The sequence below is a fragment of the Heteronotia binoei genome, chromosome 1 (genome assembly GCF_032191835.1).
Source record: "Heteronotia binoei isolate CCM8104 ecotype False Entrance Well chromosome 1, APGP_CSIRO_Hbin_v1, whole genome shotgun sequence".
Taxonomy (NCBI): domain Eukaryota; kingdom Metazoa; phylum Chordata; class Lepidosauria; order Squamata; family Gekkonidae; genus Heteronotia; species Heteronotia binoei.
In genome coordinates this window covers 88,937,336-89,059,231 of record NC_083223.1, presented here as the reverse complement: position 1 = coordinate 89,059,231, position 121,896 = coordinate 88,937,336, and the positions used below count along the sequence as shown (strand labels likewise).

The 121,896-nt window shown below is 42.6% G+C and overlaps 1 protein-coding gene across 4 annotated transcripts; it reads right to left on the bottom strand.

Moving 5' to 3' along the window:
* Positions 1–623: 623 nt before the first annotated feature.
* KLHL32 (kelch like family member 32) lies at positions 624–117,681 on the bottom strand. Of its 4 annotated transcripts, XM_060237385.1 has the most exons (11): positions 117,494–117,681; positions 104,884–104,974; positions 98,309–98,489; positions 92,940–93,047; positions 73,602–73,700; positions 53,169–53,384; positions 27,621–28,347; positions 21,526–21,584; positions 17,066–17,258; positions 16,773–16,867; positions 624–1,973 (listed from the first exon to the last, which is right to left on the bottom strand). In XM_060237385.1, exons 2-11 carry the CDS (start codon positions 104,904–104,906, stop codon positions 1,812–1,814), a joined length of 1,863 nt encoding a protein of 620 aa, XP_060093368.1. In that variant the 5' UTR covers positions 104,907–104,974; positions 117,494–117,681; the 3' UTR covers positions 624–1,811. The 4 variants fall into 4 exon arrangements, with proteins under 4 accessions (XP_060093368.1, XP_060093379.1, XP_060093398.1 ...); XM_060237396.1 differs by lacking the exon at positions 117,494–117,681 and having other exon boundaries at positions 104,895–104,970; XM_060237406.1 differs by lacking the exons at positions 624–1,973; positions 16,773–16,867; positions 17,066–17,258; positions 27,621–28,347 and having other exon boundaries at positions 117,494–117,650.
* Positions 117,682–121,896: the final 4,215 nt, after the last annotated feature.

Genomic DNA, 121,896 nt, shown 5'->3' with positions numbered 1-121,896 from the left:
CTATCAATGGCTAAAGGGACACACACACACTAAGTTCAGAGGCATTATGCCACTGAATATTTTTTGTTGGGCATTATTTTCTTTTTGGTGCATGTGGGCATCTATGATATCGCCAACCACTGTAGGAAATATGATGCTGGACAAAGGCCTTGTCATAAGTGATTCAAAATATCATGGAATGCAAACTCTTGGACCCTTGTGGCATATTAAATTAGTCCTGATGGATTCTTCTCCTTTTAATAAACCTGGCAGGCAGGGCAGTTGCCCCTGCCAAAATGGTCCAGTCCTCATTACATTTGGGAAGCATTTCTTGTTAAGTATGCTTGCTTTAGTTTGAACAAATCCTTGTTAGTTGCTCCCTTAGTAGTTCTGCTTATACAGCTTATTCCTGCTCACCGGATTGTACTGGATACCAAATTTCTCTGTAAGACTAACTTCCAGCAACAGAAATCTAAAATCATTTGGATGGATGGATTAAAATATTGCCCTCTAATTTCTTTCACCAAGTGAAGATTCAGGAGTATTTCATAAATTTCTAGGGGCAAGTGCAAATGGGTATACAGATCTAGTAAAAACTCGACAGATACTCAACGTGTTACTTGAACGACACTTCAGGAGAATGATCAAATTTAGCATTTTATCACAGATCTTTTTTAAAAAGTAAACTGCAAATGTCAGAACCACTTCTACATTATTCCCCATCAGTTATCATTTTAAGCAACAAATCCCATTGCTTGAAGTGGTGAACTGTTCATATGCCATTCTTTGCCGCTTTTGCCAAATGAACATTCTGGAGTTAAACAAAAGTTGCACTTTGGATTAGTGGTTCAGTGGAAAGCCCTATGCACGCTGCCCTGGGGCTGCCAACAAGCTTTGTTACGAATAAACAAATTGTGTTCTAATTCCATCACTTTGCAACATGTAGGCATTAATCTTGACCACTTTAAAGTTAGATTTTACAAAGACTTCACAAAGATTTGCTTTGCTTACTCCCACCACCTGTGTCCTCAAGTCCATGAGTGAACAGCTGCACATAGTTGCCTCTTCTAGGTCTAGCAGCAATGTGAAGTCTGACTCCAGCCCACCTTGTCTTCCCCATGAGGCAAAAGTGAGGAACACCCAGTTGTTCAGAAGCTAGAAAACACCTTATTTCACAGCTGCAGATCAGATATGCTCAAAATAGACAGATCACATTTCCAGGATTTTTGATCCACCAAAGGCTAGTCAACAAACATGAAATGCCAGTTATTTCCATGCCTTTTAGGGAATCCCGTCTCCCTTCATGTCCCCCAGTTTGAAAAGCCTTATCCTAGAAAGGCAGACAGCCTGTTTGTGGGGTTTTTTTAAAAAAAATACATCTTCAATTAAAAGCTTGTTAGTTTTTGTTTTAGGTTCCCTTCACAGTTTATAATTAAAGCATTAGTAGCAACAAATTGTGAAATTTAATCTGAATTTAGCATCCCTTTTTCCAAAGATGTTAAATTGCATATGTAGCATTGGCTTGTTCTTACTAATTTACATCATCTTGTATTTTTGCAAAGCACTTTGGAAATGGAGAGATGTCCTGGTCAGATAAGCCATGGAAATGTTCCTAGAATGCTTAGATATTAGTCTCCCTTGGAAGTATCAGCTGAGGTGGAGGGTCAGCCTTCACTGTTACAGTTCAGTCCTTTATGTTTAATGTTTTTATCTTCCTCCTCTTCCTCAATGTAATTCAAGGAAGAATTCTGTGTTATTCCTTCCTTTAGTTGGTTTGAAGGTGAAATTCAGGCCCAAATGGAGGGTGCTCTCTTGTCAGATGTGTTCCTTTCTCACACAGTGCCAATCTTGTGATGAGGCACTTGCAGAGGCTGCAGGTTTGGGCACGTGGAGTAGGGAGCCGGAAGGAAGCAGGCTGCTATTCCATTCGAAGCAAAAGGCAAAGTGGGCCCATAGAAAACTTCTTCTTTTCCTTCCCTGCTAACATCCAGCACCTAGAAGGGCAAAAAAAAAAAAAAAGGGTGAGAACCACAACACTGTCAAGTGCAAGCTGGAATAGCACTTAATAACACCAATGGAGAAGTGAAACAGTTTTCCACATTGGGGATTAGCTGATTTATCAGTTCCATACAATGAATATTACATGTTGTTAAACAGAAATGAAACACTGGTAGCATTCAGAACCTTACAAGGTGCAGCTGTGCAAGAATCGATGGCTGCACTACTGCCCCACTCTTTCAGGCCTGGTAGAACAAACTACCTGACTTCAGCCTGCAAGTGGGGGCTGGATGTGTCACACTTCTTAGTGCTTCATCTAGTTAAAAAACACTTGTAATTGCAAAAGGCAAATCAATCTTCTCTCTTCAGAGCAAATTACACAGCAAGGACTCTACTTAAAGTATGGAGAGTCTCCCCCCATCCCAGATATACCTAGGGTTGCCAACCTCCAAACAGGACCTGGAGAGCTCCCACTGTTACAGTAATCTCCAGGCAACTGAAATCAGTTCCTTTGGAGAAAACACCTGCTTTGGAAGGTGGACTCTATGGAATTGTACCCTGTCCAAGTCCCTCCCTTCCTCAAACCCCACAAGTAGGCGGTGACTATCCTTCAGTCATTGCCATCTAAAGCTACTGTGATACCACTGAGGAGAAAATTAAGCATCACTGCAGCCTCCAACTCAGTAAAGAAATGCTTGGTTTGCATAACAGCTGCATTCTCATTACAAGATTTCTATGCCATTGATGAAATAATAAACTAGAATTTATCATTCAAAATAATTAGCCTCATATCTGTCCTTGTTTAAAATGGTTTTTAGAAACCTACTTAAAGGGGGAAGGGCATGTTTACCAATTATAAAAGTGTTTTGTAGTGACTAAGGATTTTGTCCTTTTGTTTCACTATCTGAAATGGCTTATGTGAGCCAACTGGTGAAAGGCTCAGAAGACAAGCAAATTTTAAAAACCCTGCTGAGAAAACTTAAAGTGGAAAAAAATGCACTCCTGAAGAAGGCTGGGCTGCTGAGGAGCCTGATTCTGCCGGCAGCACAAAAACTCATCTTTTGCCTACAGAGGCAGGGCAAGTGATACTGTCTAATGTTTATAGAATGCCTTGGGGAGGGCAGAGAATGTGTGCACTTCCTGAATTTAATTTGGAGGGGAGAGTATAAGCAGTGAAAGGGCTGGAGCCAAAGGCTGTGATCCAGCTGTGAAGTGCCAGCCTTCGTGAAATCAACTATATTTGCACATATTGATCAGTGCAAAAGTGTAGCAAACCCCCCCCAAACTTGATAGAAATATTGGTCTCCACAGTCTTCCCCAACTTGCACCTATGCAAACAGTAATTTGCATACATGCAAATCTTTGCAAACTGCCCTCCTTCCTGGTTTTTTTGTCATTTTCATGACAGACTTTTGTCAAGTTTTTTTTAAGTACATTCTTGCTCTCAAAACCACTCAGAAAGACAAAAAGAAAGTTGTGTAGTTTGTGTTAGAACTCCAACTCTGACAATTCCATATAGAAACTATTGAATACAGTCTGAAGACCTGACATGGAGCCTACAGAAAGTAATCACTGTAACCACCCAAGTAAGCATTGCAGTTATGTGAAATGAGTCCTAAATGCATTCCCTGCCCAAAATTTTCATGTACATTAACAGCAGTGGCCAGTTACTACTAGCCTGCTGTGCTCTCTGTGCTTTTTTGCATCAACTGTGTGTTGAATGCTTACATGCCAATGTAGAATACCACAGAACAGACAAGTTAATGCAGGATTTTTAAAATCAATAGTTTCAAACTAGCTATGTTAGTTGCAAGAGGGTTTCCCCCACTTTGTGGAGTTCCTTGGTGTTCACTTCCCATTTCTTGCACAGAGCTTGCAAAACCCCATCCCCATTGCTTGGATTCTTGTGACTCTGTGCTTTGAGATCAGTCCTTGGTTCTGTACATTATAACTGCTTGTGTTTGGTTTGCAAAATCCCTCCTTTGTTTGAATTTTTTTTGTGTTTGTGTGAGGAAAAAACCCCTTACAGAACATCATAGTCACCAGCCTGGTTGCCAGAACACCTGGAGAAGTAACTTACACACGTCTGGCCAGAGAGTGTGGCTTTGCCTAATCAGGCATGGAAAGGACTTGTACAGTACTAGTAGCCACAATGCTACTATAGCACTCGAAACCAGTGAAAGAGTGCTAACCAGGAGAACAGATGGTTTCCCTTCGCTTCATGTGACGTCCATCTTGGCCGTGAAGTGGGAGAAGTTGTGCTGCCAGGAGCTATCCAGGCAAGCGGTTTTCAGCACTGACCACGGAATCCACTGTGGGAGGCTAACACCACACGCAGCTATCTTCCTAACATGCCAGACTCCATTCCAGCGAAGCAAATGGCTCATGTACTCACCAGATGTCACCTTCACATACAGCAATCAAGCTTATCCCAGGCATGGACAACTGCCCAACTGCCACAGTCTTTGTCCAAAAACAAAGACTGATGCCAGTGGAAGACTGAGAAGAAGAAAGACCATCTCCACCCTGAGCCAAGTGTCTTTGTGTAGACTGGGTGTTACCTTAGACAGCAATTTGGCCATCTATTGTCACCATTGCATCTAAGTTCAACCACTCCCATGTACCTCCACCCCAGTAGTTTCGCCCTTTCTTTCCCTTGACAGCTACCCTGAAGCGTCCCACCTTGGCCCATTGTTACCTGCAGGTCCAATCAGGTAACTAGTGCCAAGACCTCATTGGCCAGGAGCAGGCAGCCAATTAGGTGGCTCCTCCAAGCCAGCCATTGGCTACTGCAAAAGTTCAGCCCTTATGGTCACTGCAGAGCCTCCCCTTTTTCTGAGGTCATGCACCAGCTGACCACTTTCCTCCTCCCTCGTACCACCCATCCCCTGAGGGCTCAAGGTAGTCCTTATAACCTGTGGTCTAGCTACCCACAGGTGCGCTTCTAGCAGTATCCCAATTCCGCTGTCTAGATCCATCCCCGATTCTGAGGCCTAGTTTTGGGTCCCCTCTCCCTCGTCCTCGCTCGTCGCCATTGGAGCCTTACTTGAAGACTACGATCGGTAATTATCACCCTGTTCATTTACCCATGTGTTTCTCTATCTCTCTCTCTGATTTCCTTAGGACTGTATGTGTGATTTTATGAGTATTTTATCTTTATATTTTCTACAATGAATTTTAATTGCTTTTACTTAATTAGTGTCCCTGGCATATTTGAGCAATAGTTTCTGGACGTGAAGCCTGTCTACATAGGTTCTGATCCTTATTAAAGTGCCCACCTGTCAATTCAGCAACATCGGTTTTGAGGGCATTTCGGCTTACATTTGGCTTGCAAAATCCCTCCTTTGTTTGAATTTTTTGGGACTGCTTTGCGATCATCCCTTTTAAGTGTGCAATGCTAGTGGCACTGGGTTCTGCACATTGTAACTGGTTGTGCTGGGCTTGCAAAAAATCCCCCTTGCTTGGATTTCTTGTGACTTGTTTTGAGATCAGACCTTTTAAGCTTGCAATGCTAGTGGCACTGGGTTTTGCTAGGCATTCTGCACATTGTAACTGGTTGTGCTGGGCTTGCAAAAATGCCTCCCCCTCCTTTCAGTTTGCACTGCAGGGATTCTCTGGTTTGACATGATACCCCTTTTACTTGCATTGTTATAGTGACAGTGGGTTCTGCTGGGCATTCTGTACACTGAACTGGTTGTGTTGAGCTTGCAACCCCCCCCCCCCCCCCTTGCTTGGAGTGTTATTCTGTGCTAGACATCAGTCTTGTTGAGCTGGCATTGCCACCATGGCACGGGATTCTGCTAGACACTCTTTTATTGTACTGGTACTGCTGGGCATTCTGTAAATTGCACTAGTTCTACTGCAATTGCAAAAAATGCCCACCAACAACTTCAGTTTCTATGGCAGAGATTCTCTGGCTTAACTTTAGTCCTGTTGGGTTTGCAGTGTCACTGGTTCTGCTGGGTTTGCAAAAAAAAATACCTCCCCCCCCCTTCAGTTTCTACTGCAGAGATTCTCTGGAACTTTGATTCTGTTCTGCTGGGCTTCTATTGCCTTTGCTTTTTTATTGCTTTTTTCTCCATTGGATACAATGGAGGATGGGGCACCTTTTTTGGGGGGGGCTGTAACATGGACCCTGTACATTCAATCCTCTACAAATTTGGAGGGCAGGTAGAGGAACACCAGCCGGAGATCCCCTATGAATTTGGTGTCTCTAGTGTGCCAGGAAGCCATTCTACTGTGTCATGAACCAAATGTGTTCGTTTAGCCCCTAAACATTCATGAGAATTTGTGCTTCATGAACTGGGCATGCCATGAACCATTATGAACCACATGTTTCTGATTTGTGTCCATTCCTAGGTACAACTACTACCTACTCAAAACCAAGACGAATGTGGCTCTGACAGCTCACATGAGAGGGGCCCAGATGAAATGGTCCAACCATGGAAGCTAATTCTACTGAATTTCAGATTGCTCTGGAAGATTTTAGGATTCCAAACATGCATTATGTTGAGGTTGCAGCAGAATCATGGGATGTGAAGTTCCTCTAAGCTATCAACAAACTTGCCCTTCATCAACCTCTCCCACCCTTGGGATGAAACCCAGCCCCCTGGTTTAGCACAGAGCTGAGTGATCTGAAATGGGTTGGCAGACATCTAGAATGGTATTGGTGGAGAAATCATACTGAATCTGGCCTATGAAGCAGTGCTGACATATGAACATATAAAGTTGCCTTGTACTGAATCAGACCCTTGGTCCATCAAAGTCAGTATTGTCTACTACTCAGACTGGCAGTGGCTCTCCAGGGTCTCAAGCTGAGGTTTTTCATGACTATTTGCCTGGACCCTTTTTAGTTGGAGATGCCAAGGATTGAACCTGGGACCTTCTGCTTACTAAGCAGATGCTCTACCACTGAGCCACTGTCCCTCCAGTGGCAAAGAAAACTTTCTATTATATTATCAACTAGTTCACATCCATTCCAATTATTCAAGATAGCTCAGCATTTGCTGGTGCCTAAATCTGACCCTATTATTATTATCATCATCATTATCATTATTAGTTTATTTATATTCCACCCATTCCTCCATGGGAGCTCAGGGAGCAGTACATCAATATAGATAATAAAAACACAATAAAATCAACTACAATAGCTAGTTAGTAGTACAGGATGGTATTTATTTATTTATTACTTTTCATTTATATCCCACCCTCTCCGCAAGCGGACTCAGGGCGGCTTACAACATTATAAAACAATTAATCCAATAAAACATATAAAACCATAATTTACATATCAACTTTAAAACCATTCTATAGCACTATTTCAATCCAGTATAGGCGGTATTGACTTCTTAACTATGATCAGACCCACTGGTGTCCGGTGGCAGCCCTTTTTCAGTTAGACCACAAAAGCCTGTTTAAACAGTTTGGTCTTACAGGCCCTGCGGAACGCAGATAAATCCCGCAGGGCCCTTATAGCTTCTGGGAGGGTGTTCCAAAGTTCTGGCGCTGCCACCGAAAAAGCCCTGGATCTCGTTACACATAGCCTGGCTTCTCTTGGGCCAGGGGCGGACAACAGATTTTTTGTCCCTGATCGCAGTGCTCTCTGGGGGATATATGGGGAAAGGCGGTCCCGTAGATAGGCAGGTCCCTGACCATAGAGGGCTTTAAAGGTTAATACCAACACCTTGAAGCGAACTCGGAATACAACAGGCAACCAGTGCAGCTCTCTCAGCATTGGCTGAATGTGCTCCCGTCGCGGCAGCCCCATTAGCAGCCGTGCCGCAGCGTTCTGCACTAGCTGTAGTCTCCGGGTTAGTGTCAAAAGTAGCCTCATGTAGAGAGCATTACAGTGATCTATTCTTGAGGTGACCGTAGCATGGATTACCGTCGCTAAGTCGTTGCGCTCCAGGTAAGGGGCCAGCTGCCGTGCTTGCCGAAGATGAAAAAAGGCAGATCTAACAGTGGCTGCCACCTGAGCCTCCATTGTAAGGGAGGACTCAAGGAGCATGCCTAAGCTCTTGACCTTAGGGACCGGTATCAATGGTACCCCGTCAAGGGCCGGCAGCTGGATCTCTCTCCCCGGACCGCCCCGACCCAGGTAGAGAATCTCCGTCTTCGTCAGATTCAATTTCAGCCGACTCAGTCTGAGCCAAGAGGCCACGGCTTGTAACGCCAGGTCTAGATTTTCCAGGGTACAGTCAGACTGGCCACCCATCAATAGATAGAGCTGGGTGTCATCCGCATATTGATGGCAACCCAGTCCGTACCTCCTGACAATCTGGGCAAGGGGGCGCATATAGATATTAATTAGCATCGGGGATAGGACCGCTCCCTGCGGCACCCCACAGCTAAGAGAGTGCCTCTGGGATGCTTCCTCCCCTATCACCACCCTTTGTCCCCGATCTTGGAGAAAGGAGGTCAGCCACTGTAAGGCCAATCCCTGAATCCCCACATCGGCAAGGCGGCTAGTCAGTAGCTGATGGTCAACCGTGTCAAAAGCGGCTGACAGATCTAATAACAACAGCACTGCGGAACCGCCATGGTCCAGATGTCGCATAAGGTCATCTATGAGGGCGACCAGAACTGTCTCCGTCCCGTGACCTGGCTGGAAGCCGGAATGGAATGGATCCAGTGCGGAAGTGTCCTCCAGGAATCCCTGCAGCTGAATCGCTACCGCCCGCTCTATGACCTTGCCCAGAAAGGGAAGGTTTGACACCGGCCGATAGTTCGCCAATATGGCCGGGTCTGCTGATGGTTTTTTTAAGAGGGGACGGACCACTGCCTCTTTAAGAGGTGTGGGAAAGATCCCTTCAATCAGGGACCTGTTGATAATGTCCTGTAGTGGTTCACGCAGCCACGTTTGGCTAGCCTTTATAAGCCAAGACGGGCACGGATCTAACCTACAGGTCGTAGGGCGCACAGCTGCAAGGATCCTGTCGACTTCCTCCAGACTGAGTGGGCCGAAGGAGTCCAAAATTGGACCAGAAGACGTGCTCGGTGCCCCAGGTTCATCTACTGTATTAATTATAGCGGGTAGGTCGTGTCGGAGCGACGAGACCTTATCTGCGAAAAAACTCTCAAAAGCCTCACAGCCTATTTCCAATTCTCTATTATTTTGTTTGCCCTGCGGCAATTCTGTTAATGACCGAATTATACTAAACAATTGTGCTGGGCGCGAGATCGCAGATGCGATTCTGGATGCAAAGTAATCCTTCTTTGCAATCCGAATAGCCATCTCATAGGTCCTCATAAATGACCTATATGATGTTCTCGTAGCTTCGTCAGGAGCGTAGCGACATTGTCTCTCTAGTCGTCTTAATCGTCGCTTCATTGATCGCAGCTCCAGGGTATACCACGGAGCGGATCGTGATCGAGGATGAAGAGGACGTCGGGGAGCGATTTCGTCGATGGCCTCGGAGAGCCGGTTATTCCAGGTCTCCACTAGCTCATCCAACGAGTCGCCAGTGGGCCAAGGATCCCGTATAGCTGTTTGAAGCCGCAACGGGTCCATCTGACTACGCGGGCGAGCCCAAATCTGCTCACCGCCTAAACGGGACAGGGGTGGCATGTCCACACGAGCCTTCAGGCCTTCAGGGCCTGGTGGTCAGACCATGGCACTGCCTCGGCAGATATCTGATCCACTACTACTCCCGCCGCAAAGATCAGGTCTAGTGTGTGTCCAGCCTGATGCGTGGGCGCTGTTACATATTGGGAAAGTCCTAGTGCTGCCATGGAAAGCACCAGGTCCGTCGCACGAGTGGACATTGAAGTCACCCAGGACTATAAGTCGAGGGTGCTCCAATGCCCAGCCTGCTACAGCCTCCATCAGGGACGGCAGGGTCCTGGCCAGTGCGTTAGGCGGACGGTACACCAGGCAGATTGCCAAACTCTCCCCAACGTCCCACACCAGGCCCACACACTCCACGCCCTTGATCTCTGGCGGCGGAAGTATCCTGAAGGAGCAATCCTCCCGTATGAAAAAAGCCACCCCTCCCCCCCGCCTGCTGGTCCGGGCCTGGTGAAGGACGGAGAAACCAGGCGGGGCCACTTGGGAGAGAGCAACTGTCTCCCCCTCCTGCACCCAGGTCTCCGTCACACAAGCCAGGTCCATGTCCTGCCTGATGAAAAATTCTTGCAGGACTGAGGTTTTATTATTTATGGACCTGGCATTGCACATCACCAGGGACGGAGGCGAGTGTTGCCACTTGGTACAGTAGTGTGGAACCGCAGTGTGGTACTGCAGGGCGGTACCACAGGGAGGCCGACCGATTTAACAAGCTAAATGTTCCAATTAGCAGTGATACTTTAGCCAGGTTTTTTGCTAAAAAAATGTCAAGAATACATTCTGATCTGGATGCTAGTTGTAACATAGGCACATAAGAAGAAAGGCTTACTACACCGCCTGGTCTGTTTATGGATTACTTTCACCTAGTTTCTGTGATGGATATAAGATCTTAGGGTCTGTGAAGACTACAATTTGTACTCTGGATCTGTGCCCGCCCTGGCTGCTAAAATCATGTGAGAACCACATCAATAAGCCCTCGGCATCTGTTGTAAATCAGTCACTAACTAAGATCACCTTCCCTCAGTCACTTGAAGAAATGGTTATCTGTCCACTACTCAAAAAGCCATCCCTACAGGGGAAAAATGGTGTGGCAAATTATCACCTGGTCTCTAATCTACCCTTTCTAGGCAAAGTGATTGAGAGAGCAATAGTGGACCAAGTCTATCTTCTTGAATAATTCATCTGCTCTAGATGCTTTCCAGTCTGGCTTCAGGCCAGGCTATGGGACAGAGACGGCTCTTTTAGCTTTAGTCGATTACCTCCATCTAAGTATAAATAAAGGCCAAACCTCTCTGTTCCTCTTATTAGATTTATCTGCAGCCTTTGACACAGTAGATCATGATATCCTGTGGAGGTGCCTGGAGACACAATTAGGTATTAGAGTTCCACAGTGCACAATTCTATCCCCTATATTTTCAATCTCTGTAAAAAGCCCTTAAGACAAATCATTCCTATTTGGAGGGTTAATTGTCATCAGTACTCTGATGATACTCAACTCTATGTATCCTTATCCAGATATCTCAGTGATATGGTAGAGGTCCTAAGTCACTCCTGGCCAGAGTGGTTAACTGGCTAAAAGTGAACAAATTAAAGCTAAACCCTGAGAAAACAGATGAAATGATGGTTGAGAAGGTGGAAGTCTTGAAGGATGCTGCTCTTCCAGGTTTTGATGGAGTTCAACTGATTCTTGCTGACAGTTCAAATCCTTTGTGTTTTACTGGATCTAGCTTTATTACTAGAGAGCAGCTGCAAAAAATGTGTTCTACAAACTCAGCCTAGCCCATAAGATGGCCCCTTATCTTGATATGGCTAATCTGGCCACCTGGATCCACACCACACTAGACTACTATAATGTCAAATACGTTGGGCTCCCCTCTAAATCATTCAACCAGAATGCTATGGTTTGGCTATTATCATAAGAACATAAGAGAAGCCATGTTGGATCAAGCCAATGGCCCATCCAGTCCAACACTCTGTGTCACACAGTGGCCAAAAAATTTATATATATATATATATATATATATATATATATATATATATATATATATATATATATATATATATATATATATATATATATATACACATACACACACACACACACACAATGGCTAATAGCCACTGATGGACCTCTGCTCCATATTTTTATCTAAACCCCTCTTGAAGGTGGCCATGCTTGTGGCTGCCACCACCTCCTGTGGCAGTGAATTCCACATGTTAATCACCGTTTGGGTGAAGAAGTACTTCCTTTTATCCCGTTTTAACCTGTCTGCTCAGCAATTTCATCGAATGCCCACGAGTTCTTGTATTGTGAGAAAGGGAGAAAAGTACTTCTTTCTCTACTTTCTCCATCCCATGCATTATCTTGTAAACATCTATCATGTCACCCCGCAGTCGACGTTTCTCCAAGCTAAAGAGTCCCAAGCGTTTCAACTTTTCTTCACAGGGAAAGTGTTCCAGCCCTTTAATCATTTTAGTTGCCCTTTTCTGGACTTTCTCCAATGCTATAATATCCTTTTTGAGGTGCGGCGACCAGAACTGCACACAGTACTCCAAATGAGACAGCACCATCGATTTATACAGGGGCATTATGATACTGGCTGATTTGTTTTCAATTCCCTTCCTAATAATTCCCAGCATGGCGTTGGCCTTTTTTATTGCAAACGCACACTGTCTTGACATTTTCAGTGAGTTATTTACCATGACCCCAAGATCTTTCTCTTGGTCAGTCTCTGCCAGTTCACACCCCATCAACTTGTATTTGTAGCTGGGATTCTTGGCCCCAATGTGCATTACTTTGCACTTGGCCACACTGAACTGCATCTGCCACATTGACGCCCACTCACCCAGCCTCAACAGGTCCCTTTGGAGTTCCTCACAATCCTCTCTGGTTCTCACCACCCTGAACAATTTAGTGTCATCCACAAACTTGGCCACTTCACTGCTCACTCCCAACTCTAAATCATTTATGAACAAGTTAAAGAGCATGGGACCCAGAAGCTAGACAGAGCATGCATATTTATTCTCATTCTGCAGACTACTCTATTGGCTGCCCATTTGTTACCGAGCCCAATTTATGGTATTGGCTAAGACATACAAAGCGTTTCATGGTCCCTTTTCTGTAGAACCACCTCTTCCCCCTATACTCTGCCACCAGACGCGTAGGGAGGGGGGGGCGGCAAGGGCGGTCCGCCCCAGGTCTGGGGGTCCACGCGTTGGCAAGGGGGGCCCCCCAAACAATGGCCGTGACGACGTGACGTTGCTGCGCTGAAAGGGGGGGGAGAAAAAGAATGGAGGCGCCCGCGGCGCCCGACAGCGAGGGGGAGCGCGCGCACATGGCAAAAAAAGGGGGGTGGGGAGGGGCGCGTGCACGCACGTCGGGGCTCCTCGTTCCCTTCCCTTCCCCCCCTTTTTTTCCCCTCACTCTCTCACACAATCGACGAGCTGAATGAAAGCAAAGCGCGGGAAAGGCTTGTCGCTTCTCCTCTCTTTCGCTCCCTCGCCTCAGAAGGCGCGCGTGCGCACCAGCCTCCTTCTCGGGCTTCTCCCGCGGTTGGCGGTTGCCGTCCACTCCCCTCCCCCCGCGCGGGAGAAGGAGGCTGGTGCGCACATGGAGGAGGGGAGAACAATGTATGGAACTGTGTGTTTAAAGGAAACGGTTGTCTCCGGCCCACTCCTCCTTCTCGAAGTCTGGAGGGGGGGGGGAACGAGCTGAACTGAAGCGAGGTTTACACAGCTTTATGAAAAACCGATGTGTCAACTTGCAGTCTTGTGAGCAAAAATTCTACTTCGCAAGCTACTGGCATTGAAGTTGTGAGCCATTGCATAAATTAGTGTGCTCTGGGGTCATTCTTCCTGAGCTAAGAGAAAAATGTGGGAGCTGAAGGCTAAAAATCTGTGAGCTAGCTGGCACTAAGCTGAGTTAGTTAGTTCACTCTAAGTTGAGGGAACACTGCTCAGCAGTAGTTTTTTAAAAAATGCTGATGTGCCATTATGTTGATCTGCTGTGGCAATGACTAACTTCTTTTTGAGTAAGTCTCTGATAGTTTTCATTGCAGACATATAACGGAAGCTGTATTGGCTGCACATTGTTCATAACTGGGGGGGGGGGGGAAGGACTAAAGTTTTTTTTAATGAATTCTGGATATTAATATATTGCAGCTATAGATAGCAGTGATATTTTAATACATAAAACTATTTTGATCTAGCTGTTAGCAATTTTTTTTTAAACTCCTCCAGTAGTGGGGTGGGGGGCGTGGCACAGAGTGGTAAGCTGCAGTCCTGCAGTTCAAGCTCTCTGCTCAGGACCTGAGTTCAATCCCAGCGAAAGCTGGTTCAGGTAGCCAGCTCGAGGTTGACTCAGCCTTCCATCCTTCCGAGGTCGGCAAAATGAGTACTCAGCTTGCTGGGGAGAAGTGTAGATGATTGGGGAAGGCAATGGCAAGCATTGTGAAAAGTACAATGTAAAAAGTCTGCCAAGAAAATGTTGTGAAAGCGGCATCACCCCAGAGTCAGCGACTACTGGTGCTTGCTTGCACAGGGGACTACCTTTGCTTTTTTTAGTGGGGGGAGGGCCATGACCTGGACAGCCCAGGCTATCTCCCTCTCATCATATCTCAGAAGCTACACCATCTGGCTCTTAGATGGGAGACCACCAAGGAAGTCCAGTGTTGCTACAGAGAGGCAGGCAATGGCAAGCCACCTCTGTACATCCCTTGCCTGACAACTCTGTGCGGTTGCCATCAGCGATGACTTGAAAACAAAAAAAGAAAGAAGTGTGGGATGGAACAGCCTCCTTGGAGCATCAAGGCAAGCACGGCTTCTTTTGTAGCAGGAGCTCCTTTGCACATTAGGCCAAACTCCCCTGATGTAGCCAAAACTTCAAGAGCTTACAGTAGGCCCTATAAGCTCTTGGAGGACTGGATACATCATGGAGGTGTGGCCTAATATGCAAAGGAGCTCCTGCTACAAAAGAAGCCCTGAAGGCAAAGAATTTGCTCATGTGCAGAAATTCAATTAATAATAAATGAGGCCAGCACACAGGCCTCGTTTCCTCCTCCCTTCGTTCCCTGACATCACCCACAATGATCTGTGTAGAATGAGCATGAGGCCTTGGCTTCATCTTTGCCTCTTTTTTCTCCTTTGCTTTCCATCTTCAGGCTCTTGCCAAATCATGAGGTTTCTTCCTTGACAGGACCCAAGCACTGATTCAGTGTAAGGGAGCTTTGTGTTTGTGACTGGATTAGACAATACTGACTTTGGTGGACCCAAGCACTGATTCAGTGTAAGGGAGCTTTGTGTTTGTGACTGGATTAGACAATACTGACTTTGGTGGACCCAAGCACTGATTCAGTGTAAGGGAGCTTTGTGTTTGTGTCTTCTGGTGCAATTTTGTTCTCAGATCCTGTATTTACTTCATCAGTATATGGGATAAGGCACTTTCTCAACTGTGCTGCATAATGCAGCCTATTTATTTTGTCCTGTTGGCTCTATCTGCGCCACCTTCATCACTTTCGGGGTGTGGATCCCCCAGTGGGGTGGTCTCACGACTCCCTCCGCCGGCTGTTTCTGATAGCCCTGCCCCCCTCTTTCATTTGATATGTGTCCCGTGCGGGTGCCACCCTCCCGCCGGGAGATGCCGCAAAATGAAGCCCCTTGAGGCTTATGGCTGCAGGGCTCGGGGGAAGCGAGCTAGACTGCTGTTCTTTTGAGGGGTTATAGAGTGTTTCGAGCCCGTCCCTGTGGCATCGGTCCCATCGTTGTGGGGCCCAGGGGGCCGGCGCAGCGGCACGCTGAAGCAGCCTGTCGGTCACTTCCGGGTTCCTGTCCTGCATCTCGACCTGTGTTATTAGTGACAGGCTGCTTCGGTGGGCCGCTGCGCCGCCCCCCTGGGTCCCACAACGATGGGACCGATGCCACAGGGACGGGCTCGAAACACTCTATAACCCCTCAAAAGAACAGCAGTCTAGCTCGCTTCCCCCGAGCCCTGCCGCCATAAGCCTCAAGGGGGCTCATTTTGCGGCATCTCCCGGCGGGAGGGTGGCACCCGCACGGGACACATATCAAATGAAAGAGGGGGCGCAGGGCTATCAGAAACAGCCGGCGGAGGGAGTCGGGAGCCCACCCTACTGGGGGATCCACACCCCGAAAGTGATGAGGGTGGCGCAGATAGAGCCAACAGAGCAAACAGGACAAAATAAATAGGCTGCATTATGCAGCACAGTTGAGAAAGTGCCTTACCCCATATACTGATGAAGTATATACAGGAATTGAGAACAAAATTGTTTCCGGCGGTGATATTTGGGGGATTTTGGGGGACGTCACAGGAAGTGCTGTGAAGTCACTTCCTGTTTCCGGCAGTGGCATTTGGGGGAAATGATGTCATTTGGGGGAAGTGATGCCACAGGAAGTGATGTCACTTCCTGCTTCTGGCAGGTGGCGCGGGGGGAATGATGTCACAGGAAGTGATGTCACTTCCTGTTTCCGGCGGTGGCATGATGTCGCCGGAAGTGACGTCGCCGGAAGTGACGTCACTTCCTGTTTCCGGTGGTGTGCACACACGTAGGGGGGCCCACATAAATCTTGGGCCCCGGGCCCCCAAAGCCGTAGCTACGCCCCTGTCTGCCACAACACCTTTGCTCACATCAACAGGGGCTTCTATGGTTGCCAACCTGCAAATGGGAAAAATTAACAATTACTTATACACATGCTTTCTCTGTTTGGGCTCCTGCCTTATGGAATGGCCTGACAGAGGAGGCCAGGAATGCTCTCACTCTCCTGACTTTCCACAAACTATACAAAACTGAATTCTTTGAGAGAGCTTTCTACACAGGTAATAGGATTGCACTGTACAAAACTCCTTATGAACTTACTTGGATAAATTAGGGACTGTGACTGCTGTATATAGCTTAAGGTAAGTAGGATCCTATTATGTATTCTATTCTGTAATTATTGTACTACCTGATATGCCATGTTAATACCTATGCTGTGGTTCAGTTTTTTCTTGTAGTTTCTAGATTTCTACAATCCCAATGTATTGTCCCTTTTTTAAAAAATGTACTGAATCACTCTGTGTAATCCACCCTGAGTTCCTGTGAGAAAGGCGGACTATAGATAAAAGAATCTCTCTTCCCCATCTAAAACCCTTATCTCAGTTTGAACAGCTGCCCTGTAAAAAGGTAACCTTGTAAATCATTCAGAGAGATTTCAGAAAGTAGCTTAAATCACTCACCTGGATACATGCCAGAGGTTCATTTGTCCAAATGGAGTAGCCACCAACTAAATATATCCTGCCATTGTGGACAGCAACTCCAGATTCATTTTGGCCTAAGAGAGAAAAAGGAGCCAAGTCTGTGTTTAGATTAACATTTCTTACACTGGAATTTGTTTATTGGAAGACGTTGCACATAGAATTGGTTGTAATTGGTTTCAGTGTTGCTGCTTGTTAGAAGGGGAATGTTGTGCTCTATAATCCCTCCTTCAAGCGAACAAACTGAATTGATAGCTAAGATTATCATTACTTGCCTGTTAACATACTGAAGCTGCAGCGAGTCCACTGGTCACTATCTATATTGTAGGAGTCTATGTGCCGAACAAGAATGCGATCATTGTTATAGTCCAGGTCATTGCCACCTAAAACATACAGCTTCCTTTGAACAGCAGCCATGGAATGGTACACTCTCCTCTGCAACATGGGGCTGCGGCTTAGCCATTTATTCTGCATGCACAGAAGGGAAAAAGAGAATTTATCTCACATTTATTTTTTGTATATGCCAAGATGGGACTGGAATTTGAGGGAATTTTTGCAAATCACCCCCAATGGCAAACCTGACTCCTCCTTCATGCTGCTTCTCCAGGATCAGCATTCTCCAGGATCAGCATTGAACTGCAGCATTAGAGGGGGAGGGGAGGAAGTCCCATTCCTGTTTGAAAATATTTACTGATCTGGGGTGGGATCCAATCCACACTTCCCCTTCAACTGAAGCTCAAAGTGGCTTACAAGAAACATTACCCATAACAATAAAGCATAAAAAAAATAAACAGTAATTGTTGCTGCCTATATAAGAGTCAGACTCGACTGTGCGACTGAACAACAGCAAATATAATTTCATAGCTAAAATTGCATTGAAATGTAATCTTTGTTCTATCTAGAATTTTTATTTCCCCACAAAAGCAAATGGTATTGTGCAGAAGGTTAAAGCAGAGGAAGATACTTCTGGTGTGCTATTTAAGGAATGGAGAGTGGTAAGCATGAAACGGTGGAAGTAAAAAAAGCGTTGCTCCATGCAGCCCCCATAATGTATAGCTATCTATTATACTGTGTAGTATTTGACTAGAAGGAATTAATATTTGCATTAGCAGTCCAGTCCCTTGACACAGAACTATAGACACCATCTGCTTTGCAAAGCCTGCCTGCTTCCCCTGATTATATCTTAGCTTCCTCCACAGCAGTGACTGCCAGGTAAACCGCCAAGCACTGCAAAGGCAAAGAAACAGAGGGGCCTGGTGGGGTCATTCCTAATAAGCCAGTGTGTGAATACTAATCAGCAGTGGAGAAGCAGAGGTCACCCCAGCCTGCCTGTTGGCAGGTAGCTGTGTGCTCTGTGGCAGATGGTAGGCATTATCAGCACTCCACAAAGGCCTAGCATAGAAACAGGCACTAGCACCAAATGATAGAGTTATTGAGATTCTGTGCAAGACGCAAGCAGATGTGAGGTTCTTCCAGTGCCCACCGTATACAATGCCAGCAGAATTTTTAAAAAGCATGTGTGGACAAACACGAAACAGACCTCATTCAAAGAATGTTAACGCATATACACAAACACTACTTTTAACCATTTGTGAATTGGGCTTTGGCCTAATACTGGTTACAAAAGACAGAAGTAATCTGAATTTGAAGGATACAGCTGCTGAACCTCAAATAAGAGAGCAAAGAATTTAACTAGGGGTGTCAGTTCAGCTCAATCCAAGCCAAAAAAAAAGCCTAAAAATACCTTATCAGTATTTATCAGCTCTTCTTTCAGCCAGATAATGGAGTGGGGCTGGGAGTGCGGGGATAGCCACAGTTAAATGGAATTTAGAGAGTGCACTCCCTTTAATTACCATTCTGGGTGAAGTTGCAGCTTCACAAATGCATTTAAAGGGATTGCAACATCTTTAAATGTCTTTGGCTCCATTACAGCCTATGGGGCCATTATAGCCAATCTATGCAGGGGTCTGTGAGGGTTGTTTTTGAGGCAGAGACACCAAATTTTCAGCATAGCTTCTGGCCTCTACTCAAAAGACACCCCTCCCCACCCCAGGTTTCAAAAAGATTAGACAGGGGGTCCAGCCCCATTGAAGAGAGGTAGAATCAGCAAAAAAGCAGGAACTGGTATCAAACCAGAGAGTCTCTGCAGTAGAAAGTGAAAGGGGGCATTTTTACAGAACAGGTGCCACTGTGGCAACACCAGATCAATAAATCCAAGCAAGGGAGGGGAGGGGTTGCAAGCCTTGCACAACCAGTGAACATACAGAGTGCCCAGCAGAACTAATGCCACTGTGGCCATGCCTACTCAACAAATCCCAACAAAGGGGGGTTCCAAGCCTAATATGCAGAGGAGCTCCTGCTAGAAAAAGAGCCTTGCTCATTACAGATGCTAAACCCACTCTCACTGAGTATAGTTATACATCCACAGTATTCCAATGTGTTTCTCTTTTAGAATAGTGTATCAGAATAATTTTTTGTATTGACATACTCAAAATAGGGATATTGGCTGTTTATCTCATTACACATACTTTACCCATTTTCACTATATTTTATTGTATTCTTTTTTTCTATGGCAAACTAAAATGATGTTTACGTGTTAAAAAGTAAATTAGGTGGACAAGAACATCACTATCCAATGTATTTCTCTTTTAGCTGTATTGACACACTCAAACAGGGATATTGGTTGTTTGTTTATCCCATTACATACATTGAACCCATCTCCCACTATATCTTAATTTATTTTTCTCCTAATGACAAACTATATGTATGTTGCATGTTAAAAGGTAAATTAGTTGGATGGGAAAACTTCTGAGATAGAAATCCCTTCCTTTTGGCTGAGGTTTATAACAATAGAGTCATTAACAGACACTCACATTTTGACATAGCACTGTTTTGTTGCTTTCGAATGCTCATGCTACTCAGATCAAAGGTTTGCTCAATTTGTTAATTTTACTGTTCTGTCATTGGATTTGTACCATTTTACATTCTAAATCCCTGCCTACCAGATAATTTTACTATTCTGTCACTGGATCTTAAATCTGTACCATTTCTCATTCTGAGCCACTGCCTACCAGCTATGTGTGGCTCTGCTCACTGTGCCGGATTCCTTGTCTGATGAACTGTGCTCAGAGCACACGAAAGTTTACATTCTGAATAAAACTAAGTTGGTCTTAAAGGTGCAATTGACTCCTATAATATTCCCTCTAAGCTGTGGAGCCTTATGAGCAAAAATTCCACTTTGTGAGCTACTGGCATTAAAGTTGTGACCAAGCAATTTGGCTTCTGCATAAATTAGTGTGCTCTGGAGCCATCCTTCCAGAGCCAGAGGCTAAAAAACTGGGAACTAGCTCACAGCTTAGAGGGAATACTGGTTCCAAGCCCAGCATAGCCAGTGTATGTACAGAGTGCTAAGCAGTACCAGTGCAATGTACTGGTGCCAGCAAAACCCAGCGCCTTCCTTTCAATGCTTTCCTTTTTCCTTCCGTGAAAACACGGAAGATAGAGACACCTTCTTTGGGTGCTCTGTGCATACACTGGTTCTGTTAGGCTTGGAAAAATCCCCACCACCTTCTCTTTCTACTGCAGGGACTCTGCTTTGACATCAGTCCTTCTTTGTTTGTTTGGGGTTTTCTTTTTTGGGGGGGGGGCTTCCCCCCCCCTGGAAACAATGGAGGACGGGGGCACATTCTTTGGGGGCTCATAGAATTGGACCTCCTAGTCCAATCTTTTTGAAATTTAGGGGGTCTTTTGAGGAGATGCACAAAAAGCCACACTGAAATTCTGGTGCTTCTATCTCATGTAATAGCCCCCCACGGGCCCTGGATACCCTTAGAAAGATTACCCATTGATAATAATGGTTCTATGTGGTATAATGGAGCCAAAAAAAAGTCAGGATTTCTGAAAAAAACTTAATCTGAACACAATACTTTTATTGGAATTCAAGTTTTTTAGGAATCCTGAATCTGGGAGGGGTGGGATCCAAATATATCTGAATCTTACAAAACCCAATTTTTTTGTGCACGCCCCTATATTTAACTCCTACAAAAATTTAGGAAAACAACATTTTGATCACTCTGCACCAAACCATTTGTCATGTTATAGGCACTATTTGAATATGCTGTCTTTTCGGTTGACTTCCAACTGATATGTTGGGATTACTGAAGCAGGGTAATCATGAATCACTTACCAATCCACATGGAGAAAAAGAAATGCTGTGGTTTTTGTGGGAGACCAGGTTTTTTAGGGAAGTATAGGTTCCATTCTTATTCAATTGCTCATAACCAGTCTTTACATGTGCAGGTAGTACAGCCAGTCTGTGCTAATCCTCTATACAAATTACTGGACAAGGATATGGGAGGCTTGGTTCTGAATCCCCACTTTGCCCTGAATGGCCAGACACTCTCTCTCAGTCTAAGCTACTTCACAGGGTTGCTCTCGTGGAAGAAGGGGAGAATGATGCAAGTTCTCCACTGGTGGAGAAAAGTGGGGTGTGAATACTTCTCTATACCATGTAAGTTACTTGAGATCCAGAACTTCCTTAGTCTGCCCAGTAAGTTGTGCAGAAATGAAGGAGGGGGGAAACCTTACATGCATACTGCTGCACCCTTGCGTTAAAAACAATTGCACACTAATTCAGTAACATGTGCTTAAACTGACATGATAAGGTTTAACAGAAGAATAATTTAATACCGCCTTTCTATTAAAAAATACAAATACCTGCAGGATGAAAACTTACTTGTGTGGGATCATACACCATTAGCCTGTTCTGATACTGTGCTGTATTTGTTACTCCTCCTATAACAAATATTTACAAGGTTATATAAATACAAAACACACTTAAGAATACATTAAAGCAAATTATCTGCCACTCAGGAAACATTTGTACATTCTGCTGTGCTTTATAAACCATACAGTTATCTCACTATTCAAGTTCTACTTCATAGCTTTCTTATTCACCTAGTGAAAAATTAGCAATATAGTCAAGTGGTTTGCAGCCACTACTAGGCAAAATAAGCCATATTCTTTTCAGATTGAAGGTATGTGAAAGCCAGAGTTCAAACTCCTCTGCTGATGCAGGATTCTCTGAACCCAAACACTCAAAGCAAATTATGCAAGCTATAGTTCAGCAGAAGCAAGCAGTAGTAGTAATCAAAGCTGCCCTGAGCCTGCTCCGGCGGGGAGGGCGGGATATAAATACGAAAAATAAATAAATAAATAAATACTTTATTATGTCACACATGTTTGTGGGCCAACTGTCTTCAAGAATAAAGCCTTACCCTAAACTGTGATTAAACAACAACAAAAAATTAAGCACCATTAAAAAGTAATAGATAACTTTCCTTTTTGAGATTCATTCTCTTAAAATGTCTTTTAATTGTGCTTTTCCCTTCATATCAATCACATACATGTATCAGGTCCAATTCTATCCTGCCATCCAGTATATATCACTGCTTGGGAGACTACAACAGCATTCCAAACAGCAAAAAAGAGGGAAAGGAATGACCACCCTGCTGGGCAAAGGAGGGACAGAGTCATGACAGACTCCAAGGAGGAGGAGCAGCAGCTTTGTGCTTTTATCAGAAATTGTTAGTATGCAAGGGGAAAGACATGAAGGAGCAAAAGAGAGGAGTCTCTAAAAAGAGAAAGATCTCTTGATCTATTATTAAGCAAGGACCAAGATACAGGGAGGAGGGAATGATTGTGAAAGGGAGGGAGTGCATGGCTATTCAAAGGTTGTTTCAAAGCAGGTGCAAAAGTCGTATGTGCATACAAGCTTTCACTGCTTTCTTGACCCTCACAGTCAGCACTCTCAGGATGCAAACTCTGCTTACAAAATAATGATCATTACAGTATTTAGCAACGATGGGCTTTGTGGTGGTTGTATCAAAGGAAGACAAAAGGATTTTTATAAGTCTAGGTTTGGGGGAGATGAAGGCGGTTCTTGCATAGGGCCAATTTCAGTTCAAGGTTGGAAGAGGAAAGGTGTAAAGGCTTGCTTGAGACTTTGCTTCTGGATTTTTTTTTGAAGTTCTCTTTGATCTTGACAAACTTCTTGAAAGAAGAAAGGGTATGGCGGGGGGGGGGGGAGCATTATGATGAGGAATCAGTGAAAGGAGGATCCAGAAGACGGAGAAACCAGTCCAGGAGACAATACTGGTGGCAAAGGGATTATACACTGCTTATACTGGGCAAAATTATATCCCTTTGCTCTATCAGACAAAGATAGCCTCTATCAAATGCCCTTCTACACCACCCACAAATGAGAAAAGAACTGTGCAATACATGCCTCGTGCAAACCTCAACAATGCTTTTGCAAGGGACTTTTCTGGTAGATTTGATGGAAATCTATAACATTTGTGGAGGGGGTGGAGGTAACAGAGCTACTTTTCCTCTGTGGGTCTCATTTTCCATCCATGCACACACACCCCTAAAATAATTAGGTTCCTTTGCATCCTGTGCCTCGTTTTAAAAGATTCATCTGCCAAAATGAGATCCTTTGGATTTGCATAAAGATTTGACTACACAAAAATAGATGTGAAATTAATAACAGTGTCTATATGTTTTAATTTCCCCCCCTCCCTAGATCAGATACCCTTGCCTCCAGCAGTTTTCTTGGCTTTGGAAGTCATCAAGCTGATTTGTCTGCTCTTAGGTTTAGGCTGCCACATGCTGCTACACTGCCCCCTGCAATCATGGCATTTTGTGTAGAGAGATTCCATGCCTCCCCTGCCAACAAGTATATTTTATGGTTTGGCAGTTCTGATCTCTCTTCCTCTCTCCCCCTGCACCCTCCACCTTCTCCCCAGGGGAATAATCTGCATCTTAACAGCCTTTTATAGATTCATCTGCCATTAAATATACCATTTCATATTGGCATCAATTTTCAAAATCAAGTTTATTGTAACTTTGAAGTGGTCCAAGTTTCAGTTTAAAAAAAAAATCCCACCAAAATTCAAATCCAACAAGCCCATAATGCCCCCATAAACTACTTTTAAGAATATTTCAGACAAAGAATGAAAGTAAATAAAACGTCTCCATGAAAAAAAAGAAAAGTTTAAAGTGATGTTTTCCATCATAAAATGGGACAATCGAAAGGCAATAGATTTATCTGTGCTGCTTTCCCTAACGATACCAGGAGGAAGAGTATCATAATATCACTCGAGATACATTTCAGAATGCATTTGAGAATAAAGTCTGTAATACAGTCTTTTAGAAGCCAAGCAACCTGTAAATACAGAATAGACTAAAATACAGCAGTACAGAAATGTGTCAGCAAATTATTCTAAAATGTTCAGTTTCTTGATTGCTGCCTAAATTATCTGGCATAAATAATGGAGCATTCTATGTTAAAGCATTCCACAGTGTCAGAGGCAGGATACTGGACTGAATGGATCATTCATTCAACAAAGGGCTGCTGTTCTTATGTAGTACATTAACCTGGTATTCATTCCTAGTCTATGGAAATAATATTTTACAACAGTTCTACTGAAAGCATCCTCTCCTGTAGTTGTTGCCATTTCTTTCTGAACTCTGATAGTAAAGCCTTATCCATCCCTACTCTGGGTCACATGACACTTCCTCACATCAATCCTGTACTCTGTTCAAAAAATAAATAGGTAATATTTAAACCCACTTTGCTCTGACTTCATTAGGCATCCTCTAATTCATACTTTCTGAAGATCTTTATTATAGGGACAACCTGATGATGATGATGCTTTAGTCCCATTATTTAATTTTTTTCACAGCACACTGATCTGAAAGGCTTGTTCTGGGGGTGGAGTGGGTCCAACAAGGAATCCTCCCCTCACTGCACATAGCCTCAGTCTGTCTTTCCTGGCAGTTGCAACTGGTGTGAAATTCTAGCGGGAAGATTACATTACTTGAGATACAGAATAGAGGCCAAGACTGATTCAATCCCTTAGAATGATAAACAGGGACCTGCAGAGTACATATAATGTGTATGTATGATCCCAGGAATGGAATGATAAAGGAATCTTGTAGGAACTAGTTCTTCCCGCATTAGAACAAGAGTCCATCTAATCCTGCCTCCAACAGAATTTGGTTTTATGCCATGGGAAGCTCAAAGGAAAACATGAAAATAATTGTCCTTTGTTTGCATCCAGCAATCAGAGCTACACTGTCTCCTCTGGATCATGCATAATCCGTTTCCAAAACACATTTTAAAGACACTTGCCTAAATGTCTTATCCTCCGTTTAGAGTTTTACAAGACAATTCATGGAATGGAGGGCCTGTGAGAAGGTGAACCGGGGAAGAAATGTGTTGGTCATCATCCATGATGGCGTGGGGAGAATCCTGTTCTATACTCTCACAGCACATTTCACAATCAGATACAAAAACTGGATACAAGAATCACATTTTCCTGAATTCTGGGGAAACTATGATATGTTGGGGGCATGTTTTCTGGAGGGAAGATCTCTGGAGCCATTTCAACAAGCAAGCAACAACTGCAGATTTAAGTATTAAATGACCAGAAATTTGTCCATAATACCATCTTGTGATCAGACCAAACACAGTATTTGAGCAATGGAAAATTTTAACAAGTGCATTCAGCAAATTTAAACAAAAAAGGTTATTTAGGAATTGAAATCTTAAATTACCAGTTTCTAAAATTAGTAATATTATTAATACATCAGGAGGAATTGAATGAGCATCTCTGTGCTACTCAGTTGTGGGCTTGTGGCAGAGAGAAAGCCCTGGTATCTCCAGATAAAAAGATCAGGTGTTATAAAAGACTTCTTTCTGAGATTTTGGAGAATCACTATGGTCAAACTAGACAATACTAACTTTGATAGGCCAATGGTCTAACTAAATATAAGACAGGGAAAAAACATACAGGCAAATAAATAAAGCATTTTAATGCACAGATCTCAAAGGCCTGGGCATCAAAATCTGACTAGATGTTTGAGCAGACATAGCAAGATCTTAGACTACAAGACATTTACTGCCTTCTAGCCAAATGACTTTACACCAAGAATAAATGCCACTGAAAATATACATTAAATTTATCCCACATTGCTCAGTCCTGACTTGGGCTGTTTAGCTGCCAATGTGGTATAGTGATTATGTACTAAGGGCACCTGGGCTCAAATCCTTGTTCAGCCATAAAGCTCAGTGGGTGATCTTCTGGTGATTCTCATAGCCGGACCTACCCAACAGAGTTATTATGAGGATAAAATGGAGGGGAAAACTTCTGCATCATAAACCTACATATGTATAAAGTTAGTATAAAGTTTAGCAAACGAGAGTCTTGCAGGCTTACACCATTTGGTTCAGGGCATGGTCCAGCTCAAGAACATATTTTCAAACTTTGCTGCACAGAATAACTGGGAAAACATGATTAAAAATGGAGAAGTGTTTGGTGGGATGGGTGTGTGTACATAGGGGCTCTGATATGTACATGCACACACTTTTGGTCTAGTTCATGACTTCTCTCCCCCCACCCCCACGCTTTCACATTTTAAGCATGAATCATTTATGGCTCTTTGTGAACAACCTGTATCAAATACTTATCAGAACTTGTGAAATTTAGCATTTTACAAAGTCTCAAGTGGTGCAAGTCAAAAATGGCCATATAGGGGGAGAAAAAGGGACAACCCAGATGCATAATATAGCAACAGTCTATATTTCTGGCATATTCCTGTTACTTTTCCCCAGTATACAAAATTAGGGAAGATCAAGCATAGCAAGACTAAACTGCAATTCCATCAAGCAGCTTGTGTTTGATACCAACAACTAAAAACATTTATGCCAATTTAATTCAAATTAACCAAGTTTCTATGTAGGGCACAGCATTGTCAAGGCCACCCTCTTACAGATCTATCCAAGTTTCCCTCCATTTTTGTCTCCTAAAAATCTTGTTGGCTCACAAGTTTTGCATAATAATTCCCTAGTATTCCCAGTCTGATGAGTACATTAGAGATGGGTAAATTGTGCTGGTTCTACTATGTATTTAAAGTCTGTCTTCCTGGATTAAGATTTCACTTCCAAAGTAACCTTTTATACTACTTATCTTTCATTCCTCTGCCCTTCAATTATTTCTTACTCTTCACAACTACCATAAGTTTCTTCAAATCCATAAAACAAATATATGAAGAGAAAAAACACACACAAAATAAATAAATGCCCTGGCAACAGAGCATAGCCTGCAAGAATTGTAATTCAACCATAGACAGAACTAGAAAGCAATTTGTCAATAATTCAGATATCACTTTGAATCAAAATTAATTTCAAATGAGCGCTGGAATCTCAAGGATATTTTGGATAAGAAAATCAGTTCCTGGTATGCCCAGGATATCATGGCGCAAAGACACTCAGCTTCTGTAGCAATAAAGTGGACGTTCATCCTGAACTGGCACATACTATTGCACATGTCTACATGTTGCAGATCTCTGAACCCATGAAGCCAGCACATCAGGATGAGTTCCTACTTCTTCTCCATCCTCTTCTCAGAAAATCTTGCACTGATCAGTCTGTAAGATTATTAAACGTATCAACTATATGAGTTGTACACTAAATGTAATACCTTTGCATCGTGGATGCCTATAGAAATCCAAATATGCCATTGCAAACAACCATATGTACAGGCCACACCTTGGCTACACCTTTATGTATCCTCTACTGACACTGTTGAATGCTTATGGTTTTTAAGCACTATCCCACTACGCTACCCTGACAATCTCAGAAATATAAACCATCTACTAATTAAACTTAGGCCAAACCTTTCCCAGGTACATTACCCAAAGTTGACTCAGCTGACAATATTTTGACATTCTATTAGTACCTTGATTTATGTGTGAAATATTTTCTACCTGATATCCATAGAAGACCATCCACAACAGATCCCGCATGACAGGAAAGGGATCGGTCAAAGGACTGAACAAAAGTCCACTTGTTCTTCTTGGGACAATAGCGCTCGACTGTAGGCAAAACTTGTCGGAGTTCATTTCTGCCACCTACTGCATAGAGATACTCATCCACAGCTCCCAACACAAAATGTTCCCGGCAATTCTTCATTGGAGCTATTTCAGCCCAGGAATTATTGCGCGGATCATATCTGCAGGCAGTCCGTACTGCACAAGTGCGGCCAGTAGCATGCTCAACTTCGCCTCCTGCTACAAAGAGAAAGTCTCCCATTACAGCTACACAGTGGTGGCTTCTTCCTACTGGCATTGGAGCCAGTTCACTCCAGTTTGCAATTCCTGCTATGTGAACATTCTCTTGGTCCACAGGATTGAAGTATCTGAGTTCTTTAACTTTACAAATCTCCCGTTTTTTACCACCAATGATGTAGAGTGTGTCTGACTGGAAGCGAGGCTTGGTCCTTTTGGTCTGCCAAATTGGTTGTGCGTAGATGCTCTGATGGTATGCCAAGGCCTCGTTGATAAGTCCTGTTGCCGTTTCACTAGCTTGGATAAGAGGGTGAGAAAGGGCTACAGTATGCAAAGTATCTACGTCCATAAGCCCAAACCGAACATATTGAAGAAGTTCATCCATGTATTGATAGCGGCAGTTGTGTTCCAACCACCTTACTGCTAGCTAGAAAAAAGAGAAAACAAATCAAATGTGAAATTATCAACAGTTTCCACAATACAATGCTAGATTGCTTGCATTCTTAAAACTGCATATTTGCAATGCTCAGCATAAAAACTATACTCCCAGATTTTGATATCTGTACATATAAAAGGATTACTTCAAATATTATGTCAACCAGACAGCTTATATATGATAACAGGGCAGTGTTAACATTGAGATCATTGCTGCATTTTGTGAACATGCCAAAAGATGGCTACACAGACAGCTGGTAAAAAGAAGAGAATTAAATACCTGTAGTCAAATGTCTGCATGCAACACTACAGTTGTTTTTGCACTAACATATTACATGGCCATGATACAAGCTCTATGGCCAACCAGCAGCTGCAAGAGGAATATCATGAGGACTGCAATTGCAAAAGCAACATGCCTGGCAGTCATAAAACTGGAGAACTTTGGGGAGAAATTTTTAAGTCGTATCTCCTATTCTTCAAAGAAGGGTGTAACCGCCAACACACTAGCACTCATAACATTTACTATATTGCGGGACAAGGAATACTTATAAATATGCTCAGACCTCACTCAGTTATATCAAGGTGTTTAACCACAAAGGTGTATAACCACAAACGTGTTTAACCACAAATTTGATATATACATAGTCCAATATCATGGAAGACAGACAAACAGATAAAACTCAGCTTGTGATCCTTGACTCAAAGCAGCAGACAGCAAGACAAAGCACAGAAGTGATCACATTTTTCTGGGTTTTTCTGGAGGACTAGGGAAAGAATTTACAGTAGCAGCAAAGACTTAAAATGGGACAGGCCACATGAGTGAAAAACTTCCCCCATCATGCTGTCTTCAAAATGGGGTAGTCATTTGATGAACTATGAATAGAAGTTCACAGACCAGCTGTCCTTGCATACTCTCTTTCCCCAACAGTCCCATTTGTCCTTCCCAAAGCTGTTTCTAAGGGATGAAGGGTATTTGGGAAATGAATGTTATCAATGTGCTGATGACGCCCAGCTGATTCAAATCCCCTGGTGATGCAGAAGAGATCTTGAGCCAATGCCGGATGGCTGGGGTTAAACAGCTGAAAGTGAACAAACTCAAATGGAACCCAGACAAGATGGAAATAATGCTGGTTGAGAAATCTGAAATTTTAAACAACATCATGCATCCCACTTTTGTTGGAGTTCAGCTGCCCCTTGCTGACTCAGTTAAAAGCCTCAGGATTATATTGGCTATAGCACTGCTGTTGAAGAAACAAGTTAATGCAGCTGTCAGGTTAAGTTCAAGATAGTGTCTCTCAAATACAGAAAGGACTTCAGCCCTTCATACCTGCCCTTTCTCTCCCCCTATGCTCTGCCACAACAGCTTTGCTCACCTGAGCAAGGCCTCCTGTAAGTGCCACCCTGGAAATGGAAAAAAGCAACAACTTTCTGTACATTCTCTGTTACAGCTCCTACCTTATGGATTGGCCTGCCTGATAAGACCAGGAAGGCTCCCACCCATCTGGCTTTCTGCAGACAATGCAAAACTGAATTATTCAGGAGGGTTTCCACCGCCCCCCCCCCCACAGGTAATTAGGGCTGTAGTTGCATCCCTGACCTGGAAAGCCCAGAAGCTATGCAGGGTCAGCCCTGGCTAGTATTCTGATGGGAGACCTTCAAGGAATACCTGGGCAGTGATGCAGAGTAAGGCAATGGCAAACCACCTCTGAACATCACTTGCCTTAAAAACCTGATGGGGTTACTGTAAGTCATTTGTTGGCACTTTCCACCACCACTGTACCAAAATATTTCAGAAAGATGCTTTGGTAAAGCTGTAAGGACTTTGGACTATACTACTATATGCAGTGCTATCCATTGCTGTAAATAGAACCCTAATGTGTTATTTCTGCATCATTTAGTGTGTCATACTGACACTTAAGTTATATACTGAGTCTTCTTTGAGCAAGTCTTCAAGTTTGTAAGCATTTCCAATGCTGCTAACTAGTTGTATACTTACTGGCATTAGTAATGGGTTCTTGTTGCATGTGGAATTTTCTAGCTTTCTTTTTCCTTTAACTTTCTAGCTATTTGCTATTTCTTTGGAACGTGTTGTAGCCTTTGCGTTTTCTAATGTAGAATCATTTTGTAATAGCGTACCATTTATATTTTCAAATTTATTCTAACCCACCCTGGGAATCTGGATTAGGATGGAGGACCAGGATAGAAATGTGTTTAAATAAATGAGCAGAGTAGTCTGCTAGATTTACAACTATGAAGCAAAAATAATCTTGGAAGTGTCCTAAATGCTGAGTGTGTAAAATATCTATATCTATAGATATATATGCTAGGATTTTTACAGTTGCCTTTGTCTCTTTTACAAATATACAAGTCTCTATCTACCTATAGGAAGACACATGCACAATACTCACACTCATGATGTGTGACACAGATTGGTATTTAAAGCAAACAAGCTGCATAACAACTTTCTATATTTTTATTCTGCAACTTTTAAAAAATTACTATGTTAAGATACAGGTGATAAACAAGTATGCTAAGGTAAAGAGAAAATTAAAGTGGGGAAGTGTTCTCCTAGATCTGTTGTGCCTTTGAGCACAATCTGAAGGGAAGCAGGGGGAAAAAAGGCAGAGAGCGCTACAGTGAAGGTCACCGAGTGAAAGAACTTCCTCAGGGCACAGAATAAATTAAATCCCAAGGAAAAAAAATAAAATGCGATTTCCAGAGTGCAAGGCACAAACTCAAAATGACAATGATTGACAGCCAAACTATATCCGTGCAATATCGAAGGCTGCACGTTCTCATTTACCTCAGTGTAGCCAGCAAGCGCCCATTAAACATCCGTCTGATGCCCAAATTAACCTTCTTGGCAAACTGAAAGAGGCACAAACTATCATAATCAACCTTTCATTATCACAGCAGCCTCTAGTTAAAGGGTCAGAATAATTGTGCCATCAGAGCCCTGATTGTTTTCAATCAACAGACGGCTGGAGTGACAGCTCAGTGATGGAGTAGTTTGATGAAACCGCACCAGGCCTAATCAGAGCAGATGAAAGGAAGGCATGATTGGTGCAAATGAACAGTCGTGCCTCTCTTTTTCATTTACAATCTGAAATTACTCTTAAATTTACAGGTTTCCCCCCCCCCTCCCTTATGAGTATCTCAGAAAGAATATTTGACTTATTATGAGTTCTGACAGTGCAGAGTTATAAAACACAGGTAGGATTTTTCCCCTTCCTCTCAGTGGAAGCTTTAAGTGTATATTCAGCATAAATTTAACAACATTCACTCTTGAAAACCTTCCTATGACCTCACCTTTCAGAGGAGTTTGATTAGCAGGACAGTTTATTGCAGCTAACATACTTCACAGTGAGGGGGGAGGTGATGACAGCAATAATTAATGGGCAAAGATCTCTTCTAAATATTTTTTACATTGCCATATCTAGCTTCCAAAAATGCCATATTTATAAAATTGTCTTTCTTTGGAAGAAAGAAGCAATTGACAATTTTTTTCCAAATAAAAATCCATTATTGGACTTTATTTATCTGGACTCCAACTTTTGATAGGGCTGCTACAGTTCAAGATTTTTGTATATACTATATATGTGTGTGGGCACAAACAAAACATGAGCACATAAGTGCAGTTTACATGGCTTAACAGCTTCAAGCAAGTCAAACTGGAACTTATTTTGATTAAGAGAGACAAAAGTGCTGAAGCTGGGTCTTAACCAAATAAAACCAAAAAATATCCCTAAACCAAAAGCTCTTTTTTTGTACAGCTGAACAGAGTAGGTATTTCAAGTGCAGAGCAGTAAGACCTTTTTACTTTGTCTTCTTGAGCTGCATCAGATATTGTCTGGCCAATTGTACACCTCTACAGCATATCAGTATTCAGGTCACTGCAGCAAAACAAAAGGAGGCTTAGCAGCAGAGATTAATTTGTAGCTGAAGGAGGGGAAGCATTTGGAGAAGGAAGATGCTAATGCAAAATATCTTGGCATTCCATTATTTCATAATACTTCTCATCCATTTTGGACATAACCAGTGAACACAGCCCTCTTTCTTTGGCCTTTATTCACAGTTTTGACAAGAGACACACCAGACTTGGAGTACCTCCAGCCTTAATAACTTCTAGAGGAAGCATTGGCACATTGAAATGGGCATGGCCCTTTTTAAAAGGGGACGTATGTTAGAATGTTGTTTGCAGATTTTAGTTCTGCTTTTAATACAATATCACCCCATAGATTGTTGTCTAAGCTTAAAGATTTGAAGCTGTCGGACTCTATATGTGAGTGGATTTTGAATTTTTTGTCAGGTCGTTCACAAAGGGTTAAAATGGATGGATATATTTCCTCCGTGAAGATCTTAAATACTGGCACCCCTCAGGGATGTGTCCTGAGTCCACTTCTTTTCACTATTTACACGTCTGATTGTGTTTCCAGCAGTCTGAGTAACAAAATCATTAAGTATGCAGATGATACAACGTTGGTAGGGCTCATCTCTGAGGATGATGAGTCTGCGTACAGGAGGGAAGTTCAACAGCTGTCCCTTTGGTGTAAAGTAAATAATCTTATTTTAAATATAAATAAGACGAAGGAAATTATAGTGGATTACAGGAAGAGTAGTTTGGACACCCAGCCGTTGTTTATTGATGGTGTTATGGTAGAACAGGTGACAGAATGGAAGTTTCTGGGAATTACCATGAAACAGGATCTAACATGGGGGGCAAATACTTTAGCTCTAGAGAAAAAGGCCCAGCAACGACTATACTACTTAAGACTCTTAAGATCACTACAACTGTCAGGGAGTCTGCTGGTTGCCTTTTATCGTAGTTCCATTGAGAGCATTTTATCTTATTGCCTCTGCGCATGGTTTGGGAGCTGCACGGAAGCAGAGAGAAGGGTGCTCCAAAGAGTGACGAGAAGAGCACAAAAGATTTGTGGATGTTCTCTCCCCTCATTGGTGGATCTGTATAATATGGCATGTAAAAGGAAGATACAAATGATCCTAAGGGACCATACATATCTGGGCCATTTGCTTTTTGAGATCTTACCGTCAGGTAGACGATATAGAGTGTTGAAGGCTAGGACAAACAGATTTAAGGACAGTTTCTATCCAAGTGCTGTGGTTAGGTTAAATGCAGGGTTATGAAGGATTATCTGTTTTAGATGTATTTAATGGTTTAAATGGTTTAAATGGTTTTATGAATGTTTAATGGTTTTATGAATGTTTATTTAATGGTTTAAATGGTTTTAATGGTTTTATGAATGTTTATCCGTTTTAGATGTATTTAAATGGTTTTAATGGTTTAAATGGTTTAATGGTTTCAGATGTATTTAAATGGTTTATGAATATGTGTGTTTGATGTGTTGGTATGTTTGTGGAAGAGCACCTCATTTCGTTGCTCTCTTTTTGTTGAGAACAATGACAATAAATTCATCTATCTATCTATCTATCTAAGGTACACACCTTTTCATTCCCACTGATAGATGACTGGGTATGTGTCCACTCCACTTTCCCCCTCTGAAATCAATGGAAATGAAAGAAGTTTAACTTTGGCTTGGATTACTCAGTGGCAATTATGAAAGAGAATTTCCATGAGCAAAATGTGAATGTGTGTCAAATATAACCAATGGAATAGGCAGAATACAAGTAACAGAGAAAACTAAAGGAAAAGAGGGGAGGGTAACCTACAGCAGGATCACAGGTTATTTCATACATGACACATGAAGTTGCCTTCAGGGCCATCAGTCCACACCACTCAGTACTGTTCAACTTTGAGAGATAACTGGGGAGATTTAACCTCTAACTGGAGATGACCAAGACTGAACTTGGGACATATGCAAAGCATGAGTACTGCTCTAGAACATAAGCCCTTTCTCTCCTAAGCCTTTTCCTATATGGAAGAAATCTGGGAAAGTATGGATGCAACTGCAGATAAAGGACAGTGAGACATCAGGTTGCCATGAGCAGGTCTCATTTTGGGCAGGAGCTCACAGGAGCAGACCTCCAGAACCTCTAAATTTTATTGTGCTTTTTCTTATCACTCCCTTAACACTTATTTCTGGGCTCCATTGTTCAGACCCCAGTAAGAATTTTGCTGAACTCTAACTTTGACAAACTTTCTAATATTTGTCCCCACAAAAAAGGGGGAAATAACCAAAACATATAAAGCAGACTTATGGAAATCTTCATTATGCCACTGTGGCCACATAAGAGAAAGTAATTTAAAAAGTATTATGGGAGTAAGGTTTTATTATGACAATTATAATTCAATAAGCATTTTAAGGCTGAGCTGATATAATTTAGTACACCTTCCGGTGATGTCAGGGGTGTGTGGCATATGCAAACAAATTGTGCTAATGAACTCCAGCACCTCTTTTTCTACAAAATGACTCCTGGCCATGAGAAATGTGCTGAAAAGCTGATAAGCTTAGCCAGGTAAAGGCACATATTCTGTACTTCACACATAACAGCATTCTTTTTCCTTCAAGAAAATTATTTGTAAAAGGGGGGGGGGGACTGTGTGTTTTCTCATGCCCATGTAATAATCATTTGCTGTACTGCTGAAAGGATTGCTGGGTAAGAAAAGCTCTAGGAGGAGCTCTGCAGAGTATATTAATATTCTGATGGTCTTTTTAAAGTTATATCTCTCTGTATCAATCATTTTGGATGTGGCACCAGAATTTTTATAACTATAAAATCTCACATCTCTGAGTCTTTCCACCTGATTCATTTCATTGGTACAGTGAGAGAGGTAAAGGTAGTGGGCAGGAAAACATCAGAATCTGAAATGTTTTACCTAGGATAGAGTTTCCCCATCAACAAAAACAGGAAACAATGTTTTCCCTATTAAATGCCACAGCAGAGACTGTTAAACCATTCCTCAAGTTTATCCAGGGCCGACTTGCCCACTAGGCAAACTAGGTGGTTGACTAGGGCACCAGGAAGGAGGGGGTGCCAAATTGGGCTCCCCCCCTCCCGGTGCCCAAGACAACCGCCTTGTTTACCTCCCCCCCCACCATTAGCTCCCTCCCACCTGCCGTGCTCCCGTCCACCCCCTGAAGCTCACCCTGCCGCCACCACAGCCAGCTCTCGCCAGCCCTCAAAGCTCGCCCTGCCACCGGCAGCTCCCGTCCACTCACAAAGTTCGCCCAGCTGCAGCCAGCTCCCGCCCACCCACGATGCTCACCCAGCTGCCACTGCAGCCAGCTCCCGCCCACCCACAAAGCTTGCCCAGCCGCCACTGCAGCCAGCTCCCACCTGCCCCCCCCCGAAGCTCGCTGCGAGGACCCCAACCCATACCAGCTTCAAGGTCTGCGTGTGTTTTGAAGAGACCTCTGGAGGAAGTGTCTCCCCCCTTCTTTCTGGAAAGGAGAGGGGAGAAACTTCCTCCAGAGGTCTCTTCAAAACATGTACAGACCTCAAAGTCAGTATGGTTGAGCATCTTTGCAGCGAGCGCGAGGGGAGGAGCAGGGGGGCGAGCAGAGCACAGCGGGGGATGCCTGCCTGGGGAGCCATGCACCTTTGGGCCGGCGCTGCATTTATCTCACACGTGTTTGCATGCTTACTATCAATACAGCTTACATTAAAGTAAGGAACAATGCCATTCTTAACAAAAGCAGTCAAGAGCAAATGTGGTTAAAACAGAGGTTAATATAACTGCTAATACACAGTCCACTTTTATTGTCAGCATTCATTAAGAAATGATATAGCCAACTGTTGAGGATGGAAGCCTCCTTTGCTTGCATGGAAGGATTGAGATGGTTGGGTTCTAACTACATACAGGGCTTGTTTGGGGGTGGAGCCAGTTGTTTGGTTGCTCTGCCCATTTGCACAGTCTTTGCTCATCGCTCAGAGAACATGCATGTGCCTCTAAGTGCGGAGACTGTACTTCAGATTCCCAGATGAATTCAGGATATTCTCACTTAGTCTTTAGGACATTTCCTGGTGGACTGAGTAGCCAGCAAGCGAAACAGTGCAGATGTGGTTTGAGAATTGCGGTCTTTGGGTCTGCACCCCTTTTCCCCTCCCCTCTTCTTTCATCCTGACTGGGCCTTATTAAGGGGACTGGCCCTTCCCCCCACCTTTCAGAGGGTAGTGGTCCCTGGGGAGGGAAAGCAAAGGGTGGGTGAACTTCGCTGTGGAGCACGTGGCAACTTTGGGCAGGAATGGCGATTTTGGTATCCGGTGGCTATCTTGTATTTTGGGCCTATTACATTCATGTTGTCAGGAAAAGGGAAGAGTTCTAAGCGCAAGCAGCTTAGAATCATAGAGTTGGAAGGGACCTCCAGGGTCATCTAGTCCAACCTCCTGCACAATGCAGGAAACTCACAAATACCTACCCCAAATTCACAGGATCTTCATTGCTGTCAGATGGCTATCTAGCTTCTGTTTAAAAACCTCCAAAAAAGGAGAGGCCCCCCCCCCCCCCCGAGGAAGCCTATTCCACTGAGGAATTGCTCTAACGGTCAGGAAGTTCTTCCTAATGTTGAGCCGGAAACTCTTGATTTAATTTCAACCCATTGGTTCTGGTCCTACCTTCTGGGGCCACAGAAAACAATTCCACACCATCCTCTAGATGACAGCCCTTCAAGTACTTGAAGATGGTGATCATATCACCTCTTAGCCGTTTCCTCTAAAGGCTAAACATCCCCAGCTCCTTCAACTTTTCCTCATAGGACTCGGTCTCCAGACCCTCACCATCTTCACCTCCCTTCTATGGACCCGTTCCAGCTTGTCTATATCCTTCTTAAAATGTGGTGCCCAAAAATGAACACAATACTCCAGCTGAGGTCTTACCAGAGCAGAGTAAAGCGATACCATCACATCACGGGATCTGGACACTATACGTCCATTGATACAGCCCAAAATTGCATTTGCCTTTTCAGCCACCACATCACACTGTTGACTCATGTTCAGCGTATGATCCAGTAAGACCCCTAGATCCTTTTCGCATATACTATTGCTAAGACAAGTCTCCCCCATCCTATAACTATGCATGGGATTTTTCCTACCGAATTGCAGAACTTTATATTTATCTCTGTTAAAATTCATTTTATTGGTTTTAGCCCAGTTTTCCAGCCTGTCAAGGTCATCTGTATCTGTTTCTGTCTTCTACTGTATTTGCAACCCCTCCCAATTTAATATCGGCAAATTTAATAAGCATTCCCTCTATTCCTTATAAAGATGTTGAACAAAACAGGCCCCAGGACAGATCCTTGAGGCGCTCCACTTGTCACTCCTCTCCAAGATGGTGAGGAACCATTCACAAGCACTCTTTGGGTGCGATAAGTCAACCAGTTACAGATCCACCTAACGGTAACAGGATCCAAACCATATTTTACCAACTTGTCAACAAGGATAGTATGTGGAACCTTATCAAAAGCCTTACTGAAATCAACATAAACGATGTCTACAGCATTCCCCTGATCCAGCAAGGTAGTCACTTTCTCCCAAAAAGAAATCAGATTAGTTTGACATGACTTGTTCTTGAGAAACCCATGCTGGCTCTAAGTAATCACATCCATTCTTTCTAAAGCTTGTTCCTAAGTCACCCCTGAGGATGCCATCGGGGACACAGTCCTCATCAGATGAAGAGGAGGATGTTAAAGAGAGGCGCATTATCCTGCAGAGACTGTCAGAGTCAGATGAACCACGCGGGATTATTCTGGCACGGGGGTGAGTAGAGGCCCCCTGAGTGACTTGGATATCTCATGCTGCATGTTTTAATGCTGATGTGATGGCGCGTCTTTCTGCTTTAGAGGGCTGGGTACCCCTCCCTACAGAGGGATACCAGCTGGAGCAGGAGTACAGGACAAAGCTAATCCAATGCCTGAGAGCAGGCAGAAGTTGCAGGATGAACTTGAACAAGTGGTGGTGGCAGTGGTGGCCCTGGAGGAGGACGATAAGATGCTGGTCCCACCAAAGATGCCTACCTGGCCACGGGGACCATGAGGTTTGGCAACTTCCCCAGGATCCTTGGTGGTGGCTCCAATGGGCACAGGAGGGGCAACACCTATAGCAACACAGATTGGAGCTATGGGTAGTCACAATCTTCCTATCAGGATACATGGGGCAGTTCACAAGCGCCTTGGCAAGTTCCCCCTTGGAGAGGATGAAGTTATTTTCTACCAGTGGGTATCCCTTATGTGGTAGTGCCATTCGGAACAACGCCCAGAGTGGATGTAACCATGTCTTTGGGAGACAATTTTATAGTGGCACTAGGGAGATTTTAAATGGGGAGCTTGTGGATGTTTTTAGCCTTCTATTTCAGGATTTGGAGGAAAAAAGACAAGGAAGAATTGGAGAACAGGGATAAGGAGGGACTGAAGAGAAGGCAGGTTGATTGCACTTGGGCTAACTGGCTACCTGGTTTTCTCATTTATGCTGGAGTCATTGCCTGGGCAGCCCCTCTGTTTCAATACCTGGATATAATTTAGGGGGCTTATACAGACTTCTCTTGGGGAGCTTGGCTTCAATATGATGAAGAATTCCATGAGGGCCACAGTCAACCCTACTCTCCTTTGGGATCAAGTACATTAGCTGCTATGGTTCCAGTTGATGGCCCATGTGACCAAGCTGATAGTGGGCACATTGTTTATCAAGGGACCGGCTGATCTGGGGCTCATTCGTCAGTCCTTTCCAGCCCATATGCTTTGCTAAGAATTCACATCATAAGGGGTTTGCTTGAAGAAGCCCTGTAAATTTTGGCATGAGTGCCCCCTCTGAGACAGTTTGGTGTAGTGGTTGTGCACAGACTCTAATCTGGGAGAACTGGGTTTAATTCCCCACATGCAGCTGTTAGTGTGACCTTGGCTCAACCATAATCTCTCAGCAGAGCTTTTCTCTGAGAGCTCTCTCAGCCCACCCCCCACCTGTTGTGGGAAGGGGAAGGAGATTGTAAGTCGCTCTGGGACTCTGTGTGAAGGGCAGGGTATAAATTCAATCTCTCTCTCTCTCCCTCTCCCTCCCTTCCTCTCTCTCTCCCCCTCTCTCAGAATATGCAGTGGCAAAACCCAAAGGAAACAAACAACCCTGCTTGACAGCCACACAAATATGCACAGATTGGCTATTAAGGTCAGTGGGGAAAAATCACAGTGATCTGATGGCCTTCTCCCACCAGAGACATCCTGGCCCTAAGCCAGGGAATGCCCTCTCCCCATTCAAGTGGCCCTCAGAGACCTTATGTTGCAACTTGGTGACCCCAACAGTTGTCACAAGCAACTAGCCACCAATTCAACCAAATACATTCTTTTGTTCAGTTCCACTAGAACTCAAAATGGGTGGCTATGACTCAGCTCCATTTCAGCAGGCAAAATGCCAAATGCCTGCAATTTTGACCAGCTGCCTGCATGTTAGGGAACATTTCTTCCTGGGAGCAAAACGTTTTATGAGATGCAGTTGTCAAGTGCCTTTCTAAATTCATGCAACTCCTGCAAGGAGCACATCTGGAAAGTAAAATAAACAACATAAATGAGCTGGGATTCATTAGTAGGAAGCCCATGATTGTGCCCATAATAATTTACTTTTTGATTTGTGCAAACCAGCTGTAGAGGGATGAGTATGCAACTAGCAAAACAAAATTCCACAATAATATCAAAGTACATAAATGGGAATAACATGCAATCCTAAACAGAGTTATAGCTTTTTGATCCACTGAAGTCAATGGTCTTAGAAAAGTATAATTCTGCTTCTGCAGTGTAAGTAATGCAAGTGGCGGGATAAATCATCCAGATTTATTTTCTTATTGTATGAAGTAGGTTACCTCAATGCAGTGTATTATACATTTGTTTTTATGCATTTATGTCTCATCTTTTGAGTTTATAAAATTCCCAGGATGGCTAACAACAATCAATTAAAATAAGCCTACAAAATAAAATCAAAACAAAAATAAACAGCTGCACTTTAAAAACGTAACAGTTGTTATGAAGGAATGAAGCCAACTACAAAATCAAAACCAGCAAAATCAAACAGAAAAATAATTAGTCATCATGGGCTTTCCTTGAAAGAATTTTTATTTAATCTAGTGCTGGAAAGCCAATAAAGGGAGAAGCACAGCAACCTTCCCTTGGGAATGTCAATGCCTCAACTGAGATGGTCCTTTTTCACACAGACAACATACTCAGATCTTAATGTGCAGGTAGATAGGTACGACAGTACTGTGTTGGATATCCTGGTGAAGGAACTTGTGACAGTTGTAACAGAGAGATGATCCAGTAGAGTAGGTAGGAATGTAATCTGGGGATTTTCCAGTTTAAATTTACCTCAGCAATTAACTATGTGGCTTTTGGCTTCCATCTACAATATGGGGAATAATAATACTGGCTACCTAGCAGAGGGATGGCAACCATTAAGGATGTATGGAAACACCTTTAATGCATTCATACGGAAATGCTGAAAAGGAGCAGCTTGATGCAAGCAAATACCAATTTCTATTCTATCTGGTCACATTAGGTACTGCTATCCCAGCAACGGGGCAACAAACCTTACAATATTCATAAGGCAGGTAGGCAATTTTTTGGCCCTGGAATCCAACTTGCCCCACATATTGGAGAAAGTACATGACATACATATGGATGTAAATTCCTCTTCCTATAATCACCATGTATATTAAAAGGTAAAATCCCTCTTTTTCTAGTCACCCGCTGTAACAAATCAGCTTCACTGGGAGACCTTGCCCAAGTCACTATCTCTCAGACTAACCTACCTCACTGGATTATTATGCGGCTAAGTAGAGCTGTAGCACACACTCTGGACAAAGGGCAAGCTATAAGTTTTAAAATAAAACCTTCTCTTCCTTCCTCTAGACCATTTCAATAACTATATAATCAGATATCTGATTGCAGATATACACTTGGAACATTTTATGAGCTACCAAGGCAAGCATACAGCTCAGCACTGCAGGAGACTAGGGGTAGTGCTGTTAGCTGCATGAACATTCATGCATTTCCTGATCAGCAGGTTGCAGTAGCCAATTTGGGTTCTCTTTTTTCTTAAGGTCTTGGTGGATGCATTATTATTGAGGCCATTGTTTTGCAGGACTTTCATTTTGATACAAATACGTTCCTTCTCCCCCCCCCCCCTTAGGCTACAGTAAAAGAACAACTTTCCTTCTCTTATTAGAACCCTGATCCACATTCATTACCCTGAAGTGCATGGATCATGTTATCTACTTTTTACACTGCCCAGAGTCATGCCATCAAGATATGTTCTTAATTCCAAGAATCAGAACTTTAGTAGATCAGAAGTACTTTGAACAATGGAATGCTAAATATTGATGCTAGGCCACTATCATCCCAGCCCAAACAATCTTTAGTCAGATGTACCTCTTATTTCCTGGGATTTATTTCCCAGTAAGTACATTTATGTTTGAGTGAGCAAGCAGATTTTCCAAGGGAAAAAAAAAATCAACATTATTCTAACTCTCTCCAAAGGAAATTGACACCTATCTTCCCAGTCAGATGGGCATACGCCCAAAATTATCATCATATTTTAAGCTTGTCTTCTTTGTATCATAGAACCATAGTTGGTAGTCCACACTAACATCATGGATTTTATCAGACATTACATGGTGGCCTTTTATGACATGCAGCATTGATGGAAGAAGGATGTTCCAACAAGCCACCTGTGAACTAAGAAGTCTTTTGAACAACCCTCTTTAAATCTGAGCAATTATCTCAGCATTTTAAACACAGTGGCCATTCAATTATGTCATCTCTGTAGACCAGGGGTTGTTCTCCCTTTTAACACAAATCTTTATGTAATTCAAAATTTTATCCAGAGTAAATTAGATGGGATGATGTTACTGTAGGACACTGAAGCAAAATTAATACACTCTAATAAACTATAAACATTCTTAAAATGAAAATGATACCCACATAACAGAGAGAGAGAGAGACAGACATATAGGTAAGATCTTTAACATAAACCTATAGGTTATGGATGATGGAAGTAATAATCTACTGCATGTCAAAATGGAAAATTTAAAATGAATCAGCACAGATGTAAAATGTATTTGCCTTTGGGAAAAAAGGCTCATACACTGTGCATATACATACCCATGCCCCATTGTTGGTCGCAGAAGGCAAAGACCAAAGGGGACCCCAATGCCTGGAAAGAAAATGCTGCTTGATACATTGAAGTAAACAAGCATGTGCTAGGGTAAGACACACATGGTGAAATCCCTCTATTCAGACCATTAGAATAGAGGTCTATGGTCTTTGCCTTCTGCCCCATAGTTGGTCGCAGAAGGCAAAGACCATAGCAAAAAATGTCCGAACAGGAATCGAGAAAGTAAAATGAAAAATAATGGGAAGGAGAGTGAAAAGTGTTACCCAAATTGGACCCTGGGTCCAGTCTGCCGCTTCTTTTTCACACATGCACAGCAGGGATGTGCATTCCAACATTTTCACTATGAAAAGATATCTGAAAAATACCAAATGCTTTTAAAATATATATATATATATATATATATATATATATATATATATATATATATATATATATATATATATATATATATATATATATATATATATATATATATACACACACACATACACACACACACACACACACACACACACACGCAGGTCTCCAAAATATATCTGGGATTTTTCAGGATACCAAAAAACTGGTCCTTGGGAAAAAAAAACACCTGGAAATAGTCAGGATTAATTGGGAATAATGGGAGCCAATGTTTGCAGCCTCCCATGACTGTTTTTATCTTTTCTCTCTCCCCTCTCTACCCCCATGTTTCTGTGTCACCCAGACTTCTTTAATTAAGATCAAAAGTTCATTTGAGTTGATTTGTGTCAGGTTTGCAGTGCAGTTTTGTCGATTCTCACATTTTATCTTGAGATCCTCACATATCTTGAGGGTCTTCCATTTTATATAGTTTCAGATTCTCAGATTTTACATTGCTTGGACTTACCAATAGCTTGTAATAGCATCCCTATGGGGAAGAATCTTGAGTATGGGGGGGGGGGGGTTCCTCCAAAGGAAACAATGGAAGATGGCTGGGGACACCTTGTTCAGGGGACCACAGAACTGAACCCCTTGGTCCAACTGACTTGAATTGGGAGCTATTTAAAGGATAGGCACCAACAGCTTCTTTGCAATTTTGGTGCCAGTACTTTTAAAAATACCCCCACTCAGAAAGATTCCCCACAAGGAATAATGGAGCCAAAAATTACCCAAAACCTTTTAAAATATGGATCCAAATGCCATATCAGTATTTGGAACTTGAGGAATCAGGACTACCAATATATCTGGCTCCGATATATCTGGATCCAAAAAATACTCATTTTCTTCTTATTTTTTTGTCCACTCCTAATAAATGGACTAAGCTCCTCACACCAAAGCAAATATGTTTTGGTATGTGTCTACACAGCTATGAGTTCTGATGCAATAAATCTTGGGGGGAGGGGTAGGTGGAGGGGAGACAGGATACTTAATTAGAAAGAAATGTATTAAGCTGACTGATACATGGTGCCCAGGAAATGGGCCAATGGCTCTTTTAAATAGAGAGCTGCACTTTCTGCTTTGCAAGTGAGATACAAAAGAAGTTTGATTATTTTATCTTGCAAACCTAGGTCACTGCATATGAGCCAAAAGATGTCAGTAGCTTGGGTGGAGGCTATCAAAGGACCCTGTGCTGATGCCTTCTGGCTACCTTTGAATGGCCTTGCATGCCAAGGATTCTGTTTTCAACTTGGCACTTGTAAAATAAAAGGATATTTTTCTCTTCATCTCTGGTATCCATTGACCAAAGATTTGTTGGAGTCTTGCATCCTGCCTTTCTACATTCCTGCCAGTTGATCAAGTCAAAAGTTTGAGCTGAGATGCTTGCCAGAGTCTGAAGGAAATGTATTTTCTGGGATGTGAATTTCCATACAGGGGTACAGGCTACAGCAACAAGAGGATGAAGAAGATATAAGCATGTCTAGGGAGTGATAGACGCTGTGGGGGCGGGGGGGGGGGGGAGATGCAGTGGAAGCAGCTTCCTTCAGAGCCAGACATCTATTCTGTTATTCACAGGAATTGACACTAATTACAAAAAATAAGGTGGCAGGGCTCAAGCCTGACAGGAAAATATTCCCTCTGCTCTGCTGGTTACTCAGTGGTAAGGGCAGAAACATGCATGACGTAGGATCACAACTCTCCATTAAAAATGTTCATTTCACATGTGATTCCAATCACTTTTCCTGCCTTTGTGAAAGGCACCTGAGCATTTTCTAGCAGACAATGGTTGGCATAGTTATTTATTCTGCCTCTCCTTTTAAGAAGTTCAGATGGCTTACAGGGCTCAGTTTATTCCCTCACCCTTTTACCCTTACAACAATTCTTTGGTGTAAATCAGGTTGAGTAACAGAGAGTTTTGTTTCAAAGTTACTCAATGAGTTTTGTGGCTCAACCAGAAATTGAACACTGATCCAAATCAACTGTCACCTCACACCAGCTCACAACAAAGGCAGCTTCTTTGCATTTTATTTCTACCCACTTCCATAAACCATTTGAGAAAAATCCTTCAGCTCCAAAGAGACCAATGCCCGGGGACCTTGAAACACAAGAAATACAAGATGAATGTGTAAAATTCAAATCCAACCAAGAAAAGTACAGAGACCATTCACTATATATGAGCAATTAGATTTTACATATTAGAATGTGTTTCCTGCATTTAATTGGCCCCACCCCATTTTTTTAGGGTTAGGGATTGTACCTTCACAAATGGTCAAACTAATGAAAAACCACTGCAAGCCCAACTAGACATAGCAGCATCCACAGGTCCAACCCATGGATGCCACAACCATTTTAAAACCTAATCAGGTGATTAAAAAATGCCAGAACTGCTCAATCGTGACTGGGTCTGCAGTGCAATAAGAAGAGGCATTCTTGTCCTCCCCACCCCTCTACATACACACACACACACCCCTTTTCAAGTGTCAAAACAGCTTTTCAGCACTTGAAAAGGCAAAAGCAGGGACAGACACTTCATCCTGCAGTCCTTTAGCCCTTACAACATCTTTGTTGTTGTTGTTCAGCCGACTCTTTGTGACCCCATGGACAAAGTCATGCCAGGCCCTCCTGTCTTCCACCATCCTCCAAAATCTGCTCAAATTCGTGTTTGTTACATCATTAACGGTGTCCAGCCATCTCATCTTTTGCTGTCCCCTTCTTCTTTTGCCTTCTGTCTTTCCCAGCATCAGGATCTTCTCCAGGTAGTGCTCCCTTCTCATTTGGTGGCCAAAGTATTTGAGCTTCATCTTCAGCATCTGACCTTCCAGGGAACAGTCTGTGTTGATTTCCCTTAGGAAATCAACATCTTTACATCATCTCATTAGGGTATACAATGGCAGCAGCATCCACAGACTAGTTTGGCCCTACATTGCATCAGAAGTGGGCTCTACTCCACAAAAGTTTATGCCAGAATAAAATGTATTAGTTATCCTTTGGCATGATTATCATGAAAATACAGCTTTAGTATTTTCATAAGGAAAATATATAGTAAAATTATTTGGGACAGTCTCATATGCATTCTCATTTAGTCACCAGGAATTTGAGAGATTTTCTTAAACTTGGCATAAGATTCTCTTTTTATTACAAAAGCATATTTCACAATATACAAGAACTATCTACTGAAGGAATAGTTGTTAGCCACAGCTCAATACTAGTTCGTTATAACTTTGTCTACAGCAAAACCTCACTAGATGCTCAAAAAAGTCAGATAAACATTTTTTCTTCTAACTGCCGAAACCTGAATATAGATTTGGTATGAGTCATCATTTCAGTGATGAAATTATTTATGCCTAGGCAATACTGCCATTCGCTCCAAGGTCCTGCCCTTGGGAAAAGAGGAGAGACACCATTAAATTTGTGGTCGACACTTATTGGAAGCTCAACCAGTGGCTCATGCCTTGGGGGGAATACTAAATCAGTTATTCCTATGCATGCATGCGCATATGCAACATGGCTGCATATGGCACCGCCAATGTTGCATGGATTAATGTGCTACAGTAACCAAAGAGTAGTATTCCTCATCACCTTTTCTATTATCTACCCTTCCCCCAATTTGGGTCAATTTCCTTTTCCATTCCCAGTACCTTTTGCTCTGCTTTTGTGCTTTAAGACATGGGATAGGGATTTGTCAAAGTCAATGAGCACTTTATTAAAGGGAGAGTGCTCAGTAATGAACAATTCAGCTATTTAATGAGATTCCGTAGCTCTGTCTCCAGCCTGTATATCAAGTTTCACTTCTATAAGGCACCCTGACACTAATCCTCTGGCATGCCCAATCTTCACCCTGGGCTGAATATTAGATTCTTCCATGGTATATTGCATTACCAGTATAACCTTAGCAAAAATGATGAACTTAACTATACTTGAGGCAACAGACCAGGTCTGATTTGATTTTCATGTATTGGGTTGACTATGCAGGAATTACTTATTTACGAAGATAAAGCAAAAACAGTTTCTTATTGCCCACTCAAAGTTTAAATTGGCAAATATTTGTGTGTGTCTTAATTCATTCTGTAGGACTAGGAATACATACACACACACATACACTCGCCTAGAGCAGTAAAATAGCTTAAATATTCTATGTAACTGCATTAGTAACCGTTAGAGAGGCAATTATAACACCTAAAATGGGCAGTGTAGAGTTTGATGTCATTCAGAAAGCAGCACATTAACCACTGCTGTACACAGTGGTTGCTGAGCAAGTGTGACAGGAAAGAGCAGACTGTCACATTTCCTTCATTATGTGTTTACTCTCTGGAAACCTAGAGAACATTATTCCTGTCCTGAAGGACAAAAACAGGAGAGGAACATCTTCTGATACCACAAGAGCTGGATTTGCTTCAGAGGGAAATGGCCAATTTGTTCTGCTCCTGCAGGTGTGCAATTTGTGAATACCACTATAAAAATATTCATTGTTCAATGTCATCAAAACTCAATACAGGTCACCAAGAATGAATACTGAACATCAACTGCGTGTTACAAACAGCTGCACAAAAAAACCTACATTTTGTTTGTCGTATTTTCTATGTGTATCCATTTGCCATACATGTCTCTTTAAGATAGACTGAGGTGATTCTGCTGCAAGGCACTGTTCTACAGTGGTTCCAGTCCTATTTCCAGAGCTGTTTTCAGAGTGCGTTGCTGCAGGACTGCTACTCTGCCCCTTGGCCCATTTCCTATGGGGTTCCTCACAGTTCCATCTTATCCCCCATGCTATGTAAAGGCTGCTGGAAGAGTTCATCCAGAGATATGGGCTGAGTAGCCATCAATATGTAGATAACACTCAGCTCTATCTCATGCTTCCAGCAGATCACAGAAGGCTGTGGAGACCATGAACAGGTGCCTGAAAGCAGTTTTGGAATGGATGAAGCCTAACAAGCTGGCAAATGGAAGTGCTACTGGTGGGGGGAAGATTTGACCCAGGAAATGAGTTATTCCCTATTTCTGAAAGAGATCACACTCCACCTAAAAAAAAAAAACAGGTTTGCAGCTTGGGGTTGCTGCTGGACCTGGGCCTCCTATTGGATAACAGTAGTCAGGGTTCCAACTGTGGCCATTCCTGGTGGGGGGAAAGCTCTCGCTAATGTGGCTCATGCACTCTATGCAATGCTGCCCTTGAGGACTTTCCAGAAGCTGCAGCTAGTCCAGAATACTTCAGCCAGAGCATTGACTGGACTGGGTCACAAAAGATTATATCACTCAAGTAAAAGTCAAAAACCTTTACTGGCATAAAATAATGACAGAATGAAAGAAAAACATAGACAGGGTCCAACATGGGTGAAACTGCGTTTAAAAAAAAAGGCAGTCGAGACAAAAACCACAGGAAAACCAATCAAATGTTCATTGTCCTTGCTCAAAATTATGATAGCCCCTATGCAATACAACAGCCACACACCCAGCCACTAGCCCCATTAATCTGAGTGATTCACCAGCAAATGCTGGGCAACTTCCAATGGAGAGCCGGAAAGGTTAGAAGCAACAGGATCACAAGTTGCCAATGAAACCCAAAGAACACAGGGCAAAACAGCAAAATACTAAATCAGGCTCTGACAAGCAACACCCACACAGTCTGTTCTGAAACGAAAAATATCCAGTCCAGTGAGCATAAAAGCCCAGCACTGTTGAGGACCAGCAGGGCCCTGCATGCAAGCAATAAGCAAAAAAGGCAAGGAAAACAAGATGTGGAAGAATAGGAAAAGTATATAAATTGGTATGGGACAGAAAAGGTGAAACTGGAGGGGGAAGAGCAGATAAGGAAAATAGAGCAAGGTAGAGAAAGGAGGGGAAAGTTGTACCATTGAGGGGAGAAAGGGCAGAGACCTCCAGGGGAAGCAATGGGGGAGGGGAAGCAAAATAATGGAAAGGAGGGAAAGGTAGGGCTGCAAAGACTACTGGAGGAATATGATGGGTGGGGAAGAAAAGACAAAGAAGACAAAAAAGAAAAAAGGGGGCAACAGTGTCTTCTCATGAAGTCTTCATAGGTACCCTAAAGGATAACATCCAACCACCAACAATACAAGGGCACTAATCAGGACAAATCTGAAAGCAGTGGTACAAAATTAAAACCATCCCGTATTTGGGAAGGATTGCAAGAAAAATAGGACTTTGGTTATAACATTATTACAGACTTCAGCTAACTCTGTCTCTTGATTGCTGAAGTTAATAATTGCTGTAGAGACAATGCTGCCTGGTCTCATGGAAATGTCCGAGGTCTCAGTTGCTGTTCTCCTTTCAGCAAAAGTGCAGAGATTGGGATTATTTGGTGGAGTAGCCGATCTTGAATTGGCAAACCTTCTCTCAATTAGAATAGTTGGTTCTAGAGGAGGTGGATTATTTTGAACTGGGTACTCTATTAGAGTATCAGGCAGACCAAGCTCATAGTCCTCTAGGTAACGATTGGAAGAGCCTGTGTCTGAGCACTTGAGAATTCTTGGGAAGAGCTGATCCCTGGTATGGGAGCCGGACTCCTCTCCTGTAGCCTGATAGTTAAGAGGCTTGATATCTGATGAAATTGTTAAGGGCAAAGAGATGGAAGAAATAGGAGTTTCCATACAGCTGGATGATGGTTGGTTTGTTAGAGCCTCATCCCAAATTGTTAAGTCTTGGTGGGTCACTCCCATTTGTTCATCGGTAGGGCTATTTGCTTTTTTGCATGCTGTAGAGAGGCATAGATTAGGTAGAAGAGGGATGATTTCAGAGTTGGTAAATACTCTTGCTGGAGAAATCCCCTTCAGTCTCAAGATGAATTTTCAATTTGATTCTGGTCTTAATTCGGGGTGCTGGTATTGACCTTTAAAGCCTTGTATGGCCTGGAACAACTTAAGGACTGCCTTATCCAATATGAATCTACCCATTCGGTCCAGTAATATTTGGAGGCCCTGTTTCGGTTGCCACCACCATCTGAGGGTAGACGGGAGGTAACACAATAAAGGGCCTTCTTGGTCATGGCACCAAAACTTTGGAACTCCTTCCCAGGGAGATCTGTCTGTCTTCATGTATCAGTGTGTTACACCAGCAGTGAAGACTTTGTTTTGTTTTGCTTGGCATACCCCTAATAAGCATTACTGGCCCTCCTCCCTGATTTGTTGGTGTTTTTATTGAATTATTTTGTCTCTTCCATAACAGCTTGAAGCCATGATGTACTAAAATGCAAAGCTAAAGCCTTGGCTGATGAAGGTTTTTGAAACCGAAACCGGCCCCCTGAATTGACTTGATTCTTCTATTGGGCTTATTTACATCATAACGGAAGAAGATGACCTTTGTAATGAGAGTCTTTATGCAGCAAGATGAAATGTATTTCTAATTGGATATGGACGTTTCCCTTTAAGGGCGTTGTTGTTACAATATAATTCCTGTTGTAATACTACACAGTTTGCTACTTTTTCTCTCCTACACAATCACCAGCATGAATCTGTGAAGGATATTAGTGGACATGGGGACCATCAGTGATCACATATATGAGGATAATTTGTGAACCAGTGGCCTTATGTGAAACCTTGACCCAAACAGAACCTGCATGATCACATTGGATGATACATAACAAAAAATCACAGTGTTTGTACAGACATGGTGCACACAATCAGCACTTCTATGCAATATCAGCCAGGTCAAAAGCCTTCCAGGCAGCTTCACACACACAAAGTATCCATATCAAGTGGGCTTAGAAAACAAAGCTTTTAAAAATCAGGCCCTTGATACTAGGTGCCGGAGGAGGTGAGGGCCCAGCGGGACCTTGTCCAGTTCCGCAGGGCCTGTAAGACGACCCTCTTCCGGCTAGCCTACACCTAGGTAAGATGAGAACTCAATGTAGCTTGCCAGACTTCTGTTTTATATGTATTTGGAATGTTTACTGGTTTTTAAGGTTTTAACTGTTTTAAATGTTTAATGGTTTATATATTTAAATATTGTTTAATTTTTAATGTTGATCAATTGCTGGAAGCCGCCCTGAGCCACTTGTGGGAAGGGCGGGATACAAGTCATAGATAAAAATAAAAATAAAATAAAAATAAATAGGTGGCCCTTTCTACAGATTGTGTAGTGATTGTATAGATTTATGGATGGTCTTTTTGATTTTATTTCTCCTTGCTTCTATGCCATTACTATAATAAACAGCTCTGAACCACAAGAAATCCAGGAACAATATGAATTAAACATAGAATAACAAGGTTTCTTTTCACAAGCCTTCACAAGACTCACACTTTTCCAGGAAGTAAGCCATCAGCTGTGGCAAATGTATGTTACTACTGATGATGAGACAATGATTTTTCCAGGCTCGTCCAATAAGTGGAGCATTTCCTACACCGAGTATTTCCTACACCGAGACAAGTTCAGATTCCTTTCCTACACCGAGTATTTCCTACACCTACAGTATTTCCTACACCGAGACAAGTTCAGATTCCTTTATAACTTTCTCCCTCTGCCAAATACACAAACACAGATAAAAGTGGCTTTTTATCAACATAGGAACAGGAAGCATATTAGAGTAACCCAAACTTTGGGGGCCAAAACATATGTGCTTCTGGAGACTGATTAATATATCTTGCCAATTTTTAAAGAAAAAAAAAGGCTGTTCGGGATTCCAATTTAGATATGAGCTATGGTGCAAGCAAAAGGGTTTAATTCTTCTCCCCATGCAATTTTGCCAATAAAAACCAACCTCCTTGGGCTGTTATGAGTCTGGGAAAGGGGGGGAAGCTATTTTATTTTATTTAGAACATTTATATGCCTTGTTATTTTCCCTTTACAGGAAAAGCAGTGTGGGTGGGTGTTTGGTTTCAGTGGGTGAGACTGTGAAAGGGAGCAGATTATGCTCAAGTTGGGCCCTGCACAACTGTTATTTTGTTTGCAACACACAAGATTCCTTAATGGATCTTCTAAGTTCACATTTGGTTTGGCCCTGCAAAAACAAATAGAAGTGAAGAAGTTTCCTAGAACTGTATAAATAAATAGAACAAGAACATAGAAAAGGAGACCCATGTGAAATGGGAGAGGGGGAAAAACAAGCCAAGATTTTTTTTTAATGCCATTAACACATTTTCAAGCTTTTCTTTGGGACAACAAGGGACAGAAATTTTCTTCTTAGAAAATACAATACCATGTTCCTTATTTTGCAATAAGTAAAGAGTAATTTCACATACAGATGGCCATAGTATCATGTAACAACTTGCAGGTGTGAAGTGGTCAATCGCCGGAGTCAATTTTCATTTCACCTCAGAATCATACAATATTTCAAATACAAGTTAGCTAGTCACAAGATACCAAATGTGGTGTGTGCTCAGAGTCAGCAGAGAACACAAGGAGCTACACTCACATCAAACCAAAGCTTTGAATCGGTTCATCCATCAGTCAAAGCTGATTGCTACTAGTATAATAACCTTAATTTTCTCCAAATGACAGTTTTCCCCACCTAGTTTAAAAGAAAGAGACAAAACACTCACCTTTTCATCTAAGTACATGATGAAGAAGAAAAAATAAAAATATGTATCTGCATACCATATGCTAACTTATTTGTTCAGAAGAGACAGTATAACAGGAGCATAAACTCACTGCCACCTTTTAGTTAACTAGTGGTGGCGCAGCAGACAAATCAAGTCTCATTATCTAGCCTAAATTTCCTGGTTTCCATTTCCATGTTTTCATTCTGCTATTTCATTGGCCAAGAAAGCATCAAATATTGGCCTAGATATTTCTTGACCAGCTAAGAATCAAATCTCGCAGATCAGCCAGAGTGGTGTAGTGATTAAGAATGTCAGACTACAATCTGGAAGACCCAGGTTCAAATCCCCCCTCTTCCATGGAAGCTTAGCCTACCCCTCTTCACAGGGCTGTTGTGAGGAGAAAATGGTGAAGGGGAGAATAAGCTGCTTTGGATCTCCATTGGGAAGAAGGTGAGATATAAATGAAATAATAAATAAATACCTAAGGACAGCACAACAGTCTCTTACATTACTACCTGAGGCCGTACAAATGATGAAAGGATAAAAGGAGAACGTGTTCTCTAAAATTAGTTGGTTGCATTCAAATCACTGGACAGATATCAAAGTATTAAAGCCAAGGGCACAAATTGTTTTCATGCACAAAATGACTGCTGTAGGGCATAGCAGAACTCTTCTCCGTCAGCACATTCACAGCCACTTATATTTACAGGTACAGAAGGATTAAATCTCAAGAATTTTCTTCTACTGTTTCCCAGCATTCGGAGTTTGCTATTAATAATTTTGTTCTTGACAAAGTTTAAGGAGCCACAGTGTCAGTTTTCTTTAAAATTTAAACATGCTGCCAATTATGTTTGCACTTTACCTGCCAGATTTGCTCTTCGCTGAGTGACGTGAGGCGGTCACTCTTCAAGACCTCTCGGATGAGACAGTATGGCAGCGACAAGACTTCTTCAGGGTGACTCTTCAGCAGTTCAGAGAGATGTTTCACTAAAAAGTCAACCACAGCTTTCTCCAGCAATGTGAGGTTAAACAGGTCAGCCAGCTTGTACAGGTCCAAGTAATTAAAACTATTTAACTCCTGTTCAAATAAAACAGAAATTTTAATAATGAATGCTATGTTCAAACAAAAGCATAAAGAAATATAGGGAGATTGGAGGCAGGAGTGACTTCAGATGCAGAAGTCCTAATTTAAAAAGTTGTCCGTGTATCATCACATTTGAAGTAATAGGCTGTGTCTTGAACAAATTAACAGTTATGCTTCAATCAATATAAATTCCCACCACCACTGCCTGGATCTCTATCACATGCTTACAGATAGATGTGCATGAACTTATACTTAAAATGTGTGGAGGGAAAAAATAAATCGATAGTAGCATTATAAAACTCGTATTACATTAGGGGGAAAACTCTGTCACACTTAATGGTACCCCTCTCTTAAACACAGTCCTACAAGGATCTGTTCTTCATTCTGCTCCCTTACTAGAAAAGCATAGCTCCCAATTTAGCACTCCATTTTCTTCCATCAAATAAAGTTAATGAATTTGAAACCTACAAAAGCAAAGTATGATGCCTGTCATTTTTCACACCTGGTACAATGGAGAACATATCAATTTTTCTTTGCTGCTCAGCAGTAGAAATAAATAGTAGAATCTTTAAGGATACAACTGGCATTAGTTCAATAGTAACAGACTGTAGTAACCAGTATCCAAGGGACCACAAAACCAACAGAATATGTGGAGAAGAATCACTTTGGTTTCTTGAATAGATGCCATACAAATCACAACTAACCACTTGAAATCAAGGACATTTTAAAAAACAGCTTGTCAGATGGTTTAGGTGCTAGCTATTAAAAGATCAAAAAATTCCAAAATCCCAGTGGACACTGGATCCTAAATGGTACAAATGTTTGTGCTGTCATCACATTTATATCCTGTGCTTTCCCCAAGGGTTTCATACATCATTCATAACATTTAATCCACACAACAAACTTAGACTACGCAAGAGTGACCAACCAAATGAACTGCACAGCTGAGTGAAAACTTGAATCTAGGTCTCCTCCACGCTCTAGCCACTATACAACAATGACTTATCTTTAATCAGGTTAACCTTGAAGCATCAGTTCTCAAACCACACACTGATCTTCCTCTGCAATAGGCCAATTCAACAAACAACTTGATTTCGAAATTAGAAAATTTACTGGGTCTTCATCTCCTCTTGGCTACGAAACTTTACACCTGTGAATTCCACAGCCACAGAAGCTCACTGTATCTGCCTATTCCAGCAAAATTCACCCCACTGTAATACCAATCACTTGTTCAGCTTAAAATTATACACTGCAATACACCGTTATCCAGCTGATGAAGCTGCACACCAGAAATGTCATGCTGAGATTGTGAGATGTATATTACTGATCAGATAACCCATCTCCCAATCAGCGATAGGCCTTCTGGAAACATAATGACTTGACAAAAGTATAAGAAGTGACTGCAAAAGATGAACTTTATTTTCTTTTGGAACTCAAAAATAATATATTACTTGAAACGTAACAATCTAATCTGCTTTCTCAGAATACATTAAGAAACTTTTTAAATGAGAACACAAACATGGATACTTTGACAAATTATTTTTAAAACTATAAACTGTTTGGAAAAAATCAGAGTAGATCATTTTAACTGAGGATAGTTATTTTACTTTTGAAATTTTTGCCAGTTCATTGGCTATGTTGTAAAGCTTGCCAAATATTTTGAAAAAAATTGACAATTCTAGGCTATTTATTTCTACTGAGGCAACACAATTCCATTCAGGTGTTGGGAATGTCTGAAAATTGAGAGATACACTGTTAACTTTGGAGTCACCTGAAAGTGATGGTCGGTGTTTACCAGTTAAACCCCAAAGGGAGGGATTTTTACAAAAATCATCTGAGAAAATCATGTCAACATTCACCATTTAAGCAACACATGTTTTGTCTCAATAAATATATTATTGGGGCAAACTGGGAACCACTGAGGAAGATAAATGAAATCCTATGTTATCTCTACAAACGTTAATGGGAAGCAGTCTCTACTATATAATTTCTTCCTTGGGGCCAGTGACTTCAGTGTGAATCTGGGGAAATATTTATTGTGGGCAGATTTAGTAAGGGTTTGGGGTGAACTAATCTGATGCTAAATTCAGACAAAACAGAAGTACTGCAGATAGTTGAAATGGGTTTATGAAATGGATCCAACTTGTTCGGGAGGTGGCTACACTCCATTTAAATTATCACAGCTTATAAACTTTATTAGATCTAGTCCCTACTTTGGATGTCCAAGTGGCTTCCATGAAAAACTGATTTTTTTCTATTTTAACTTGGGGTACCAGTTGCAATTCTGTTCAGAGATAGAGTTCAGGGCTTTTTCTGAGCAGGAATGCACAGGAACGTAGTTCTGTCTGGCTTGGTGTCAGAGGGTGTGGCCTAATATGCAAATGCATTCCAGCTGGGCTTTGTCTACAAAAAAGCCATGTGTGAAACAATGGTGACATTAGAGGGTGCGGTCAATTTGCAAATGAGTTCCTGCTGGGCTTTTTCTACAAAAAAAGGAGCCCTGCTGGAGTTTATCCATGCCTGATAATTTTCAGACTAATCTCTTCAACATCTTTTACACAAACCTTCCATTGATGGCTACATGGAAACTTCAGCTGTTTCAGAATAATGGTGATTGCTGACTGGTATAGCTGGTTGGAACACATCTCAAAATATTGAAAATTCTCCATTAATAATTTGTCATTGAGCACTACTGAAAGTGCTAGCTTTTGCCTATAATATCCTACATGGCTTATGCAATCAGGGTACATCAAGAGCCAAATACTCCCATATGAACCTTCTCATATTGGGATCAATGTCAGAGGCTCTGCTCCAGGTACCTCCAGCTTCAGTGGACAGGAAGGTGATGCCACAGTTCCTCAGGAACATTTAGCTGGTACCAAGTTTGACACTTTCTACTAGGTAATGAAACTTTTATTCCACAGAAGGAAAGCTCTATATTTTTCTTATATGCTTTCTATTTTTCTGATTGTTTAAAATTTGTTTAACTTGGGAGCTTAGGCCAAAAAGCAGAATATATTTTCAAAGTAAAATAAATAGAAACCCTGAACCAGCACCTGGGGCAGTTTTGAAGTGGATGTGGGCTAATAAACTAAAGCTTTATCTTGTCTAGGCAGAAGTGATACTGCTGAATGGAAAGTCTGATCTATTCTGGGTGGGGCTGCATTCTCCTTGAAGGAAGAGATCTGAGGGTAGTCTTGGACCCAAGCTTACTGCCTGGATTTATTGTGACCTGTCTTTGCAGCCACAGGGTGACAGGTAGGACCAGCGAGCACACCTGTGCACCCATGTGGCTGTTGGCCATGGGGTGGCATACCCACTGGGGACATCTGGTGGTCTATAGCCAGTCATGTTGGCTGTGGGGGTAGGCAGGCCAGGGGTGGGCCCACAGGTTGGGGGCCTGTTCCAAAACTGCCCCTTTGTCCATCCCTCCCATATTCCCTCAATTTTCCAATTTTGTAACATGGTATTCAGCTTGTTTTCTTTGTTAACTGTTTCAGTGATGGCAGTTGTAGGCAGTGGGCTGGATCCGTTCGGAGGTATGGCTGCCTCCACCCAGTTAGGGACCCCTTAAAGAGTTTTGGGGGTGGAGCAAATTAGTGGCATGCCCAACTAGGGGGCTGTCACTTGGCTCCTCTCACAAGTAGCAAAGGATTTATTCAGAGGAATATGCACATGTAGGGTTGCCAATCCCCAGTTGGGGACAGCGAATTCCCTGGTTTGGAGGTCCTCCCCCCACTTCAGGGTTATCAGAAAGCAGTGGAGGGAGGGAGGAAACTATCTGCTGGGCACTCCATTATGCCCTATGAAGACCAGTTCTCATAGGGTATAATGGAGAATCGATCTGTGGGTATCTGGAGCTCTGTAGGGGGGGGGCTGTTTTTTGAGGTAGAGGCACCAAATTTTCAGCATAGCATCCAGTGCCTCTTCTCAAAATACCCCCATGTTTCAAAAAGATTGGACTGGGGGTTCAATTCTATGAGCCCCAAAAGAAGGTGCCCCATCATTCATTATTTCCAAATGGAGGGAAAACATTTTAAAGGCTTAGAACATAAGAGAAGCCATGTTGGATCAGGCCAACGGCCCATCCAGTCCAACACTCTGTGTCACACAGTGGCAAAAATTTTTATATATACACACACACTGTGGCTAATAGCCACTGATGGACCTGTGCTCCATATTTTTATCTAAACCCCTCTTGAAGGTGGCTATACTTGTGGCCGCCACCACCTCCTGTGGCAGTGAATTCCACATGTTAATCACCCTTTGGGTGAAGAAGTACTTCCTTTTATCCGTTTTAACCTGTCTGCTCAGCAATTTAATTGAATGCCCACGAGTTCTTGTATTGTGAGAAAGGGAGAAAAGTACTTATTTCTCTACTTTCTCCATCCCATGCATTATCTTGTAAACCTCTATCATGTCACCCCGCAGTCGACGCTTCTCCAAGCTAAAGAGTCCCAAGCGTTTCAATCTTTCTTCACAGGGAAAGTGCTCCAGCCCTTTAATCATTCTAGTTGCCCTTCTCTGGACTTTCTCCAATGCTATAATATCCTTTTTGAGGTGCGGCGACCAGAACTGCACACAGTACTCCAAATGAGACCGCACCATCGATTTATACAGGGGCATTATGATACTGGCTGATTTGCTTTCAATTCCCTTACTAATAATTCCCAGCATGGAGTTGGCCTTTTTTATTGCAAACGCACACTGTCTTGACATTTTCTGTGAGTTATCTACCACGACCCCAAGATCTCTCTCTTGGTCAGTCTCTGCCAGTTCACACTCCATCAACTTGTATTTGTAGCTGGGATTCTTGGCCCCAATGTGCATTACTTTGCACTTGGCCACATTGAACTGCATCTGCCACGTTGACGCCCACTCACCCAGCCTCAACAGATCCCTTTGGAGTTCCTCACAATCCTCTCTGGTTCTCACCACCCTGAACAATTTAATATCATCCGCAAACTTGGCCACTTCACTGCTCACTCCCAACTCTAAATCATTTATGAACAAGTTAAAGAGCATGGGACCCAGTACCGAGCCCTGCGGCACCCCACTGCTTACTGTCCTCCACTGCGAAGACTGCCCATTTATACTCACTCTCTGCTTCCTATTACTCAGCCAGTTTTTGATCCACAAGAGGACCTGTCCTTTTACTCCATGACTCTCAAGCTTTCTAAGGAGCCGTTGATGAGGAACTTTATCAAAAGCTTTCTGGAAGTCAAGGTAAACAACATCTATCGGGTCTCCTTTGTCCATATGTTTGTTCACCCCCTCAAAGAAATGTAACAGGTTAGTGAGGCAAGATCTTCCCTTGCAGAACCCATGCTGAGTCTTTCTCAATAACCCGTGTTCATCAATGTGCCTACTCATTCTGTCCTTGATAATGGTTTCTACCAACTTTCCCGGTATTGAAGTCAGACTGACTGGCCTGTAATTTTCCGGATCTCCTCTGGAACCCTTTTTAAAGATGGGGGTGACATTTGCTATCTTCCAGTCCTTAGGAATGGAGGCAGATTTCAATGAAAGATTACAGATTTTTGTTAGAAGATCCACAAGTTCAACTTTGAGTTCTTTCAGAACTCTTGTGGTCCCTTTAAATGTAATGGCCAGAACTCCCTTTGGAGTTCAATCATGCTCGTTACATCCTTGCTCCTGGCTCCACCCCCAAAGTCCCCAGATATTTCTTAAGTCGGACCTGGCAACCCTATGTACATGTGGGTCCACACTACTTATTATCCCAGGTCTACCCTCCAGCAAGAGGTGTTGGGAAAGGCTTCCATCACCCAGCAGGTGGGTCGCCTGATGCCTGGATCTGTGTCTTATGCTGCACTGATGCTCCTGTTGATGTAATCAATAAAGTTATGGCCTGTTCCATCTCAATTGTATTTTGTGTGATTGTATCTATTGTGACAATTGACAACAGGCTGGCAAAGGCAAACCGTGCATTTGGCCGACTGCACAAAAGAGTGTGGAGCAACAAGCATCTGAAAAAAGGCACAAAGATCAATGTTTACAAAGCGGTTGTGATGACAACCCTCATCTACGGCTCCGAATCGTGGGTTTTATACCGTCATCACCTGCGACTCCTTGAGCGCTTTCATCAGCACTGCCTTCGCACCATCCTCAACATCCACTGGAGTGACTTTGTGACCAACACCGAAGTCCTCAAGCGGGCGGAGGTTACCAGCATCGAGGCACTGCTGTTGAAGACGCAGCTGCGCTGGGCAGGGCATATTTCTAGGATGGAAAACCACCGCCTTCCCAAGATTGCCCTGTATGGCGAACTCTCCACCGGCCATCGAAATAGAGGGGCACCAAAGAAGAGGTACAAGGACTCCTTGAAGAAATCCCTTAGCACCTGTCACATCAACCATCACCAGTGGTCTGACCTAGCCTCAGATCGCAAAGCATGGAGGCACACCATCCACCAGGCTGTCTCTTCCTTTGAGAACGCACGCATAGCTGGTCTTGAGGACAAAAGGAGATTGAGGAAGAATCGCACTGCTACAGGACCAACCCTAAATCAGACTTTTCCCTGCAGCCGCTGTGGCCGGACCTGCCTGTCCCACATTGGTCTTGTCAGCAACCAGCGAGCCTGCAGCAAACGTGGACTATTGCACCCTTCTTAAATCTTCGTTCGCGAAGCCAAGCCGAGAGAGAGATCTATTGTGCTGCCTCATCCTGCCCTTAGGACTGCAAGCAGGTAGCAGCTGTGGCCAGGTATGCCATTTAACAGCTTTGACTGGTTAGCCAGCTACAGCCTTTCTTGAGCAGGAAAGAACTTGCACTGTGGTACATGCATTGGTTCTAACTAGATTAGATTACAGCAATAAACTCTATGTGGGGCTGCCCTTGAAAAGGGTTTGTAAACTTCAATTGATGCAGACTGCCACAATTAAATAGACTGGGGTGGGTCACAGGGACCATATGACTCCAGTCTTAGCTCATCTACACTGGCTTCCAATTTATTTCTAAGCACAATTCAAGGTGCTGGTACTGGCCTTTAAAGCCCTATATAGCTTGGGATCAACATACATGAAGGGCCACCATTTCCTTATGAATGTACCTGACCACGGTGTTCATCTTCAGAGGGCTGCTTTGAGTGTCCCTGCCTTCTGAGATTAGGCAGGATGGTGCTAGGGCCTCGGGCACCCCAGGCTGGCACCTGTCCTGTGCCCCCCCACCTGCGCCTACCCTGCTACCGCACCCCCGCCCATGGGAAGAGCAGGTGCAGTGGTATGAAAAGAGGGGTGGGCAGGCTCTGGCTGAGCCGGGCCTGTGCAATGCGCTCTCAGAGGTGTAGAACACCTCTGGGAGCACACTGCAGAAGCATTCTGCTCCGAGTCATGCTTGGAGAAGCCATGCTGATGCCCCACCTGGCTGCTTGAAAGCGAGAGCAGCCGGTCAGGGCGCATTCTCCTCTGAACTGGGCTTTCCTTGTGAGGGAAGCCCTGTTCAGAGGTGAGCACATGTCGATACATCTTTGAGCAGCACACCTAGCGACTTCCTGAATCAGTGCTCTTGCAAGTGAACAAAGGACAGGGATTTGGGGAGAAGTTTTAAAAGTTCTACAAATACAAACTTAGCTCCACACATTCAGGAAAACTCCTGTTCAAAAGTACTCTTGAGAACTGCAAGGCAACTCCAAATGAAAGCGTTTTCATTGCCCATTCAAAAAAATGAATACAGAAGACTTAAGAAAATGCAAAGCAAGACTCATTCATTCTAAATTGAGAAATCATTTGGGACCCGACAAAGCAAGAAAGCTTGTTTTTTTTTTCCAGAACAAAGAAGATGAAGATGACAAGTGAGCTAGAGAGGACAGTATTTAAGTTTTTCATGTGTAGGCTGGGCTAACAGTTTAAGTTTATTATATATATATAATTTGACCACATTAGTTAACAAACATGGATGTTTAAGCAAACATATGCTATAATGTTATTGTTTTAGTTGAATAAAACGATTTAAATTATTATTATTAAGGTAATGATTATTTTTCTCCTTCCAATAAAGTACAGCAGAAAAGTTGTCCAAATATGAATGATTAATCTATTAAACTGGAGATAATTCACCTCACAATAATTTCATAATTACTTATCTATAATGTGTTTCTAATAGTATTAAAAATCAATATTTTTATATAACTGTAAAACTAATATGAACAGTTGTTATTCTAAAAATGAACTCCATCTAATTGTGAATATTAAGGTTATACCAGCAAAACTGAGTCTTTATGTAGAAAACTATTATTTAAATAAAAGTCTTACTGACTAGTGATTTAAATCAAATCCACTCTTGTTTTGGTTTAAGAAAATGCTATCATGTCTGAAGTGCTACTTTCCCCCATCTCTATGAGTTCTTATTGATTCTTTTCCAAGTTTGCTATTTTTAACACTAACACAAAAGCTTTGTGAAAATACAAATACCCACTTTTTCACAGCTAAAGTTTACAACCAACATCTTAGTGGAAGTGTAAAGCTACATAAATAATCTCCCAGAATATCTTTCAAAGGCCAGATCTTCCTTTTTAAAAAATAAATGGCACACGTGGGTTGCATCATGTAATTAGGTGGCACGAAGAGCTGCAAATATATATTGCCCATATAACTCCAAATGTATGCATTATACATGGTAATACAGCAATGTACAAGGAAAATAATAACCTATTTTTATATTATTTCGCAGCCACTTGCTTTTCCTTCATTTTAAGAACTGTACTGCATGGGCTGCAAAAAAAAAGGATGTATATAAGTAACAGGCTGATAAATGAGAGTTAATCACAACCAAGTACACAGCAGAGTACAATATACCTCTGTTCCTGTGTGCTGTGCTATAAAAAGAAAAGAAAAACACAAGGAGAACTAAGGGGAGAGACTGCATTTCTTTATGACCTTATTTGAAAGATAAACTCCTTGGGGATATACAATTTATTCAGATTATCAAGACCCTGCTGTGCAAATCTACAATCTGGGAGCACACTACAGAGATCAAAAAATATTTACTTTATTCTGTTGGGTATAAAAGCTTCTAATGAATGCATAATTAAGACAGAAAAAGTGTATACAGCTTCAGAAATTCCATTGCTGAGCCAAGCCATTAATATCCAAGGCATCATACCCAGTTGTTACTCCACCTGCTTTGTATCTGGATTGCAGACTAGCTGTAAATCAAGGTATTATACGAGTTCCAATCCATACTGCTTCCCCTCCCCATATGCATACACACATACACAGAGAGAAGGGCTGTGTGTGTGTGTGTTGTTTTAATTCTTTCTCCAAGAAAAAAAAATATCCAAAAATGTGTCTGTACAGAAAATACTGGATAGAGAAACAGAGTTGTTCTATGTTTGAAAAGCAGAAATGGATCCATCTTCATTGACAAGATGTAACAGTAGTACATGTTGCCAAATAAAAAATAGTTAATTTATTTAAACTAGGGTCGAAATGATAAATGAAATAACATATCTATAAATATTTCTCAGCTCCTCAACATAACTGTCCAAACTGGTGAACCAACAGTATCTTGCATTTATTAAATTCTTGTAAACAGGTTCTTATATCCAACAAAAACCCCAAACAACTGAAATCTACACAGGAATTTGCAATCAAGGAAATGTAACTGTAGACTGCCTTATGATTTACTGGGTCAAGCACTTACATTAGAGAACCACTTGCTTTAAAATCAACACAATCCCTGACATTTCATATTTGCCTCATCAAACCCTCATTAATTCTAAAGAAAAATGATTGCAAACTTGTGTGTATTGAGTCATTATGCCATACAGGTAGATATACTTCTTTGGGCTCCATCTACCATAACGTTCTTCAGTATCAACTCCATCAACATAAATGGGATTTATGGAAAAACTGGGGATTTATGCAAAATAGTTTCCTGTGATGTTGCTCATGATGCCGTACAGAGATGAGTTGAGGACCCCTGGGAAGCACAAAGTTATTGCAAGGGGTCCATGAATCCATCCAGCTTGGGCAGGTTTCCACTTTCCCCAAACTGTGGCTTTCTCACAGTCTCACCTCTATGATGGCCATGCCATCCTCCTCTCTTTCAGGCTGGCTTGGCTTCCTCCACAAGCCTGCTTGCCACAGTGTAAACACACCTTCACACCTGGGTCCACTTCCTCAGAGGCATTCATGCAGGCAGCACCGGGCCAGTCTTAGTTGGAGGCCCCCAGGTGTACCAGCCCAGTTAGGGACTACTTGCAAAGAGAACCGACCCCTTGAGAAGAAGTGCCATAGCTAAGGCCATGGGAGGGAGTAGCCACCCAGCCCTTGATCATGTCTGGATCCAGAAAAACTGAAAATTCTCTCCACAAGAAACATTTTGTATTGAATTTTAATTGTTATTTGTGTTTAAACCTATGAGTGGAACACAATTCACCACTGAACTGCAGGGTTAAAATGAAGTAACTATACCCCAATTGTTCTGTCATGGACTCAAAGCTCATTGGACAATCAAGCAAATTCCCATGAGTACAGAATAACTGCTAAGTGTTCTAGGCAGCTGCACCAATAACTCCAAAGCGTCCAAACAGATGAAAATTTCTTATACTTAGGGTTGCCAGGTCCAACTCAGAAAATATCTGGAGACTTTGGGGGTGGAGCCAGGAAACTTTCCCATTCCCTAAAATAAATCAAAAATACAGCAGTGCAGTTCCCCTGAATATGGTCTTCATTTCCTCATCCCCCCCCCCCCACAACTAAGCTTCCACTAAATGAAAGTGAACACGTATACTCACACAAAGCAGCCAAAATAAACACAGTTTTGTGATCTCACTGGGGAAATTTATTCACATTGCTGAATATAACCATCTGCTGCATTTCAACCAATTTCTTCAGACTAACAGGAAAATGAAAGAACAGCCTAGGGGTGGAGTTTTCCTCCAAACAAACAGAGGAAATGAAAGCAAGGTGGCTCGGTCCACCCCACCCCCCTGCAGCTTTCCTGCTGAGATTTAAAGGCACACACACATTCAGAAAAACAAACAGCTGTATGCCTCTTCTAAACCTGCCAAGGTTTGAAGGCACATGGTGGCTTTTGGGGCAGGGCTTCCTCCCATCAGCCAGCTGGCTGCTGGTGAGGAGGAGCCTGAAAAATCTGGGGATCCCCTGTCCAGACTTGGGGACTGGCAAGTCTACTTATACTGTGTCAGGTCACTGATATGTACTGCCCAGTCCAGCGTTCCCTACCATAGTACCCATAAGTGTCACAGTGCCTGCCAGTACTTCCCTTGGAAGTACTTCCGAGCCTTTCAGAAAGTGGGTGCGGCCTTGTTATTGGTTGCCCTCTTTTAAATAAAAGGGTTTTCCACTGGAGGATCAGGAGGAGTGGAGGCAAGCACTTGGACCTTTCCTTACTCAGTGTGTGGTTTCATTCCCCTCTCAGGATCTCCTTCTTCCCAGAAGGTGCAAGATATTCTTGCTTGACTCCACCCTCTGAGGCAGCTCATCACCCTTTCTCAAAATTCCAGGGCTGCCTGAAGGCTCAGAAATTATGGGTACCCCTGGCCCACACAACCAGTACTTACAACAAGAACAACCCTTTGTTCCAAGCATCCAAAATGTACCTTAATGTGTCTTGCACATTTAGGTATTACTATCTTATACAAAAGGAGTCCCATTGCACAGAGTGGTAAAGCTGCAGTACTGCAGTCCAAAGCTCTGCTCATGACCTGGGTTCGATCCCGGCGGAAGCTGGGTTCAGGTAGCTGGCTCAAGGTTGACTCAGCCTTCCATCCTTCTGAGGTTGGTAAAATGAGTACCCAGCTTGCTGGGGGGTGGGGAAGTATAGATGACTGGGGAAGGCAATGGCAAACCACCCTGTAAAAAGTTTGCCATGAAAACGTGATGTGACGTCACCCCAGAGTCGGAAACGACTGGTGCTTGCACAGGGGACTACCTTTACCTTTATCTTATACAAACGAATGTGGACACTGTTGTGATTTATAAAATACAAATTCATTTAAAAGCATTCATGAAGTTTTAAGCTTTTTGTCATGTATTTCTTTCAATAACTTATGCTAATAATACAACCGTTATCACATGGGGGTCTGCAAAACAAATTTGACATTAAAAAGGGTCCTCATACTCAAAAAGGCTGGGAACCACTGATCTAAATGAAACTGCTGGGAGAGCTGAGCAAGGGATTTGCAGCAAGGTGCACCCCATAGAAAGCCCTCATGGCAGTCTGTGTGACATGTGGTTAGGCCCTCAGTTATAAAACTCATTGGATGACCCTGGAGCAGGCAATCTCTCTCATGAATAAACTTTCTCCTGGGGAAGCTATGAGGAAAAAGCAAGGAGGCCAAATACAGTGTTTGCTGCCCTGAACTTCTGGAGAAAGAGGAGGAATAAAATCTAGCAAATAAAATATTCTGGATTCTGAGAAAATCTAAATATTCCAATAGGAACAAACTATTCAGATCACACAGGAAATCTGCATAATGTATTCCAAATAAAGAATGTTTGCTCGTGGAGAGAGTCTCATTTCTTTTTCTCATGTATGTATTTGTGGGAACAGTATACTGAAACCCAGAGCTTGCCTACTAAGTTACCCACATTACTCAAAGCCAGGCTGATCATCCCTTTTCTTTTAGGTTAGTGAAAGAAATGATCAGGAATCCATCAAAACTCAGCAAGCACCTGACACACATATGAGGCTGAACTTATTCTTTTCCATCTTAACCTCTCTCCATAGCTTTTGGATGAGAAACAAGATTTAAAAGACGAAGGCTACTTCTTCTTCAGAAATGTCTATTAACATGGATAAAAACCAATTTAAGAATTTTGTGTATGTGGGTGGCAAAGAGCGGGGAAGCTGAAATAAAATATTCCTCCATTTCTTTCCAAGAGCTGAAGAGGCGACATGCATCCGGTACTCATATTTCTACTCTCTCACATTAGAGCCGCAAGTCTCTTCTTTCAGGTCACGTCTCCCACATAAAAGTGCTAAACTAATGCCGTTTAATGACAAATTAATGTCCATGAATAAAAAATACACCTCTAATAGCATAGAGTAATTTGCCATTACAATATCATCATTGGACATGCCCCTGGTTTAATACGATGTATTTAATTCATAACTTAATGAGTGATATATAAAAAGAGAGAGATGAACCCTGCAATTACATTTATGTGAGTCTGTCACCTTATTTGTAAAACCTTAGAGTCATTTACATTCAAATTAGAACAAATGAGTGATTTCACAAAGTGCAATGATAAATGACCATTGCTGCACAAGACAGGGCTGTATTTCCTGTGAAACCGTTAACAGTTTCCCATTATTTGTTAAAAATTACAATGCATATTGCCCAGTGTTGTGTGAATAATGACTTTTTTACTGATTAGGTCACAAGACTAATATGGAGCAAAATAAATAATTTCTTTTCATTTTTTCCCCTTGGATTCCCCCCCCCCCCTTGGTGCTTTTAATTTATTCATACTCATGGACTCACACTGCCATCTACTGTCTATTAATGAATATTGCAGGGTTTTTAAAGTATAAAAACGACTTTTTAAAAAGTATAATGTTCAGTAATTTATAATCCTTCAGAAGCAAAAGCTTTCCACTTCAAGTGACTTTTCTGACACAGTACAGGTTGATGTTATCTGTTTTTACCACACCTCTACAGACATTAAGCAAAGTACTGATGACAAAAGTTATTTCAAAGTTCATGACCAGTGTCACAGCTGTGGAGCACCCCATTCTTGAAGAACAGATGGAGCAGGGGCACCACTCTAAGGAAGAGAGCAGCTAAGGAATGAGCTAGCTGGGCCTGCAAGACTGAAGAGCAGGCAGGGAAAGGCCAATCAATACTAGCTCCCCACGGATCAAATGTCTCTTTAAGAGAAAGGGCCTACTGAAGAAAAGGAACAGGGAAGCAGGAACTAGGAGTAGCCAGGAGAATAGGGGTAAAAGGCCTCAGCTGAGGGCTGGGAGAGGGCTATGGGCAGACAGGCTTAGGGCCTTTGCAGATGAGAATGAACCATGAACCATGCCTCTCAGAGTCCCAGAAGTCAGCAATTCTGGCTCCAAGGGAAACAAGAAAGAACTTTTCCTACCTGGCCCAGGCAGATGGGCTACTCTCTGGTTTAACCCTGTAGAAAGGGTATAGTGGCCAGGACAGGAGCGAAGGAACTCCGACAAGGACTGAGGCTGGGAAAGCTGCCCTAGCATCAAGGTGTGAACAGGTGGAGGTGACGAGTTGTAGACTGGCTGGACTACTAGATGGTGATTGGAGTTGGCATTGTAAAGAAACCAAGTAATTAAAATTATAAACTTCAGAGTACTGGTGTGTTGCCTCATCTCTGACAATGAAAAGAAAAGATGACCACTTCCTGAGGGGAAATGTGCCCCCTGGTTTTGGGAGCTTCACAACCCCTCCGCACATGTTCATATTTGCATTCATTTATTCACAGAAGTGAAACAGCTATTCCCTGGGTCATTTTATAGAAAAAGAGGTGCCGGAGCTCTTTAGCACAACTCATTTGCATATGCCACACACCCCTGATATTACTGGAAGGTGTCCTAAATTATATCAGCTCAGCATCTACCTTAAAATGCTTCTTGAATTATAATTGTCATAAAAAAACCCTTACTCCCATCATACTTTAAAATTACTTTCTCCTCTTTGGCCACAGTGGCATGATGAAGATTTCCATCTGTCTGCTTTATATGTTTTGGTTATTTCCCTTTTTTTGTGTATGGAGGGGAATATTAGAAAGTTTCTCAAATCTTAAGAGTTCAGCAAAATTCTCACAGGAGATTTGAACAATGTGAGCTACTGCCCAAAATAAGGCCTGGCCATTCCATAGACAACACTGTCCTTAACCCCTCCTCCCGCATCTGAAGCAAGAAGCAGAAATGGCAAAGATTGAGGAAAACCTTGTATCCTCTCCGGAAGTAAATGCTTTTTGCTAAGGCTTCCCCTGCAGACAGTTCTTATATCATCTATGGGAAAATGATATGATACGACTTGCCTAATATTGGTACTATTTCAGAATGCAGAAGGAAGAAATTGTATGTTTGCTATCAGGGAAGAGAGCCTCCATGTAGAAAATTAGCATGTCTACATGAAAGCTAGGACATACTAGCTTTCCTCATACAAGGATTTCCTGATATGGGGAACAGATGACCAAAAGCTCTGGTTACTGAACCTCACACTTCTCTCTTCTGGCTTTCTTGAATCAACTTGGTACAGTAATGAAAATATTCCAATTCTGTATGCTTATAAAATAGAATATTCGCAGATATTGTCTTTAAGCGGTTTCTTCACATTCGGTTAAACTAACTGCACACTCCTTCCCAGTCATGAGATAGCAAGAAGTTGGGACTGGTAGGCAGACATGCTTTTAGCCCTGCACTCCAGAAAGGAAGACATGTTAGATTAAATTGAGGCTTTATTCATTTGCAAACCTCAGCTGCAAGTGGCAAACCCTTCACCACCCATTTAATGCAGATACTGAACCTGCTTGTGGGAAAGGGCAGAATACTAATTAACAAAAATAAATGTAAGAACAGAGGTTGCTCAACAGGCTCACCAACATTTGGGCAGTGCTACCCTGGCTCCAAGCTTAAATCAGTAACACAGCTATTTTTCACCTGCATAATAAACTGTGCTAAGAGATGCCATCCATCAAGACCATTGCCCTGTTCCAGTCAGCATGAGAGCTCAGGCACGGACATCCAGCACTGAAGAGAGTTCCTCCTTAAGCACTTGGTTTGGTCATTCTGAAGTGTCTTCTCTGGTTTCCTCTTCCTTCCCAACATACCTCAGGGTGTTTGCTAATCTAATTCTATTAACCTTCTATTACTCCTTCCACATTAGTTAAGGCCTTGCTAGTCTACTTTGAATGGGCCTATTTAATTATAACTTTTCCCTCCCCTTGTACTATGAAGCACATTAAAAAGACCCTCTGGAGACAGCCCCCATATTTCCTGCTCAATGCCAATGCAACCAGCTAATCCCATACTATAACTTGAAGGATAACAAGGGCAGTTTTTGGAATCACAAAGGTTGGTCCAAACAAACACACAGGCTTTAAGCAGCCCTTCAAGTCAGTCAGCTGATCAGGAGGGCAGTGGGAAGCTGCAAACACTGCCCAATAATACCTCCAAATCTCCTCACTGTTGCTTTATTCATTTATTAGATAAATTTAGTATTTTGAATGGATCCCCAGAGCATAAGAATGAAATACTTTAAAAGGTAGTAAAGTAGACTGCAGTAAAGCACTAGCAATGCAAATACATCAGGGTAGGTTTTACACAAATGGATTTGATCACATTATTAGCAAATAGTTAAAGGCCAGAAGCACTAATGCCCTAACTACATCTTATGTTTTCCCCCCCAGGTCTTCATAGCAAGATGTATGTCACATCAGTTCCCAGCAGAATGCACCCTGACTCACAGGGTGACCATGACCATAGCACAGAGGGAGAGGATGTTTATGCTCCCCCCACCATGCAATTTCTGTTGCCCATAACAGCCAGGGTGGGTGCTATTTTCCCCATCAGGCACTCCATAAATACCAATACAGTACATATAAGTTTTGCCAATAGAAAAATTGTGCACTCCAAAAGCCATCTCCTTTCTGGAAAGCCATTGTAGGGAAGGTAGAGGCCTAAGCATGTTCCCCTTGCACACCATAATCCTCATCTGAATTTAGGCCCATTCAGTCCTGGAAAATAAGTTCCCAACAGAGGCCCAACACCAGCAGTGGGGCAGTGAGGGCAGTGCCCACTCTCAAATTTTGCAGCATCCCCCACAGCTTGCCCTCTGTAGCTGGGGCCCCTGCCAGCCATGTGCACCCACTCCTTAGCCTCTGCTAGCCGCAGTTGCTGCCTGGAGTCTGCCTTTCTTGGGTTCCCCTCCCCTAAATGTTCTCTGTTGTGCAGGGAGAAGGCCATCAGCTAAGCTTGCCCTGGAGAGTGGGCTCCTCCTCTCCCCCTGTGCATGCCTACTGCAAAAACAACAGAAAGACAGCATGAGTACACTGCCTCCGTGTCAGCCTAGTAAACATCCAAAAGGCAGAGTCTTTCTATCAGGTGGAAGGGAAACAGTCTTGTGAGGGAAATAAACGAGGAACTTACTCAAAACATGCAGAGACAGAGGCTCCTGTTTACTATATTGGCGGTGGGGAGGGCAAGTAGCCTGATATGCAGAGAGGTTGTGAAGTGCATAAGAGAACTCGTCCAGGAGGAAGCTGCTTACTGTATGTAGCCTGTGGTAGCCTTCATTCCAAATGCAGTTTAAGCTCTCCTTCCCCTCCCCACCCCTCAGTCTGCCACCTTGTTCTACTTCCACTGCTCATTGCAGCTTGATAAGGGGCTGGGCTGGGCAAGTGGAGTGAAGAAAGGCTCCCAGACAGCAGAACCTGGGATTTTCCACCCCAGAATCGGGGCAAGCAACAGAAAGGTTGTTAGCCACCCGCCCTCCTCTGCAGCTTGCTGAGATGTGGGCAGCCCAAGGAAAAGGCAGCACAGTTGTTCCTGTTCCACTTCTAATCAGGCCACCTTTAGATGATGGGACAGACCCTTCCTCCCCTGCTCTGCTGATTTAATTTTAAGTTAATTTACTTAGTGCCCCCTGGTGCCCTGGCACCCCCATGAAAAAAATCCTGGCTACGGCACTGTCCCAGCATGGAACTCACAACATGCATCTGATGATCTAAACCTAGGAAGAATGTGATGTGTTAATTGAAATAAAGAGATGTTTTCTCATCAGGTGAAAGATTCATTCCACGTTGTACAGAATACCTTCCCTTAACTGAAGCAATTCAGTGCAAAACTTGTTATTCTTTTCACAATAATGATGATGTATATTATTTATACATATATTGCTGTTCCTTGCAAAGCTCAGAGTGGTTCATGTGTGGCAATCAGGAATATCTTACTCAGCATCTGATCATCTTACCCAACATCCCCTTTGCTTCAGCAAAGCCAAACCCCAGCCCATTCACTGGAACAAGAAACTCTAATATTCAAATTATTAACGAAAAGACCATGTTTTAGATAAACATTTTGGAAGAGTCCATATAAGTGCAAGTGTCAACTAAAGCACTCAGTGGGACATGGGAAGCCATATACGGAAGCATAGTCTTTGATAAGATTAACGTTAAGTCATGTATTATCCTAATCATATAGACTTTAGATGTAGCATAAGGTAATCCCCAGTGTCTAATCAGTCTTTTCTATCTCAGTACAAGAAGCTCCTGGGAAGTAAAATCCCTATACTTCCCAGCAGTCCTCCTGATCCATCAGTAATAATTCAGATAACAAAATATGAAAATGGAGCATCTTGCTATTTCTTCTTAATTAAAGACAACAGTATATCTCACCCTGCTGGATTTACCTGCAGCTGCTGCCATAATCAATTCTTGTCCTTCCTAAAAGTCAGAAAGCATGGAAGGAAACCTCCGGAAGATTTCTCAGCCCTTCACCAGAGAAGCTAGAGAAGAAATGAATCCTCAACCCACCAACCAGCCAAACTCCAGACTCTGGATTCATCAAGCTACAGTCAATCTCTATGAAAAGTGAGGGCCTCCCTTAGTCTTATTCATGAAACCCTCAGCTTTTGGCATGCATGAGCAAACTCTCAAAAGCAGCCCTTGTGGTAATGAGCCCTCCAAAAGTAATTTTTCAAGTGACTCACATACCCAATGACCATACGAATTTGCCCTGATAAAATTACAATGCCATTTTAAGAATACTTCCATGTAAACCCTATTGAATAGACCTGAGTAGGATTCTGACTGCACCTGCTTAGAATTGCGCTCTTAGACACTCAAACAGTTATCAAGAATTACCTGATCTTTTATTCCCAGGTGAAAAAAAATGCAAAGGAAAATACATTTTACAATGTAAAAACTCCATGCACATTCTGCTACTGGAGAAAGGCAGCATCACACAATAAGCCACTTTTCTTGAAACATAATTATGGTTGATTAGGTGGTAGGGAGGAGGATGAGATATTGGAGCGGGTCACAGTTATGCACCTCATCATTAATGAGATGTTAATACATAATATTCATGGCTTCCCCACAATCAGTGGAATAAGAACACAAGAAAAGCCCTGCTGGATCAGACCAGTGGCCCATCTAATCATCATCCAGTCTCACACACTGGCCAACCAGTTCCTCTGGAAAACCAACTATAGGGCATAGAGACTGAGACCTTCCCCTGATGTTGCCTCCTGGCTTTGGGATTCAGTACCTCTGAATGTGGAGGTTCTCTCATTCAGTTAGCATGGCTAGTAGCCACTAATAGACTTATCTTCCATGAATCTGCCTAAACCTCTTTTAAAGCAGTTTATTCCTGTGTCCATCACTACATCCTCTGGCAGTCAAGTTTCACATTTTAACTACTCTCACTTTTATTTCAAAAAGCAGAGGATAAAAAGTAATTCATGAACAACTTGATGTTGTAAGACTTTTACAAGAACTGCACAACCTAAAATGTCACTATTGTTTATTAAAAGGTCTTCTTTTAACATCCTGGACTACTTATCCCAGAGGTACTGGAAAATTTTGATCTTCTTTAGCCAAGGTTCTAGAAACTGACAGCCAGCCAACTAGCCAGCCTCTCTCTCTCTCTCTCTCTCACTCTCAATCACACCCCCCTCCCTCTGTATGCATTTCAAACAGGGGGGGAGGGCAGGAAGGGATCTCACCAATCGTCAAGAGAACACGAGAAAAGGCCTTTCTAGGAATCCTTAATAGTTCACTGTAATCCTTTAATTGACTTGAAATCATAGCAAGAACCCTCTCACTGAACAAAATCACTGCTATGATTTTAAGTCAAATCAAGGCCTAAAATAAGATATTATAGATTCCTAGAGAGGCTTTTAGATGTTGCTGAGATTACAAGCATCATGCCTGGTGAGGGAGGGGCATGGATATTTCTTCTCCCTCCCCACAGCAACCAGGGCAGGGGCCTGGTAAATTTTGTCCCCTAGTCCCCCATTCTCAGCAGCTTTGCTAACAGCAGCCTACCCATCAGACATGTTATCTATGTTTTCAATCTAATCTATAAGGCTACAAAGAAAAACAATTTATCAAGCTCAACAAGGAAGTCATAATCAAGCCATTCCAGATGCTCTTTACTGCAGAACTGGTGATGCTTCTCCTGACCTCACACGCAACAGAATTGGAAATTAACAGTTACAAAATAAAGGGAGGCATTAGGCCTCATCCTTACCTGGATGAGATAGTGAGAGCATAAACTAAGTAGCTCTAGCAACTGCAGATGACTGCCTGCAGCAAGCACATCTGGGATCACTCCTGGTTCCAAGAAAATCTATATGGGGAAATAAAAATGAAAGTTGTAAGCCTATAAAATGCTCTGAAATATGACACAAGTAGCAATCTTTTTATTCGAAATGTTAGATATACAACAGAAAGTATGAATTTTATTTGAATCAATTTTTTTGCAAAGAGATACTTGAAATCCAATACAGTCTTTTTAAGTGCTATTTTGGGATGGTGATAAGACGACAGAAAACTTATCATGTATGTCATTGGGACACTCATAAATTACATATGCAAACATTATGTCCCGCAGGCAGCTCCATCGCATAACTAATAGTGGCTTAATTTTTTCTTCAGCCTTTGTATCATTCAGCCCAAGGTAAGAAAGAAACTTGATTCTGAGTTGTTTACCACATATAGAAGCTGAAATCTTTGTCCCCACTACTAAGTCCATCTTTATTGACCTTTGTTCAATATGGATTTGAATCACATTATATGCATGTTCAGTTTGTGTGCATAATCTGACATCTACCCCCCCCCCTCCTATATTTGCACATAAAACACAATCCCAGAGTGATAGCTCTGCACCCTGATCTTAAGCAAAGTTACTGGCACCAACATGAAACTTTTTGCTTTCGCTGCTTTGAGAGGCCATAAGCACCAATAAATGGGGTATACATTTTTAAATAGGCACAAAGTTGCTTTACAATTCAAAATAAGCACAAAACTCCCAGCCCTGTAACTTTCATGGATGAAGGACAAAGACAGAAAATATGAACAACATCCACATGGTAAGACTGAGGAAGAATTAGAGAATTCTTTTTAAAAAGTGACCAGTAATGTCTCAGTTATAACCATTTGGGAGGCTAGTGAAGCTTTTATTAGGGATATATTATATTAGTGAAACCTCATAGAGGAAAAATCTATATAAGGAGCAACTTCATACAACTTATAAAACAAAAATAAGATCTTTGAGAACTACAGTTCAACTAGGGGTAACTGACCAGGTGAGAGATCTTGGTATCCTGGTAGATAACTCCCTGAAAATGTCAACTCAATGTGTGATTGCAATTTAAAAAAAAAAAGGCAAACACTATGCTGGGGATTATTAGGAAAAAAACTGAAAACAAATCAGCAAGTATCATAATGCCCCTATATAAATATATGGTGTGGTCTCATTTGGAATATTATGTACAGTTCTGGTCAGCATAACCTCAAAAAACATACAGCATTGGAAAAGGTGCCGAAAAATGATTACATGATTAAGGGGATGAAAAAATGATTAAGGGGATGAAATCCCAGACCTATGAAGAAAAGTTTAATAGTAGGGCTTTTTAGCTTGGAGAAATGGCAACTGAGGGGTGATATAATAGAGGTTAACAAATTATGCATAGGATAGAGAAGGTAGAGAAAGATATACTTTTCTCACTTTCTCAAATATAAGAATTCAAAGGCACTCAATGCAATTAATCAGAAGTAGGCTTAGAATGGATATAAGAATGTACTTTACCTAAAAGTAATTAACATGAGAGGAGGGCAAAAAAGATGGTCTGGAGACCAAGTCCTATGAGGAAAGATTGAAGGAGCTAGGTATGTTTAGCCTGGAGAGGAGATGACTGAAAAGTGATATGATCACCATGTTCAAGTACTGGAAGGGGTCATATAAAGGATGGTTCAGAGTTGTTTTCTGTTGCCCCAGAAGGTCAAACCAGAACCAATGAGTTGAAATTAAGTCTATAGAGTTTTCAACTAAACATTAGGAAGAACTTCCTAACAGCCATTCCTTGGTGGAACAAACTTCCTCAGGAGGTAGCGGGCTCTCCGTTTTGGAGGTTTTCAAACACAGGCTAGATGGCCATCTGACAGCAATGCTGATTATGTGAATTAGGCAGATCATGAAAAGGAGGACAGGAAGGGTTGTGTCAGTGCTTAGTTCTCATGGTCCCTTCTTACATGCCCAGAGAAATGCTGTTCACTACTTTGGAGTAAAGCAGAAATTTTTCTCCAGGCCAGTTTTGCCAGGGATCCTGGAGATAATTAATTTTTTTGCCATCTTCTGAGGTTGGAGCAGGGGTCACTAGGTGTGTGTGTAGGGGGGGAGGTAGTTATGAATTGCCTACATTGTGCAAGGGGTTGGACTAGATGACCCTGGAGATCCTTTTCAACTCTATGATTCTATGTGGAATTCACTGCCACAGGAGATGGTGGTGGTGGCTACAAGCACAGACAATTTCAAGAGGGGACTGGATAACAATATGGAGCAGAGGTCCATCAGTGGCTATTAGCCACACGGTATACATTGAACACTATGTCTAAGGCAGTGATACTCTGTATTCTTAGTGCTTGGGGGCAACAGTGAGAGGGCTTCTGGAGTTCTGGCCCTGCTGATGGACTTCCTAGTGGCACCTGGGTTTTGGCCACTATGTGACACAGAACATTGAACTGGATGGGTCATTGTACTGATCCAACATGGCTTCTTTTCGTTCTTAACTGTAACCTAAATCACAGGGGAAGAAGCAAAAACTGATGTGGAATATTATTCACAACCAGAAACAAGGGTCAGTCCAGGAACAAATCCACTTGCACTCTTCCTACTGCTTCTTACCATTTGCCAGGCAAGGAGCTGCAGTTTTTAAAGCTAGCAAGTCTACTCCTCCTCCTCTCTTCCTGTGAAATGCAGGGCCAAAGTAGACATGACAGCATCCATCAGTCTGACACAGTCTCAATTGCCATTCTAAAGCCTAGATTATTTGATATTGCCAAAAGGAACCAGTCCTGATCAGTCCCTCCAGCCCCGATGATGGACCTCCTGGTGGCACCTGCATTTTGGCAACTGTGTGACACAGAGTGTTGGATTGGATGGGACATTGGCCTGATCTAACATGGCTTCTCTTATGTTCTTATGAATATCTCCTTTCCCCATTATTGTTTGCTTTTGCGCTAGAGCAGGGGTGTCAAACATGCAGCCCAGGGGTCAAATCAGGCTCCCAGAAGGCTCCTATCAGGTCCACAAGCAAATCTGCTTCCTTCTCCCTCTCTCTTGCTTCTTTCAGTTATCAGAGACTGTTTAAAAATATTGCAAGAGTGCTAATCTTTTAAGCATGCTATAACAGCGCGCCTCGCGGTCTCACTGGATCACTTCTATATGCGGCTTATGGCTACCCCAGCCACTCTTCCGCCTCAGTACTTCCTCTTGAATTTTACCTCACGGCTATGGAACTCAAGGGGTGGGTGTAATATGGATTTCTCAATACTAGTCTCTTCGGGGGTTTTGTTTTGCTTTCAGATGGATATAAACTCAGTTTGTAGGGGACCACAGCAGCTTTGATAGTTTTCCCAATATACTGGCACCAGAGAACTTTAAAGTAAACCACAGAAATTTATTAACGTACACACACCGTCTTCAACTGGGGAATGGGAAATATATACATGGGCTATATTGTATCTCAAGCAGTTGTTTCTTCGTAGTTCAGGCTTTATAATATCAATTTTGCTTAGGTCTTTCAGGTTTCACAGATCATACAGATTTCACTCTCCAACACTATTCTTGGTTGGCCTCTTGGGTATAATGTGCCAAGTCCCTTAAGTCGACTGGTGTCTCTTCTCCCAGCCCTTCAGACTTCTAGACCCACATCTTTCCCTCAACCACCTCTTTAGCTCTTAAGAGACATGTATCTGTGTCTGTGACCTCTCAGGTCTTTTACTGTGACTCTTCTCTGGTCACACACAGCCCCTTGGCTGTCTTAATAGAGTGAACAGTGAGCTTTGCTTCTCTCGAAGACTCTCCTCAGCTCCTGTCTCAGCTCCTTCTCAGACCAACTGCTCTCTTCAGCAGTCTCCCTCAGACTCTGTCTGACACTAACTTCTCTCAGCCATTAGCTGTCAATCACCTCTGAGAGTTCCGAGCACTCTGGCCCCCACCCTCAGATCACCTGATGCAGACTCTATGCGTTTTTAGTTTTCTTGTTAACCCTTTCATTACCGTCACACATGCTTTAATCAAAACTATTTAAAAATAATATTTAATTGTGTTTGTCTGTGTCCTTTTATAAAGTTTATGTCTCCACTACCTGGCCTTACATTTTATAACACAAATGGTCTGGCCTGACACGGTCTCATTAATGTCAGATCCGGCCCTCATAACAAATGAGTTCAACATCCCTGCACTAGAGCCTCTCACAATTCTTGTTAGAGAAAATCCCATGGTTAAGGGAATAAAAATTAGAATATGGTAATACAAACTAGTAGATTATATCTGGTAAAGAGCTAGAAACAGCTATTAAGAGTTCCTGGCTATAATTTAAATATGTATGACAAAAGCACTATTAATAAATGCAGACTTTAGTAAAATAGGTAATCACAACTGGTTAAGCCTAGCCAGCTTGAAGAGAAGCACCCATTAGTTAATGATCAACATATCTTGGAATTCGAGTTTTGCTGTCTAAGGAAGATACGTTTATCACTAACTAGTTGAACACCCATCCAGTTACTTAAAAAAAATTAAGGGTACTCTTTCAATTTGAGAAACATTAAATCTACCATTCCCTCTCATGGATTACTGCCTTGATATGCCGAGAGGGCTTGTGTGATTCATTGAGGCTGTGGGCTATGCCATGCAGGGCCACCCAAGATGGACAGGCCACAGCTGAGAACCCAGACAAAATGTGATTCACTGGAGAAGAAAATGGCAACCCACTCCAGTATCCTTGCCAAGAAAACCTCATGGACAGTAACAAAAGGCTAAAAGATATGGCGCTGGAAGATGAGCCCCTCAGGTCAGAAGGTGCCCAATATGTTACTGGGGAAGAGCAGAGAGCATGTCCAAGTAACCACAGAAAGAGTGAAATGGCTGGGCCAAAGCTCAGCTGTGGATGTGTCTGATGATGAAAGGAAAGTCCAATGCTGCAAAGAACAATACTGCATTGGAACGTGGAATGTAAGATCTATGAATCAAGGTAAGCTGGATGTAGTCAAACAAGAGATGGCAAGACTGAACATTGACATCTTGGCAATCAGTGAACTAAAATGGACGGGAATGGGTGAATTTAACTCAGCGGATCACTACATCTATTATTGTGGGCAACAGTCCCGTAGAAGAAATGGTGTGGCATTTATAGTTAACAAGAAAGTGAGGAAGGTGGTAATGGGATACAATCTCAAAAATGACAGAATGATCTCGGTCTGTATCCAAGGCACACCATTCAATATCACAGTAATTCAAGTCTATGCCCCCACCACTGATGCAGAAGAGGCTGAAGTGGACCAGTTCTATGAAGATCTACAACACCTAGAATTAACACCAAAAAAGATGTCCTCCTCATCATAGGGGACTGGAATGCCAAAGTTGGAAGTCAAAAGGTGACCGGAACAACTGACAAGTTCGGTCTTGGAGAACAAAAACTAAGAGGCCGTTTTCCCACTCACGTTTTACTGGCGCCACGACCATCCTGACGCCGGCGAATCTGCCTGGATTTCGCAACAGAAGCGCCGGCGCTCCCAGAAGCGCCGGCGCTTTCCGTCGCTAAGCCAGCGCAAACGTTTTCCTGCATCTTTGCGATTTCCGTTTGCGCTGGCTTAGCGACGGAAAGCGCCGGCGCTTCTGGGAGCGCCGGCGCTTCTGTTGCGAAATCCAGGCAGATTCGCCGGCGTCAGGATGGTCGTGGCGCCAGTAAAACGTGAGTGGGAAAACGGCCATAGAGTTTTGTCAAGAGAACAAACTGGTCATAGCAAACACCCTCTTCCAACAACCTAAAAGGCAACTCTACATATGGACATCACCTGATGGGCAACAGAGAAATCAAATTGATTATAAAAACAAAGGAGATTGTGAGCCGCTCTGAGACTCTTGAGTGGAGGGTGGAATATGAATCCAATGTTGTCTTCTACTCTGCAGTCAAAGATGGAGAAGCTCCTTACAGTCAGCAAAAACAAGACCTGGAGCTGACTGCGGCTCAGATCATGAGCTACTCATTGCAAAATTCAGGCTTAAACTGAAGAAAACTGGGGAAGCCATTAGGCCACTCAGGTTTGACCTTGATCACATCCCTTATGAATATACAGTGGAGGTGAAGAATAGGTTTAAGGAACTAGAGTTGATAGAGTGCCTGAAGAACTATGGATGGAGGTTCATAACATTGTACAGAAGGCAGCAACCAGCACCATCCCACAGAAAAAGAAATGCAAGAAAGCAAAGTGGCTGTCTGATGAGGCTTTACAAATAGCTGAGGAAAGAAGGAAAGCAAAAGGCAAAGGTGAAAAGGAAAAATTCACCCAACTGAATGCAGATTTCCAGAGAACAGCAAGGAGAGATAAGGAGGCCTTCCTGAAGGAACAATGCAAAGCAGTAGAATGGGAAGGACAAGACATCTCTTCAAGAAAATTGGAGAAATCAAGGGAATGTTTCGTGCAAAGATGGCCACGATAAAGGACAAAAACGGTAGGAACCTAACAGAAGCAGAAGAGATCAGGAAGAGGTGGCAAGAATACACAGAAGAATTATACAAGAAGAATCTCAATGTTCTTGACAATCATGACGGTGAAATCGCTGACTTCGAGCCAGACGTCCTGGAGTGTGAAGTCAAATGGGCCTTAGAAAGCATTACTAACAACAAAGCGAGTGGAGATGATGGTATCCCAGTTGAGCTATTCAAAGTCCTAAAAGACGATGTTAAAGTGATGCATGCATTGTGTCAACAAATTTGGAAAACGCAACAGTGGCCACAGAATTTGAGCAGGCTTTGGAGGATGGTGAAAGACAGGAGGGCCTGGCGTGACTTTGTCCATGTGGTCGCAAACAGTAGGAATCAACTGTGAGACTGAACAACAACAACAACAAATCTACCATTTTTAGATACAATTAATGCTGTAAAATGATGCTACTACCAAAACTGTTCTACCTGCTTTAATACATTCCAATGTTGATTCCTGGGGGAAATAGCTTTAATTGGAGGGGGAAAAGGTTGGCCTTGCAAGAATCCCAGTGGAGATGGCACAAAGGCAGTCTGGCAATTCCAAATATTGTACTATATTATGCAGTAACTAGATTGAACTGGTCAGCCTCACAGTTTGATGACAGAGATTCTATCATGATTATACTGGAGCTATCGTGAAGATTCCATTGAGAAGCTTGTTTATAGTACAGAGATTAGAACAGACAACACTCTGTTAAGAGCAATAACTGCTTCATTGATTGCATATTGGAAATAAGGGGTAAATATGGGAATAAATTGTCTCTGAGAGTTTCACTTCTTAACTCTGAAGTAAGAAAACTGGCTTCCAGGGCCAGATGTAGTGGATCTGCTTGCAAACATTGGGAGCAGTTGGTTTAGACAAGTACTGTGATTTGGTTAAAAACAGGAAAATAGTACTATATACTATTTTTAGTATATTTTAGTTAGTAAGAGAATTAATTTCCTTTGGTTTTGTTACCCCTTTACATTAGAATAATTATTTGAAAGCAATTTTAGAAGTTATTACTATTATTTTTTAGTGGTGGTGTTTACTTAATTTCTACCTAACCTTTTAGCCAGGAATCAATTAAAGTCTGTTTATGTCAAAGGCCCGAGTAATACAACAGCCATCTTAATCAAATTAACCAAGTGAATTGAAGGTAAGCAGACACAAGTATGCACTGTTAAAACTATACTGGAAGGCCAAGATAAACTGACAACTAACTTTAAAAATCACAAACAGCAGTGCTTTTTGTGAACCAAGAATCTAACCATTAAGAACATTAAATATAAAAACTAGATAATTGCTGTTGGAGCATTAAATACTATTTTTAATAGTAGGAACTTCCCTTGGTCAAACCCAAAAACACCATCAAATTTATTAACATATTCTAATGTATCCTGCTTCTGTTGAACAAGAAGAATGAACCTTATCGCCACATACAAAATGTTATTTTAAATATATATGTTCACTCCTGCAACACCAGCTGTTTTCACTAGAGGTCTCAAGAAACCCACTTTACACAGAAAGGAAATTTTCACTGTTTGAATAAATAAATGAAACAGAGAAATAAATGTAAAGAGAAATCAAGTATCAAGATAAAATGCATTGTATTCAAACACACATTTCAAGTAAGTTTCTTTTCAGGGAGAACAGCCATTTCCAACAATTTTTCTTTTCCGCTACACAGCCCCACTTCACACTTAGGCTGCTTCTGGGAGTCCACCAACTCTTCCATGAGAAAAATTTAGGGGTGGGGTGGGGGGAACAACAGAAAACAAAAATCTCTCTTAAGAAAACCTAACTATCAAGTCTTCGGAACTGTGTGATAAAGTACAAACAGGATACAATTCAGGACAAGCTGCTGGATGCTTGTGGGGAGGTATGGGATGCCTTTGGTTTATTATTAGATACATTGCAGCTAACCTGGCATGGCAGTAGTACAACCAACATGACAGCAATGGAAAGTTACAATACTCTCAGCTTGTAGGAGGTACCTAATGTTCACATATACACATTCCATGCAAAATAAGTTTCTTTAAAATGCAAACACAACCAAGAATTTCACTCAGTACTCTTTGTAGGTCACCCATCCACGGTGGTTTTAATTACCCAGATTTGAGATTTTACTATGAAGCAGTTCATATATCCGATATAATCAAAATGCTTCAATTGAATCCCCAAAGAGACTGGATTCAGTTTTTAAATGATCAAATGTTTCTAAAGCCGATTCCAAAGGCAGTTTTCTGAGTCCCATAAGTGAGGACTACTAGCTGGGAAACGAGAGTCCAAAGCAGGCCTTTAGCCAGAAAATTTGGGGTGGAGGGGCCCAGGAGATAAAAATTTTGGTGGGGGGGCCGTGGGGCTTGACTGCTTCTTCCTGGTTCTGCTTTCAGCCTCCTCCCAGCTCCAGGCGAGTGTCACTTCCCCCAACAACTCACGATAAAGCCCCTGCCCGCCTGAGCAGCTTGCAGCTGGCCACAGAGTCCAACCGTGGGGAGAGGGCAGAAATGCTGTCAGGGCACCACTCAGGCTCACCCCCCCCCCCCACCTTCCCCAACGGTTTCTCCAGCTCTCTTTCTTGCTGTTACTCTCTCTCTATCGTGCTCTCTCTCGCTCTCTTTCCCTCACTCTCTCTTCCTCGCTCTCTCGCTGTTGCTCTTTCTTGCCACTTTCAGACCCCTGGACGAGTGCAAGGAGGGACAGGTGCTGGGAGGGAGGAGTGTCCTTGTGGCAGTGCAGCAAAGGAGGATGTGGCATGGAAATGGTTTATCCGGTGGGAGCCTGTGATGGACTCAGGAACTTAGCCTGAGTAGCTGGGGAACAGGCTTGCAGCGATTGGCTGGAACGTTGCCCGAGCAATGAAAAAGTATCCATATAAGGCTTGCTTAGCAGCAAAAACACCTCAGGTTTGAGAGTCTTAGCCAGGGAGTCTTCGAGAGAAGTCTTCAGAGAAGGAGTCTGAAGTGAAGACTGTGGGCTTAGGCTAGTCAGTTGTAAAGAGGGGCTGAGAGCAGCCAGAGAGGCTGGGCAGCTTGTGGGAGACAGAGCTGTGTAGTCTCAGGCAGTTTTCAGGCAGTTTGGAACTCTCTGAGGGAGATTTTGCCAGCACATCAGGCAGTCTCCATGTACAAACTAGAAAGATCACACAAATACACACTGAAGGGGAGAACTGGATTCTGGTGGTCAGCAGGGTTACCCAAGACTCAGACCAGAAGACTAGCTTTGGAGCTGAGACGCATCAGTATTGAGGGGTGCAAGTCCTGGAAGTTAGCTAGTGTGAGAGGGTCTATGAGGGAGAATATACTGGCACCAGTCAGGAGTTCTCTGTGTGTGGGTGGAAAGAGTGATTGTAGTTTGTTATTTTTATGATTTGGCATTGCTGAAGCCTAGGGCTAAACAACTGAAGTAACAGCATTCTGAGTGCCCAGAATGAACAGCCTGCCTGAAGTAGAATCTAGTAGGATTCTGAAGCCTGCCTGGTTATTGTTATTTTAAAGATCTTCTGCCAGTGTTGTTATATTTTACCTCAGCCTGATAAACTCTGTACTCTCTGTAATTGATTTATTCTGCCAACCATCTGCCAACCGATTTGCCTTTTGAATATCATTATCAATTGCAATTCAGCAGTCTCTCCTTCCAATCTCCCTTTGAAATTCCTTTGTAAGAACACTGCTACTGAATATTGTGGTTCCTAATGTCAGACTTATGTACATCTTTGCATCCTTCCAGATTGAATCATCCTGGATGGAATTGAGAGCTAGGTTACCAATGCTGGTATCTCCATGCCTACTCCTCCTCCGCATATCACACTTAATCCAATCAAACCTGCTATTGTCATTCACTTGCTATTGCCATTAACATCTGAAATTACCTTTATAAAGTTTATATTTCTGGTACCTCATGTTACATTTTATGGTACGTATGGCAAACCCCTTTTAACAAGCTCTATCTGCCCGGGTTTGATGTTAGAGTTTTCCTTTTCTTAGGCTGGCAAGGTTGGTGGGCCCAGCCTGCCCATCCGGTTATACCGCCGGACAATTCGGTCGCACCATGACGTAGCAAACTCTGTGAAAAACGGGGGGGACCAGCGAGAAGGTGTTGCTACGGATGCAGTAATGCAGGAGAGGCCATTGCAGTGACCATCTGCCAGGCATAGCCAGACAGTGACCACGCGGCATTCACTACATCGGGAGAGGAGAGGCTATGTATTGTGCATACACTTTCCCTGGGGGGGTAGGATACACCTACCACCTGGAGGACTCGCTGCCGGCGTCCCGGCTTACTGGGCCATGGCAGATGACCCCCAGGTGAAAGGGTGGAGCCAGTACCGCGCACACTGGGCTTCACCTAAAAAATTCCTCTGCGCAGGCCTGAAGGGCATACACAACCCACAACGCATCAAGTCCTGCAGCGATGGGCAAGGGGCGAAACGGCAGGTGGAAGGTGCCACTGGAAGCCGCAGTCCCGATCCTGCATGTAGGCGGTTCAGGGTATTGGTCGCCTGATGCTAACCCGGAGACGAAAGCATTTTTCGGCAGCACCCTGAACGACCAAGCAGCCTTATCTAGGGACAGCACTGCTTGCTCCACACGGAGAGGGGCCTAGAAAAGGTGGCCTAACAAAGCTCGTCTCCTCCACCCCAGTTGGCTAGCCGCGGTCAACGGGCATCCTTACTTGCGGTCAAAAAATAACAACAAAGAAAAGGCATGCACCTGCCTCACAAAGTGTGCAAAGACTAAAGCTTGCGTGTTGGAACATCAGAACCATGCTTGACACAGTAGACAGTGGTCGCCCTGAACGACGCTCTGCTCTAGTTGCCCACGAACCTCTCAGGTTGAATATCGACATAGCAGCTCTCAGTGAGGTCCGTTTCCCTGAGGAAGGTAGTCTTCAAGAACACGGTGCTGGCTATACCCTCTACTGGTCAGGTAAGTCAAAGGCTGAGAGCCGCCTTTCTGGCGTTGGCTTCATGGTCAGGAACTCCATTGCCTCCAAACTCGAAAACCTGCCAACAGGTCACTCAGATCGCATCATGTCCATGCGCCTCCCACTTCAAAACAAGCAGCATGCAACACTCTTCAGTGTGTATGCCCCAACCCTTCAAGCAGATCCTGCAGAAAAGAACAAGTTCTATGCTGATCTACACAACCTCATACGGAAGACCCCTACAGAGGAAAAGGTGATCATCCTTGGCGACTTCAATGCCAGAGTAGGTAAAGACTCGGAAGCCTGGAAAGGAGTACTTGGCAAACACAGCATTGGCAACTGCAATGACAACGGGTGCCTCCTGCTAGAATTCTGCATGGAGCACCAGCTCACCATCACCAACACTATCTTCCAGCAGAAGAACAGTCTGAAGACAACCTGGATGCACCCACGGTCCAAGCACTGGCACCTTATCGACTACATTCTGGTGCGCCAGAGAGACCTTCAAGATGTCTTACACACCCGAGTAATGCCCAGTGCAGAATGTCATACGGATCATCGTCTTGTACGCTGCAATCTCCGTCTTCACTTTAAACCCACACCCAGGAGAGGAGGTATCCCTCGGAGGAAGTTTCAGGTTGGCAGTCTCCAGTCAGCCGAAGTTAAAGCTGCCTTCCAGGCAAAACTCCAGTCAAGAATTGAGGACCCCAATTGCCCCACAGACCCTTCTCCAGAAGCACTCTGGGAACACCTAAAAACTACCGTCCTGCAGATCTCTGAAGAAGTCCTCGGGTTCTCCACAAGGAAGAACAAGGACTGGTTTGATGAGAACAATCAAGAGATCCAAGATTTACTGGCGAAAAAGAGATCTGCCTACCAAGCACATCTTGCTCAGCCCTCCTGTCCTGGGAAAAAAGCAACCTTTCGCGCTGTATGTAGCAACCTCCAGTGCAAGCTTTGAGACATTCAGAACGAGTGGTGGACCAAGCTTGCTGAGAGAACCCAGCTGTGTGCAGACACTGGTGATTTGAGAGGGTTCTACGAAGCCCTGAAGGCAGTATATGGTCCATCATATCAGACTCAGAGTCCCTTGCGTAGTGCAGACAGCTAAGTGCTCCTCACAGACAAGGCATCCATATTGAACCGGTGGTCGGAGTATTTTCAGGTTCTCTTCAGTGCCAACCGCGTAGTTCAAGATTCAGCAATTCACCTCACCCCACTTCAACCAGTGAAAACAGAGTTGGATGAGATCCCCACTCTAGAAGAGACTGTTAAAGCCATCAAGCAACTGAAAAGTGGCAAGGCAGCAGGAGTTGATGGAATTCCACCAGAGATCTGGAAGCATGGGGGCACAGTACTACATAACTCACTTCACAAAGTACTTGTCACCTCCTGGGAACAAGGCAAATTACCACAGGACTTTCGCGATGCAATCATCATCACCCTATACAAGAACAAAGGGGAAAAGTCAGACTGCTCCAACTACCGGGGGATAACCCTGCTCTCCATCGCAGGCAAAATCCTTGCCAGAATACTCCTGAACAGACTGGTGCCCGCCATTGCAGAAGAACTCCTCCCAGAGAGCCAGTGCGGCTTCAGAGCTAACAGGAGCACCACCGACATGGTATTTGTTCTCAGGCAGCTCCAAGAGAAATGCAGGGAACAGAACAAGGCTCTGTATGTGACTTTTGTCGACCTTACCAAAGCTTTCGATACCGTTAACAGGAAAGGCCTGTGGCAAATCTTGGAACGTTTAGGATGTCCCCCAAGGTTCCTTAGCATGGTCATCCAGCTACACGAAGACCAGCGAGGCCAAGTCAGACACTCAATGACCTCTCTGAGACCTTCCCAATAGGCACAGGTGTAAAGCAAGGCTGCGTTCTCGCGCCAACTCTCTTTACGATCTTCTTTAGCATGATGCTTCAAAGAGCCGCAGTAGATCTAGATGATGACGATGGTGTCTACATCCGCTATCGCACCGATGGCAGCCTGTTCAACCTGAGGCGACTAAAGGCCCACTCCAAGACAATGGAAAAACTCATCCGAGAGCTACTGTTTGCTGATGATGCTGCACTCGTCTCCCACTCGGTATCAGCTCTGCAGCATATGACGTCCTGCTTTGCAGAGGCTGCCAAGCTATTCGGCCTAGAAGTTAGTCTGAAGAAGACAGAAGTTCTCCACCAGCCTGCACCCCAGGAAGATTATCACTCTCCCTGCATCACTGTGGGTGAATCAATTCTGAAGACAGTCCAGCAGTTCAGCTACCTGGGGTGCATCATCTCCTCAGATGCTAAGATCGACAAGGAGATTGACAACAGGCTGGCAAAGGCAAACCGTGCCTTTGGCCGACTGCACAAAAGAGTGTGGAGCAACAAGCATCTGAAAAAAGGCACAAAGATCAATGTTTACAAAGCGGTTGTGATGACAACCCTCATCTACGGCTCCGAATCGTGGGTTTTATACCGTCATCACCTGCGACTCCTTGAGCGCTTTCATCAGCGCTGCCTTCACACAATCCTCAACATCCACTGGAGTGACTTTGTGACCAACACTGAAGTTCTCAAGCGGGCGGAGGTTACCAGCATCGAGGCACTGCTGTTGAAGACGCAGCTGCGCTGGGCAGGGCATATTTCTAGGATGGAAAACCACCGCCTTCCCAAGATTGCCCTGTATGGCGAACTCTCCACCGGCCATCGAAATAGAGGGGCACCAAAGAAGAGGTACAAGGACTCCTTGAAGAAATCCCTTGGCACCTGTCGCATCAACCATCACCAGTGGTCTGACCTAGCCTCAGATCGCAAAGCATGGAGGCACACCATCCACCAGGCTGTTTCTTCTTTTGAGAACACACGCATAGCTGGTCTTGAGGACAAAAGGAGATTGAGGAAGAATCGCACTGCTACAGCACCAACCCTAAATCAGACTTTTCCCTGCAGCCACTGTGGCCGGACCTGCCTGTCCCGCATTGGTCTTGTCAGCCACCAGCGAGCCTGCAGCAGACGTGGACTATTGCACCCTTCTTAAATCTTCGTTCGCGAAGCCAAGCCGAGAGAGAGAGAGATGGCCCACCCCATTTATGTCAGCTCTGAACCTCATGACAACTGAGTTTGACATCTCTGATCTATACCAAGGATCCCCAAACTTTTAAAATCTACAGGCACCTTTAGAATTTTGAGCTAAGATGACTTGAGCTATTACAAAATGGCTGTTTCAGGAGGCAAAGCCAATGACATACATACACACATGGGGAAGGGCATGGGGAAATAAAAACATAGACACAGAAGAAGCCTAAGAAAGTACAACACAGAGACAGAGAAGATGACAAATGGGAAAAAGGAGGATAGCACACATAAAGAGAGAAGACGACAGGGGGAGGGGAAACAGCACATACAGATAAGACCGAAGGAAAATCTCATATACACACACATAAAAGATGACCAAGGAAAGTTTAACACAAAAACAAGACTCCCAAGACACACACACAAAAGATGACCAAGGAAAGTTTAACACAAAAACAAGACTCAGTCACAGAAAACTATCAAGGTGGGGAAGAAATTATAACACACACAAAAGCTGAGGGATAAACACACACATATATAGTGTACACAAACAGAAGACTACCAAGTGTGGGGGGGGGAGAGTAAAATGCATGCACAGAGAAAGACTAGGGGAAAAGAAAGGAGGATAAAATACACAAAACCTAGCTGCCTGCCCATGTTTCAGAAAAGTAGGTGGGAACCATGTTAAGGCAGAACCAGCCTGGGAAAATGCCTGCAGGCACCACAGCATAGCAGAACACTGGGGAACCCTAAGATATGCAATGGAATTATTATCATAACTATGACAATAGGGCTTATTCTGAATAGCAAGTTAAGACTACACACTTGCAGTAATGCAGAACAAATATGACCAAGGGTGGGGTTTTTTATAAAGACAGAAGACCAAGAAAGTGGGTTCCTAGTGGAAGGATCTTTTTTTCAATCTCCACTGAGGCTATGACGACACAGTTATTTACCAGAGGGAGCTCTCCCTTTGAGGAATAAAAACACCTATTCCTTGAGCTTACTGCACCGACTGACCAAAAACTGATTGTGACTCAGAGTTTTCACAGCAGTGAGTAGGAGGCATAAATCCAATTATTTGTTAATAGCATTTCTGGGTTGCACCCACACGATACTTTGAAATTTTCACCACTAACACTTGAACAGTTTTGAGTCACCTCATGGGTATGGAGAATTCTCTCTGTGGCAATAGCAGCTCTCAGATTTTAAAAAGCTATTTCTAAGGAAGACATTCCATCAAATGTAACAGCCTTCAAAGCTTTAAGTGCACATGGTTTATAATACAATAGAATTCATACCCTTAATTTATATTTGCAGATTGTTTAAAACAATTTCACTTGAGCCTACTGGAAAACAGTGCACCTCAAAATGTGTTCAGATTCTGCTAATTAAAAAGGTAAAGGTAGTCCCCTGTACAAGCACCAGTCGTTTCGGACTCTGGGGTGACGTTGCTTTCACAATGTTTTTAAGGCAGACTTTTTACGGGGTGGTTTGCCATTGCCTTCCCCAGTCATCTACACTTTCCCCCCAGCAAACTGGGTACTCATTTTACCGACATCGGAAGGATGGAAGGCTGAGTCAACCTGGAGCCGGCTACGTGAACCAGCTTCTGCCAGGATCGAACTCAGGTCGTGAGCAGAGTTTGGGACTGCAGTACTGCAGCTTTACCACTCCACGCCACGGGGCTCTTTAATGTGTTCAGATTCTGTTAATTAGAATACTTTTAATTATTTTGGATAAATAAAATAACTTACCTCATTACAAGTCAGAACACATACTTCCAATAGTAAAAATCTAAGTGATAATGTTAAAGAAAAAGCAGTGAAGTGCCTGCACATCAAGAAGAAGCTATATTTTTAACTATCATTTTGCCTGGAACCAGGAGAACATCACTAAAGTCAATGGCGCCAAATTAACATAGATCTTAATTCTTCACTGTACCTGGGTGGCCTAATCCTTAACTGAGATCTTATCTAGACAAGGGGTCTCTAACGGGTAGCATGTAAGCTATCAGTAGCTCACCAGCTGCTGAAGGATAGCTGTGCATCCCTTCAAAAATCCAGGGAAAAAAATCTAAAAAAAATCTGCTGAAAATATTTTTAAAGAATGTTTATTTCAAAGGACTTTCCTCTGTGCAGCTTAACTGCATTGTTGCTGCCCTTTCTGGCCTATGCTGTGGTTCTTTCAAAACAAAACTTGGTAACATGCTGAGGATATTTTTCATTACTCAGAAGTAGATCTCATTAGGAAAAAAAACCTTGCTGTACACACTATTGACATTAAGATTCAAGGTTTATTTAGTAATTACATTAGCCAAGGACCACAGCAAAAAAGAGTACTTAGCATGTAAGTAAAACTTATCTTGAAAAAAAAAACCCCAATAAAAATGTCATAAATTACCCCAGTCATAAGTTGCAATAAGACACTATAGCTTAGATCAGGGGTGTCAGATCTGACGTAAATGAGACCTTGTCGGGCCAGGCCATGTGTGACATAAAATGTAATGCCAGGTACCAGAGATATAAACTTTATAAAGGACACAGGCAAACATAATGAAATATTATTTTAAACTTAAAATAAAATATGCTTAAAACATTAGCACTCTTGCAATATTTGTTTATTTAACAGTCTCTGATAACTGACACTTCTTGCTTTGAATTATTGCAACAAAATCTGGAGATAATATTTGTGCTGTAGCAGCCTTGAGTATACTGTTCAGGTGTTGTTCAGATGTTTATCTGTAAGCTGCAAACCTACTTTTGATTTGATTACAAAAATCTCATGGTCAATGGTTTGAGCCTAAGACCCAGATGAAAACATGAAGTGGCTGAGCATTGTGAGCTTTTATACATAATTTGCTTCATGTGCTGGCCAAAAACATGTGAGGGCACCATGACACAGACAGAGGGCTATGTGCTTCTCAACCAAACTATAGTCTTCCCCAGAGAAATAACCACAACTTCTATGAGGCAGTGCAAGAATACAAAGATGCGCGCTCTCTCTCTCTGCCTGCAAAAAGCTCAAACCCGTTTCTCCCAGATGTCCGCACACTTAACCACAACACCAAACTGGCTCTCTCTTGATGTCCCTGGGTTAGATCCTATGTAACATGAGCAGAACTACACTGCATAAATGACAAATTTCCTGCCACCTTCTCCTGCTGTGCCTCCCAAAATTGTTTCCTTATGAATCAGTGGCTTCCCAAGAACATAATGGGGGTCAAAAGGAGGGCTATGGTGTATTTGGGAGAAAATAACAAAAATTGTCCTCCTCTGTTTCCCCAAGTAGAAGTGCTTTACCACAAGTGGAAAGGCAGTTCAGGATTCAACATTATGGTTTCATTTCAGTTGTGCTAGTCTGGGTGACTTCCAATGCTATCCTAAGAAGAGCTGCTCACTTCTAAGACCATTGAAGTCAATTGGCTGATGCTACAGACAGTAGCTAACTAGTTCTACATTTTGCATCAGCTATCACAAAAGAGCCCTTGGCACCCAGGTAATATATTATCTTAGAAAACAAACACATAGAGAAATATTTTTAGAAATAGCTGTAGAACTGCCGTTGGCAGAGACTCATCAAGTCCAAACTTTTAGCAGTTCATTATGTTAAGAAATAGTTCAAAGCTTGAAAACAATCTACATTAAGCATTTGCCACTGCTTAGCAGCGTTTACAGAAAGTCCTACTGTTCCAAGATTCGGTAAACTACGGACAACGTATTCCAACTCTCTACATAATTTTTGGCTCTCTAATCTTAAGTCTTCCTCACACCAGACTGGGAATTCTCAGAAATGAACATACAACATTTCACTGCGATAGCAATGCAAGAAGGAAGAAAATGTATCCCCCTCACTAGGATCTGTGCCTTTCTTTGTGTCAGCAGTTTCTAAAATAGTTGCCAGTGTGGCATAGCACAGCTGCCCTCCCTACCTTGAAAGAGTGCACAAGAAATAACTTGTACTTTAAACTGAAGTGCACAACTGTACCTTGAGCAAGGCCACCTACATCAAGGCAGAATGTTACAAATATATTCTGTTTACTTACCTTATTTATAGTCTGCCATTCTCATTGAGACTCAAGGCATAAAACAACTCATGAACAATGCAATAAAATTAAATTTAAAGAATTAGGAAGGAATGCAAACAATAAATAAAGGCAAAGATATACTATAAACCAGAAATCTCTAGCACAGTGCCTGTGGATGTTGTGGTGCCTTCAGACTCCTTTCCTGGTGCCCTTTCAATGTTTTTACAAAGCAGAAGGGGCCAGGTGGGCCTTTTGACTAATAGGGCTTCTGAATGGCCACTGGAGGTTAGATGGGCTGTTCAGTAAAACAAGCAGTCACAATATAAGGACCTCCACAGCATGACAAGGTAAGTTGCCACTGGTCTTTGCTATTTCCACTCAGAAGCCCTCCGCACACAAGCCAGTAGAGTTGCTCTAGGTCTGAACACTGCCACAGCCTAGGCCCACAGAAAGTCAGCTGGCCTGAGTGGGGAAAGCAGACAAAAGCCCTTCCCTTCTTGTTGAAGCTTGCCAGCTTCCTCTCCTCCTATGTTCTACCGCAGCACACCAGGATTAGAATAAGCAAGCTGGCATATGCACTTCAGTTTTCCCCTCCCACCCAAGTCTCAGAGCACCACTGGAGCCCTACCCAGTCCAGACAGAGCTCTGCTCCTGTGGGCTCCAGCAGAAAAATAAAGCCCTGATTGTACCTACCACCCAATGTCAGAATTCCAAAAGTGCCCACAGGCTCAAAAAGGTGGGGGCCCTGCTATGAACAATACATAAAGTGGAGTACCATGAGGGAGCCTCATGAGCTTTATAGACAAATTGTTAGTTACTTTACCTGCCCAGTGTATGCAAATTCCAGAGCTTGCTTCAAACCTATGCTTGTGATGCCATGTAAATTCACCTCATCTGCTCCACTTTCAACCATACAAAGGCTAAACATTGCCTGGGAGAAGAAAAAAAAAAGCACATGTTTTATACAATCTATAATGCTTAAGAGATTCCAATAAAAACTATATATTACTACTTTTCAAATCCCAAATTAAGACTGTTTCTTAATATTAATCAAAAGACTATCAACACCAAAGGCCAGCATTATCATTTTCATATTATTTCCTGAGTGCAGCAGCATTTCTCAATAGCACTTCCTCTACTCTCGTCAAACACAATCCTACTAAGTAACTTTAGGAAAGTCACCCTTAACCTGTTATCAGTAATGCATGGGAAAAGAAAACTGGTCTACTTCACATTGTCATAAAGACTACTGGGAATGTGTTGGAAAGGCTTTTGTTACTCAAAGCTTTTGCACTGTTATTCTGATGATCCAACCAAATATAAGCTTTTGTGATCAAGCAGATTTGAGAGGCTGCATGCACAGGCCCCCCACACATGGCACAGCTGGTTCATAAATCAGCGCTTCTCTGCAATCCCTGCTTGGGCACCCACCTGTCAAGAGTTTCATGCATTCCTGCAGACAATCATGTGGGGGCTACAAAGAATATGAACGGAGTGTGTAAGCCTTTATAAAATCTCAGAAGCCCATTTACAGGTTCAAAATTACAGGTAAGTCAAGTAGTCACACATCACTACCAGCACCCCCTCTGAGCTGTGGATCTTGTGAGCAAAAATTCTACTTCATGAGCTACTAGCATTAAAGTTGTCAGCTACCGCATAAATTAGTTTGCTAAGAAAAAATGTGTGAGCCAGAGGTTAAAAACTGTGAGCTAGCTCAGACTAACGCACCTTAGAGGAAACATTGATCGCTACCCATCTTGCTTCTTTTAAAATATACCATGACTATGACCATTTCACAGACAAGGTCCTCCTTCTTACAGAGACACCAGAAGATGGACTAGCCCAGTCTCCTTTAATAATCACACTCAAGACACTGCACAGAGCTACTGGGGTTGGGGACTAACACTGCCTCATTCAAATGCTGCCACCATTTATTCATATCCTAACATATGCACAGACCAATCTTAATGTCTGTGGGGGGGGGGGTGTGCATGTGTGCTTCTTTCCCTGACAACCAGCCTACAGGGTTAAACAAAGGGTTAACTTTTATTTCTGGTTTAGACCATGTAGAGGTTACAAAGCTTCTTTTCAATTGAACTTTTGAACTGTTTCCCTATTTCAGCATTTGGGATCCTTTGGGATCCCTTTTCAGTCAGCTCAGCCAGTCTCTCTCCCAACTGAACCAACTGCTGTTTTCTCCAACTATCTCTCTAAATGACAAATGTATACCAAAGACCCACTACTGTATAGACTAACAGCTTAATGAATTCCTGTTCCTATCGTCAACACATAGAAGGATCCCTGGTTAGACACATCATAGCTTAACGTGAAGGTAATTTTTAGTATTAAGTAGATCCAGCAGAGAAAAAGATTACAGGTAAGACTTTTTAAAGTGTGCATAAAAATATTCCATCATTTCCAGTTAACATCAAGAAAGCTAGAGATGTTCTTTTACTCTTTGTCAGTGCAATCAGAACTACAGGGCTGTAAGGAATTATATCTCAAAGACTTGTCCTCACACAGAAAATAGTCCAATGAATAGAACTGCTGGGTTTGTGGGGTTTTGTATTTGGAGTAAATATCCTTACACATTTTGTTGTATGAAGCACTCTGACACAACTCACAAGAGATGCATATTCAACATATCACTTATGCAATCAGTTACTCACACTTTTGCAAAGCATTCCTTGTGGAATAAAAATATTTTAAAATACTGTAAAACTTCATGCTGTACATCCTATCTTACATTCATTAGGGCTGACAAGCCTTGCACTTATCTGACAAATCTCATCAATAACTACAAAGCAAGTAAGCGATGACATACCATAGAAAAATGAAACTGTGTTTCGGAGGCATTTGCTTTTCAGAAAGGACTTAAAAATTCACTGGCATACAGAGGATGGGAGTGAAAGCTATGACATATTTGAATTAGGAAATCAGCCAAGTAAATTGACTAATCTACAAGGCCATCATAAAGAGATGCCATAACAAATACATAAGCTGAATCACCCCTGTCATCAAGCACAAGTGCCCTGAAGACTACACTCTGTTTTGTATTTTGCGCCCTCCTCCATTGTTTCTTCCTCCTTGTATCAAACCTTCCTGGAAGGGGATTTAAAACAAATCAGCCAGTATCATAATGGTCCTTTGTAAGTCTATGGTGCAACCCCATTTAGAATACTGTGTGCAGTTCTACTCACCGTACCTCAAAAAAGTATTATAGCATTGGAAAAAGTGTAGAAAAGGGAAATGAAAATGATCAAGGAGATATAGCTTCCCTATGAAGAATGGCTAATGAGGTTAGAGCTTTTTAGCCTGGAGAAATCCCAACTGAGGGGTGATATGATAGGAGTGACAAAATTATGCATGGGATAGAGGAGGTAAAGAAAGAAGTGCTTGTCTCCCTTTCTCACAATACAAGAACTCATGGGCACTCAATGAAATTAATATGCAATAGGCTTAGAACAGAGAAAAGGAAGTATTTTTCACCCAAATAGTAATTAACATGTGGAATTCACTGCTGCCGGAAGTGCTGGCAGCTACATGCATAGACAGCTTCAAAAAGGCATTGGATAAACATATGAGCAGAGGTCCATAAGTGGCTATTAGCCACAACATATAGATGGAACACTATGTAGTTTTTTCCATACCTGCAGACCTCCTGATGGCATCTGAGTTTTGGTCACTGTGTGACACAGAATGTTGGATTGGATGGGCCACTGGCCTGATCCAACACAGTTTCTCTTATGTTCTTACGAATCCACTAACCAGACAGACTTGTATGTTTCTTGCTCTTCACCCCTCCCCCCATCTCTCTCTCTCTAGACTAGTACAATTTGCTTAGGTAAGTTAACTAGGATTTATTCAATCATTATTTTAGAGTGTATGTGTGCATGCTCTTTTCACCTTGTATTCTGTTCATTAATCTCCTATGCTATTAGTTTGCTCAATAAACATTCAACTATGTCTGTTTGAGAATCTCCACACTTTATATGAAGCACTGTCCAGAATGCTGGTATACATCTTTTTGCATAAAGACTATGGCAAACTTGTATCCATCAGAATTAGGGTCTGATTACACAATATGTGAAATGCTAGCTGAGTTGAGGGAATTCCCAACTCAACAAGCATTTCACATGTGACCTGCGACTCACCTTAAAAACAGTGGCGGAGTGCCAAATCAGCTGCAGAATGTGATAAAAGAAAATGAATGTAAAGTCAATGAAGTCAGCATGGGATTTCACATATAATATTATGATATGCAGACAGAAAGATGAAAAGTACTAGAATAAAATCCATTATCAGAGAAATACAGAGGTGGACAGGACTAGAACAACAGCAGTTAAACAGAAGCTCGTCAAAGAAGAACTAAAACAATGACTACAGCTATGAAAAGCAAGTAAAATGGTATCTAGACATTGGGAATAAGAGGACAAATTTCCAAAATAAAGAGATGGGGTAATGATTATGAAGGTTATTCATAATATAATGATTATGATGGTTAATAACCAATGATTATCTCGGTTATGAAGTCTAGAAGGTAAGGAGAAAAAACAGCAGCTGAGGGTAGCTTTTTAAAGCTGTTTCAGAAACCTCAGTGGAAGAAATCTGAGAGGCAGCCAGCTACACAGGGTTTCAAAAATGGGAGTCTGCCACATTATCAGCAATAACCATTTCTGTTGACCTGGTAAATATCCCAAGAAAGGATGAGACTGGGGTTTGTAAATGTTTGAAAAGCAACAAAAACTCTTGAAGTTGTCTGAACAGGATCCCACCTCTGCCTTGGCACTGCACTTTGGCAATCCCAAATTGTGATCAGCTGCCAAAGCTACTTAAAAGTTGTGGTCACTGGGAAAATAATCAAGAAAAAGAGAATAATTTGAAGAATAGAGAGCAGGATCTTGGTGCATATTCGCAAAACTGAGGACAATGAGAAGGAGAGAAAAAGAAAATAAAAATGGAAATAGTGGTATAATGAAGCTTAAGGTAATTGTGGTAGAACAAACAGGAAAGGTAAAACATCATCAATAAGAACTAAGCTAATCGAAATCCATCTACCAAGATGCAACAGGGTCTGTCTGGCTCTACTGAACTACAATATCAAGGTAGATGAAATCACTGACGCTACATTCTTCATTCTTCTTCAGTACAAATGAAGCCATGAATAATTTTATTCCAAAACATTTGTATTGACAAAAATAAACTGTAGTTAACAGGAAAACACATCACCTCATTCCCAGTAATCAAGAGAAACAACAACCACCAACCCTTTCTAGTGTACAACCTGCTGGCAGTGGCTCATGAGCCCTTCCCCATAGGTTGGTATGTGCACATAACAAAACTATAAAACCCTGAATCTCTCTCTGTCATGTAACCATTGATCTCCCTTCTGGCTTGGCAATGTTTGCATGACAAAGCCACAACCACATAGTTTCTTAACGGATGCAATTCTGAGTAGCATAGGAAGCAGGCTTGCCATTAGGCCTGGAGAGAAACCATCTTGTCCCTTTAATAGACAGCTTTAAATTGACGGCTACAGCTTTTCATGACACTGAGGTAAATAATACCACCTGGTCAATAATATTCCATTAAACCTCTATTAAGCCTCCCATTAGCCACAACATTTTTTCTCCAGGCAGCTGGCAAATTTGAAGACGCTACAGAGAAAGTACTCATACCGGTAGGTGAACTTGAGTACCAAGGCAGTTGCTGAATTCATACAAATAGATGAAATATGGACTGATACAATGTGGTTTCTATACGGCAATTCTCCCAGCACAATTGGTTATTCCTAAACTTCGTTCCTTGAGTAATTTTGTATGACTGGTTCAAATCAGAAGCTGTATAAATCTATGTACAGCCTTCAAAAGACAAATGTACATTCCCTGCCCTCAATAAGGTGAACACATCAAAGCAGAAAGACAGTGGAGTGGATCCAACCATCCTTAAACTGGATAAAAGTTTCCTTGGGCTGGAGAAAGGCTTCAAATAGTGAAGTGGCAGGAAAGAGGATGGATCCTCTCTAATACTTCTATTAAAATCCACATTGACATTTGGTTACACTGGCAGGAACAGAAATGTACCATGGTTGTTGTTTTTATCCAATGGTTTTAGTAGCTTTGAAACAAAACTTTCATTGTCTTGTACCTATTCAATTTCCTCCCATAGAAGTACATTATTACATTAACTTACTCTGAAGTAGTCACTGCATGCTGCTAACACTGCCTTATGGGCATGGAATTTCTGTTCCTCTGCAATAAGTGTTATATCACAGAGGAGTCCATCACTCCTTTGTTGGTTGAGCGCAGCCAAGACAGCATCATTATGAGAGCTGGACTGACAGAGCCTCTGGCCAGTCAGCATATCTTGAATACTGCAGAAGATGAAAGAAGAACATAAACACATTATTTCCAATAGCATCATAATTCAAACACTGAAGTTTATAGAAAGCCAGTGTTGCATAATGTCTTGAGTGTGAATCAAGGACCAAGGAGACCCATGGGGGCACTTTCACATGAAAAGGGACCCCTGAATAAACAATGAATACCTCAATAATAATAATAATAATAATGGAATATATGGTTGTATCTTCAAAAGAGAATGTCTGATGCAACATTTAGAGTGACTGTTAAGAGGCCCCTCAGAGGAGCTTCTGCTAAACTGTTAAAACCAGACAGGCTAAGAGTGTGAATCCAAAATAACAGGGGCCCCGCAGAGAAGGAGCTTCTTGCTGATAACAGAGGGACAGAGCAGGGGAAAACTACAAGAAATTACTGGAAGGAAAGCAGGAGGTGGAGCATTTGAATTAGATAAGTGGGGGCTTGTCTGCTTGTTTTGGGGATGAATAAAAATGGTCAGAAGGCTGATGATTTTAACTTAGTCATTTTGAGCTTATGCTGACAAGTTCTACTTTGATGTCAAAGTAAAATACCTCGCTTCAAACCAAGCAATGTGTGGGGCTTTGTTATTTCCTGCTACACCCCCCCCTAAATAATGAACTTTCAATGCACTTTGCACCTGGATTTTACTGTGTGAAATGGCAAAATCCACTTGCAAAAGGTTGCTGAACTGAAACTGCATTATTTAGCATATGTGAAAGCTCAAATCCCTGCTCAGGTTCAAATCCCCGCCCAGTCATGAAGCTCAATGCATGATCTTGAACTAGTCACCTTCTCCCAGCCTAACCCAGCTCACAAGTACAGTTGTGGGGCATTCTGAGCTTCTTAGAGGAAAGGCAGGATACAAACATAGACCAGGCATTGAATGCCTCAATCTGCAGATGCAAGAAACATGGGAAAGATCTGCAACTGTTAACACGTTTGCTAATCATAGAATCATAGAGTTGGAAGGGACCGCTAGGGTCATCTAGTCCAACCCCCTGCACAATGCAGGAAACTCACAAACACCTCCCCCCTAAATTCACAGGATCTTCATTGCTGTCAGATGGTCATCTAGTCTCTGTTTAAAAACCTCCAAGGAAGGAAAGCCCATCACCTCCCGAGGAAGCCTGTTCCACTGAGGAATCGCACTAACAATTCTTACTGATGTTGTTAACGATTCATACTGATGTTGAGTCGGAAACTCTTTTGATTTAATTTCAACCCATTGGTTCTGGTCCTACCTTCCAGGGCCACAGAAAATAAATCCACACCATCCTCTATATGACAGCACTTCAAGTACTTCAGGAGAGCCAGTTTGGTGTAGTGGTTAAGTGTGCGGACTCTTGTCTGGGAGAACCGGGTTTGATTCTCCACTCCTCCATTTGTACCTGCTAGCATGGCCTTAGGTCAGCCATAGCTCTGGCAGAGGTTGTCCTTGAAAGGGCAGCTGCTGTGAGAGCCCTCTCCAGCCCCACCCACCTCACAGGGTGTCTGTTGTGGGGAAGGAAGGTAAAGGAGATTGTGAACCGCTCTGAGACTCTTCAGAGTGGAGGGCGGGATATAAATCCAATATCTTCTTCATCTTCATCTTGAAGATGGTGATCATATCACCTCTCAGTCGTCTCCTCTCTGGGCTAAACATTCCCAGCCCCTTCAACCTTTCCTCATAGGACTTGGTCTCCAGACCCCTCACCATCTTCATTGCCCTCCTCTGGACTCGTTCTAGCTTGTCTATATCCTTCTTAAAATGTGGTGCCCAAAACTGAACACAATACTCCAGGTGAGGTCTTACCAGAGCAGAGTAAAGCGATACCATCACATCACGTGATCTGGACACTATACTTCTGTGGATACAGCCCAAAATTGCATTTGCCTTTTTAGCCACCACATCACACAGTTGACTCATGTTCAGCGTATGATCCACTAAGACCTCTAGATCCTTTTCGAACATACTACTGCTAAGAACAAGTCTCCCCCATCCTATAACCATGCATTGGATTTTTCCTACCTAAATGCAGAACTTTACATTTATCCCCGTTAAAATTCATTTTATTGATTTTAGCCCTCCCACCCCTCCTGAACCCCCTTCCTCCTAAGTATTTCTGACCATGGGATTTTACCCAGCATAGTTCTAAGTTTAGCAAAGTTTGCCTTTCTGAAGTTCAACCTATAAGACTGACTATGTATAGCCTTTCCCTTCCCTAAGACTGTAAATTCCAAAATCACATGGTCACTACTGCCCAGGGTGCCCACTATTTCCACTTCTTCAATGGATCACCGGATGCAATCCAAGGAATAATGCATGCAGCAAAAATCCCCACATCAAACTCAAAAGAAAGCCCAGTTTTCCATCCTGTCAAGGTCATCCTGTATCCTGTTTCTGTCTTCTTCTGTGTTTGCAACCCCTCCCAATTTAGTATCATCTGCAAATTTAATAAGCATTCCCTCTATTCCTTCATCCAAATCATTGATAAAGATGTTGAACAAAACAGGTCCCAGGACAGATCCTTGAGGCACTCCACTTGTCACTCCTCTCCAAGAGGATGAGGAACCATTCACAAGCACTCTTTGGGTGCGATCTGTCAACTAGTTACAGATCCACCTAACAGTAACAGAATCCAAACCACATTTTACCAACTTGTCAACAAGGATAGTATGGGGAACCTTATCAAAAGCCTTACTGAAATCAACATAAACGATGTCTACAGCATTTCCCTGATCCATCAAGGAAGTCACTTTCTCAAAAAAAGAGATCAGGTTAGTCTGACATGACTTGTTCTTGAGAAACTCATGCTGGCTCTTAGTAATCACATCCATTCTTTCTAAATGTTCCAGGACTGACTGTTTAATGATTTGTTCTAAAACTTTTCCAGGTATAGACGTCAAGCTGACGTGTCGGTAGTTACCCGGATCCTCTTTTTTCCCCTTCTTGAAGATGGGGACAACATTCGCCCTCCTCCAATCTTCCAGCACCTTTCCTGTTCTCCAAGAATTCTCAAAAATAATAGCCAGAGGCTCAGAAATTACATCCGCAAGCTCTTTTAGAACCCTTGGATGCAATTCATCTGGCCCTGAGGACTTAGTTTCATTTAAAGAAACCAGGTGTTTATGTACTACCCGTATGCTGATCCCAGGTTGGAACTTCATACCCTCCTTATATGTTCTGTTTTTGCTGTATTGGGCACCGTTCCCCTCAGAAGAGAAGACTGAGGAAAAGCAGGAATTGAGCAGTTCCGCTCTCTCTTCATTACCCGTTACAATTTCACTTCCTTGCCCTCGCAATGAGCCCACCAAGTCCTCGCTCTTTTTCTTACTCTAAACATAAGAAAAGAACCCTTTTTTGTTGTTTTTAGCATCTTTAGCCAGCCTAAGCTCATACTGAGCTTCAGCTTTCCTAACTTTTTCTCTACAAACACCGGTGATTTGTTTAAATTCATCCTTGGTTATAAGGCCCTCCTTCCAATTCCTAAAGCAATCTTTTTTATTTCTCAAGTTTTAGAGAGCTGTTTATGGAGCCGCTTCGGCTTCTTTAGACTTTTTCCATTTTTCTTCTCATAGGAATCATCTGTGATTGCACTTTCAGTCTTTAGCTTTTAAGAAACTCCCACCCCTTCTGAATCCCCTTCCTCCTAAGTATTTCTGACCATGGGATTTTACCCAGCATAGTTCTAAGTTTATCAAAGTTTGCCTTTCTGAAGTTCAACCTATAAGACTGACTGTGTATAGCTTTTCCCTTCCCTAAGACTGTAAATTCCAAAATCACATGGTCACTACTGCCCAGGGTGCCCATTATTTCCACTTCAATGGATCACTGGATGCAATTCAAGGAATAATGCACACAGCAAAAATCCCCACATCAAACCAAAAGATATACATGTTGGCTCAGAAGCTAGCAAATATTAAATCCAAACTGAGTAAGTACAGGGCTAAACTTTAAAATTACTTGTAGAATCCAAAACTTGTTTTAAAAAGGTAAAGGTAGTCCCCTGTGCAAGCATCAGTCGTTTTCAACTCTGGGGTTACGTTGCTTTCCCAACATTTTCACAGCAGACTTTTTACGGCGTGGTTTGCCATTGTCTTCCCCAGTCATCTACACTTTCCCCCCAGCAAGCAGGGTACTCATTCTACCGACCTCAGAAGGATGGAAGGCTGAGCCAACCTGGAGCCGACTACCTGAACCAGTTTTTGCTGGGATCGAAATCAGGTCGTGAGCAGAGGGCTCCGACTGCAGTACTGCAGCTTTACCACACTGCATTTAGTGAAAGTAAAATTCATTAATTTTAATGCAATTTACATCTAACTATGCATTCCTAAGATAATAATACAATGTAATAAATTCTTATAATTGCTATGGAAACTACTTCAGCAGTTTACACTAGGAAAGGCAACTTGATTGATTTGCTTTGAGGATTAGCTAAAGCCACAGGACTAAAACCATGCAGATCTAGAATCAAATAACCAGCTGGCAGGGGCAGCAGGCAGCCAGGGTAGGCACCACTGATGATCTGACACCCAGGCACTTTCTAGTGCTGCATATGTCTGCCAGACAAACTGACAGGTGGGCCAGAGAAGTCATATTGGGAGGTGCAGCCTGGCAGGCCCTGGAGCTCAGCAGGGACCAGAGAGAGGCAAGGCCATAGCACTGCACCAAACTGTTGAGCAGTGTGGCAAGCCAGGCCAGTGGCAGCAATGGCCTTGCCTTCCTGGGGTTGACTGAGCCAGGAAAGCTGGCCTATAAAACACTGGGGAAGGGCATGGCAAGGGATGAGGAGAGAAGGTCATTGGTGGATGTGCCATAGCCCCACAAAACCCTGGACCAGCTTGAGGGCCACTGGGTGAGTTTGAGGCCACTCTGCCCCCAGGAATCGCTTTATTAGGCGGGTGCAGGAACATTTAGAGAGGAAGAACCAGGTCTCTCCCATGTGGTCAAAGGAAAGGTGTAAGCAAGAGAGAGGTCTGTCTGTGCTGCCAAAGTCCCCTCCTCTCTGTGAACTGGGATCAACTTCAGAGTTTTTCAGGAAAGGCACCTGAAGGGTTCAGCAGCCCTAGACTCTGACCCAAGGGAGATGGTTCTTGATATCACCCAAGTGCTTAACAATATAGACCTTGTTTTATTTTTTATTCCAACTCAAAATGGGTTTGAGAAGAGGAAAAAATCCTTAAAATGTCTTAGATGCATCCACATAAAGCATCTCTTGCGGTTTGTATTGTCACTTGCCAACATACATGGTTGTTCAGAGCCCTGATTAATTGTATGTACAGGGGAATGATACATTTTTATCTAATTCATTTAAACTTTTAGGGGGGAAAGGTTCAAAAAGGGACATCAGAGGAGTAGAACTAATTGCTCTTACTGCAGGAAAATTAATGAACAGTACAGCTTAGGGAGAAAGAGGCCAGCCTGATTTTTTGGGAATGATACCTCCTAGAGAACTTGAAATGGCTTCAATTTTGTTGGAATTCTGCAAGAGACATAAAGCTGATCTTTTAAAAAGGGCTGGGGAGTCTCTTGGTACTGGATGAGAACTTGTTGGGCATGTTTTCCTAAATCGATTATGATGTACTGTGGTTGTAATAGTTCTCTTAAATGTTTTCTTATTCTTTTTTACTGGCTGCTTTGAATTGGGTACCAGATGTCTTAGAGAAAGGTGGGGCATTTTCAAATATATAAATACATTTAAATCCAACTGTCTAACATGAATTGTTCCCACAAGATTCAATTAATTTAAGACCAGGGGAAGCTTCACACAATTCTAAGAGAGATAACATTTATAATCAGATATGCTGTATTTAAAAGCAACGTTAAATCAGATCGATGACCTGTAAAAATGACCTCCTCCTATTTTGTACATTATTCCCATCACAGCAGCTTTGACAGCAAGCTCATTCCTTAATCAAACCTTGTTTCATTTCTTTTTACCAAGTTTGGGCCCCCCAAAATAAATCTGACTGTTCTTTCTGCTGCAGTGATGATTACCCACGCTAAAAACAGTCTGTAGCCAAAGTTTAAATGGCAATCTGGTGTCTGAGCCATGAGAAGCAACACAATGATGTTCAGTCATCTGCCTTCTCCCTCCCCAGCAGGAAGACAGATCGTTTTATGTCAATGTGTTCAATGTGCAAATGAGCTGAGAAAACACAGAAGAACAAATATTTAATAGGTTAAGTCAATGTTCCTGTGGAGAAACAAAGTTCCAGAGAAAACCTCCAAAGCCTGTCTCAACTGCAAAAACAAGTCTTCGTGGGCATTCTCTGGTGCTGTCATATTGATGCACTTTTGTGTAATATGTAGCTATGCATTTGCCACACTGCCATTCTCTAGGTGAGCACTGAGTAATGGAAACACACTACATGAAATCTGACTGGAGCAGCTCCCTTGAACAATACCTGAGGCACACCTCAGACGGCATCCTTCAGCTTTGAACTTCTGAATCTCTCGCTTCTTAGTAATTGGGAAAGAAAGCAGCACACATTCCAGCTAGAGCGAAAGAAAGAAAACAACAATGAGAATTGTAAGTTCAAGAGGCAGACTACAAAAGCAGACCTTTGAGGAGGTCTGATTCAAAATCCATATATTTTTATGCCATACAATCAACCATCATTCCTCACAAGCTGTTGCTGGCTGCTGGTTGCTTGTTAAATTGTTGTATGCCATTAAAGGTTACTTTGACTTTGTTTTAAAAATATGCCACTTTTTGAATGGTTTCTAGAAAGCTGCTTTTAGATTAACCCCTACACATATAAAAGAATTACATGATTAAATCACATATAGACACACACAATATTTTCAAGAGAGGGAGTGTTACAGACATCTACATATAATATATATTTCTGTCAGTAACAAAAAACCCCCCCTTCTCTTTAAGGGAATCCCAGGGACCCAATGAGAAATGAAGGTTTTTGCAGTCCATCAAGGGAAAGTGAAGAGAAGCAATACCACAGCTTTGGGGCCCTGCTTCTAGCGACAGATGCTTATTTTGCATGCAATGGTAACTGAACTTCAGCCTGATTTAACAAGTGGATAGGCAAGGGGGTTAACATGTTTCTAAGGAATCCAAAAGGTTTAAATGGGACATTGCATTGGGACCAGGAAAAAAACAGAAGGTGGGACCAGGAAAAAAACAGAAGCTGGTACAGCTGACAAAGCAAAGGCTGCATGTGCTCCCATCAACTGATTTTAACAAGAGGCAGATTGCAGTAAACAACAAAACCAGAGAGATTCATGGCATGGAACCACATCAGCTGCAATGCTACGATGGAATAATTATTGTGTGCCCATTCTTCAGGCACAGTTACAACACAAGGACAAAGCAGCAGATTCAAAGAGTTGTAGAAAAGAAAACTTTAAAGCAGGTTTTCCTAGGAAACATGGATCTAACAAGTGCACTGAGTCCCCATCATTTCAATCTGTATGCAGAACATATCATAAGGAAAATGGGATTAGATGAAGGTATAATGAAAATTGGTGAAATAACATTAATAACTTGAAATATGACAATGACACCACATTTACTGGCAGAAAACAGTGAAGACTTGAAACAGCTACTGATGAAGATTAAAGCAGAAAGTGCCAAAGCAGGATGACAGCTGAACATCAAGAAGACAAAAGTAATGACAACTGAGCAATTATAAAACTTTAAGGTTGACAATGAAGAAATTAAGTGTTCAAGATTTCATTAACCAAAAGGGATAGCTCAAAATGGGTAGCCATGTTAGTCTGTCTATAGCAGAAGAAAAGACCAAGAGTTCAGTAGTTCTTTGAAGACTAACAAAATTTGTCACAAATTTTGTTAGTCTTTAAGGTGCTACTGGACTCTTGCAACCAAAAACTCAGAGACTGAGACTGGAAACAGCAGACATAAAGGAGCTAAAAAATATTAAGTATAAGCATGTGTTGCTAGTGACTAAGGTCAAGATAACTCATACTATAGTATTCCCTATTACTATATATGGGTGTGAAAGCTGGACAGTGATGAAAGTTGTCAGGAAGAAAGCGGATTCATTTGAAATGTGCTATCAGAGGAGAGTTCCAAGATGACTTCCAAGATGACAAAACAGTGGGTTCTAAATCACATCAAGTGTGAACTCTCCCTAGAAGCTGAAATGACTAAACTGAAGCTATCATACTTTGGACATATTATGAGAAGACAAGAGTCACTGGAAAAGACCAATTTTGCACTCACCTTACGCTGCTCTCATGTTCGTCTTCTCAGCGCGACTTTCTTCCGATTTCCCATTATCTGCGCTGGGGCTGCAGCAAGGATTGGTGTTTTTGTGCAAACAGAAACTGGTTTATAGCGGTTTTTGTTTGTTGCATAAAAAGGACTATCCTTGCTGCAGCCCTGGGGCAGATAGTGGGAAATTGGAAGAAAGCCACCCTGAGAAGACGAATGTGAGAGTGGTATAAGGTGAGTGCAAAATCAGTCATCAATACTATGAAAAGTTGGAAGGCAGAAGGAAAAGAGGAAGATCCAATATATTATGGATTGATCCAACAGAGGATTCCACAGCTCTCAGTATGGCTGTTAATGATAGGATGTTTTGGAAGTCATTAATTCATGGAGACACTATAAGTTTGGAGGCCACTTGACAACACTTAACACACACATAACAAGAGTACTATACAACAAATGAAACAGAGGGAGGAGCAACAGAGAACTGAGCCTAAGTCAGATGATGCAAATCCTGCAAATAATTGTTCCCAGATGAGGTTTACAAATAAATGTACATCCATGGGTGATATTTTGCTGTGTTAGAAGTTTGCATTAGGGTAAAACAGTATTTTCATTAGATACGTGTGCCTCAGTCCTCTCTGCTGGGGAAGGGGGATTTTCCAAAGAAATTTTTCATTATATTCAAACTTTTCAGTATTTCTATACAAGATTCAAAATTAATGGCTAGAACTGCACAATTATTTTCTGTGCATTGGCTGCTTAACTATTCACCTAAAGAAGGATCCAGACTAATAGTACCCTCTAGCACAGAGCATCACCACACATCCAATTTCCCTAATTACCTGAGCAACTGAACAATGGATACCTATCTGAATCTACCTGAGCAACTGTAGAAGTACATTGTGTCAGGTTCATTCATGCACTTTCAGCAAGTCAAGCAATAACTTGCATATGTGAGTAGCCCAGAAGAACAAAGCCTCAAGTACCTTTTACAGGGATAATTTGCAATAAGTATTTTGTGCATTCTGAATACATGCTCTTCTTCAGTAACACATGCAGTATTTTAAACTGCTAACCTAAGAAGCATATTTTTGCTAGGGTTTCAATGCAGTTTAACTAAATTCCTATTTTACTGCTGCATTCAGCAATATTTAAACAAGTTTAGCTGCTGCTGTTGTGATTACTTTGAGAGGCATTTTGTGTGTTGTTATTGCAGACAATTGCTTATAATAATGAATTAGTGACTGCTGCTGCTGTTTGTCTTGTTTTAATGATATTACTGCATTACTTATTGTTTTTACCCTTGAACATCACCTTGAGAACTTATGGTTACGAGCAGGACTTTTTTGCAGAAAAAGCCCAGCAGGAACTCACCCCCTGACACCAAGCCAGTCAGAACTGGGTTTCTATGCATTCCTGCTCAAAAAAACTCCTGGTTACGAGGCAGTATAAGTGTGCATGAATTAAATATCAAATCCTCAAATGATTGCATCAATTTATGAAGAGCCGTAGCCCCCAACCCTATGTTTTCCAGTTCATCCACATTCCTCTGCCAGTCATCAATCACAACCACAAAATCCAAAGAAATCAGGAGACAGAAATCAAAGTGCGACCCAGTTCTCTCACATAAGAGATACTACATTTTAAATAAACTAATAAAATTACTTCTCCACTGCATCATCTATTGGAACTATGGCTTACACAGGAAGCCCTTTGCTACCACACGCTTTAGTGGGGCTGATGGAGAAAAAGGCAAAAACGACATCAAGCATTATGAGCCTGATTAACTGCCCTATCAATAAGGTCCTCTGTACTAGTTGTCTTTGAGACACGAAGGACATTCTGATCACTTACATCACACTTATGTGGACATTACCATTGCATCTTTACTTGAAGCATTTTATTAGGTAGATCATCCTAATATTATGCTGCAGAGAAAATGCACATTGCTTCTACCCTAAAAGGTGCTTTCTGTACTGTATACCAGTGCTCTAAAAACCTAGAAAGTTCTCAGAGGTTATGCTCTAACATTACTATTGATAGTGTCAGCACGATCAGCAATTACTGCCTTAATAAATCCAGGCACTGTCCTGTAGGACATTTGATTCCAGCTGCTTTGATCTACCACACAGCAGTGAGCAACACTGCCCTTGAAAGGATATGCTGACTTGAAAAGCATATTTCACCCCAGGAAGGGTGTTATGACCAGATTAGAGCTACAACCTTACAGGCACAGCACTGAGTAACTCCAGTCTTTCAAAACTACTGGGAGCTATGCTGAAACTGTTCTGTTTTGTTTTTTTAATTTAAAAAGAAAATTTCTCTTATTAAGAAAAAAAATATGCTCAGAGCTAACAATCTTTTTTAAATTTGTATTTGAAGTGCCTGGGTCATAATGATTTCTATGAAGAGCTGAAAATGCCATTCCATTTGAAACTTATACAGGAGACAGATATTTTATACTAGGGGAGGAAGCAGAATCTCAAATGCTTTTGATTTCATTCTTGGGACCTCTAAATCAATACTACTTCACACAGCAAGAATAAAGAGGCGTTGGTGAAAAGACATGTGCTTGGAGGTATTCTATGCACAAATCAAAGTGTGTTTAAATCCCATTCAAAACCAACAACTCCTGACTTTAAACCTTTCCAAATGTTCTCAGCAGATCCACTTGCTTCCTAACGGTGTGCTTTATTGTCAAGATTCTGTCTACACTTATTCCATATAAAGCAGGCTGGGACTGAAAATGTTTCAGACATAATAAGGACATCAACCTGCTCACAAACATTGGGAATTCTTTTTTATATACCTTCAAGCAATTTTCACTGTAGTCTGACCATAAACTTAACAAAAAGAATAACCACACATTACAGCTCACACAGCACCAGGAACATGAGATAGCCTTCAAAAGTTTGAATTATTATGCTGTAAGCCGCCCTGAGACACTTAGGTGAGAAGGGCGGGGTATAAATCCTAATATAAATAAATAAATAAATAAATAAATAAATAAATAAATAAATAAATAAATAAATAAATGAGAGATTGGGAAAGGAAACAATATTTTTTTACAGTCACTTTTATACTTCAGCTATGGGGCAGATCTCAACCATAGGGAGAGACAACCATGAATCTTTCCCACCTTCAGACAACCCACAAACCAAGTGGTCAAACATCACAGGACACAGGATATTATCTGGGAAAGGTGGGAGCCATGTGAAAGACAGTAAGATAGCAACATTACCCTCAATGATAATTTCCACTTGAATGAGTTATATTGTTGTTAATCTTTTTTTTAAATATATATCAACAGACCACACACAGTGAGTGTAGGAAGATGGGAAGACATATGCTAAGCATGTGAAGTTTCTTCCATTACTTATCCTTATGTCGAGAAACAGTTTCATTGAGTAAATTTCTGCAAATGTGAAGCTGCTGACAAGGGACTGAGGTCAGTAAAAAATGACAACTTAGCCATATTAGCACCCCTGCATTGAAAATACAGCCCATTGGCAAGCTGCCTGTGCCAGCAGCAAGCAGCTGATGGAAAAGGCAAGTAAAGCAGAGGGTAGATAACTCCTCTCCGAGTCCTGTCTCAATTCTTACAAGGCTGTTTGAATTTGTTATCATCAAAGTTAGAGAAGTCGGCTTTCTCTGTGCAAACAGGAAGCCCAAAAGGCAGGGTTTTCGATCAGGTGGACATACTCATGTTCTTTGCAGAACTTAAAGGTAAAGGTAAGCACCAGTCGTTTTCAACTCTGGGGTGACGTTGCTTTCACATTTTCACAGCAGACTTTTTACGGGGTGGTTTGCCATTGCCTTCCCCAGTCATCTACGCTTTCCCCCCAGCAAGCTGGGTACTCATTTTACTGACCTCGGAAGGATGGAAGGCTGAGTCAACCTGAGCCGGCTACCTGAAACCAGCTTCTGCTGGGATCAAACACAGGTTGTGAGCAGAGGGCTCTGACTGCAGTACTGCAGCTTTACCACTCTGTGCCACAGGGCTCTTATTTGCAGAACTTAGGTAAGGTCAAAATTCTAGTGACAGTCATTCATAAGCAGGGCAAATTTGGGCTTAGTACCTTCCTCCCACACACTACCAAAATAAGCCCACCATGCCCTCTTTTTATATGATTGGAAAAGATCTATGTTGAAACACATGGAGCTGCCCTTGTCATACAAAAGGCAGCCTTTATGCAAGCCAGATAACCGTGCAGTTTACTGAAGTACCCAATCCCATGCAGAACCCTGACATCCAGTCTTTACCATTCCTTCCCCACTCCAAACTGTTATTTATTTATCTAACTTCACTCATACACAAACTTTCTTCCCAAAGAGGACCCAAAACAGCTTACACTGTTCCTCCATTTTATATAGATAAGAAACATTAAAACTTTCCCATGAATGCTTCATCAATGTCTGTGGAATTCACACTGACATTTGATAACCGTGAACCCAGACTGAAAGCTGGTGACTTGTGCAAGACCTTATCAGCAGACAGAGTATCTGAATCCACATTCTGTAGCTCTTTTTATACATTCTGGAAGGGAGGGATAGAATAATTAAGATAAACAGAATCTGAGTAGCGTATGTACCCCCACATATGCAGATTCATTGGAGCATAGTACAGAGACTACTCATAAGGTTCTCTCCATGTAGTTAGGATTCCTGAAAAGGGAAAGTTTCCAGTGATTTGGAGAGAATCGTATAGGCACAGACTTCTATGCATGTGTTCTAATGAATGCAATGATGGAAGCAGACCTTGCCACTGCATTCTCACCTCCTGCTCTGCATATGTTCATTCTGCCACCTGAACTATTTTTGGTTTATGTAAAAACAGATAGCAAGAAATGCCTTTCTTCTACTTTCAGCCACAATGTTCCTAACTTACACCAAATACTATTGAAAACATTGCCCCTGCCAACCTGTGTTTGCAATATATTTAAGAAAGAGATGAAACCACCTTTGTATTATCCTAGCCATGGATTCCATAAGATGATTCCAATAGTTCTTAATTCATAGGGGAGGGACGGTGGCTCAGTGGTAGAGCATCTGCTTGGTAAGCAGAAGGTCCCAGGTTCAATCCCTGGCATCTCCAAAAAGGGTCCAGGCAAGTAGGCATGAAAATCCTCAGCTTGAGACCCTGGAGAGCCGCTGCCAGTCTGAGAAGACAATACTGACTTTGATGGACCAAGGATCTGATTCAGTATAAGGCAGCTTCATATGTTCATTGTAACTGGTACCGTGTAGTAAGCCTTAATGCAGGCTTATATACAATCAAGGGTGAAAAAAACAATAGAACACACAGAGACTGTGTCAAACCAAGCTGTGGGCTTATTTGGTTCAAGAGACTAAAGAACTAAAGGGTAAAGGTAGTCCCCTGTGCAAGCACCAGTTGCTTCTGACTCTGGGATGACGTTGCTTTCACAACGTTTTCACGGGGTGGTTTGCCATTGCCTTCCCCAGTCATCTACACTTTCCCCCCAGCAAGCAAAGTACTAGTACAGCATTAATAGAAGCATTTTTTTTAAAAAAAAACTTTACTAAAAGCTACTTTATTCTAGACTGTCGATTTTACAAATTTTATACGCGCACTTCCTAAGCAAGTAATGCCAACTGTTCATTCTATTAAACTGCTTATTTACTTAATTTATAGCCTGCCATACTCCATGAGACTCAAGGCAGAAACAATGCAATAGAAACACTACAATACATACAATAAAAATGCAGGATAAAGAAACTTGATTACAGAACTAGAGAATATACTAAAAAAAATACATATAATAAAGTAGGATTAAATAATTTGATAACAATACAAAAAAACAGTGTAATATATACAAAAAACAATGCTCAATGACTAGAAGTTTCCAGATGATAACTACAATTATGTTCATTTTATAAAAATATCCTCCTGAACAAATCATGAAGATGAAATAGGAAGGGAAAGTAAGAAACAGAGTTAGCTATTGAGAAGACGGTCAAAACAGTCCATATTTCTGACACATTTCCAACTAAAGATACCGTGCCCTGGTGAGGACCTTGATCCTGATATTCTTCCCTCAAAAGATGTACAATGCATACATTTCTAATATTCGCTTCCAGCAAGACAACTGGTGGTATCCATAAAAGGAGTGTCTATTTTACAGTGAGTATCTAATTCTAAGCATCTGCTAAGGGGATGTACCAAGAAGTGTTCTTAATACCTTTTTCCAAGAACCGTTCTTGCAGGAAACAGAATAAGACAGCATAAACTATTATCTTGAGTGTTTGGGAGCAGAAGAGTCAGATTTTGGCAGATGTAATTTTAACCCTAGATGACACAAAGCAAAGGAAATGTACCATTTCCCACATTCTATCAATTTGCTTGAAGATTTATAGCATCTTTAAATTTTAATTTTTAAAAGGTGCTATAAATCTTGACGCAAATTGATAGAATGTGGAACACAATCCAAAACTAAGTCAAACAACCATTTTTAGAGCAGAGGAATTGAAAATGAAATCAATCCCAAACTGCTCTCCTACGTGGTTCCCCTTGTGTCCATATTGCCAAGCAACTCACAGTGAGCTGACCCATTATTCAAATATCCACAAACTGGATCAGCTCATCATGGGCTAGGTAGTGATCTGAACATGCAATGAGCTACTCTTCCCTCTACTTTTGTATGTGCAAAAGGGTCACTTAGGGCTAACTGCAACCCCAAATCTCCATCAACAATGGACCTTCCAAATGGATCATCCCAGTCAGCAATAAAGGGACATTGCATATTTGTCAGAGATCCCATAAATACTTACTGGTATTCAAAAGACAGAATTTGAAGTGACAAAAGACACTGAATTGCCAGACCTTGGAGAACACAATTTGTAATATTACATGCTGTGTCTCACATCATTAGCTGCAGGGAGGGGCAACACAACATAAAAATCCACATCATGTGTTATGTTATATACCAAACAAAATGTAGTATAGCTTATTGCCTCATAGCACCTAGTAGAGCCTATATCTACATTAAATGTTTCTTGGATCATTCTAGTGATTTGCCTGTATTCTACTTTCACCACTACCTTTTGTTCTATCTTTAGAAATTATATCTTGGGGTTTCTCTAAGTTCAGGGTGGCATATATAATAACTGTATCAGTTTGATGTAGTGGTTAAGTGTGTGGACTCTAATCTGGGAGAACTAGGTTTGATTCCTCACTCCTTCACATGCACCTGCTGAGTGACCTTAGGTCAGTCATAGTTCTTGATAGAGCTGCGATCTCAATAGTTCTTGAAAGAGCTCTCACAGCCCCACCCATCTCACAGGGTGTCTGTTGTTGGGAGGAGAAGGGAAAGGAGATTGTAAACCGCTCTGAGACTCTGAGTGAACGGTGGGGTATAAATCCAATCTCTTATATTCTCCTCCTTCCCCATTATCTTTACAGCAGCTCTATGAGGTAAATCAGGCTAACAGAAAGTCACCAAGTGACCTTCCTAGTTTAGTGGGGATTCAAGCCAGGGCCTTCCAAGTCCTAATATAGTCTGAACACAACTCAACCTAATCTAACCACTACATCACACTAGCTCCTCTCAAAAGGTTCTCTCAGAAATTCAAGGAAGAAATAATGAGCCCTCAACAGCTCTTAATGATAATTATTCCACAATAACTCACACAGGTATTGACTACTGAAAGGAAAGCAAGGAGGTTGATACAAGGTGGATAGCAGCTGAAGCCAGAGAAATAAGAGCTACTTTTGGTCCTGACAATCATGATGTTTCAGCAGAACATTTTCACTTAATCTGAAAACTGGTAAGTCCTAAAACACTGCCTACTTACGCCATAAAGTATAAAAGACATGTAAATCAATGACAAAATGGTAAAATAAAAGATTTCAGTAGAAACAGAAACCATAGTGTTAATGAAGCAAATCTCACCTTGTTACCACCACTCATGACATGTTAAAAATTAACTTCTCAACCAGAAGTTACAATTCTGTATAGAAGCTGAATTAAAGTACCTCCTAGTTTCCCACAATAACCAAGACAAATACAAATTAGGGGAAAGATTAAAAGTAATAGTCCATTTTGAAGCGATCACAAAGGCAAATATAAGTTTGGGAAACATTCTTAGGTCTTCTACGCCTAACAAATTCAGCAAATGCAGCTTTTCCAATAATTGCAATACCACCCTGGGAAAAGCTGCACATACAAATTTCTGCTGTTATGCAACTATTAAACACACAGGAATCCTTTAGAAGAAAGGAACCAACCCCTGAGTAAAAACCCCAATTTTAAAAGGGTGGAATAGGAAAACTTAAATCAACCTGAGACAGTCTCCTAAATGGTTCACCTCTCTATATGGTTCACCTTGTATCCAAGCAACCCACAGTGAGCTGACCCATTTTTCAAAAATTCCTCAAATTATAAAGTGGGTCAACTCACTGTAGTCTGGCTAGTACTCTGAGCATGCAATGAGCCTCTCCTGCCTCAATTTTTTCATATATGAAAGTGGTCACAGTACAACACTGCATGAGCATCTAGAGCAGGTGTGGCCAAACTGTGGCTTGGGAGCCACGTGTGGCTCTCTCACAGATATTGTGTGGCTCTCGAAGCCCCCACTGCCCCGTCGGCCAGCTTGCAGAAGGTATTTGTCTCTTTAAATCGCTTCTCCAAACCAGGTCACCTGGCAGCTTGGAGAATGCATTTATAGTTAAAGTTGCTTTCTTTCCACTTTTCTTCCCCCCATCCATTTGCTTTCTTTCCACCTTTCCTTCCTTGTGGCTCTCAAACATCTGATGTTCATGCTTTGCGGCTCTCAAACATCTGACGTTTACTCTATGTGGCTCTTATGTTAAGTAAGTTTGGCCACCCCTGATCTAGAGGAACATTCACCAAGTCCCCCTTTTTGAGAAATACCATGTGGCTCCAAGATGACAACCTAAAAATGCTATAGAGAAAAGGCATCCATGACAATAGGATTAGCTGGAGTACATACATCCATCGTTCCTCAATTTTCTGGAAATGTATTTACAGGAAAACAGTTAACCAGGCTCTTAAGCACTGGCCTCCATTTAGTTGTGCAGCAGGTCTGGTACCTCTGGTAACTGTCCATTGACAAATCCCAGGCACCAGGAAGCCATGGTGCCCAAGAATTTCATTGCAGTAACAAGTATTTTCAGCAGTTATTTTATTATGACAACAATATTTATTTATTTCAAGGCACTTGTCCTATCACAGCTTGAATAAAATTACAAGAAACTGTGAAGTGTTCAGTGGTAGGCTTTGCGAGGGCATTGATTAGAGAATATGGTCGTTAAAATACAAACACCTGAAGGCTGAAAAATTAGTCTGGCACCTGAATTTTCAGACTGACTCCCAGAGCTAAAGGAAATTTGTCAGCACCTGCATTAGGTATATCAAACCATAAACAGGGAGTACGCAGAAAAAGTTATGAGCCTGCCAACCACGCATTTCTAAACCACACATTACATACAGTCTTTCCAATATGTATAGTTATGTTATCTGAAAGAGCCCTGAACAAAAAAATTACACCCAAAACTGATGGGGGGGGAAGGGGGTCTGGACCACATGTACCAAAGCTGAATCTCTTCACACTGCCCCTTTCAGACAATATGGCAACCAAGTATATCACAACCCCATGCAGTTGTCAGGCTCCCATTCTGTATACCCTTAAATTACCGTATGTCTGAAAAGCACTAATAAGGGGCTACTTAAGGATTAAAACAGAGCAATGTCTGACAAACAGGGAGGGGTTATTAAGAAAGCCTTTAAAAGGGTGGTGCCCTATGTATTTTTTTTGCCCCTATCTTAATCTTTTATCAAGCTTCCTCCTTACACTACACCTCTCACAAACACACCTCCCAATGCCATCTGTTTGTCAGTTACATATATCTGCCTATTATAGGCCACAAACCACTTACTCCCTAGAAGTCCTGAAATAACCCAAAGGGCTACAGTTGTAACTATTCCTTCCTTGAATAGGTTCTGTGTAGGGCTTCCTAAAGGATTTCACTACTACAACTTTGTAAGCAACCTTCATCTTCCTTTGCAGACAGTTAATGAAATGAATCAGTGGGATAGCCTGGGGTTATGGCTAATGAAATGGCCAAATACAAAGACAAAAAAAAGCTTCTATTCCTTTAATAACTGCACAGAAGGGATGCTGATGTGGTGCCTTTCTCAACCTATGCTGCAGCAGAAGCTACCCTGTCAACATTACTTCTGCACAAATCATTACAGATAAAATAAACTCATCTTCCTTCACATTTCACCACCCAAACCGGTTATCCCTGAAAAGGGGGTGTCTGTATGTATGTGTGTGTAAAATATCCCTGCTTCCCCCACCCGTGGTTTCACTGCAGTGTTGAGAGGAATTCAGCCTCACTGACTGAACTGAGAAAACGTGTCGAACCCAGGCAGGTATTACAACCCTGGGCACGCTTGCCTGCGAGTAGATCCCACTGAACTCAGTAGGCTTTACTTCCGAGTAAACAGGATTTGGCTGAGGCTGCTGATGTTTCCCTGGCAACCAAGCAACACCGGCAAAGCCTTCTTTATTGGCTGGGGCGGGGGGAGATTACAAAGCGCTGCTTAATGATTTGGCGAACTAAAGTGGGAGTTTCGATTTATGCGGCGCTGCTCCTCCAGGCGCCGCGCTCTCCCGCTAAGCAGGCCCACCTTTTACTGCAGAGCCGTCCCTCGTAGCTTCCCCGGGAAACGCGCCAATCACCCTTCCCCAAAGGCTAATTAGCCAGTTACTCCAGATTAAGTGACAGCCAAAGCCAAACCCCGACGGCCGTCTCCTAGTCCAGCCAGGTTTTCGCTCACCTCTCAAGGAGAGCTGCCGAGCGAGTCCGCCTCAGCGCCGCAGTCCGCTCTGTTGATTGGCCTTCAGTGTCAGGAGGAAAACAAAACAAGCCGCCAGCAGAGACGCGGAGCAGCGCTTCTCACAGGCAAGCGGCATGGAGTGCACTCAGCCGCCGGGACCGCTCTCCCCCCACCCCCCCTCCAGCTGCACAGCGCGCCGGGTCCCCTCTTCGCCAGTGCGCAGGAGCGACAGCAGCACACATTGTTCGCTGGAGCCGGCCGAATGCACCTGCAGGAGGAGGAGCCTGGAGGTCGGCTGGGGAAAGGAGGAGGAAAAAGAGGCTTTCTTCGCCGTCTGCCGCGACTGCGGGCCGGCTGCTGCGAGAAACTCCATTGGGATCTTCGCCGACTTACCCCGTTTTGCTACCCGGTCCTTCCCACGGGAGGAGAGCAGGGCCCTGGGTGGCCGGAGATTGCAGACGCTGCGTATAAGAGGAATTCGGAGGCCGTAACTGCAAGGAGAGATGCTCTCTGCAGATGTAAAATAGAAACCAGATTGCTGTGCCTACAGCGAGTTCAAAGTTTTGGGTGTTAAATTGGCGATTGCTTAAAAACTGAACAAATCTTATGGCACAATCAAAATGTAGTCCTCAAAGTGCCATTGGACTCTGGCTGCAAGGCGTTATTGTTTTGGGATTAGTTTGGTTCACTGCCTATTTAAGATTTTTAAACATACACAGTTGCTTGAGACACTAATTATTATTCCTAAATGCTTAATTGTGTTTTTCGTTTATTTACAGGCGCAGAAATGATTTATTTATGCGCGGGAGGGGGGAGATAAAGTTCCCACAGCCCAAGTCAGCTGGGAGGGCCCCTGGAGCCAGCCTCATGCTGCAAGCACTGAAGGCACTCCCCCCCCTTTTTTTCTAGTGCAATTCTGCACTGCGGCCACTAGGGGCCCAGGGAAGGCAAAACGCTTCAAGCAGGAATCGTTGCTAAAGCAGTTCTGGCTATGCTGCTTAGGCCTTTTTGCAACGTTCACTAGGAGGCTGAGAGAAACCTTTTGTTAGTATTAAAAGAAGAAGCAAGTTAATACTTCCACATAATCTGCCAAAGCTGTAAAAGGATGCCTCCCCTCCCCCCACATCCTTTACATGCTAATCTGCCTTGGTAGTAGGCTCCCAAGTTCCTGGCAGGGATTCCCTTGATTTCTTGGCCTACAACCCACCACCCCATAACGGACCAGTGGGGAAATCCCACTCCAGAATTGCCTGGAGCAATGAGTCATTCAGGAGTGACATCACGTTGGACACATTGCTCATGCAACACTCTAGCAGTTGGGTAAAAACTGCATGGCATAGAGGCTCTATCCAAGTACTAACAAGGGTGACCCTTGTTAGCTTTCTAAGCTGGGCTATTCAGGTTGCAGACCCTATAATGCAAAGGAGGAATTCCTTTAGGGGCACTTTCCATAAGGATTTGACTGCCAAGGACCGTCTCCTTCAAGTCTTCCATCCTGCATTTTACAAAGAATCCTGTGACATGTTCTTGTTGAGCATCAGTGAAGCCTCACAGTAACTAGTTTACTGTAGTGGTTTGGTGTAGAGCCACTTTGGTATAGCGGTTAGGTGTGCGGAGTCTTATCTGGGAGAACTGGGTTTGATTCCCCATTCCTCCATTTGCAGCTGCTTTTGTCAGCCACCAGCGAGCCTGCAGCAAACGTGGACTATTGCACCCTTCTTAAATCTTCGTTCGCGAAGCCAAGCCGAGAGAGAGAGGAATGGCCTTGGGTTAGCTATAGCTCTCGTAGGAGTTGTCTTTAAAAGGGCAGCTTCTATGAATGCTCTCTCAGCGCCACCCACCTCACAGGGTGTCTGTTGTGGGGAAAGAAGATAAAGGAGATTGTAAGCCGCTCTGAGTCTCTGATTCAGAGAGAAGGCTGGGGTATAAATCTGCAATTCTTCTACTGCTGTAGAACACAAGAGTTCCCTGTATCTGCACATTGCAAAGGAATATTGAGGAACCCCTAATAACAGATACTGATTATGAAGTAGAGGTGGGAAGTACCCCATTTGCTGCGTAGATGGCTATGCCTAGACGTGGCAATGTGTTTTCTTGAAATGGCCTGGAGGAACCAAAGGGCACTGAAAAAGGACTGTATTCCAGATAGATTTGGGGGGGGGGGGGGGCAAAGCCAAAACAAGCTGGTGAAATAATTATGCCAAAAAGGGGTCCCAAAAACCTAGTGACTTTGGCCGATATAAAAACCTGCAATTAAAGTTTCAGTTGATTAATTACATCAGTTGTGGTTTCCAGTTTCCTTTGTTACCACATGATATATCAGTTAGTAAAATTCTATCAACAGAAGAATCTATGGATGCTCTCTAATGACAAAGCACAGGACAGTCACAAACAAGTATTGCTTCCTGAAGTAAAAATTTGCACAAGTTACAAATGGAAACCTCTGTGAGCTGTGAACTAAAGTGATATGTTGTGATCTTCAAATTAGAATGAGGGAAACAATGAGTATCGTGGCTGGCAGCTGCTGCAAAGGCTGATGTAATGGCACTCCTATACAAAGAATGCTCATTGATTGACAACGTATGTTGCCTATCACTGCTTCATATGTAAGGCTTGAAGACTAGAAAGGCAGATGGCACTTCATTGTGTTCACATTGTGCTTTATTCTCTACCTGCACTTTTGAAAAACTATGCAACTGCACCACTCTAGAGAGATGTTCTCTAAGAATATTAATATATCCAACAGTCAACATGACTTCATCTGCAGATATTAAAACTGTGGGTTGGGGCCATCTTATTATAGGAGAGATTTTTCTACAAACGTGGGAAACTCTGCCACAAAAAGGGTCTTGGCTGGCTGGGCAAGCTCTGATGCCCCTCAGATCTCAGCTGAAACCACCACAAGGTAGCAGCATGGAAGCTGCCAGGTGAACAGGAGCCTTCACCATCTATCCCCCTGCTGGTAAAACTGCAGCAGTACTGAAGGTAGGCAGTGAAGGGAACCTCTGCCATTACCTCTCCAGTCCCCCATCCCACTGGTGAAACCACCATTGAGGTGGCAGTGCTGGAGGTGGGTAAGGAGGATTACTCCACCACTCCCCACCATCAAAGCCACTGCTGAGACAGCTGTGCTGGGTTGAAGGGGAGCCTCTGCTGCTCAGGCAGCAGTACTGGGGCTGGACAAGAAGGAAGGGGAGCCTCTGCCACCCTCCACCATCCCAATTCATACAATTGAGTCTACCACTGAGGCCAAAGTGCTTGGATGAGGCAGGGTGGGCAATGGAGAAGAAAATGGCTGAGCAAACCACACCCCTGCCCCAAGTATCCTTATGGGTGAGAAAATAGGACAGAGGTGAGCTGTCTGGCAATTGGTTGGCTGTGGGGAAGGATAGGATGCTGCCTCGCATACCTCATGCATTCCTCCCCCCTAAAAATATCAATATAGTTAATTCTCAACATGGATGCTTAAATATAGTGTTAGGGCAATACAGATCTTTCTGCAAACATGGGGGAAGCCATAAAGTTGCAGAAAAAAACTGGAATCTTAAAAAAAAAAACCCTTTCAAAATGATACAAGTAGCACGTGTAGCTTTAATAAATGAATTCCCTCTGTGGTCATTGCTACACAATAACAATAGTATTGTCAACTTTCAGGCCTCAGTTTCTGTCAGTAAAGGACAGAGGGAGGCAGCAGAGCTTTTTTTAGGGCTGTTTTTGACCTTTAGAGCCCAGTGGCGCAGAGTGTTAAAGCTGCAGTACTGCAGTTCTAAGCTCTGCTCACAACCTGAGTTCAATCCCTGGCGGAAGCTGAGTTTTCAGATAGCCGGCTCGAGGTTGACTCAGCCTTCCATCCTCCTGAGGTCGGTAAAATGAGTACCCAGCTTGCTGGGGGGGGGGAGCGTAGATGACTGGGGAAGGCAATGGCAAACCACCCCGTAAAAAGTCTGCTGTGAAAACGTGAACGCAACATCACCCCAGAGTTGGAAACGACTGGTGCTTGCACAGGGGACCTTTCCTTTCCTTTTGACCTTTAAGAGAGGACTTACTGGGGCCAAGCCCAGCAGCAACCACTGGGAGACTTGCTAGTGTGCAATTTGCGTGCCTCATGCAGGCCTAGCAGCTTGCTACTGTGTTGTGTAGTTAGAGACTCAATTTCAAATCCCCACTTTCCTGTGGAATCTCACTGGGTAACTTTGGGCCAGTCACACACACTCAGCCAAACTTGTCTCAGAAGGTTGCTGACAAAATGAAAGGGAGGACAGCAGAAAGATGTAAACTGGGTTAGGCATTGCAGGCAGTGGCTGGTTGGTTGCATCAGAGCTGGCTGAAACTGAATCAAATATGGAAGTCCTGTGTCTGGGTTGTGGGGGGATGGGCAGAGTTGGGATCAGGCTCCCATCCTT

What these genes read in the sequence shown, in the direction of transcription:
- KLHL32 (XM_060237385.1), bottom strand. Translation starts at nt 104,906, where the DNA reads ATGCCGTCTGAGGTGTGCCTCAG. An exon ending in CATGCAGTGACTACTTCAGA is followed by an intron (nt 93,048 to 98,308) that starts GTAAGTTAATGT and finishes TTCTTCTCCCAG; the next exon opens with GCAATGTTTAGCCTTTGTAT. An exon ending in GCTCTCACTATCTCATCCAG is followed by an intron (nt 53,385 to 73,601) that starts GTAAGGATGAGG and finishes TTATTTGAACAG; the next exon opens with GAGTTAAATAGTTTTAATTA.